A 144179-nucleotide genomic window follows, 5' to 3' on the forward strand; every position below is an offset into this window, starting at 1 on the left:
GTCTCCAACCTTATTGGGTGAGATATCCTTGCATCAAATACTCGTTAGATTTATGACAAAACATATTCAGTCATAATATAACATTATTTCAAGAGAACATATTATCATATCATATAAAATCAAATGAGACAGTGTATCATATTATGTGACATCAAAACCGAGTTTCTCAACATTCTCCCCCTTTTTGATGATGACAAAATATGCTCCCCCTGTCAAAAAGACATTATGCATAGAAATAAAAAAAGTGTGAAATAATGTTTAAAGAGAATATTTCTCCAATAATGGAGACAGGTTTTCTCCCCCTTTGTCATGGACAAAAAGGAGGGATCATAGTAAAAAAAAGTTATTACAGACCAAATATATATAAAAAATGAGTCTATCTCGAAGGTGGAGAAGGTGAAGGTGGTCGGTTGGCGCGATTCCGCTTGCGAGTCTGCTGCAACAGGGCTTGATTACGAAGGATTTGATCCTGAGTTTGCTCGATATCCATCATAGTAGAAAAGTAATTGAACGAGGACATTGGATCTGCTTCATCAGAGTCGGGCATGTGCAGGGACCTTAGAGTGAAGGTGGTACCATCGAGGACGTGAGAGGGACGGAGGATGACTTCGTTGTGAAGTGGTACTTGGAAGTATTTGAGAATGGGAGTTATAAAACACCCAAAAAGAAGAGGCTCAAATTTCTGATAACGAATAAACAGGTCGAAAATAATGGATGACCAATTTATCGAAAGAGAAGAAAGGATTGCGTAGATAAGAAGAGAGATTTTTCGAGGAACTAATCCCTGGCGGGGACGCTTGGGATAGATGTTGTGGAGAAGAATCTGGGCAAGTAGCTGAGCATGAGGTTGGAGATTCCTCATGTGCCACGGAAGTTGGTAGCAGTTGGTGCAGAGAAGTATTTTTCGAAGTACCGATCGGTCGATTGGTACTATGGTGTTAAGGTCGGTACCGGTGGAAGGTAGGTTTAGAATTCTTCCTAGGTCGGAAGCATCGAAAATCATCAGTTGTCCTCGGACTTTGCTGGTGATTGAGGTTTGTTCATGATCAGTAGAGAAGTTGGTATAAAACAGTCGGACTAGTTCGGGATAATAGGCAGCTGGAGATGAAGATCCTATGAGAGGTTTGAGTTCAGGGAGATAGGTGTTTAAGTCAAAGAACATGAAGTCGTCAAAATTGATCAATTTTCCTTCATGAATGGGGCGAGAGCAGAGTGAGTTGTAGTTGTGAAACAAATCAGGATACCGTAGATCGGCGGAGGTGATTACATTGGTAGAGGAGGAAGAGGCCATTGCAAGAGTTTGTAAACAAAAGAACTAAGGAGAGCGAGTTTGAACCGAGAGAAAGTTTGTATAAGGATAGAAAAGTTTGAATGGAATGGTAAGAGATGAACCAATTGATTAAATAGAAAGAAGAAAATAATTGTTGATATGAAATGAATGACATTGGAAGTGAGTAATTTTTAGATTTTAGTCAGATAAGGAAATCCGTGAGTAGTAAGTTAAGAGACTTGTGAATGACAAATCAAATCAATGTTTGAGGATAGTGTATTATATTAGATTAAGAAGGACATAGTATTGAAATATATAGATTTTACTATGGGTGAGTTTATCGACTAGTGAGAGAAACCATTAATAGAGTATGGGGTGTCATGTTGAATCAAAAAAAATGATTGATCTTGAAAATAATGGCCTAATAAAACAAACAACTTTTTACTCTATGTGGAGGGATCTAAATTCGTGAATGAAGAGTTAAGGACAAAAAAGATGATATGGATATGTAGAGAGGAGAGAAAGGTGATAAAGTACAACATTTACTTGATTTAGATATGACATAAAGTAGAGTTAGAATAAATAAAGGTTTGCTTGGAGACAAGATTTTAATGATTCTCGATTTTAGTGAGATATATAATAAGAGAGAGGCAAGGTCACAGATGGAAAGAAAGTCATGATTGCCTATTTAATATAGAAATATTTTTTATGGAAATAGGTCATAGGGTGATCATGTGATGTGTACTTTGAAAGATATGACATTTTAAGGAAAAGAGTGCCTTAAAAAATGTTTAATGATTAATGTGTTTTCATATTTGTAATTTTTATGAGTATACGTAAGTATGAGAATGACACATTTGGACTTTGACTAGTGGTAAAAGAGATGATGAGACAACAAGGAGAAAGAGTCAAAAGTATATAAGAATTGATAAATGATAGATTAAAAATAAGAATAGACATGAAGGAGTCGGATTCAAAAATATATAATAAAAAAATGTATTCGAGAGATGAAATGAGGAGACAAGGAAATATTTATGAGTGAAGAGTAATAATTGTGAGTTGTCATAGAGAGAAATGAGATGACATATATGGATTTTTGTGTAGGATAAAGAAGTAAAAAAAAACATGATTGATGAAAGACATAATGTTATGATTGATATGAATTATTGTTTATATTCTTAAAGAAGCTTGATTTGAGGAAGTTCATAGTTATTAGAGAATAAGGTTAAGTTTTTAAACAAGAATTGACGAGAATGGAGGCTCAATTTGTATATGAGAGAGATGATAATAGATAGTTTGTTGGGCTATGATATAACAGATGATATAGTAAAAACAATTTACGTGAGAATATAGCAACTAGATCTTTTAGAAAAAGGTAAAAAGGACCAAAAAGAGTCATTCGATTCTAACTAATGAAAAGTATGAGTTCTCATAAACTAAGTAGAGAGGTGAAACAATTTATCGTAAGAAAAGTTTTCATAAAAGGTCAAAAATAATAAAGGAGTTGAGTGATGTGAACATTGTTATGATAGCTTTTTAATATAATTAGTTTTTATGGATATGAGAGAAAGGAGATAGGACAAAGAGTCATAATGGATGTGTACTTGAAGTATGACAAGTTGAAAGACATAAAGAATGTGTCTTATAAGAATACGTGAATATGGAAACTTAGTTTGACTAACTAAAATCGATAAGAAGGAAAGCAATTTAAAATAAGATTTAAACAAAACTTATAAGAAGTATTATATTAAGTGTGATTAATTTATAAGTCACTTAGTTTGCATATTCCTAGTTCTCTTCTAATTCGTGTGAATTCTTCATGTTTTAATGGTTTAGTGAATATGTCTGCTAACTGTTGATTAGTGGGTATGAATTCTAGTTTAATTATGTTGTTTAAGGCTTGTTCTCTTAAGAAGTGGTGTCTTATTTGAATGTGCTTAGTTCATGAGTGTAAAATAGGGTTCTTAGATAGGTTTATAGCACTCGTATTATCACAGAAAATAGTTGTATTTTCAAAATTTAAACCAAAATCTTTTAAAGTTTGTTTCATCCAGATGACTTGTGTACAGGCTAGGCTAGCAGCAATGTATTCGGCTTCAGTAGTTGATAATGATACACAGTTTTGTTTCTTACTGAACCATGATACTAGTGAGTGCCCTAGCATGTGACATGTTCTACTTGTGCTTTTTCTGTCAGATTTACTTCCAGCAAAGTCAGCATCGCTGTATGAGATTAGATCAAATGTAGAGGATTTTGAATAGAATAATCCAAAATCAACTGTGTCTTTTAAATATCTCATTATTCTTTTTACAGCTTTAAGATGTGATTCTTTTGGATTTGACTGAAATCTAGCACACAAGCAAACACTGAACATTATATCTGGACGGCTAGCAGTTAAATAAAGAAGTGATCCTATCATACCTCGGTATACCTTTGTATCAACAGACTTACCATCTTCATCTTTGTCCAACACAGTAGTAGTGCTCATAGGAGTAGATTTTGAAGCAGTTGAGTTCATGTTGAACCTCTTCAGAAGTTCACGAGCATACTTAGATTGGTTGATGAAAACTCCATCATTGGTTTGCTTAATATGCAGTCCAAGAAAGTAGGTGAGTTCTCCCATCATACTCATTTCGAATTCCTTCTGCATGGACTTAGAAAAATCTTCACAGAGAGTGCTGTTAGAAGATCCAAAGATGATGTCGTCGACATAAATTTGAATAATTAGGGTATGATTATTCACTACTTTGATAAATAGTGTAGAATCTGCTTTGCCAACAGAAAAACCAGTTTTTAATAAAAAGGTTTTAAGTCTTTCGTACCAAGCACGAGGTGCTTGTTTTAAACCATACAAAGCACGTTTGAGTTTAAAAACATGATCTGGGTATTGTTCATTTTCAAATCCTGGAGGTTGTTTTACATAGACTTCTTCATTTATAAAACCATTTAAGAAAGCACTTTTAACATCCATTTGAAATAATTTGAAATCCATATAGCTTGCATATGCTAAGAGCATTCTAATAGATTCAAGTCTAGCAACAGGAGCAAATGTTTCATCAAAGTCAATACCTTCCTCCTGGTTGTATCCTTGAGCTACTAGTCTGGCCTTGTTTCTTATAACATTACCTGTTTCGTCTAGCTTGTTTCTGAATATCCATCTTGTCCCAATGATTGGATGATCCTTTGGTCTAGGTACAAGATCCCAAACGTCATTTCTTTGGAATTGATTCAGTTCTTCAGTCATGGCTAGCATCCAGAACTCATCGATGATGGCTTCATCAATCTTCTTTGGTTCAAGTTGAGAAATGAATGTCATATTTGCAATCCATTCTAGCTGAGCTCTAGTCTGAACCCCCTTTGTCAGTTCTCCCAAAATATGCTTTTGAGGATGATCTTTGATATCGACAAATGTTCTTTGATGATCATCTTCATTAGACTTAGCTGTGTTATCTAAAAATAAATCTGTACTTTCAACATCATCATCGTTAGTTTGCTTATGAACAGATTGATCAATAGATTCACAGAAACTAACATGCATAGATTCTTCAATAGACTTATAACTCTTATTGAAAACCCTGTATGCTTTACTATGACTTGAATATCCTAAGAATATGCCTTCAACAGATTTAGCATCAAACTTATCCAGGCTATCTTTTGTGTTTAGGATAAAGCATTTACATCCAAAGACTTTGAAATAGTCTATTCTTGGAGTTCTGTCATAGAATAGTTCATAGGGAGTTTTATTTAATAAGGGTTTAATGAGAACTCTATTTGTTATGTAGCATGCAGTATTAACAGCTTCTGCCCAAAAAGATTTTGCAAGATTATTGTGTTGGAGCATAGTCCTGGCAGATTCTTGAAGGGTTCTATTCTTTCTTTCTACTACACCATTTTGAGGTGCAGCTCTAGGAAAGGCAAAGTTATGAGAAATACCATGCAAGTTACAAAAATTTTCGAAGAGTTCATTATCAAATTCTCCTCCATGGTCACTACGGATTTTAACAATAGAACAAGATTTTTCGTTTTGTAATTTTTTACATAAGATTTCAAACTGACAAAACGTGTCACTTTTGTTTTTCAAAAATATTACCCAAGTAAATCTTGAGTAATCATCTACAATGACAAAAGCATATCTATTATGATTAAGGCTAGCTACCCTAGAAGGACCAAAAAGGTCCAGGTGGAGAAGCTCTAAAGGTCTTTTACTTGAAATGACATTTTTTGATTTGAAAGAAGATTTTGACAATTTTCCTAATTGACATGCATCACAAAAATAATCCTTTTTAAAAGATATGTTGGGTAACCCACGTACTAACTTATCTTTAGCTAGTTTAGACATGTATTTAGAATTGACATGACCCATTCTCATGTGCCATAGATGTTGAGTGTCATTATTAGCTATGAGGCAATGTTCTGTGATATTTTCTAGGTATAGTTCATATATATTATTCTTTCTTATACCTTTTAAGATGATGTTTTCATTGGTGTCAACTATGAGGCATGCATCATGATTAAAGCTAACATTATAACCTGTGTCACACATTTGACTGATACTTTGTAGGTTATGTTTTAAGCCTTTAACAAGGAGAACGTCTTTGATAAGAGGTTTGTCTATGTTACCAATATTTCCAATACCAATTATCAAACCTTTGTTGTTGTCTCCAAAGGTGACGGTTCCTCCTTCTTTATGATGAAGAACAGCAAAAAGGTCTGGATGTTCTGTCATGTGTTTTGAACATCCACTATCTAGTATCCATCTGTTCTTCTTCTTTGGAGCCTGCAAAACATTAAGTAAATCTCCTTTTTGGTACCCAATCGGGTCCTTTTTTGTTAGACTTTGGAACCCATATCCATTTGGATTTGGGTTTGTCTATCTCTTTAGAGGAGTTAAAAAGATTATCATTATAATACTCCTTATTTGGTTTACATGAACTTTTCACAAACGTGGTCTTTTGATTTATACAAGAAGGTTTTTTGAGATGAGAATAGCCAATACCATTCTTGTAAAAAGAGACCTTCTGAGAGGATAAGAGTTTATCCAAGTTCTCTTTACCTTTAGCAAACTTGAAAACCGTTTTTATGAGGTTCTCAGTTTTACTTTTTAGCTCTGAAATCTCTATTTGCATATTTTTAGTTTTGGAGCTAGTAGAAGAAATTTCAGACATAAGCAAAAGATTTTTCTTTTTCAACTCAAAATTTTCACTGCTGAGTTTTTCATTCTCTTGAGAAAGCTTTAAATTTTCAGATTTTAAAACTTTATTTTTGAAACTCAATTTTCTAGATTCTTCAAATAGTTCTTGAAAAGCATCTAGAAGTTCTTCAAAGGAAAAATCAGAGATTTCACTTACCGAATTTTCGTTTGCCATGAAGCACATATTTGCAGTTTCGGCTTCATCATCACTTGACTCTTCACTAGTGGATGGTTCTGAATCATCCCATTGAGCATGCAGAGCCTTTTTCTTGAAGAACCTCTTCTTTGGTTCCTCAGTTTTGGACTTTCTTTTGAGAAGGGGACAGTCACGTTTTAAGTGGCCTGGCTTATTACACTGAAAGCACATGGGATCTTCTTTAAGATCTTTTCTTTCCTTGTGCCTGTTTGGAAGCCGGTTCCTTCTCATGAAGCGCTGGAATTTTCTAGTAAGTAGCGCAATTTCTGATTCTTTATCTGAGTCTTCATTCTCAGATAGGGCTGGGAAAGCTAGAGTTTTCTTTACTGGTTGCTCTTCTTCCCTTCTTTCTTTCATGTGGACTTCATAGGCCATAAGATTGCCTATTAAGTCGTCCAATGTAAGCTTAGATAAATCTTGAGCTTCTTCAATAGCAGTAGTCTTTTTCTCCCAATCAGTTGTGAGAGATCTCAAGATTTTCTTCACCTTTTCAGTCTGGGAATATGTTACACCCAGAGATTTCAGATCATTGGTGATGTTGGTGAATCTGGTAAACATCTCTATGACGGGTTCATCTTTGTTCATTTTGAACAACTCATATTTTCTAACAAGAGATGATATTTTGGCTTCTTTTACTTTGTTGGTTCCTTCATGAATAACCTCCAAAGAATGCCAAATGTCATATGCAGATTCACATATAGATATTCTGTTGAATTCATTCTGATCAATGGAACAATATAAGGCATTCATAGCCTTTGCATTTAGGTTTGCCATTTTCTTTTCTTCATCAGACCATAAGTTATAGTCTGCAGATGGAGATGTGTATGGATGCTCAACAATTTTCCATACAGCAAAGTCTATGGATTTGAGAAAGATAGCCATTCTGCACTTCCAATATCCATAGTTGGAGCCATTAAAGAAAGGAGGACGAGATGCGTGTTGACCTTCAATATCACGAGCATAAGAGGTAGATGTCATTTGTGCTAGAAGACTTATTACGTCGAAACCAGCAAACCTGCTCTGATACCAAATGAAATTCCACTAGAGGGGGGGTGAATAGTGAAATATGATAATGATTGATAAAATAAAATAATTAAGCAATAAGGCACAACACATAAATCACAGAAGTTATACTGGTTCGGTCAATATCCAGACCTACATCCAGTCCCCAAGCAAACCACTTGAGATTCCACTATAACATCCGAGTTACCGGATAAATAGTACAACACCCTCTTCCCAAGAGGTCTTCTTCTCTCAACAGAAAAGGGGCACACCCTCTTCCCAAGAGGTCTTCTTCTCTCAACAGAGAAGGGCAACATCCTCTTCCACAGAGGTCTACTTCTTTAAATAAAGAAGGAATACAGTGAATAACAGAGTTACAATACTTCCTATAGAACCTTCAGAATGATATGAATGCACGAATGAAGGATTCTAAGAATGTTCTGTTTGTCACTCAGAGGATACTCTTTGTCAAAGAGCTGGACTTGACTTTTTCTCTTTTCGTTCTTTTTCTTTTTCTCTTTCTTTTTCAAGGCTCTCTTTTCAAATCACGAATAGAAATTTTTCTCTTTGTAAGCTCACACGTCTATTTCATTTTTGTTGTCTGAATAGTTTATTTGAGTGTGTTTATATAGCCTTTTAAAAAGTAGTCGTTACATTTTGGAATTGTAACTTTTTGAAATGTGAAATGTTATGTCATTTCAAAAACATCTTTTAGAGAAGTTCGAGAATGCCTTTTTCCATAAGAGTAAAATAGAGGGTACACTAGTCGTTGTATTATTTTAGGTAATACATATTTTATGTAAAAAGTCTATTTCTTACAATAGTACATTAAACGTTGGGTTGTAGTTTTGTCTTTATTCTAATTAATGATTTGAGGTACATTAGTACTTCTTTGCTTTAAATGAGTGTAAGTACTATGAGTGTTTTGAGATATTTATTTGTACATAGTCATGTCAAGTGTTTTCTTTATGTTGTGTTTTTCAAAGTCTCCAGAGAGAATAAGGACCAAAAAGAAGGTCGACATTCTTTGAGAAGGATATTAACAAGGATTTGTTACAGAATGCATTTAATGCTTTGTAGAGAGAATGATGACTTCAAGTAAGTTGACATTCTATGGTTATGAAAAAGGTAACTAGAGTCCTTTTTAAAAACATATTTTATTTGTTTTTCTTATGTGTAGCCGATTTATGTTTTTGTCTTCTTCTTGTATTAAGAAACATTTCATTAAAGAAGATAACTAAAGTCTTTTCAAAAACATATTTTATTTGTTTTTCTTATGTAGTCGATTTTATGTTTTTGTCTTCTTCTTATAAAAAATATTTCTTTAAAGAGGGAAACTAGAGTCTTTTCAAAAACATATTTTATTTGTTTTCTCCATGTAGTCGATGTTATGTTTTTGTCTTTTCCTACATTCCTTTTTTCATGTTGTCTTGTATATAGTGTAAGGTACAATGACAAAATGTCTTTTTCATAAAAGGTTGTAAGAAGGTACAATTATTATATGACAAAATATCTTTTTCATAAAAGGTTGTAAGAAGGTACACTTATTGGTTTTCAAAAAGGAGCTTTTTGAAACTATCGTATACTTTTATGATATAGTGTTTATGAATGAGTATGTAATATGCAATATGCAAGTTCCTGAAGGTTCTGTTACATATGACTCTAAAGAAGAAAAAAAATCTTCATCTTGAGGTAGCCGATCTCTTCATTTGAACTTTAGGAAAGCATGGCTCATCAAGCATTTTCTTCAAGGAGTATGATTGCACCATAGTTGTACTTGAACAGGAAGTCTCCATCCTTATTGGGTGAGATATCCTTGCATCAAATACTCGTTAGATTTATGGCAAAACATATTCAGTCATAATATAAAATTATTTCAAGAGAACATATTATCATATCATATAAAATCAAATGAGACAGTGTATCATATTATGTGACATCAAAACCGAGTTTCTCAACAATTATTCTTTAAATGTCAGCTTCATTTTCATGCAAAACTTAGGAGCCTAGACTCTGACCCAGCTGACATGATGCATATAGACCTAGGCATGGTTTGGTAGGACCAAATTGAGGAGATTTATTCATGTTTACTTATACTTAGGTCAAATACAACTCTCCTCAATCTGGGGATTGAATATAAATATTGCATACAAATGTATGCTTCATACAATTTTTCAAAATTCTATCTCTTAATGACTTTGCAGTAGAGACATCTGATTTCGTGCGTGCTTGATCATTTTTTCAAAACATCCCTACCTATATTGTCCCAGTCTTTACGTTGTTGGGCTTTATCACTGAACCATAGTTTGGGACAAAGCCTCACAATTGGTCCACTTATTTGGGCTAATAACCCTCTTACCATGTACTAAGGTCCATAGTACAAAGTATATCAGCAAGCACTCAAGGATGTTGGAAAACCATTACCTTAGAATCAAAAAATTTAATCTTATGCCATGTACATCGAGCTTTGGCTTGAGTATATCGACATATCTAGATTGGACTCAGATGATCTAAACATTAGAGTTAGGATTAGGGTTCTACAAGCTCTTTAAAAATTTACATGATAGAGTCAGCTTGTAGGAAATGTTGTTTGCACATCCTTGTCTGTACAATTTTGCTATGATTATGTAATTTTCTGTAGTTTCTTAGAATAACTTTTTCTCAAACACTGGGTATTTCTTTCAAAGTTTTCCCCCTATTTTTGAAAGTCCAGTTGTATATTTTCTTTATTTCTTATATCAACATCTCTTCTTTTTCTTCAGAATAATTTTTCAAAACCCTGGAAATCTTTTTCTAAATTCTCTTTTGTTTTCCAAAATTCCAGGTGTATATCTTCTTCTTCCTTTTTGGATCTCGATTTCTTTAAATTTCTCTGATCCTACCCTCTACTTTCAAATTTCATCGTCTTATTTTCTAAACGAGACTTCTGATTCTTATGATGAAAAATTGATTACTCACCTTCCTTGTGCCCATGATTTTATTCTTTTGTTCTTTCACATAGATATGAGATATTCTTCTAATTATTAGCCCAATTTCCAATTATCTTTTCCAATAATATCTTCATCTTCATCAGAGTTGACGACCTTGCTTAGGTAACAAGGCATTTTTTTTTATTTTCCCTCACGAAACTGCAATTGTCACAATTCCAATGACAACCCAATCCTTGGTAATGGGATACTCCTTCAAATTGTCAACCTGATTCCAACTTCTACTTGTTCATTATTCTCTTTACCAAACTGTTTTTTAAAAGTCTTCCATCATGCTAAACCATCTCATTTATTCTGCAGAAAGCATTGGCATTCTTGAGTGGTTCTTACGAGATCAGTAGCAGTGAGCAAGAAATGGATTCTCTAAAATCTGTCAGAAGACAAGATCAGATAGACAAGGATGACATTGATCCTGCCATATATCAGTTGTTTTAGAAAATGATGATTAAAATGATGTCTGAGCAAGCTGAAGACAGTTCCAGACAGATTCCCGTCAAGAAGATGGCACCTGTCACCTTCTCCATGAACACCACTCGCAACAACAACAACAACAGCGGTACAGGAGGTTTTAAGACTGAAGGAAGCAACATTGAAAGCAAAAGGAGAAACACCTTTAAGCAAGATAGCAAACCATTCCAGTCGAGCTCTCACCAGAAATCCCTATAGAAAGAAAAGATAAAATGTGACGGTTGGGGTTATGACCGCAAGTTCACTCCCCTGGATCGACCCCATAAAGAAAATTTTGAATATATGTTGATCAAGAGAATGGTTAAGCTCCCAAGAGTGGTCGATCCTCCTATGATCATGGAAAGATTTAAAGAGCAATTTTGCAAATTCCATTAGGCAACAAGACATGATACTGAGCACTGCTTCATCTTCAAGAATATCGTTCAAGACTACATCGACAAAGATCCCCTTGTTAAAGATAAAGAAGAGTGCCACCCAACCATCCTGACCAAGCCCTTTTAATCCCGTTCCCAGCAAAAAGCAAGCACTCGACAGGAGCTAAAATGCGACGGTTGGGGTTGTGATCGCAAATTCACTCTTTTAGATAAGCCTCTTGAGAAAATCCTTGAATACATGCTGTCTAAAGAGATGATTAAGCTCTTAAAAATTGTTGATCCTCCTGTCATCTTGGAAAAATGGAGGGATCAATTCTGCAAGTTCCATCGTGCAATAGGGCACGATACTGAACATTGCTTTATTTTCAAGAATCTCATGGAGGATCGCATAGACAAGAAGCTTCTTGTAGAAGACGAAGATGAGAGTCAACCAGCTATCTTGACGATACCTTCCCTGGCCACTCGAGAGGATGACGATGCCAATGCTTTTTCATTCCTTTCATTTTGCTTTTGTCATTTTGAAGGAACAATGTAGTCCCAGTTCTCTTTTTATGTCATTTCATTCTCCATCACTTGTTGACATCTCATTAATGAAAGTATCAATTTTCTTCATCCAATATCTATTTCTTTTGCTATACTGGGGCATCTTTTATTTTGAAACTCTGTTTTCATTCCAAACGCCTTGTACGCAGACAAGACCAAACAAAATTAATTTTTATCAATTTCCATCAATTTTTTATATGTTCCTGAGATCATTCATAACAACAATTGGATTACCTGTAGAGGTCTATCCAAAATCGTGAACCTTTTCAAAAAAATTTCTTACACAAATCTCCATCCTGATCATCGAAAGCTTTCAAAGCAACGATCATTTTCAAAATCAACCCTCGGGTTGAGTCTTTTACCAAAACTGGGTTTGAACCGGTATTTTCAAATCAATCCTTGGGTTGAGTCTTTTATCAAAATTGGTTTTCAAAACGGTCTTTTCAAATCAACCTTTGGGTTGAGTCTTTTACCAAAGTTGGTTTTCGAACCGGTCTTTTCAAACCAACCCTCGAGTTGAGTCTTTCACCAAGACTGGTTTTCAAACTGATCTTTTCAAATCAACCCTCGTGTTGAGTCTTTTACCAAAACTTGTTTTTGAACCGGTCTTTTCAAATCAACCCTCGAGTTGAGTCTTTTACCAAAACTGGTTTTTGAATCAGTCTTTTCAAACCAACCCTCCGGTTGAGTCTTTTACCAAAACTGGTTTTCGAACCGGTCTTTTCAAACCAACCCTCGGGTTGAGTCTTTCACCAAAACTGGTTTTCGAACCGATCTTTTCAAATCAACCCTCGAGTTGAGTCTTTCACCAAAACCGGTTTCGAACCGATCTTTTCAAATCAACCCTCAGGTTGAGTCTTTTACCAAAACTGGTTTTCGAACCGGTCTTTTCAAACCAACCCTTGGGTTGAGTCTTTCACCAAAATTGGTTTTCAAACAGGTCTTTTCAAACCAACCCTCGGGTTGAGTCTTTTACCAAAACTGGTTTTCGAACCAATCTTTTCAAATCAACCCTCAGGTTGAGTCTTTTACCAAAACTGGTTTTCGAATCGGTCTTTTCAAATCAACCCTCAAATTGAGTCTTTTACCAAAACTGGTTTTTGAACCGGTCTTTTTAAACCAACCTTTGGGTTGAGTCTTTCACCAAAACTGGTTTTAAACCGGTCTTTTCAAATCAAGCCTCGGGTTGAGTCTTTTACCAAAACTAGCTTTTGAATCGGTCTTTTCAAATCAACCCTCGGGTTGAGTCTTTCACCAAAACTGATTTCGAACTGGTCTTTTCAAATCAACCCTCGGGTTGAGTCTTTTATAAAAAATGGTTTTGAATCGGTCTTTTCAAATCAACTTTCGTGTTTATCTTCTGTTTACCAAAACTAGTTTCGAACCAACCATTTTCAAACTCAACCCTCAGGTTATTTTTTTTTAAAAAATTAGCTTTTACCTGTCTTTTTTAAAATCAGGCCGTGGGTTGATCTCCTTCTCAAAATTTTATTTTTATCGGCCCCTGTGTTGATCCTCTTTTCAAAAAGTAATTTTTACCAATCTATTCTAAACTCAACCCTAGGGTTGAACATTTTTTTCAAAATGATATTTTGAAACTGGTCTTTTCAAACTCAACCTTGAGGTTGAACTTTCTTCCAAAATTATGTTTTCAAACCAATCATTGCAAATTTAACTACTGGGGCATCCCTTATAAAAATTCATTTTACTTCAAAAATTCTATATGTAGGCGGAATCCAAATAAAATATTTCATCATCAATTTTCATCAATTTCTTCTCTTTCCCATTCAGGATAAGGTACAATCCTGAGATCAATTTTTATTCAGGATAAGGGACAATCCTGAGACCATCTTTCCCCATTCAGGATAAGGGATAATCCTGAAACCATTCATAGGAGCTACACAACTCTCTATAATGGTTCAGTCAAATTGTGAATCTTCTTGAGCCTATAATTTTCATAAAATTATCATCGCAATCATCAAAAGCTTTCAGAATACCAATATTTTGCCAAATTCAGCTTGCAGGTCAAACCCCTTTATTCTATCAGAAATTATCATTTCCAAATATTTTCAAAATTCAATCTTAGGATTGAATCATTTCTTTTTAAAATCCAGCTTTATGCTGGACTTTCCTTCCAAAAATCAGCCATGTGCTGGACTTCAAAAATCCAACTTTATGCTAAACTTTTCTTCAGAATCCAACTTTCGAGTTGAATTAATTTTTCATTCAAAAACCGAGTTCCGACTCAGACTTTCTTTCAAGACTCAACTCCGACTCAGACTTTCTTTCAAATCCGAGTTCCCACTCAGACTTTCTTTTAAAATTGAGTTTCGACTCAGACTTTCTTTCAAATTCGAGTTCTGACTCAGACTTTCTTTCAAAACTGAGTTTTGACTCAGACTTTCTTTCAAAAACTGAGTTCTGACTCAGACCTTCTTTCAAATATGAGTTCTGACTCAGACTTTTTTTCAAAAACCGAGTTTCGACACAAACTTTCTTTCAAAACCGAGTTCCAACTCGAACTTTCTTTCAAATTCGAGTTTCGACTCAGACTTTCTTTCAAATCCGAGTTTCGACTCAGACTTTCTTTCAAATCTAAGTTTCAACTCAGACTTTCTTTCAAAAACTGAGTTTTGACTCAATCTTTCTTTCAAATCCGAGTTCCGACTCAGACTTTCTTTCAAAAACTGAGTTCCGACTCAGATTTTCTTTCAAAACCGAGTTTTGACTCAGGCTTTCTTTCAAAACCGAGTTCTGACTCAAACTTTCTTTCAAAATCGAGTTCTGACTCAGACCTTCCTTCAAAATCAAGTTTCAACTCAGACTTCCTTTTAAAACCAAATTCTGACTCAGAGTTTCTTTCAAAACCGAGTTCTGACTTAGACTTTCTTTCAAAACCGAGCTCTGACTCAGGCTTTCTTTCAAATTCGAGTTCCAATTCAGACTTTCTTTTAAAACCGAGTTCTGACTCAAACTTTCTTTCAAAACCGAGTCTTAACTCAGACTTTCTTTTAAAACCGAGTTTTGACTCAGACGCTTTTTCAAAATCGAGTTTCGACTCAGACTTTCTTCTAAAAAATGAGTTCTGACTCAGTCTTTCTTTCAAATTCAAGTTTCAACTCAGACTTTCTTTCAAAATCGAGTTTCGACTCAGACTTTTTTTCAAAACTGAGTTTCGACTCAGACTTTTTTTCAAATCCGAGTTCTGACTCAGACTTTCTTTCAAATCTGACTTCTGATTTGAAATTTCTTTCAAAAAATTGATTCTCCACCAATCCTTTTCCAAAGTCAATCCTCGAGTTGATCTCTTTTAATAAAAAATCCAGTCTTTGCACTAGTCGATCAAACCAAAATCCAGTCTTCGCACTAGTCGATCAATCCAAAATCCAGTCATTACACTGGTTGATCAAACCAAAATTCAGTCTTTACACTAGTCGATCAAACCAAAATCCAATCTTCGCATTGGTCGATCAATCCAAAATCCAGTCATCGCACTGGTCAATCAATCTAAAATCTAGTCATTGCACTAGTCGACCAATCCAAAATCCACTCATCGCACTGGTCAATCAATCTAAAATCTAGTCATCGCACTGGTCGATCAATCCAAAATCCAGTCATTGCAGTGGTCGATCAATCAAAATCCAGTCTTCGCACTAGTCGATCAAATCAAAATCCAGTCTTCGCACTAGTCGATCAAATCAAGCTCCAATCTTCGTACTGGTCGATCAAATCAAAATCCAGTCTTCGTACTGGTTGATCAAATCAAAATCCAGTCATCACACAGGTCGATCAATCAAAATCCAGTCTTCGCACTAGTCAATCAAATCAAAATCCAATCTTCACATTGGTCGATCAAATCAAAATCCAGTCATCGCATTGGTCGATCAAATAAAAAATCCAGTCTTCACACTGGTCGATCAAATCAAAATCCAGTCATCGCATTGGTCGATCAAATAAAAAATCCAATCTTCACACTGGTCGATCAAATCAAAATCCAGTCTTTGCAATGGTCGATCAAATCAAAATTTAGTCTTTGCACTAGTCGATCAAACCAAAATCCAGTCTTTGCACTGGTTGATCAATTAAAATCCAGTCTTTGCATTGGTCGATCAAACCAAAATTCAGTCTTTGCATAGATCGATCAATCAAAATCCAGCTTATGAGCTGGTCGATCAAACAAAATCCCACTTTTGAGCTGGTCGATCAAATCAAAATCCAGCTTTCAAGCTGGTCAATCAATCAAAATCCCGCTTTTGAGCTGGTCGATCAAATCAAAATCTCTCTTTCAAGTTGGTCAATCAATCAAAATCTTGCTTTCAAGCTGGTCGATCAATCAAAATCTCGCTTTTAAGCTGGTCAATCAATCTAAAATCGAGTCTTTGCACTGGTTGATCAATTAAAATCTAGTCTTCGCACTGGTATATCAATGCCAATCTTTTCAAAGATCCAACCTTCGGGTTAAACCAATTTGCCTCAAAACTTTCAATCATCAATCATTTTCCCACAAAGAACCCATTTTTGTCATACCCGTTCAGGTCAAGGATTAAACCTAAGTCTCTCTTTTGGAAAAAAAAAAGAGGAGAATTTAGTCATGAATGTGTCAATTTGATGCCAAACAATTTCTTTCACCAAGGATTTCAATAATATTTTGCCAATTTGTCATAAAAAATAGTTGTTGATCTCAAAATTTTATTACACAAAATTTCATCTCAAGCTACCTTCAGTATTTTTTTTAAAAAGGGCAAAGTTCTTGCAAAGAAAAAACCGAAATTCAAGCTTTTTTCTATTGATCAACCAAAAGGATGAAAAAAAATCCCTGATATGACCGACAGAGAAAAATTCAATGATGCTGAAAAAGCCAGAAATGAATTGATATTGATCATATCTATGACACATTTTAAAGGCAATTTTTTCAGGCAATAAGGCAATGAAAATATCCCGCCCGATAAAAGAATCCACTTAGTTTCCTCAAAGTCAGGCAAACATAATTAATTATTCGCAAAAGGATCTATCAATCATCACTGAGTTGAAGGTTGATAGGAAAGTTAGATCCCTGGGGACAAAGAAGACTCAGATCATCTCCAAGTTGAAGGAGCATGTGACGTGTCCTTCCAGAGAAAGTTCAGATCATTGCCAAGTTGAAGGCTGATGCGATGAACCTCCCAACAAATACAACAACAACAACAACTACGCCTTCATCCCAAAACAATTGGGGTCGGCGATATGAACCAAAAAAGAAAATCATTCTGGGTCTTCCACATGAATACTTCTCCTCCAATCATTTCTATCCAATGCCATGTCCTCGGTGAGGTTCAAAGCATTCATATCCTTTCCTATCATCTCCATCCATCTCTTCCTAGGCCTACCCCAACCTCTTTTAACTAATATATTTTCCCATTTTTCCATCCTTCTAACTGGTGCATCATTAGGCCTTCGCCAAATATGTCCAAACCACCGTAAACGATTTTCTCTCATCTTATTTTCAATGGGTGCAACACCTACCTTCTTACGTATCTCCTCATTCCGAATCTTATCTTTTATTGTATTTCCACACATCCATCTAAGCATACGCATCTCAACAAATCCTAAAAAGATATTTGATCACTGTTATCATCAAGAGATTTCAATCAAAGAGACAATATTATCAATCCAATTCCTGGAACCAAAGAAGACTTGGAACATCTCGAAGTTGAAGGAGCATGTGACGTGTCCTTCTAGAGAAAATCAGAACATCTCCAAGACGAAGGGTGATGTGATGAACTTTTCGCCAAACCCCAAGAGTGCTAAATTTATGTCTCAAAGAGTGTAAAAAGATTATCATGGGTGGATCCCAGATAACAGGCTGCTAAAATTGCCATGAATCATCTTTATCTTTGTGAAATTCTTTTATCAATATCTTTTCATCTAATTGCTTTTATGAAACTGAGAACATTTCCGCTCTTTTCATATCAAGGAAATGGATAGCTTCCTTAAAGAAACTCAACAACAATAAATTTGAATTCGATTCTTGATTCTACGGAGTTAGCCCAATTAGAGGTAATACTCCAGGTAGAAAAAGAGAATATTTTGCACAGATGTGCATATTTCAATCAGTTTGAATCAACTACAACTTTTATATTATTGGAAATATTTTCTGGCTATCTTGACATGAAGGGAGAACTTGACATCTGTTTTGATATATCCTAGCCTTGCTTCATCCCTCATTAGGACTTGATAACCTGGGTTTTCAAGATCCTTCCCTTCTGTTTGGTCTAAGCGCCTGAGCTCTCAGATCTGCACACTTCTCGTCTTTCTCCATTGTCCTGCCATAAACAGTTCATTTTCAGGTTGAGGTCGAACCTGCTATTTTTCTCAAAAGGTCATTTTCAAAAGCTATTCTAGTCTTAGTCATGAGATGCCCCCAATCAATCCCTTTTCCAAAGCTTCAGGAATCCCCATTTTTCTTGCCTTTTACAACTCCTTTCAGATTCTTTGTGCAAAATCTGAAAGTCCCATCATGGTTTCTTCATTCGAGGATTCCATTTCATTTTTCCCGTTCAGGTAAGGGTCAAACCTGAGCCTCGCTTCATGAGGTATTTTCGTCTCCATTCAGTTAAGGGACAAACCTGAGCCTCACTTTATGAGGTATTTTCGTCCCCATTCAGGTAAGAGTTAAACCTGATCCTCATTCCGACGAGGTATTTTTTATCCCCATTTAGGCAAGGGTCAAACCTGAGCCTCACTTCATGAGGTATTTTTGTCCCCGTTCAGATAAGGGTTAAACCTAAGCCTCATTCCGATGAGGTATTTTTGTCCCCATTCAGGTAAGGGTTAAACCTGAGCCTCATTCCGATGAGGTATTTTTTCGTCCCCGTTCAGGTAAGGGTTAAACCCGAGCCTCATTCGGAAGAGGTATTTTTGTCCCCATTCAGGTAAGGGTTAAACCTAAGCCGCTTTTCATTAGGTATTTTTGCCCCATCTATACTAAGAGCTAAACCTGAATTTTCTGCAAAAAGGATCATTTTAAAAGCTTACTTCTCCTTTATCAATTTCTCTGTCCAAAGCTTTGAAGATCTCATTTTTTCTCAGCTTTTTGCAACCTCACTTCATGTGAATCACTTTCACAAACAATTCTTTCATACCCAATCAAATTTTCCTAACTAAGGCATTTTATTTTGAAATTTGGTGTGTTTTACTTTACTACTAAGCTCGACTTTCAACCGGCTTAGCAGTAAAGAGGGGCATTGGTAAACACCATAAATTTTTTAGGTCCATTCCAGACACCCTCATTTCACAGATGCCAACTCCCTGCAGGGCGATGTGGAGTCTCACCCCTAGGTCAGCTTACCTCATTTGGTTAATAAAATTAGCATTTTACTCCTGAGTCATCCATAGCCCTTCCTCAGTTAGACTTAGCCAAACTCATATTAAGCTCAGAGAAGTTAGAATATTGATAATTTTTAGCTCCCTTGAGCTCACAATGAGTAGTGTCGGTTTATTTCAGCTAAATTTAGTTTATTTCAGGCAAAATGAGCTTATTTTAGTTTGGATTTTAGCTAAATTATCTCAGAGTCAGTCAAAGCCAGTAAATCTTATTCTCATGAGTCTAAATTGAGCTTATTAGGAGTTCGAATGGTCCAGTTCTAAGTCACTTTCTGCACTCTCGGACTTTCAGTTTAACTCATTTTAGTTCCCTATTAGCTCATTTAAGCTCAATTCAGTCCAAATTGAGCTAACCCCAGTTGTTAGAGCTAGTGTTTTAGCTCCAGATTTAGTTCACCTTAGTACAACTGACTTCTGATTCAGACCAATTCAGTACCGTGTTTTTACCCCTGCAGGGCAAAAACAAAAAAATAAAAATTTCTTCAGAATATCATTTCTATCAATTTTGCGAACTGGGTCAAGTCCCAATTCAGACTCGAATCAACTCCTTTATTTGAGATTTTATCAATATCTGAGATCCAATTCACTTTTCAAATAGGATACAGATCCAATGTTGGATCTGATGTCCATTTTTTATCCCAAACTTGGATTTTTCATCTAATTTCATTCTATAAGCCATATCTAGAGTCCAAATTTGCTTTTTGAATCTAGAATATCTCATTAGATATCTAGAATCCAATTAACCATTCCTGAATATAGATCCATTTCCATCTAGATCCACCTTATGATCCATTCAGAAGGATATTTAAAATCAAATTATGATCTCGAACTCAGATTTATCTGATATTTGAGATTTAGTTTCATTTCATGGATTCTAATCCCGATCCAAGATCCAATTCCACTCTCGAGCTTGCCTTAATATCCAAATCCAAGATCCAAATCCAAATTCCATCATGAGTCTAGATCTTTCATTTCAAATTTGTGTTATAAATCCATTTTCAGGGTTCGATTACCATTTCAAACTAATTTCCTTCATTCGAGATCTAGATCCATTTTTTATTCAAAACCTCAGATCTAGATCCTTTTCAAAATTCAATTTTTATTCTAATTTCAAAATCAATTCTTGGATTTCAAATTTGAATCCAACATTTTGTGAAATCTTTTGAAAAATACACTGGATCCAATTTACAATTCAATCTAGATTTTGAAATATCAAAATGGATCCATATCCAAAGTCAAAATCCAATTTTTATCCTAAATCAACTCTTTGATTTTAAATTTCGAATTCAAAATCCAATCTTTATCTCAGTTTCAAAAACAATCTTTGAATTTCAAATCCAAAATCCATATTTTTATAAAATCTTTCAAAATTCAATCTGGATCCAGTTTCAATTCAATTTGGATTTAAAAAAAAAATAAAATGGATCTTATATCCAAATGAGACCCATTATTTGATTCTTCAAATTCTCCTTTGTTTTCATCTTTATTTTTCAAACCTTTCATTTTCAGCTTTTAAAATAAAAAAGAAAAAAAAAACTCTTTTGTAAAGGGGAGCCACTTGGCCATTTTCAAATTTTAAAATAGATTTTTATTTTAAACCCTTACCCGAGCTTCAAAACCTTATTTTCCATTTGATTTTAACTTCACCCCTTTGTTTTTAAAAGCACACATGGGCATCACTTGCAAAGTGATGCCATGTGTCACATTTTGGACAAATTGCCCATTTTAGCCATTTGAAAAAGCAAAAATGCCCACATGGGGTTGCCCCCCTCCCCCCCCTTGTGTGCCACCTCAGCCCTATTCCAATAAACTTTGAGCTTGGGGCATTCCCAAATTTCCCCCAAGCTCAACTATAAATGGACCCCTTAGGGGGGTCAATTCTCATAAGTGGAAAAAGTGAAGAAAAAAAAAGATTCAGAATTCCCTTAAAAATTTGAAATTTTCTCTTTCTCCTCCTCTCTCCTTGGAGTTGACGCCACCCTTGGAACTTCTCCTCTCCCTCTTCCTCATTTGGTGCAAGGTAATCCTCTTCTTCTTCTTTGTTTGATTTGATTTACACTTTGTTTGAGCATGAGGTTGGAGATTCCTCATGTGCCAGGGAAGTTGTGAGCGGAGCGAGTGGAGAGGAGGATTTTCTGAAACACAGAGTGGTCGAGAGGAACAATGTTGGGAAGTTCAATACCGAAAGAAGAAATATTCAAAATATTGCGTAACTGAGATATGTCAAAGGAGAAAATTTTTCCATGTACCATGGAAGTGATAGAAGAGTGATCATGGTCGATAGAAAGGTTGGTGTAGCAAACTTTGATAAGGTGAGGATAGATGGGCATTTGCTTTGGAGAGGCTAGAACATGAATAAGTTCAGAAAGAGAAGTTTGTAAGTCAAACGCTGGAAAGGCTTCAAGGTGAACCAAGCTGCCTGGTAGGATTGTCAAAGATTTTATGTAGTGATAAGTGTGAATGAGATCCGGAAATCTCAACTCCGAAGCTTGGAGTAAGTCGGATGTGCAAGAGAATTCCATTGCAAAAAAAACGAGCAAGAGAGAAGATCTTGGAAGGAGTAAGGGTTTGTAAGAGAATAGAGAAAATCGTGGGAAAGAGATATGAATCAATCTAATAAATAGAAGAAGAAAAATAATGGTGATAAGAAAAGAATGACATTGGAAGTGAAGGATTTTTAGATTTTAGTGGAAAGAGGAAATGTGTGAGTTGTAAAATAAGAGACTTGTGAATGACAAATCTAATCAATTTCGGAAGATAGTGTATTATATTAGTGAAGATATTAAGAAGGACATAGTTTCGAAATAATTTTTTCTATATATGTAACAAATTTTCTATGGGCAATCTTGTTGGATAGTGAGAAGAGTCATGAATTGAGTATTGAGTGTCATTTCAAACGTAAGAGAAAGAATGATTCAAGAGTTTTTAAAGATTTTCGTGAAGATCATGAAGAATAGAGAGTGAATAATGGCCTAATAAGAACAAACAACTTTTTCAAGGATTTACTTTATGTGAAAGCATTCCAAAATCGTGAAGAGGGAGTTTGGAATAGGACAAACATGAGAGTATGAGGAAATGCAATAATTTCTTATTTAAGAAGTGTATATTTTGATATACGTGAAAGGAGTGAATAGATATAAAGGAGGGTGATACGGATATGTAAAAGAAATGAGAGTGGTCATAAAGGACACCAATCACTTGAAGTTGGATAGGAGATGTATGACATAAAGTGGAGTGAAGGACAAGGTTTTAATGAATCTCGATTGGAGAGAGATATAAAAATATGAGAGAGTCATGGTCACGGATGAAAAGGAACTTCGTATAATCTAGAGAGAGAAAGAGAGAGAGAGAGATAAAAAGGTGATACAAAATGTACTAATGAGTGGAGTACAAGTTTTTGAAAAGAGAATTTTTTACAATACTTTTTGTAAAAGATGTAACGCATGAAGAGATGATAATAGATTGTTCTTAGGCTATGATATAAGAGATGATATAGTAAAAAAAATTTACGTGAAATATAACAACTTAAAAGGTGGTACGAGAGGATAATCATTTGAATTTTTCATGAAAGGCATTAATGTTTTAGTGAAGTGTCTCGATAGGAGGAAAGGAAGACATGATAAAAATAGAGTGTACGTAATATATGATATATCAAATGATATAGTAAAAATTTTACGTAAAAACATAGCAACTAGATCTTTAGAAGAAGGTAAAAGAACCAAAAAAAATAATCATTTGATTTTGACTAAAATTTGAAAAGCAAGATTTCTCATAAACTAATATGTTATCATGTTGAAGGTGAATCAACTTATCGTAAGAGAAGTTTTCACAAAATGACAAAAATAATAAAGGAGTTATGAGATGAGTGATGTGAACAAAGTCATGATAGCTTTTAATATAATTAGTTCTTATGGATATAAGTGAAAAGGAGATAGGACAAGGAGTCATTATGGATGTGTACTTGAAAGATGACAAGTTGAAAGACATAAAGAATGTGTCTTATAAGAGTTTAGAGTATACGTGAATATGGAAACCTAGTTTGACTAACAAAAATCGATAAGAAGAAAAAAAACTTTTAAAATAAGATTTTAACAAAACTTATAAGAAGTATTATAATAAGTGTGATTAATTTATAAGTCACTTAGTTTGCATATTCCTAGTTCTCTTCTAAGTCGTGTAAAGTCTTCATGTTTTAATGGTTTAGTGAAAATGTCTGCTAACTGTTGATTAGTGGGTATGAATTCGAGTTTAATTATGTTGTTTAAGACTTGTTCTCTTAGGAAGTGGTGTCTTATTTGAATGTGCTTAGTTCGTGAGTGTAAAATCGGATTCTTAGATAAGTTTACAGCACTAGTATTATCACAGAAAATAGTTGTATTTTCAAAATTTAAACGAAAATCTTTTAAGGTTTGTTTCATCCAGATAACTTGTGTACAGGCTAGGCTAGCAGCAATGTATTCGGCTTCAGTAGTTGATAAGGATACACAGTTTTGTTTCTTACTGAACCATGATACAAGTGAGTGTCCTAGCATATGACATGTTCCACTTGTGCTTTTTCTGTCAGATTTACTTCCAGCAAAGTCAGCATCGCTGTATGAGATTAAATCAAATGTAGAGGATTTTGAATAGAATAATCCAAAATCAACTGTGTCTTTTAAATATCTCATTATTCTTTTTACAGCTTTAAGATGTGATTCTTTTGGATTTGACTGAAATCTAGCACACAAGCAAACACTGAACATAATATCTGGACGGCTAGCAGTTAAATAGAGAAGTGATCCTATCATACCTCGGTATACCTTTGTATCAACAGACTTACCATCTTCATCTTTGTCCAAAACAGTAGTAGTGCTCATAGGAGTAGATTTTGAAGCAGTTGAGTTCATGTTGAACCTCTTCAGAAGTTTACGAGCATACTTAGACTGATTGATGAAAACTCCATCCTTGCTTTGCTTAATATGCAGTCCAAGAAAGTAGGTGAGTTCTCCCATCATACTCATTTCAAATTTTTTCTGCATGGACTTAGAAAATTCTTCACAAAGAGTGTTGTTAGAAGATCCAAAGATGATATCGTTCACATATATTTGAACAATTAGGGTATGATTATTCACTATTTTCACAAATAAAGTAGAGTCTGCTTTACCTACAGAAAAACCAGTTTTTAATAAAAAGGTTTTAAGTCTATCATACCAAGCACGAGGTGCTTGTTTTAATCCATACAAAGCACGTTTGAGTTTGAAAACATGATCTGGATATTGTTAATTTTCAAATCCTAGAGGTTGTTTTACATAAACTTCTTCATTTATAAAACCATTTAAAAAGGCACTTTTAACATCCATTTGATATAATTTGAAATCCATATAGCTTGCATATGCTAAAAACATTCTAATAGATTCAAGTCTAGCAACAAGAGCAAATGTTTCATCAAAATCAATACCTTCCTCCTGGTTGTATCCTTGAGCTACTAGTCTTGCTTTGTTTCTTATAACATTACTTGTTTCATCTAGCTTGTTTCTGAAGATCCATCTTGTCTCAATGATCAGATGATCCTTTGGTCTTGGTACATGATCCCAAACTTCATTCCTTTGGAATTGATTCAGTTCTTCAGTCATGGCTAGCATCCAGAACTCATCGATGATGGCTTCATCAATCTTCTTTGGTTCAAGTTGAGAAATGAATGCCATATTTGCAATCCGTTCTAGCTGAGCTCTAGTCTGAACCCCCTTTGTCAGTTCTCCCAAAATCTGCTTTTGAGGATGATCTTTGATATCGACAAATGTTCTTTGATGATCATCTTCATTAGACTTAGCTGTGTTATCTAAAAATAAATCTGTACTTTCAACATCATCATCGTTAGTTTGCTTATGAACAGATTGATCAATAGATTCACAGAAACTAACATGCATAGATTCTTCAATAGACTTATAACTCTTATTGAAAACCCTGTATGCTTTACTATGACTTGAATATCCTAAAAATATGCCTTCAATAGATTTAGCATCAAATTTATCAAGGCTATCTTTTGTGTTTAGGATAAAGCATTTACAACCAAAGACTTTGAAATAGTCTATTCTTGGAGTTCTGTCATAGAATAGTTCATAGGGAGTTTTATTTAATAAGGGTCTAATGATAACTCTATTTGTTATGTAGCATGCAGTATTAACAGCTTCTGCCCAAAAAGATTTAGCAAGATTATTGTGTTGGAGCATAGTTCTAGCAGATTCCTGAAGGGTTCTATTCTTTCTTTCTACTACACCATTTTGAGGTGCAGCTCTAGGAAAGGCAAAGTTATGAGAAATACCATGCAAGTTACAAAAATTTTCAAAAAGTTCATTTTCAAATTCTCCTCCATGGTCACTACGGATTTTAACAATAGAACAAGATTTTTCATTTTGTAATTTTTTACATAAAATTTCAAATTGACAAAACGTATCACTTTTGTTTTTCAAAAATATTACCCAAGTAAATCTTGAGTAGTCATATACAATGACAAAAACGTATTTGTTGTGATTATGACTAGCTACTCTAGAAGGACCAAAGAGATCCAGGTGGAGAAGCTCTAGAGGTCTTTTGCTTGAAATGATATTTTTTGATTTAAAAGATGATTTAGACAGTTTTCCTAATTGACATGCATCACAAAAATAATCCTTTTTTAAAAGATATTTTGGGTAACCCACGTACTAACTTATCTTTAGCTAATTTAGACATGTACTTAGAATTGACATGACCCATTCTCATGTGCCATAAGTGTTGAGAGTCATTATTAGCTATGAGGCAATGTTCTGTGATGTTTTCTAGGTATAGTTCATATATATTATTTTTTCTTATACCTTTTAAGATAATATTTTCGTTGGTGTCTGCTATAAGACAAGCATTATGATTAAAGCTAACATTATAACTTGTATCACACATTTGACTAATACTTAGAAGGTTATGTTTTAAGCCTTTAACCAGGAGAACATCTTTGATAAGAGGTTTATCTATATTTCCAATATTACCAATACCTATTATCAAACCTTTATTGTTATCTCCAAAGGTGATGGTTCCTCCTTTTTTATGAAGAACAGCAAAGAGATCTGAATGTCCAGTCATGTGTTTTGAACATCCACTGTCTAGAATCCATCTGTTCTTCTTGTTTGGAGCCTGCAAATCATTAAGTAAAATTTCTTTTTGGTACCCAATTGGGTCCCTTTTTGTTAGACTTTGGAACCCATATCCATTTGGATTTGGGTTTGTCTACAGCCTTAGAGGAGTTCAAAAAATTAAAATTATAATACTCCTTATTTGGTTCAGAAGAACTTTTCACAAAAGTGGTCTTTTGATTCATACAAGAAGGCTTGTTGAAATGAGAGTAGCCAATACCATTCTTGTAGAAAGAGACTTTTTGAGAGGATAGGAGTTTATCCAAGTTCTCTTTTCCTTTAGTAAACTTGAAAACCGTTTTCATAAGGTTCTCAGTTTTACTTTTTAATTCTGAAATTTCTACTTGCAAATTTTTAGTCTTGAAGCTAGTAGTCGAGATTTCAGAAGTGATAAGAAGATTTTTCTTTTGTAACTCAGAATTTTCAATACTGAGTTTTTCATTTTTCAAAAGGTGCTCTAGATTCTCAGATTTTTACTGTTTATTTTTTAGAATCGTTTACCTTGATTCTTCAAAAAGTTCCTGAAAAGCATTTTGAAGATCTTCAAAGGAGAAATCAAGAGATTCACTTACAGAGCTTTCTGCCATGAAGCACATGTTGGCGGTTTCTGCTTCATCATCATTTGACTCTTCACTGGTGGATGGTTCTGAATCATCCCATTGAGCATGCATAGCCTTTTTCTTGAAGAACCTTTTCTTTGGTTCCTCAATCTTGGATTTTCTTTTGAGAAGAGGACAGTCACGTCTCAGGTGACTTGGCTTATTACACTGGTAGCACATAGAATCTTCTTTTGGGTCTTTTCTTTCTTTGTGCTTATTTGGAAGTCGGTTCCTTCTCATAAAGCGCTGAAATTTTCTGGTGAGTAGCGCAATCTCGGTTTCTTTTTCTGAGTCTTCATCCTCAGAAAGGGCTGGGAAGGCTAGAGTTTTCTTCAAAGGTTATTTTTCTTCCCTTCTTTCCTTCATGTGGACTTCATATGCCATAAGATTTCCTATTAGATCGTCCAGGGAAAGTTTGGATAAATCTTGAGCTTCTTCAATAGCAGTAGTCTTTTTCTCCCAATCAGTTGTGAGAGATCTCAAGATTTTCTTCACCTTTTCTGTCTGAGAGTGGGTTACACCCAGAGATTTCAGATCGTTGGTGATGTTGGTGAATCTGGTGAACATCTCTGTGATGGGTTCATCTTTGTTCATTTTGAACAACTCATATTTTCTGACAAGAGATGAGATTTTGACTTCTTTCACTTTGTTGGTTCCTTCATGAATAACCTCCAAAGAATGCCAAATATCATATGCAGATTCACATATAGATATTCTATTGAATTCATTCTGATCGATGGCACAATATAAGGCATTCATAGCCTTTGCATATAGGTTTGCCATTTTCTTTTCTTCATCAGACCATAAGTTATAGTCTGCGGAAGGAGATGTGTATGGATGCTCAACAATTTTCCATACAGCAAAATCTATGGATTTGAGAAATATAGCCATTCTGCACTTCCAGTATCCATAGTTGGAGCCGTTAAAGAAAGGAGGACGAGATGTGTGTTGACCTTCAATATCACGAGCATAAGAGGTAGACGCCATATGTGCTGGAAGACTTGTTATGTCGAAACCAGCAAACCTGCTCTGATACCAAATGAAATTCCACTAGAGGGGGGGTGAATAGTGAAATACGATGCAAGTTGATATAATAAAAAATAAAGCAATAAGGCACAACACAATAAACACAGGATTTATACTGGTTCGGTCAAAACCCTGACCTACATCCAGTCCCCAAGCAAACCACTTGAGCTTTCCACTATAACATCCGAGTCACCGGATAAATAGTATAACACCCTCTTCCTCTGAGGTCTTCTTCTCTCAACAGAGAAGGGGCACACCCTCTTTTACAGAGGTCTTCTTCTCTCAACAGAGAAGGACAACACCCTCTTACACAGAGGTCTTCTTCTCTCAACAGAGAAGGGCAACACCCTCTTTCTCAGAGGTCTACTTCTTTCAATAAAGAAGGAATACAGTGAATAACAGAGTTACAATACTTCCTATAGAACCTTCAGGATGATATGAATGCACGAATGAAGGATTCTCAGAATGTTCTGTTTATCACTTAGAAGATACTCTTTGTCAAAGAGTTATTTTTTACTTTTTCTCTTTCTTTTTCTAGGCTCTCTTTCAAATATCGAATAGGTATTTTTCTCGTTGTAAGCTCACTTGTCTATTCCATTCCCTTCTTTTTTTGAATAGTTCATTTGAGTGTGTTTTTATAGCTTAAAAAAAATAGTCGTTGGCTTTTTTAAATCGTAGCCTTTTTGAGATGTGAAATGTCATGTCATTTCAAAAAGCATCTTTAGAAAAATTCGAGAAAGTCTTCTTTCCATAAAAGTAAAATATAGGGTACACTAGTCGTTGTAATATTTTAGGTAATACATATTTTATGTAAAAAGTCTATTTCTTACAATAGTACATTGAACGTTGGATTGTAGGCTGTCATGTAGTTTTGTCTTTATCCTAATTAATGATTTGTGGTACATAGGTACTTCTTTACTTTAAATGAGTGTAAGTACAATAAATGCTTTGAGATATTTATTTGTACATAGCCATGTCAAGAGTTTTCTTTATGTTGTGTTTTTCAAAGTCTACAAAGAGAATGAAACTATAAGTAAGTCGACATTCTTGAGAAGGATATTTAACAAGGATTCTTTACAGAAGGTATTTAATGCTATACAAAGAGAATGATGACTTCAAGTAAGTCGACATTCTATGAGTTTGTAAAAAGGTAACTAGAGTCTTTTCAAAGCCAATATTATATTTGTTTTCTTTGTGTAGCCGATTTCATGTTTTGTCTTTTTCCTATCTTTGAAATCCTTTCTTTAAAGAAGGTAACTAGAGTCTTTTCAAAACCAATATTATATTTGTTTTCTTTGTGTAGCCGATTTCATGTTTTGTCTTTTTCCTATATTTGAAATCATTTCTTTAAAGAAGGTAACTAGAGTCTTTTCAAAAACAATATTATATTTGTTTTCTTTGTGTAGCCGATTTCATGTTTTGTCTTTTTCCTATATTTGAAATCATTTCTTTTCATGTTGTCTTGTATATGATGTAAGGTACAATTATTACATTTTGAAATCATGTCAAAATACCTTTTTCATAAAGGGTTGTAAGAAGGTACAATTATTTGTTTTCAAAAAGGAGCTTTTTGAAACTATCGTATACTTTTATGAAATAGCTTTTATGAGTGAGTATGTAATATGCAATATGCATCCTTTTGAAGGTTCTGTTACAAATGACTCTAAAGAAGAAAAAATCTTCAACTTGAGGAAGCTGATCTCTTTAGATGGTCTTTAGGAGTGCATGGCTCAACAAGCGTTTTCTTCAAGGAGTATGATTGCATCATAGTTGTACTTGAACAAGAGGTCTCCATCCTTTTTGAGTGAGATATCCTTGCATCAAATACTCGTTAGATATATGGCAAAAATATCCAGTCATTATATAATATTTTTCAAGAAGACATATTATCATATCATATGAAATCAAATAAGACAGTGTATCACATTATGTGACATCAAAACAGAGTTTCTCAACATTCTCCCCTTTTTTGATGATGACAAAATATGCTCCCCCTGTCAAAAAGACATTATGCATAGAAATAATAATATCATAAAACTATTGAAAAAAATGTTAAAGAGAGTATTTTTTTTCAATAATGGAGACAGGATTTTTCTCCCCCTTTGTCATGGACAAAAAGGAAGGGATCAAAGTAAGAGAGTTATTACAGACAAAACAAAAAAAATGTAAAGTTATTACAGACAAAAATTAATTAAAAGTTATTACAGACAAAAATTAATTAAAAGTTATTATAGACCGAAAAAAAATACAGCTAGTACAGTCTAAAAGATAAGTTATTGGATATTGGAGCATCTTCATCAGAGCCGGGCAGGTGCAGGGACCTGAGATTGAAGGAAGTAGCATCGAGGACCTGAGAGGGATGGAGGATAACTTCGTTTTGAAGGGGTACTTTGAAGTATTTTAAAATGGGAGTTATAAAACACCCGAAAAGAAGAGGCTGGAATTTTTGATAACGAATAAAAAGGTCGAAAAGAATGTTGGACCAGTTTATCGGAGTAGAAGAAAAAATTGCGTAGAGAAGGAGAGAGATTTTTTTGTACTAATCCCTTACGTGGAGGCTTGGGATAGATATTGTGGAGAAGAATCTGGGCAAGAAGTTGAGCATGAGGTTGGAGATTCCTCATGTGCCAGGGAAGTTGTGAGCGGAGCGAGTGGAGAGGAGGATTTTCTGAAACACAGAGTGGTCGAGAGGAACAATGTTGGGAAGTTCAATACCGAAAGAAGAAATATTCAAAATATTGCGTAACTGAGATATGTCAAAGGAGAAAATTTTTCCATGTACCATGGAAGTGATAGAAGAGTGATCATGGTCGATAGAAAGGTTGGTGTAGCAAACTTTGATAAGGTGAGGATAGATGGGCATTTGCTTTGGAGAGGCTAGAACATGAATAAGTTCAGAAAGAGAAGTTTGTAAGTCAAACGCTGGAAAGGCTTCAAGGTGAACCAAGCTGCCTGGTAGGATTGTCAAAGATTTTATGTAGTGATAAGTGTGAATGAGATCCGGAAATCTCAACTCCGAAGCTTGGAGTAAGTCGGATGTGCAAGAGAATTCCATTGCAAAAAAAACGAGCAAGAGAGAAGATCTTGGAAGGAGTAAGGGTTTGTAAGAGAATAGAGAAAATCGTGGGAAAGAGATATGAATCAATCTAATAAATAGAAGAAGAAAAATAATGGTGATAAGAAAAGAATGACATTGGAAGTGAAGGATTTTTAGATTTTAGTGGAAAGAGGAAATGTGTGAGTTGTAAAATAAGAGACTTGTGAATGACAAATCTAATCAATTTCGGAAGATAGTGTATTATATTAGTGAAGATATTAAGAAGGACATAGTTTCGAAATAATTTTTTCTATATATGTAACAAATTTTCTATGGGCAATCTTGTTGGATAGTGAGAAGAGTCATGAATTGAGTATGGAGTGTCATTTCAAACGTAAGAGAAAGAATGATTCAAGAGTTTTTAAAGATTTTCGTGAAGATCATGAAGAATAGAGAGTGAATAATGGCCTAATAAGAACAAACAACTTTTTCAAGGATTTACTTTATGTGAAAGCATTCCAAAATCGTGAAGAGGGAGTTTGGAATAGGACAAACATGAGAGTATGAGGAAATGCAATAATTTCTTATTTAAGAAGTGTATATTTTGATATACGTGAAAGGAGTGAATAGATATAAAGGAGGGTGATACGGATATGTAAAAGAAATGAGAGTGGTCATAAAGGACACCAATCACTTGAAGTTGGATAGGAGATGTATGACATAAAGTGGAGTGAAGGACAAGGTTTTAATGAATCTCGATTGGAGAGAGATATAAAAATATGAGAGAGTCATGGTCACGGATGAAAAGGAACTTCGTATAATCTAGAGAGAGAAAGAGAGAGAGAGAGATAAAAAGGTGATACAAAATGTACTAATGAGTGGAGTACAAGTTTTTGAAAAGAGAATTTTTTACAATACTTTTTGTAAAAGATGTAACGCATGAAGAGATGATAATAGATTGTTCTTAGGCTATTATATAAGAGATGATATAGTAAAAAAAATTACGTGAAATATAACAACTTAAAAGGTGGTACGAGAGGATAATCATTTGAATTTTTCATGAAAGGCATTAATGTTTTAGTGAAGTGTCTCGATAGGAGGAAAGGAAGACATGATAAAAAAAGAGTGTACGTAATATATGATATATCAAATGATATAGTAAAAATTTTACGTAAAAACATAGCAACTAGATCTTTAGAAGAAGGTAAAAGAACCAAAAAAAATAATCATTTGATTTTGACTAAAATTTGAAAAGCAAGATTTCTCATAAACTAATATGTTATCATGTTGAAGGTGAATCAACTTATCGTAAGAGAAGTTTTCACAAAATGACAAAAATAATAAAGGAGTTATGAGATGAGTGATGTGAACAAAGTCATGATAGCTTTTAATATAATTAGTTCTTATGGATATAAGTGAAAAGGAGATAGGACAAGGAGTCATTATGGATGTGTACTTGAAAGATGACAAGTTGAAAGACATAAAGAATGTGTCTTATAAGAGTTTAGAGTATACGTGAATATGGAAACCTAGTTTGACTAACAAAAATCGATAAGAAGAAAAAAAACTTTTAAAATAAGATTTTAACAAAACTTATAAGAAGTATTATAATAAGTGTGATTAATTTATAAGTCACTTAGTTTGCATATTCCTAGTTCTCTTCTAATTCGTGTAAAGTCTTCATGTTTCAATGGTTTAGTGAAAATGTCTGCTAACTGTTGATTAATGGGTATGAATTCGAGTTTAATTATGTTGTTTAAGACTTGTTCTCTTAGGAAGTGGTGTCTTATTTGAATGTGCTTAGTTCGTGAGTGTAAAATCGGATTCTTAGATAAGTTTATAGCACTAGTATTATCACAAAAAATAGTTGTATTTTCAAAATTTGAACCAAAATCTTTTAAGGTTTGTTTCATCCAGATAACTTGTGTACAGGCTAGGCTAGCAGCAATGTATTCGACTTCAGTAGTTGATAAGGATACACAGTTTTGTTTCTTACTGAACCATGATACAAGTGAGTGTCCTAGCATATGACATGTTCCACTTATGCTTTTTCTGTCAGATTTACTTCCAATAAAGTCAGCATCGCTGTATGAGATTAAATCAAATGTAGAGGATTTTGAATAGAATAATCCAAAATCAACTGTCTTTTAAATATCTCATTATTCTTTTTACAGCTTTAAGATGTGATTCTTTTGGATTTGACTGAAATCTAGCACACAAGCAAACACTGAACATAATATCTGGATGGCTAGCAGTTAAATAGAGAAGTGATCCTATCATACCTCGGTATACCTTTGTATCAACAGACTTACCATCTTCATCTTTGTCCAAAACAGTAGTAGTGCTCATAGGAGTAGATTTTGAAGCAGTTGAGTTCATGTTGAACCTCTTCAGAAGTTCACGAGCATACTTAGACTGATTGATGAAAACTCCATCCTTGGTTTGCTTAATATGCAGTCCAAGAAAGTAGGTGAGTTCTCCCATCATACTCATTTCAAATTCTTTCTGCATGGACTTAGAAAATTCTTCACAAAGAGTGCTGTTAGAAGATCCAAAGATGATATCGTCCACATATATTTGAACAATTAGGGTATGATTATTCACTATTTTCACAAATAAAGTAGAGTCTGCTTTACCTACAGAAAAAACAGTTTTTAATAAAAAGGTTTTAAGTCTATCATACAAAGCACGAGGTGCTTGTTTTAATCCATACAAAGCACGTTTGAGTTTGAAAACATGATCTGGATATTGTTCATTTTTAAATCCTAGAGGTTGTTTTACATAAACTTCTTCATTTATAAAACCATTTAAAAATGCACTTTTAACATCCATTTGATATAATTTGAAATCCATATAGCTTGCATATGCTAAAAATATTCTAATAGATTCAAGTCTAGCAACAGGAGCAAATGTTTCATCAAAATCAATACCTTCCTCCTGGTTGTATCCTTGAGCTACTAGTCTTGCTTTGTTTCTTATAACATTACTTGTTTCATCTAGCTTGTTTCTGAATATCCATCTTGTCCCAATGATCGGATGATCCTTTGGTCTTGGTACAAGATCCCAAACTTCATTCCTTTGGAATTGATTCAGTTCTTTGGTCATGGCTAGCATCCAGAACTCATCGATGATGGCTTCATCAATCTTCTTTGGTTCAAGTTGAGAAATGAATGTCATATTTGCAATCTGTTCTAGCAGAGCTCTAGTCTGAACCCCCTTTGTCAGTTCTCCCAAAATCTGCTTTTGAGGATGATCTTTGATATCGACAAATGTTCTTTGATGATCATCTTCATTAGACTTAGCTGTGTTATCTAAAAATAAATTTGTACTTTCAACATCATTATAAAATAATGGATTCATCATTTAGGATAGAATTGCATCATTTCATTTTAAAAATTATTCAAAATATTTTTAAATTCAAAGTGATTCTTGAAATTTATTTTCAAAAGTAAATTTAAAACTATTTTCAAAAATCAATTTCAATTTCAAAGTTATTTATCAAAATTATTCAAAATGTTTTTCAAAGTTATTTTCAATTTTACTTTTAAACTTTAATTACTACTTTAATCTCAATTTTAAAATTCAATTCAAACTCCAATTTCAATCCTGATTTCAATTTCAAGGTTTAATTTCAAATTCCAATTTCAAATTCGATTTCTAATCTCAATTTCAATTCAAATTTTCAATTTCAAAAATTCAATTCCAAATTCCATTTCATAATCCAATTTTCAATTTCAGCTGCCAAGCAATTTCAATTTCAAATTTCATTCTCAAAGTTCAATCTCAATTTCTAAATGATTTTCAAAGTTAATTCTAACTTAAATTTGAAATATTTTCATTGATTATTCAATGTTTATACAATTTTTGAATTCATTTATAATTATTTTCAAATCACTTTCCAAGTAATTTTTAATTCATTTTTCAATTCCAATTCTGAATTCCAATTTCAATTTTTAATCCAATTTCAATTTTGAATTATTCAACTTCAATTTCAAGATTCAATTTCAAGTTCAAACTTCAACTTCAATTCATCAAACTTTAATCTTCAAAACAATCTTCAATTTCATATCTAAGTTCGATCTCAAAACTTCAAATCTCAATTTCATAAATAATTTCAATTTCAAGTTTAATTTTCATTTTCAAAATTATTTCGAGTCAATTTCAAGATGCTTTCAAAATAATTCTTCAAGGCATATTTTCAAGTCAATTTTGAAATTCACTTTTAACGTAATTTTGAAATATTTTTGAAGTACTTTAAAAAACAGAATGATTTTTTAAAGCATGCATTATGTTTCGAAACCATCATCTTCAAAAATCTTAGCACAAGCATAATTCTATGTGCATTTAGGACTTAGAATAATTTCTTAGGCGAATTTGAGCAAAGTAAAGGCATAAATTTGATTATTGGTTCAATTACCCCTGGTAAAGGCGTCATAAACGGTTGAACCTCGTACCGACAAGCGAGCCCCATCTCCCACGTTTCTCGTATTTCAAAAAATGGAGGCAAGTTATTTTCAAAAAATCTTTTTAAAAAAGGTCAAGTGGACCTTGCGAGAGTTCTCTTCCTAAAAAAAATAAAATTTTTACAACGATCACAGATATGGACTGGGTCTGATTCATGTAATTCTTATAAGACCCGAGTATGGTTTTCCTTATGGTAAGACCAATCAGACTGGAAACCGGACTTCGTACCCACCTCAAAGTCAGGTCTGGGTTCAAATTCACTTGGGTCTGAACTAGATCCGACTTGCTGACACAAGTGCAAATCAATGTTGTAAAAATTAGTTTTTTAATCAAATTGTTTCTTGAAAAAAAATCAGAAAATAGCCTCATTTGAATTGTTTTAAATTGGTTTATATAAAAAATGATTTTTAAAATTTTCAAAAAATTATAAAAAATAAAATGCTCGCAAAAATCATCTAAAATAAATAACTGAAGTCAGTGGTGACTTATAAGGTCTAGTCAAATTTTGAAATACACATTTATTGCCTAAACAATATAACAGCAAATAAATATCATAATTATCACAATTTTTTTAAAAAGAAAGCATGTTTAGTTTGATTTGCCCTTAGATCGATGAGGAGCTGATTTGATTTGAATTGGCCAATTCAGAATGCGACAAACTCTCCTGCTGCCCTGCCTTTCGTTAGACGCTAGTTGGTACATCTCTCAAGTTATACTCAGGAAGTTGGAAGCTTCACTTGGAGGATCTCTTTTAGACTTTTAAATGAGAAGCAAGGCTCGGTAAACAGTAGTATCTGCCAATAACAAAAAAAAATAACGGTTTTCTCCTGATCCAAAAAAAAGGCTATTAAAGAACATGACACCACAAAGAAAAAAGATCAGGTGCAATGTGATTGCACACTTTTGGTGTGCCGCTGCACCTAATCACCCTCCATCTTGGAGATAGAGTCTATCAGTTGTCAGGCCAAAAAATGGAGGGCGCAGGTGAAGCCGCACACTGAAAGTGTGCAATCACAATGCACCTGATCCTCGTACAAAAAGATTCAGTCCTTTGACATGTCTAGACGGCTAGTATTAATCCACATCCAGGTGAAAATGTAGATCAATCCTAGCTGTTGATTGGATGGCTAAGATTGAATGCATGATGAAACCCATCCTATGTCAAGTGACTGAATCCATACTCATCTTGTATGGATCTAAAGTTAGCCCGATTGACCTGGCCAAGTCTTTTAGCTTTATCAGCCGTCCTACACTTGAAGATATGAAATAACTATTTGTATCCTGTGGTCATTTTTAAGCCAAATAAAGCTTGAATGGCTAGTCAATTAAAAAACAAGGTCTGAGACTGATTTTAGATTAGTTCCACATCTAATGTTTGCTAATCGTATCTTGTGGATTAGGCAAAATTCCTGAAGTTACTAGCTGTGCAGATAGTATAAGCTTTGTAGAAAATGCTCTAGTTATAGAGAAGGTGCCCGCAAGTAGGGATGGAAGTGGACCGGGGGACAACGGGGCTCCGCCCCGCCTCGCCCCATTTGGACCGGGGATGAAGGGCATGAAACGGGGATGGAGGCAGGGATGAAGGTTAAAATCTATCCCCGTGCGGGGATGGACTTACGCTTTTCCCCGCCCCGTCCCCGTCTAGCCCCGTCCCCAATCCTTTAAGGAATGACTATAGACTAAGAGAAAATGGGGCCCCGCCTCGCCCCCGTTTGGACCGGGGATGGAGGGCATGAAACGGGAATGGAGGTGGGGGGTGGAGGTTAAAATCCATCCCCGTGCGGGGATGGAGGTTCGGATTTTAAAATGGGGCAGGGGTGGAGACCTTGTCCCCCGCCCCCACCCCTGTCCACTGCCATCCCTACCCGCAAGGACTCCGGAGTCAGCACACCTGGCTAGGTGAGTATGCTTAAGGTTAACAAGTTGAAGTTGAGAGTTCAATATCCAATGTGTGTGTCCTTTGTCGCAAGGACAAGCCAAATGGGAAGTACTCATAGAGTTTGTACACTGCATCACCGCTTTCAGTCCATAGTCAACATGACACCTGTCCCATAATGGGATGCCCAAACCATAGGAATGCTGCAATGGTTTGTGCATGTTAATCCCAAAAAAAAGTAATATAGAGAAGGAACCAACCTTGTCTACTTCTGAGAGGACAGTTTTTCCCCTTCTTTTACTTGCCAAAGTACCATCCTTCTATCATTACTGATCAATTTAAATGCTTTTTGCTTCTTTGAGCAATTGGAAAGCATGGTCCCAATTGGTATCTATTAATAAGATAAAGAGTCTTAACTAATCCTAGAGTATGGTTCCTATGGCCAAGTCTTTCTGAACCTATGAACTTCTTGTCTTCATGTATTAAAAGAGGACCTCTCACTGGTGAAAAGTGGTGGGTCTCCATTCACTTTGGCCATTCCTGGCTCGGCTCCGATTGCAATTCTGAGAGGAGTTGTTCTTTTCTACCACACCTAAAAAATATAAATTTAGGTAAGATGAGAACATGACCTATGAGGTAAGGGTACTATATGCATGGAGGTGGCAGGGCTGAACCGTAGTTCTATGAAAGAATTAAAAGGAAAACTGCAATATGATAGGAGAAGCATAAATTTTAAATAATCCATATATAGAATGCTTCTATTGAACCATGTTACCTTTGACCCATTACCGTGAAAGATTCCTATTGAAGCATAGATTCAGGGGTGGGTTGCATGCAGGGTGAATGAATTCAAAACAGGCCATGTTACCTTTGACCCATTACCGTGAAAGATTCCTATTGAAGCATAGATTCAAGGGTGGGTGCATGCAGGGTGAATGAATTCAAAACATGCCCCTCCATTCATTAGATAGAGAAGATCACCCACTTTTTTTGATTCACTGTAAAATGGCGAACCTATTTCAACAGCTTGGACTAGGATCATGGGGATCACTGGAATCTGACTGCAATACACCTTGAATCAAACTTACCTATGTACGGTTTATCTTAGCAAACCTGTGGTATGTAAAGACAGTCAACATATATGGACCAAGACATTTGATCTTTGCAAGAAAGCAACTTCATACCAAACATGGAGGTGTGACTTCTTTAAAATTCTCAAATTTTTCATTCACAAACAACCAATGGTCGTTAATTCTATAAATATATTTCTTTTGTTCACTTAGGGCATGTTTGATTGCCCATCCCATAGGATGTCGTGTCAATCATGTCGGTGATTCATCATTCGACACCCCCCATAATGTTGAGAACGGGCATAGGGGAAACACAGATTTAAAAAAAAACATCGAGGGGAATGGGAGGTCTAACCCCAACCCTCTCTCTCTCTCTCTCCTTCTTCTTCTCTCCCTGATTAAGTAATTGATTTGAGATCTTGTTAGGGCTTTGATTAGGGTTTTGAATCATTTTTTTTTAATTAGAGTTTTTTATATTTAGTTTGTATAGGGTTTTTCTTTGATTTGATTTTGAAATTTTTTGTTTGATTTTCTTTGATTAGGGCTTTGAATCAAATATCTTTAATTAAGGCTTTTGATATTTAATTTTATTAGGGTGTTTCTTTGACTTGATTAAGGTTTTTATTTTATTTTATTTGATTAGGGCTTTGACTCAAATTTCTTTAATTAGAAATTTTAATAGTTAGTTTGATTAGGGTGTTTTTCTTTGATTAGGGTTTGAATTAGAGTTTTTTATATTTAATTTTATAGTTTATTTATGGTTTCTTTGATTTTATGATTTGTTTTTTTGTATTTCAAGGTATTTTAGTTTATTTTTTATTATTTTCTTGCATTTTAGGGTTTTATGATTTATTTATTATTTATTTATAGTTTTTGTATTTGTATATAAAAATATAAATTCTCAATTTTTATCAAATTACCCAAATTTTAAACATTTTTTGGTACTTGAATACAGTTTAAGATCCATATTCAAGACCAAAATCCATAATTTTTTGATAAACTTTCATAATTAGTTCCAATATGATAGTGATTAAAGCATTTATATATCAAAAAAATATCAATTCTTATTTCTTCTCTAATTATCCAAAATCTAAACATTTTTTTATTTAGATCCAATCCAAGATCTATATTTGAGGCTAAAATCCATAATAAACATGTCAAAACACTCATATGGTGGGGCAATCAGGTCGTACGATCCAAATAAAGTTATTCAACCCATTATTCATGTTTGTCCAAACTGATACAAGGAACACAACTTCTTGTCCACCTGAAGCAAATGGTGGATGGAGTACACAATCATGATCTCACCAGCATAACAATTAACACAATCATGATCTACCTTGAACATAACTACTAGAATTATATAGCTCAATATTGTAAACAATTATAAATTGATATGCCAACATAAGACTTGTTTTTCTTGATTACACCTTCGAGTACACAAAGGATGAGTCACATAATCTATTGAGATCACAACGGGTGTTTGTTATGCTACATGACTTGCCTGCCCATAGTGCCTAACATACTAGGTCCCATTCTCAAGTGGGTGGTCGGTGACCGGGACAAAACCCGCAATGTTCTAACATTTAACATGGATTGCAATCCAGACTATCTTCAGTAGTTGAGGTATATCTCATGGACAACCCCATCCTCCTTAACTTTGAGTGACTAGTGTAATACCCACAATTTTTTGATATTTTACGAGAAAGAATAATAGACTTAAGGCTAAAATATTATTCAAAATTAAGCTAGAAATTTAATTATGATTCAAGTATTAATTAGGATTCAGAATAAATTTCAAGCTGAGAATTTATTCTAAATCAGGGTCTTGATTTTTATCGGATTTAATCTGAGTTTAAGCTGAACTTAACTAGAACTTAATTTAAGTTTTTAATATTAGTCAGGACTCGAATTAAGTATACACTTCAATTCAGGGACTTATTGAATCTTGATTTCAATTTCTAAAATTTTATCGATTTGAATTTCGATTTAGAAATTCAAATTCGGATCAGATTTGGATTTGAATTCAGATTTAATAAATATGTCTTGAATATTATAATTAGATTTGAGTTTGATTTAAATCTAAATTAAGACTTAATTGAATGTTAATTCAAGTTTGAAATAATATAATAATTTGTATATTTTGTTGAAATTGAATTTGGAAAAGTGTGAAATTTAACTTACCCTTGATAGGAGAATTACCAAAGAAAAATAACTAAACACCAAAAACCACAAAAATGTGTAGGATAAACTCCTTACACTACACCTATGCAGAAAGAGATAGAGGGAGAGAGAGAGAGAGCATAAGGATTTTCGAAAATTCAAGGAATAAGCTCTCTCACTTGCATTAGGGGGATATTTATAGAGGAAAAAGGGCTGGGATAAGATAGGGAAAGATGGGGGGCTAGGATGAAATCAAGCTCCACTCCCAAACTCGATTTTTGGGCTTTGACTATTTTTTTATAAAATTCAAATATCTCTTTTTCTAATTTTACAAAAAATGAAATGTTATTTTATCTTTTAAAAGGATTTTATCTCCTTTGGGATAAAACTTGGGATTCCAACATGTATTCATTTTGGGAGTGGCATGAGAGGAGGATCCTCTCATGTGGATCCCAAGGTGTCTCTCTCTCCATAAGTACATGGCATAGGTGAGGGCCCTACATGGAAAAATCACACCCCCACCTCTTGGTTGGCTAGTTTGTTCAATTCCAACTACATTAACCAACCAAGATTATCATAGCTATGGCGCATGTTTTGAGACGACTTTCTAGCAATCAGGCAGTGGAAATATCTTGAGTTATAAAAAGAATCCACTCAACCCATATCTTCTCAGTCATCTAAGCTGCAGTCAAATATCTGCAAAAGGGATCTCTCAATTGTCGTCAAGATGAAGACGAATATGCGAGCTAGACTCCTGGGGCCAAAGAAGATTTGAATCATCTCCAAGATGAAGAAGTTTGTGACGGATCCTTCTAGGGAAAGTTCAGATCACCGTCAAGATGAAGGCGACTGTGATGAACCTCCTGATAAACCCTAAAAGATATTTGATTTCTGCTATCATCTAAAATTTTTTTAACCAATGAGCCAATATCATCAATATAATCCCTGAGATAAAAGAAGGATCGGAGCATCTCCAAGATGAAAGAGTTTCTGATGTACCCTTCCCAGAAAAAAGAAAAAGTCAGAACATCTCCAAAATGAAGGATGATGTGATAAGCTTCTCCCAAAAACCCAAGAAGCTCCAAGACTCAAAAGAGTGCAAAAAGATCATCATAAGAAAACACCCAGATATCAAACTGCCAAAATTGTCAGAAGTCATCTTTTCTTATGCGAAATTCTTTTATTAATATCTTTTCACTACTTGCTTTTATGAAATTAAGAATATTTCTTCTCTTCTTATATCAAGGAAATGGATAGCTTCCTTAAAGAAAATCATCAGTGCTAAAAATTTGAATCTGACTCTTAAAGACCAAGGACTTAACCTCGTTGGAGAAAATGCTCTAGGTAAAAGAGGGAATGTCTTTTGCATATACGTGCACATTTTTTAAGCGTTTGAGTCAACTACAATTTTATCTTGTTGGCAAAATTTTCTAGCTATTCAAAAATAAAATAAAAATTCAATATCTATTTTGATGCGACCTAGCGTTGTGTGCATTTTCAAAAAGAGTTTCCTCATTCAGGAGAAGTATCTCTTCTTGTCCCATCACGGTTTCTTCATTCGAGAATTCTGTATGGTCATACACGCTCAGGTTAAGGGTCAAAACCTGAACTTTCTGCAAAAGGTCATTAATTTTAAAAGCTATTTTAGTCTTAGTAATGAGACGCCCAAGATCAATCCCTTTTCAAGCTTTAGGGACCCGCATTTTCATCCTTTTGCAAAACCCCTTTTGGATTTGTTCATCCAAACTCCGAAGGTCCCATCATGGTTTCTTCAATCGAGGATTTCGTATGGTCGACCCCTTCAGGTTAAGGGTTAAGCCTGAACCTCGCCTCTCGAGGTATTGTCCTCTTCAAGTTAAGGGTTAAGCCTGAACCTCGCTCCACGAGGTATCTTTCATTTAGGTTTAGGTTAAACCTGAGCCTCGTTCCAACGAGGTTCCTCGTTTCGACGAGTTAGTTCTCTCAGTCCCATCATGGTTTTTCCCATCGTGGAATCCATGCTCTTCATATCCATTAAGGAAAGGATCATATATGAGCTTCATCTCACGAGACATTTTTCTCAAAAAAATGTCCCATCAAGGTCTTCATGTATTCCTTCCCCATTCAGGTTATCTTGATATATCTTCGTCCCATCCAGGTTAAGGGCTAAACCTGAGTCATTCCAAAATCTGATCTTGTCTCATCTATGAGACCTGATCAAAATTCTTATTTTCCGCCATTTCGGGACCTTTACCCCAAAATCCCATCATGATTTTCTCATTTTCTATTATTTAGTCATATCATTTTCAAGGATTTCGTCTCTTCAAAGCCATTTAGGATAAGGTGTTAAGCCTGAGAATGACATTTCTTCCACACCGAGTTCAGATCTGCTGACTGGGGCATTTTTTTTAAAATTTGGTGTGTTTTCTTTGCCACTAAGCTCGGCTTCCAACCGACTTAGTAGCAAAGAGGGGCATCTATGAACACCCTAAATTTTTCAAAATTTTATAAATATTCCCTTTTTGTCCCTAGCCCCCTTTTTTAAGTAAATTGAGTCATTTTCACTCAAAATTTCAGTTTATTTCTAGGATTTACTGGAATCAAATTTGTTTTATATATCTGACTCAATTTCGAATCCAATTCTATTTAGGATTCATATTTCGAATTCAAATCCATCTAGGATTCTAGATTTTAGATCAAATTCCATTCAAAATTTCAAATCTAGTTCCATTTCCAATTCCTACTTTCAAAAAACCATTTTCAAATCTATTTCTCAAATCTGAATTCAAATTCAATTCCTGTTTTAGGTCCTGAATTCAAATTTTCCTTTCTCAAAATCGATTCTTGAAAATCGATCCAAATTCAAAGTCCATTATGACTTTCAAAATTTATTCTTATTTCAAAATTCCAATTATGAGTTCCTTTTCTCTTTGTCTAAAGGCTTATCTTTCCAAATTCTGATTACTCCAAGACTTGGAATTTCAAGTCTCTTCTTCTGAATCTATTTCAAATTCTAAGTTAGATTCAAAATCTAACTTTTTCAAATCAATTTCAGCTCTTTGAATTATTTCTTCACTACATTATCAAGTTCATTTCAGAATCACTTGGAAAAATCTCAAAATTTCTAAAAATATTTTCTCAAAAGAGCATACATCCTTGCATATGCACAAGCATGATTCTTTGTGCATTTAGATTTAGAATAAATTCTTAGATAATATTTAGGCAAAGCAAAAAGGCATAAATTTGATCCTTGGTTCGATTACCCCTGGTAAAGGCGCCAGGAACGGTCGAACCTCGTACCGATGAGCGAATCCCGTCTCTCCATTTTCCCATAATTTTTTAAAATGGAGGCGAGTAATTTTAAAATCTTTTTCAAAATTAAAGTCAAGTGAGACTTTCGCAAAAGAGTTCCTCTCTCTTCTTTCTTTCTTTTCTTTTCGCTCTTCTTTTCTGTCTTTTATTTTACCTTTAAAAAGGGAAATAGAGGTTAGAAAGGAAAAAGAGAAGGAAAAGAGAGGAGGATACAAGAGAAAAAAAATTGCGATGATCACACCATGGCCTTTCTACTATCAGGACAGATTATTGGGATGCAATGTGCGACAAGTGGGTGAGCCATGAATTTTAAAACCGCTCAACAAAGGCTTCACAAAACCGAGCGAAGATGCTCGATGTTCATCTACACACAGGTGGTTCTAGGACTTTTGGGAGCCACCAGAAGAAAATGGTAACTCATTAATATATATATATAATCAAATTTATAAGTATTTTTGTATACTTTCTAATTAATTTTTTTATCATTTAACCTTTTAGAAAGTCGAAAAAGGAGGCCATGTGCCTTACAAAAATGTGTTTGTTGAAACACATAAACGTAAGAGTACGGGAGAGTTCGTATTAGAGAAGGCAAGAGCGACAACTATATGTATTTATTGTATTAATAAACATTATAATATACAAGTTACCATGAATTACATTATCATAAACATTATAATTATTAATTATTAATTCATATTGTAATCATTACTTTGTAGGAGTCATACGAGCAACAGATGGTAGAGCGATATGAAGATGACTCCACTCAGCATCTGCCTTTTGATCCTGCCGCATGGGTGACTGAAACCGGTGAACACAAAAAAGGTCGTGTGTTTGGGTTTGGGAGTAATATGAACACCACAACAGTCGTTCCTTCCTCCAGCCAGGGCTCTCAGAGTTCTTCTGCCAGCATCAACTCTTAGTGTCCGATTGACTCTGCTATTTCTTTGGATGGTGTCCACCAACTTCTTCAGGACAGAATTCATGACTTTTTACATGAAGTCATTCCCAACCTTGTCCATAATGAGTTGTGCAACTTTTTTAGAGACAGGGGAACTTTGTTTGCCTTCAATATGAGCTTCAGTACTCATTAGGTACGTATAACATTTATTTCAATACATATCTAAAGTTTCATGCCATTAGTTTCATGTCGTTAGATTTCAATACGTATATGCCTATCAACTCAGAACCTTAACACATATATGCAGTATTGAATCACTATTAAATTTATTTGACAGCCTTAGAACACATTTAAGCATGATTGAATCACTATAAAAATTTTTTGACAATGTTGGAATATATATATGCATGATTGAATCACTATAAAATTTTATTTATAGCATTAGAACACATGTATGTATGATTGAATCACTATAACATTTTTTTGACAATGTTGGAATACATATATGCATGATTGAATCACTATGAAATTTTATTGATAGCATTAGAACACATGTATGCATGATTGAATCACTATAAAAAAAATTGACAGCCTTAGAACATATATATGCATGATTGAATCACTATGAATTTTTTTGACAGCCTTAGAACACATATACAAATGATTGAATCAGTATGAATTTTTTTTGACAACCTTAGAACACATATATGCATGATTGAATCACTATAAAAATTTTATGACAACCTTAGAACACATATATGCATGATTAAATCACTATGAATTTTTATTGACAACCTTAGAACACATATATGCATGATTGAATCACTATGAAATTTTTTTGACAACCTTAGAACACATATATACACGGTTGAATCACTACAAATTTTTTTGACAGCATGAAAACATATATATGCATGATTAAATCACTATGAATTTTTTTTGACAACCTTAGAACACATATATGCATGATTGAATCACTATGAAATTTTTCTGACAACCTTAGAACACATATATACATGGTTGAATTACTACAAATTTTTTTGACAGCATGAAAACATATATATGCATGATTGAATCACTATAAAAATGTTTTGATAACCTTAGAACACATATATGCATGATTAAATAACTATAAAAAATTTTTAACAACCTTAAACCACATATATGTATGATTGAATCACTATAAATTTTATTTGACAACCTTAGAACACATATATGCATGATTGAATCACTATAAATTTTTTTGTCACCTTTAGAACACATATATACATGATTGAATCACTATAAAATTTTTATAACAGCCTTAGAACACATATATGCATGATTGAATCACTATGATTTTTTTTTACAACCTTAGAACACATATATGCATGATTGAATCACTATGATTTTTTTTTACAACCTTAGAACACATATATGCATGATTGAATCACTATGATTTTTTTTTAACAACCTTAAAACACATATATGCATGATCGAATCACTATAAACTTTTATTGACAGCCTTAGAACACATATATGCATGATTAAATCACTATAAAATTTATTTAATAATATTAAAAAACATATATGCATGTTTGAATCACTCACATTTTTTTGACAACCTTAGAACACATATCTTCATGATTGAATCACTATGATTTTTTTTTTGTCAGCCTTAGAACAGATATATGCATGATTGAATCAGTATGAAATTTTTTTGACAGCCTTAAAACACATATACGCATGATTAAATCACTATAAAATTCTTTTGACAACCTTAGAACACATATATGCATGATCGAATTACTATAACTTTTATTGACAGCCTTAAAACACATATATGCATGATTGAATCACTATGAAATTTATTTGACAACCTTAAAAAATATATATGCATGCTTGAATCACTATGACATTTTTTTGACAGCCTTAGAACACATATTTGCATGATTGAATCGCTATGAATTTTTTTGTCAGCCATAGAACAGATATATAAATGATTGAATTAGTATGAAATTTTTTTTACAGCCTTAAAGCACATATATGCATGATTGAATCACTATAATTTTTTTTGACAACCTTAGAACACATATATGCATGATTGAATCACTATAAAAAAAATTTGACTGCCTTATAACACATATATGCATGATTGAATCACTATGAAAGTTTTTTGACAACCTTAGAACACATATAAGCATGATTTCATCACTATAAATTTTTTTTGACAACCTCTGCGTTCTGTTAATGTCCTTCACTTTATTGCTAGTCTATGTGTCATTCAACCATGTCAGTTTGATTGCCTTAGATTAAGTGCATTGCATATAATTTATTTCATTATATTTTGTTTATCAATACTAACATTTCGGTTCTCTTGTAGGATGCTAGAGAGGATCAACGTAGAGGAGCTGATGGAGTCATGGATGAAGGGGCAGATCGAGACAATGAAGAGGATGATGCTCTGAATCTTGGCGAGGAGTAGCTTCATGTGTTGAATTCGTTTCATGTACTTGTTGTTTTAAACAAAACTCTTTGTATTCACTTGTAACTAATTAGAACTTGACGAGGATTATACTGGGTTGTTAAATTTGTTTCACTTATAACTTGTGTTAAATTTGTTTCACCTACTTTGTATATGTATTTTTTATGTGTACTTTATTTTTTAAACACAGGTTATATAAATTGTATAACAAAAATTTTTTTCTTGATATTTATATTTTAAACAAAATTATTTTATTTTTTTAAAAAATTTACGATGGATATTATCCGTCGCTAATATTCAACGATGGATTTTCTGAAGAAATTCAGTCACAAAATGGTGATGATATTTGGCGATGAATAATATCTGTCACAAATTTTGCGATGGATTAGGGATGAATATTTATCTGTCTCAAAAATTGAATCAGTCGATGTTTTGCGATAGAATATAATCCAGCGCTAATTCGTTGCTAAATTGGTGACAGAATTTAGAAACAGATACATATTCATTGTTAAATTTTTGTGATGGATTAGCGACGGATATGTATCTATCACAGAACCAAATCAGTGCTTATTTAAAGACAGACTCACGACGGATCATGGCATTTACTAATCCATCGCAAATTAGCGACGGAAGTAGAGATAGATCAGTTTTGTCGTTAATTAGCGACCAAGGGAATTGTGATGGATGCTATCCATTGCTAAGCTACCGCTAAACAGTTCAGCGATGGATTTGCGATGGATTAGCATCGGATAGCGTCCGTCGCTAATCCACAGATTTCTTGTAGTGAGATATGTCTTTAATGATGTCATTATTTGGCTGTTAAATATTATCATTAAAATATTTTAATGGCAATATTTAACGATTGATAATCTCACCGTTAAAGATCAATAACGACGATATATAAATGTCATCGTTATAGAGTTTTTCTTTGTAATGGTGACTTTGTATATCACGTTAACTATATACCTATTATAGATTCATAACAGTGACATTCCAATGGCGTTGTTATAAGGTTTACTCTATAATGGCGACATGCTTGTGATGTCATTATATGGTTTACTTATAGACTCTATAACGGCGACATAAATGTCACCGTTATGGAGTGTATCTTTGGGGCCTGACAGGCCCTTTTTAAATTCTCTCTCTCTCTCTCTCTCTCTCTCTCTCTCTCTCTCTCTCTCTCTCTCTCTCTACAAATTTGTCGAACCGCCTCCCTCCTCTCTCGAATCCTCCTCCTTGCTCGGGCCTAAGTGATATCATTAGAACTCTGTCCTCCCTACTTGGGTGACACCGCCAGACACTCCTCCTCCTTCCTCTCTCTGTGATATTTGCCAGACCACCAACCTTATCCTCTCTCTCTCTCTCTCTCTCTCTCTCTCTCTCTCTCTCTCTTCCGGATCGTGGGAGGCTTCCTCCCTACAGAGGTGATGTCACTGAACCATCAGCCTCCCTCCTCCAGTGCTTGTATATATGCGTTTTATTTTATTCTATAGAGATTTGAATGCATCATCTCTCTCTCTCTTGTATGTGTCATGTTTTATTATATAGAGCTTTGAATGCATCATCTCTCTCTCTCTAATGCTATTCGTATGAAGCAACTCATTTGATTATTATCTTTCATGGTAAGCAAATCATGTCATATTGAATCTGCACCTCACTCGAGAACCACACATCTAACTCGAGGACCGTGAGGTTGGTTCCCAAGTGCATCTCCATGTAGTTTAGTTTCACTCATCCCCTATGTCATCCCTACTGTCATAGCCCATCTTGGGATGATTTCATTGATGCAGATTGTTCAAATCAAATCTGACACATTAGATGCAATCTACATGGTCCATTTAGTGAATATATCAATATTTTAATAGTCAAAATCCCACTTATGTGTAGGTTTTTTGTCAATTAAAAAATCAATGATTACTAACATGCCAAATTTTGTTGATTTTAAAAAAATCATTTTTTTTCTCAAAAAAAGTAATCCAATGGTTGATTCCTATGAAATTAATCATGTTGAATCCATCTGTTAGATCAGGTTTGATCAAAATAACTTTCATCAGTGAGATCCCAATGGGGTATGATGATGGGGGATGACATAGAGGATGGGTACTAAATTGTATCTTCCTCAAATGAGATGGCTCTAAGGATATTTAATATGACTTAATCTACATTATCTTTCTATTATGTATGCATTTCACCTTTGCGGAGCTTTGAGGAAGCAAATTTGATCTATCAAACTAACAATTATTTGTGCTACTAACAAATCACTCATTGCAGTGATCAATAGCAACTGACATGGCTATAATTACCAACAATTAGTGCTGCTAAACGAGAATGAAGTTTTCATGCTTATCTTTTTCTTATGACAAGTCAAGCTAAGTGATCATCTCTCTGCAATCTCTCTCTGAGACTTTCTATCTTTTGTTTCTTGAATTATGGTTAATTGTCATTTTCTTGTAATGAATGAACACTTCAAAATTATGGTTTTTGAAATTCTCATAACAAAATTTTTATCTTGATAAAAATTTTTTGTTTGAGTCGCATTTGTGTTGCGAGCTATATTCGAAGTGCATCTCATTTTGGAATTTGGTGTTTGGTGGTAGTTGGGGGTTATATATGGAGTGTGTGTGCTGCAGGTGGTTATATCTAATATGTATATAAAGAGAGAAAATGGTAGGTGCCTAACACTTTTTGTGCCTACCAAGCTTAGATAGGGGTTTTCAAGTTGTTTTTCAAAAATTTGACTCTACTGATGTGTTCTATGTGATTGATTTACTAGAAAATCAAACTTGGAACATGTTTTTTTTAGAAAAAAATGAATTTTTAAGCATTGAATATTTTTTAAAATTGTAACCCATTGATTTTTGAATCTTATAAAAACCTAACTTGGTGTTGGAATCAGACAATCCAAAAGTCGATTCCTACAAAATGAAGCATGTAGATCACATCTGTATGGTCAGACTTTAGAAAAAATAAAAACAATCTTTTCAAAGCTCGGTAGGCACAAAAAAACATCAGGCACCTACCCTTTACTCATATATATATATATATATATATATATATATATATATATATATATATATCGTGAGCAAACTGCCCATATCCAAACTGATTGGTTTGATAATAGGCTTATACGTAAGGATGAATACTAATCAGAGGATGATTGATAAATATTTTGATACCAAAAAGTCTTAATTGGTTGGTGAACTTATGGCTAAAGCCAAAATTTGATATAAAGGCAGTTGAACATCTACCTATTGAAGCATTGATAAAGCATCTAGGGTCATAAATGAAGTATATTATAAGTGCATGTGTTGTTGCTCTGTCTTCTGCCTTTGTGTTCTTTTTTTATTAAAAACAAGTTCAAAAATGTATATGACCCATAAATTATATCAAATTTAATGTTGTTCTTGTATAATAGTGATTATTCTTGTATGACTCAATTTTGTATAGTGTAGTCTGATCTAATATTGTTTGCATGAAATCAATAGATGTCGACATATAGTTGATTATGATGAGGATGTGCATGTTCTTCCTTCCCGTTGATCAGTTCACCACCCGGCAACCAAGGCGAATACCTAAACCAGATCCACTTCATATCACAGGTGGGTGATACTTTAAGGGAGGAAGAGATTTCCCCCCAAACACCATAGGTCACTACAACTTTAGAGCCATCCACGATGGCCTCAGGTAAATATTAATCAAGTATTTCTTTAGTATAATTAAAAATTTATTACTGTCATTTCTATTAATATTTGTTTCTTAGTATAAAATTGTAGTAATTGCAGAATCTTTCCAATGCAAACGTAGGAAAAAAATTTGTAACCCACCAGAAGCAAATCAAGCAGTGAAAGGCTTCAGTAACTATCAAGCTTGGAAAGCAAGGAGTCATGGGCGAGGGTGCCTTTGTATTCTTTAGGAGGCTTTCGTGCATTGTCAGGGAGTGGGCCAATATCACTCACAAGTCATGGATAAAGGTCTTAGAGGATAAGAAGATGGTGTTGCATGAGGTAATTTATGTAAGTATATTGCATAACTATATTTTGATAAATAAATTAATCCATAAAAAAATTATTACTAACTATATGTTGATAATTTGGTGTAAGCCGAGTTTAATTTGGACAAAGATGTAGTTGAACATCATGTACTATAGATAAACAACTTCGGCTATCATACTCAAGGGTATATGAAGGTTTTTATAAGCATTACCAGAGGTTTAAAAACCCAAAGGAGTCGACTCTAAAGTATGAAAAGGGATTTACAACTTTTTCACTAGAGACTATTGGATGGTAAATATTGGATATATATTTATAAGTAAATAAATGTTCAAATTTTTAGATTTTCATGAACTAATTGATCTTCTTTTGGTTAATATCGGACTTTAAAGAAAATTTCTGTGAATAGAGCAAAACAGACGGTCCAACATAGCAATGGATCGACTTCGTATGTCTAGAGATTTCATATGAAGGTAAGTTTCTTATTCCCTAAGTTTATTTTTTTCACATAATAGTATAATGCTAAATATGTTTGATTTAATATATTCTAAATGTGTTATTTGCATATCGAAATAGAAGAGCACGAATAGACAACAAGTGCATTCTAGAAAAAGACGCACACTCATTCAAATCGCATGACATTCATTTGCAACAAAGTAGAAGACACCTTTATAAGTAACTCACAGTTTGTAGCAGTGAAGTAGAACTCACATTCATTATTTATTATTTTGTACATTATCATTAGTTATTGATAACCAAATATTAATGTCATGCAAAATAAGTTGCACTCTATAGAGATTGAAAGTGATGAAACATGTTCCTCATAAGGAGGCTCGTCGATATTGCAGCGAGACATCTTAGCCAAGGTCCTTAGAAACCGGTCTGGACATGTGAAAGAGATTGGTGCATTTATCATTCCATCCAAAGGCAAAGCTCGAATTTCAAAGTTATCTTCTCAGCTAGAGGCAATACAGTCAGAGCTTCAACAATTAAAAGAAAAATAAAGGATGAACCGAGTTCAACAAGAGCGAGAGAGAAGAACAAGAGTAACTCTTTTAACAACTGGAGCAAGAGAGAGAAGAAACTAGGAATCTCACAGAGCAGATACAGACCTTCATAGATTTTCTCAGACAGAACCCTCCATCCTAGATCTCTCTTATTTTCTTGTACATAAGACCGCCAGATGTCTATTTATTGGATGAACATGTCATAGTTTTTTATGTCATGTTATGCTCTAAAGACACATATTTGTTTATATCTTTTTTTTTTAGTTTGACCTGTATTAATTTTTAAAATAATGATATATAGTTAGTGTGAAACTAATTATATATATATATTAAATTGAAGTTGATATCCTCTTGAATGTAAAAAGTTGTTTTGTTAATGTTATCTTTATGCCTTTTCAGATTCTCATAGAAATGCAGGAAAATGCGAAACATTATCAAGCCTTCAATCGTAATGTAATTAAAATATCTGTAAGTTATTAGACTAAATTCTCATACATCATTAACATTATCATAATTGTTTCTTTTTATAATTTTTTTTAATTGTTAGATTGTACTCATTCTTGAAGTGTGTCTGTTGCAAGTTTAAAGATGATGTAAGGGAGGGGGTTGGAAAAGATGTATGTTTTTTGAAGTGTGTTTAGTTTTGAAGTGTATATTTATATTTGAATGTATGTTTGAAGCTGAATGTTTGAGGAGGTTAGAGAGGGTGAATGTTTAAGGAGGTTTGAGAAGTGTATGTTTATGTTTGAAATAAAGTTGAATGTTTGAGGGGGTTGGAGATGATGAATGTTTGAGGAGGTTGGATAAGTGTACGTTTATATTTGAATGTATGTTTTAGGATGTATAAATACTAGTCTATGTTTATATTTGGATTGATATTTAAAGTGTATGTTTATATTTGAATGGATGTATGGTTGAGGATGTTTGAAGTGTATATTTAAATTATATTTATCATTTTATTTAATGTAATAAACAAAAATTTAAACTAATATAAAAAATTTATTTGTGCAGGTTTAAGGCCTATAACGGCAATATTCATGTGTCGTTGTTATCAACCTTAACCCTATGTCACCTATACATTGTAATAGTGACTTAATTGTCACCTTTATAGCCTATAACGATGACTTCTCATCGTTATCGACTATGACGATGAGTTAACTCTTTCTATTATAGGCTATAAAGGCAACACAAAAATGTCAATATTATAGGTATGTCGACGTTATAGGATGGGTTGTTGCTATTGGTGTTTCCACTTCAAACAAGATTCTTTGTCGATGTTGGGTCACACATTAATGGCGACCTATAAATATCACTATTATTACTCAATTGAGGCAAAAAAATGATGATCATTTTTTTTGCCGTTATAGACCTAGAGCAGCAATAGTAGCAAGAAAAGTCACAGCTATTGACCCTCATCCTTGTAGTGTCATATACTAATCGAACCTTTTGGGTCTGACCTATATTCTAGTTGAACCTTTTTCTTTATCATCAAACCCTGACCATATAAGGTTTGGAATGGGTTGGGTCCAAGTCAAACCCGACCCATTGACACCTTTAATTTGGAGTATAACATTTTCCATTCAACATGACTATACATCTTCTTCTTCCATAAACTTTTCATGAATAATAATATCTAAGGGTATGTTTGATGCACTATCCCTTCACGATTTTAAACAAAAACTACAATGAGGATAGTGTTTTCAACAAACATTGGACGTGGCAGACGCTTGGAACACATCCACCATGTCCTTATTTCTATATAATTTTTGTTCCACCCCTTGTTACAGTGAGAACGGGGACGGGAGGAACGGAATTTAAAAGAAAATTGGGGGAAGAGGGGTCCCCCGACTCTCTCTCTCTCTCTTGCAGCCAGTCAAAGGCCAACGAAGGTGAGCCGGTTGTCACTAGGTTCCCATCTTCTTCGACTCTCCCCCTTCTTCGTTTTCCATTTTTTTTCTTTTTTTTCTCTCTTCTTCTTCGTCTCTCCCACTTCTTTGTTTTTCATTTTCTTTCTTCTTCTTTCTTCATAGATTAGGGTTTTTTCCCACTTCTTCTTTTTCATTCCTCTTCTTCGTTCTTCAATTTTAATTCTTCTTCGTTCTTCATTCTTCTTCTTCTTATTTAGGGCATTGTTTGTTCTTCTTATTCTTTTTTCATTCTTTGATTTTCATGGTTTTTTTCGTTTGATTTTCATAGATTAGGGATTTGAATCAAATTTCTTAAATTAGGGTTTTTTGTAGTTAATTTGATTAGGATTTTTTTTCTTTGATTAGGGATTTCAATACAAAATTTTTAAATGAGGGTTTTTTATAGTTAATTTGATTATGGTTTTCTTTGATTTGATTAGAGTTTTTTTTTGTTTATTTGTTTCATTGATTAGGGCTTTGAATCAAATTTCTTAAATTAGGATTTTTTGTAGTTAATTTGATTAATTTATTTCTGTAATTACGGTTTTGAATTAAATTTTTTAAATGAGGGCTTTTTATAGTTAATTTGATTAGGGTTTTCTTTAATTTGATGAGTGTTTTTTTAATGATTAGGGTTTTGAATCGAATTTCTTAAATTATGATTTATTTTCTTGCATTTTAAGGTTTTATGATTTAATAGGGTTTGATAATTTTTATATTTAATTTGATTTTAGGGTTTAATATTTTTATGATAAACTTCCATAATTAGACGTAATATGACATTGATTAAATCATTTATATATTAAAAAAATATCAACTCTTAGTTTTTCTAAAATTACTTAAATTTTAAACATTGTTTAGTTTTTAGATCCAATTTGAGATTTTATATTTTAAACATTTTTTATGTAATGATATTTGGATCCAATTCGAGATCTATATTTGGGGCAAAAATTCATGATTTTTGATCCATATCCAATGTCAATTACAACATTATAATATTGAAAAATTATTGCGTATTTGTTTTACGTATGTTATTTTATGTTATAATATTTGGATCCAATTCAAAATTCCTATTTAGAGCAAAAATCCATGATTTTAGATATACGTTTATAATTGGATCCATATCCGAGAAAAAATCCATAATAAACATGTTAAAATATGTAAAATGGTGGGTGAATTGGATCATGCGATCCAAAATAAAGTCATCTAACCCATTATCCATGTATTTTCAAGTTGTTTACACATAGCTATCAAAAAAACAGACACTTAGAATAAAGCATCCTAGCAATCTAAACAAACATTGAACTTGGTACAATTGTTACTACTGTTCTATCCGTTCTTTTTGTTCATTTAGTCAAATCTTACAAGCCATCAAACATCCCTGTGAGAGTAGACCTCGATAAGGTAGGAATCAACATGACTAAAGAAATGTAAAAGCTATGGGCCCCACAATTTTAAAAACTCATTAATGGAAAACTTTAAGAATTTTAGATTACAGATTGCAGCCTTGGTGGTGCAAGCGTACTTCCGTCCTAATGTCCTGGGACTTCAGCAATCTAGGAGAAACCTGCGAGGTTCTTGTGGAATAAAGCAAGCGCCGTTTTGGGGGATAAACATCACTCCCAAAGTTTTCATTCGTGGGCGACAGAAAGAGTCTGCTCTTCGAAACCCATCTCCTTCAAAATCCATTGAGCTGCAAATTGTTTTCAGAATAGAAAACCCACTCACCCAATTTGAGAAGAAGATGGTTTCGTGAGATTTCTGAAGACTGCACAGTTTTTGGTCTTGGTGATTTCAGCGTAAGATTCATTTCCCGCTTGTTCTTTTCTTTCTTTCTTTTCTTATGACATTCGGGGTTATGTGCTCACAGAAAGATTGGTTTTTATTTTTTTTCTTTTTTCTGATGTTTTCGAGAAAAAATTGGGTGAAGAATGTGTTCTTAATGGGTTTCTCTCATAAAGGGAAAAAGAAATCCTTTATGCTTTGGGCAGTCCTATTTCTTTGAGCGTGTGATGGAATTTTGTTTTTGCTCTCTCTCTCTCTCTCTCTCGCCACCCCAACTTCATTTATGATTTGAATTTAATTTTGCTCTAATTCTTGGACTTGTTTTAATGGCATTAATTTTATTTTATTTATAATTTAGCTTCCTCTTCTTAAGAATTTGGTTTGAGAGAAACGTTTAGGGCTAAGACGAAAGTTATTTTTATGTTAGATTTATATGGCTTTAAATGGGTATAAATAGTTGTGGCATACACTTCTCATCACATGATTGAAACGTCCATTTTCTGTTTGGAGTTTAAACTTTTGAATTGAAGCTTACTTTACGTATTTTATAAATTAATTGTTCTGTCTTTGGTGCTATTGATTTTAGTTTTTTTTTGTGGTGTTGGTTTCCTATAAGATGAACTTAATGTTCGTAGGAGATTGTTATGCTGCACTTCACCTTAAGTGGTTTTATTGTGAATTCTGCATTTGCATTTCTTATTTAGTTCTGAATCTAAATTGTTAGACTTTTAGGAAGCTTGTGTTTTGATCATGAGATGCTTTTGCTCCAATGATCACTGTATCATTTCAGTGTTGAAATCAAGGTTGCCAGATTAGGAAGCTGAAGCGAGAAATGAAATGGGAAGCGATGCATTTTAAAATATATAGGAAGAGGGAATCGAGAAATAAAAAAACAATATAAGAATTGAATAGGAATCAAAATACAATGCAAATAAAAACTAAAATAAAAGTAATTATTCTTAATTTCATGATTTTTTAGTGTGAGAATTAAAGTTTTAACAAAATCTAAAAATGATGACTGCCAATTTAGAGAAAGCACTTGGAAGTGAGTGAGAAGCTTAAGAGGAAACACATAAAAAACATGAAAAGTAGAGTGAGATAACATATAAGAAGAATGGATGAAGCGTGTGGAAAGCATAGGAGAAGCGTGGGAGAATCGAGATTCTCATCATGTTTTGGAAGTTGGGAGTATCGCACTTCCAAGGAAGCGGGCTTCCCATTTATCTAAGAAGCTTTCAGTTACTCTGGTTGAAATGCTTAGGGCTGAAGCTCAACACTGAAAAAACTCAAAAAAGGGATCTTGCTTCTGAATTTGGAGTATCATTGTACGTGATATTGGTCGGCATTATAAAGAAAAATTACTGTTCATTTGAAATTAATATTCTTTCATTTTTACATGTTTTGGCTGAAGCAGTTATTTTCCTTCATTGGATCTTGAACTTTTAATTCACTGATGCAAATATGAACTCTGATGTAGATGTTCAATAGAGCATATTCTGCTGATATTGAAGAACTATTGGAGCTTGGGACAATGTGCAGAGAGGTACTTGTTTCAGCGACTTCATTCAAGATAAATCTGTGTGTATATATATATATATATATATATATATATATATATATATATATATATATATATATATATATATATATATAAAGTGGTAGCTGCCTACCACTTTTTTTAGCCTACCGCCAGCAAATAGGTTTTTCCAGGTTGTTTTTTCGCAAATCTGACCCTGCAGATGTGTTTGGCATGGTCGATTTGCTAAGAAATGACACTTGGATCATGTTTTTTCAATAAAAAACATAGCATTGAATATTTATGAAAATTATGGACCATCATTTTTTAAATCTTATAAAACCTACCAGTGTCTCAAAATCGAATGATCCAAGAGTCGATTCCTATAAAATCAAGCATGTAGATCACATCTGTATTGTCAGATTAAAAAAAATTAGAAAAACTCTTCAAAACCCCATTAAGCTGGCGGTAGGCTAGAAAAGTGGTAGCCAGCTACCGCTTTTCTAGCCTACCGTTAGAGACCAGTGTTTTTAAGCTGTTTTTCACAAAATTGACCCTGCAGGCCTACCGTTAGAGAATGGGTGTTTTTAAGCTGTTTTTCACAAAGTTGACCCTGCAGATGTGTTTGGCATGGTCGATTTGCTAGGAAATGACAATTGGATCATGTTTTTTCAATAAAAAACATGATATTTTAAGCCTTGAATATATATGAAAATCTTAAAATGTCAATTTTTAAACCTTATAAAAACCTACCTGCGTGTCAGAATCAGACAATCCAAGAGTCAATTCCTATAAAATCAAGCATGTAAAACACATCTGTATGGTCAGGTTTATGGAAAACATGGAAAAACCTTTCAAAAGCCCAGTAGGCTGGCGGTAGACCAGAAAAGTGGTAGGTAGCTACCACCTACTCTCTCTCTCTCTCTATATATATATATATAACTATTTATTGGTGTAGTTTGTCGTACTTTTGGCTTCTCTTTTACAGTGTATGATCTCAATTTAGATGAGGGGTCTTGTCTGTTTACTATTCTTTCTTTTGCTTTTCAGCTGAGGAAAGAAAATGATTTGCTAAGGGAATCCTTGTCACTTGAGCAGTCCAAGAGTAACCAGTTAATCAAAGTGATTTTACTTCTTTTGTTAACTTCTTATGTTGATTATTTTTATATCTTGAATGTGGTTCAAAATTGTTTTGGTTTCGGAAAATGACCATTGGATGACTGAAATTATGACATCTTAGCCTACAGATTTTGGATCAAAGTAATCATATATGTTCCTAATGTATCTATAGGGAGTCACAGCATGGATAATTCATGGCAGCCAAGCAAATTTGTTGCATGTGTGGATTGATTGCCTCAGTATCTCACATTCAAATCTACTTGTGAGCATGTAAACTTATCCACCTCATAGAACAACTTGAGCAAGTGTTTCAGGCTAATCTCTTGAAATCGAAGCATCTCCTGTCAGCTAGAAATCTTGATGCAAGAATTTCAAATCTATTTGTGTATAATGTTTCTCATGGTTGAGTCCCATGGGCAAAAAAAAGTCCACAAAGACCTTCATGTTTCACCAGCTAAGATCTTAGAGGGAGAAACTGTAAGGAAATAGGCGGAAGTGTAATCCAAGAATGCACAAGCATTCACAAAGTCCAATAATGGATAAACACTATGGCATTCAAACAAGAAGTCCACAAAGGGACAATCTGAAAGCCTAAAAAGGCTACACAAGCATGAAAAATAATGGAATATTTATTGGATGAAGCCTTGAAAGGCATAACAAATACAAGGGGGAATCACCCCTATTTATACAACAAAAGAGCAAAAGGAGAGCCATTGGGGGCTCCCCATAGAGACGTTGGGAGCCCCCAACGGTCACAAAGGTCCCAACGGTCACATTTGTGACCGTTGGGGGTCCCAACGACTCTATGTGAGACCCCTAATGCGTGTTCAAAAAGGGGATTTAAAAGGAAAAAAATACAAAAATAAAAAAAGATAAACTAACCAAATTAATAAATAGTTGTTTCTATAAACAACTATGTAAAAAGACAAAAATACCCCTATCAGATTTTACAAAAGAATTACATATTTTTATACATATAGATATGCATATATATACGTATGTGTATATATATATATATATACATATGTACATATATTTTTAACAAAAACATTATGATCAATGACTATTGTCAAATACCTGTGTTAACCCATGTTTCCTTGTGAAAAATTGTCTTGTGGCTTGTGCAAGTCAGCAAGAGTATGCAAAAGTTAGCCTTCTCTTCGGAAAAAATATGTTTATTTTGAGCATGTTTACTATCGTTCCGTTTTATTGACTTAATAGATCTGGTTAGTCAACCCTAGGATGCATAAAGCAATCAAGATATCATTGATCATTTTTCAGTTATTGATAGTAATTGCAACTAACCAGACTCAATTTCTACAAAAAAGAGTGATGCGTCATTAGAGCCTACATGTATGGCATGAGGTATATTAGATTATATTCTCAAATTGGACATTTCCTACTTAAGTGACTAATGTCACTTTATTGATGACATAGTAGCTCATGATTTGTGTCCTTCTCTCCTGGTTTTATCGCTGTCTTAGATAAATTTTTGCTGTCTTTCTGTTTTGTGCATTTGGTAACCTTTTGGTCTTGTCTTATGGTCCTCTTTTGTTTCTCAATTACCCAAAACAGTAGTAAGCAGCACATTTTGACATGGGAATATTGGTATCTTGTTATAGAAGAAGATCTGTTACGAACCATCCTCTCTGCACGATGTAGCTTCTCTAAAATTATGCATGTTGCATCCTGCATAAAATATGTGGAACTGTCTGGTGCAGTCTTTTATTAACTGTAATGAGCATTTCCACTTCTTGTTCGAAGTTATGATTGTTTCTTTTTTAAATTCTTTATCTTGTATAGAAGTTGGAGTTGGATGTAAATTTTCTTTCTGAAGCTCGTTCAAAGGATAAGAAATTGATAGAGGAATTGGAAAGTGAGCTAAGGAACTGTTCTTGTCAAATAGGTAATTTTCATGGTCTTAAATTCATTGTGAGCCTCTTTCTATCTATTCCATAGTAAAAAACTAACTTCGCTTTTCTTTTTTATCTGTTGACTGTCATCTCTTTTCCCTCAGTGTGTGTGTGTCTTCACCTACAGACATTTACTGTGTGCATGTCTCTCCTCTGTGCAGGCACACATGTATGCTTGTTTACTAAAATATCCTCTTTCGTTGTTTGAGTCTTCCAGTGCATTTTCTGTAAAATCTCACTTCAACTAAAGCTCTTTTACGTGCATCTTTTAGCTCTTCGCTTTTCTTTTTTCTCTGTTGACTGTCGTCTCTTTTCCCTCAGTGTGTGTGTGTCTTCACCTACAGACATTTACTATGTGCACGTCTCTCCTCTGTGCAGGCACACATGTATGCGTGTTTGCTAAAATATCCTCTTTCGTTGTTTGAGTCTTCCAGTGCATTTTCTGTAAAATCTCACTTCAACTAAAGCTCTTTTACGTGCATCTTTTAGCTTTGTGTTTGGTATATGCAAGTTCTTTTGGTTGATGGATTATTAATCATGTAGTTGTTTCATGGTCATTCATTACTTCTTGTAGTTTTTGAACATGCTGTCTAAGGTTAGATTACCTAGGAAACATTTGTTATTCTGCAAGTGATGCTCATACAATTCATGCTGGGGCTAAAGAAATGTCGTGACAGATTTCTTGCAGGATCAATTACATTTGAAGAACGTAGAAGCAAATTGTGTAGCTGAGTATGTACACAGCCTTGAGTTGAAGCTTGCAGAAATTGGCCATTTGAATGAGAAAGTAAGTCAGATGAGAGATGAACTTGTAAAATCTGAATCTGATCGCTTAATTTTGATGCGAGAGTTAGAGCAGAAACAATTAGATCCGCAAAATTCATCAAGGTGCATAGATAAACTGGAGGCAACAGTTTCATCCAATGCATTAGAATTTCAGTGTGAGATAGAGAGTTTGATGCTTGATCTGTCTGCTTCTGAGGAGAGATGTGCTCAAGCTAAGAGATACAGTGAACAAGCTGCAAGAGAAACAGCTAAGATGGCTTCATTATTAAGACAATTAGAAGACTGTCTTGTGGAGGGGCAGCAGATGATTAATCATTTGGAGAATGAGAAAGAGTCATTGCAAGTGAGGCTAGACAAATTCAAGAGAGAAACCTTATCATTTTGTCGTAAAGTAGAGGAACATATTGAGGAACAGCTGAAAAGTAGCACTCAAAGTGGAAACGTTGCTCTTATGGACTCCTATCAATCTGTTTCCATTACATTAGATGATGAGATGCCAATGGAAAAGGAAATGTGGTAAGATTTTGTGTCCTCTTTCTGACTTGATTTATTTATTTGTATGTACACTCAGCTAAGATTTCTTTTTGACATGTTTCTTACTGGATTGTGCAATTGGTCATAATGAGAAATTTGCTCATTTCATGTGTATATCAATCTTTGAACTCCTATTGTTTCACTTAGTCATTGTTAGATGTTGTATAAACATATTTAAGAGGTGTCTTTTTTTTCACGACATCCATGAAGCTGATCAAGATATTATCTTCTGGATTATTGTCCTGTATGTACCATAAAAAGACAAGCTGCGGTGTACTTAAACTTGTCATGTCCTATACATACCATAGGAAAGCTGGGATACTTGATTCTGGAATAGCAAGGGACTAACTTTAGACACTCAGATACTTATGTTTATTCTTCTCTTTTTCTGATGCTGTTTCTATTCTACTTATCTAATCAGATATGATGCATACATTCTGATTAGTAAAAAGCAAAATCCTTAGGAATCGGAACCCAAGACTATCTTAAAAGAACCTTAAGGTTGAGGTTTCCTACATTTCCAGTGGCTATTTGTCACCTTAGGCAAAGTCTTTGATGATGTAGGTTATATTCTTATTGACTGGTAATATAGCAGAGATTCTATACTATAAGATGCACCTTTCATACAGAATCAGTTTTTGGTCATATGTGGTGTTGCTAACTAGTTGGTGGTCTTACCTTAAACTTGCTCATGTAGTTTTGTGGTTTAGTTATAGCAAACTCCTACTTTTGTCATATGAAGTCAATGTTTATCTCATATGTATTTGACTTGGTCTTTCATTTTATCCTCTACTTTACTGGTTCTGGTTTGCTGACGAATTCACAAACAGGCACTCCACTGCAGACTTTTTGTTGTATAGATTTGCTTCATTTTCTGGAGTCTTGTTGTTTTCTCGTAATAAGAGTTTCTATGTGCTACTACCAACAATGCTTTGGGTGAATTGACTAATAATGTTCCCAGTGGTTGCTGCTTGTAGGTTATCTTTCAGGGTGTCCTCTTGTTAACGTATGTAATGCTTTTCTTGCTTGGTTTATGGACCCTCGTGGTATATCCATACTCTTTTAAGGGCGCTCTCTCCTGTAATGAAACAAGCGGAAATACAAATGGCAAATCCACAAAAGGGATTGCGACAAACAAAAGAGATTACACAAGAAATAGTCCGCTATGGGACAATACAACATTCAAATGAGAACAATCACCAAGGCACAATATGTGCATACAAAAGTCACAAAGGGCACACACAACACACAAACAAAATATAGATCTTCACTTGTGAAAATGCTTAGAAAGTATTAAAAGATACAAAGGGGAAAGCCCCTATTTATAATACAGCCAAGAGATAATGGGGGCAACCTACTACAGCCAAAAGATAATGGGGGCAGCCTAAATACAACCAAGAGATAAAGAGATAATGAGGGTAGCCCCCAACGGTCATATTTATGACCGTTGGGAGCAGCCCAACAGCTAGTTGGGCTGCTGCCCCAACAGTCATATGAAAACAACAATAAAAAAAGAAAAAGAAATAAAAGAAAGTCAGTCTCTACTAGGCTGACACCTATTACATATAGGAAATGACTGAAATACCCCTGATGGGTATTTCAATTTACATAAAACAGAATATATATGAACAAAGATACATATAATTTAACATCTCCATCCGCAAACACACACACCCAGTCCTCCCTTAATCTTAAAAGGGTATGGAGTTGCTGCTTGTAGGTTATCTTTCAAGGTGTCCTCTTGTTAATATATGTAATGCTTTTGTTGCTTCATTTATGGACCCTCATAAGTGTAAAGAAATCTTTCAATCACACTCAATATGCTCACCAAAGATTCAAAAGAACACATGCAACAAGTGTTCACAAAAGGGCACACTCAATACCAAACTCACACAAGGGGTATCTCACAAGAGGGTTAAAAATAAATATTATTTTATTCATTACCATGCAAGAAGCATTATATTACAAGAGAGGGGGAACACCCCTATTTATATACAAGCAAGAGGGAAGAAGATGAGGAACTCAAAAGAGTCATTGGACTACCTCTAACGGCTGAAAATAGAGTCGTTGGAGCTAGTCCAATGACTCCTTTGACTAGTCAACAAAGTGTTGACTAGTCTAACTCTAGTTTTAAATAAACTAGATAAAAAAAATTTATATACATCAATAGTATATATATAATATATATACACATATATATAAATGTATATATGTACAATTTAATGCTCTCCCTCAAACTTATGGTACGATAACCGAAAGTTTGTCTAAGAGAAAGTGGAATCGGGTGGCAATAAGAGGTTTGGTGAAGAAATCTGCTAACTGATACTTTGATGTAACATAGGGTAGATCTATGGTCCCATGTAGATACTCCTCTCAAACATAGTGACAGTCCATTTTGATATGCTTAATACGTTCATAAAAAGTATGATTATTGGCAATGTAGATCACACTCTTGTTGTCACACCACATGCGGGAGGCTCCTGTCACTTGAACTCGCATATCAGCCAACAACCTTCTTAGTCAGACTACCTCTATCATTGTGGTTGTCATGACCCGATATTCAGCTTCAGTTGATGAAAGTGAAACCTTTTGTTGTCTCTTGCATTGCCACAAAATTAGAGATTCACTTAAAAAACACAAAAACTAGTGGTTGAGTGCCTGTTATTGGGATCCCCTCCCCAATCAGCATCAGTATAAGCAATTAAATATAAAGAAGATGAAATAAATAAAAAAAGGTCTCGAGAAAGAGAGGTTTTAATATATCTAATAATATACAAAACTGCTCCCATGTGAACAGAAATGGGAGCATGTTGAAATTGACTAGCCCTTTATATATCAGGTCTAGTAATTGAAAGATAAGAGAGTGCTCCAATAAGTTGTCTATATGGAGTAGGATCTTCAAGAAGTTCTCCATCATCAATTCACATATTGGTGTTGGCAATTCCAAGGGTATACATTCTCTTATCATCTGTGATTCCAGACCTGAAGACAATGTTAAAAGCAAATTTAGACTGAGATAATAAATATCTTCTAGGAGAGTAAGCAATTTCGATTCCTAAGAAGTATTTCAAGAAGCCTAAATCAGTCATTTGAAAATGTTTTTTTAGAAGTTTTTTAATATTTTCAACTCCTCGTTTGTCTTCTCCAATGATGATCATTTCATCCACATAGAGAAGAAGAAGAAAAATACTTGCATAAAAAATCTTAACAAATAATGCAGTGTTAGTTAAAAAAGTTCTAAATCCAATATCAAGCATAACTCGACTAAACCGGTCATACCAAGCCTTTGGTGCTTATTTAAGACTATAAAGAACCTTTTTCAGACGAAGAGCTTTACCCTTAGGAATATTTATAGCAGGTGGTGCTTCCATATAAACTTCTTCAAGTAGGTTTCTATTAAGAAAAACATTTTTGACATCTATTTGAAATATAAGCCATTTTTTAACAGGTGCTAAGGCTACTGGAGTTCTAACAATGGTCATTCTATCGACTGGAGCAAAGGTTTTCTCGTAATCTATGCCATATTCTTGAGAATATTCCTTGACAACTAATCTAGCTTTATATTTTTCAAGAGTTCCATTGCCACTTGGTTTTAATCTTGTATACCTACCTACAACCTATAGGTTTCTTTCCTTATGGAATAACTTGAATGATCCAAGTGTTAGCCTTTTTCAAGGCTTTTAACTTTATTCTCATGGCTTCTACCCATTCAGAATGTTCTTTAGCTTGAGTATAAGTTGAAGGTTCTACGTATGAATGAATTAATGCAATGAATGCCTTGTATTTTGGAGAAAAAGAGTCATACGACACAAACTTTCTAGGTGGTTTAGAAATCCTAGATGATTTTCTGGTTTGTACTTCAGGCTGTTCAACATATTTCTCTAGTGCACATGGTTGATTAAGGTCCCTACGCCTAGAATATTGTAAATAGTTTTTGTTCCTATGGGTTTGCTCTTTAGTAATTATATCATCATGACCATTATCAAGATCACATTCATCAAGACCACTATCAAGGTCACATTCATAATCACATCTTTCATAACTTGAAATCAAATCAAATAAGAATGAATAGTCTACTACTTCCTCAGTCTTTTCAGAGTAAAAAAAACTTTTCTTTTCTAAAAAGAACACCTTTATTGAAATATATAGTTTTTTATTTTTGGGATCAAAGCATCGACAACTATGTCACATGGGTGCGGGTGCGGGGATGCGACACTTTAAAAAACCTTGGGTGCGGGGATGCGGCACTTTAAAAAACCTTGGGTGCGGGGGTGCATCGGGGCAAAAATGTAAAAAATTATATATATATATATAATTTTGAAGTTTTAACAATTAACATTGTCATAATATCATTCATCATGCATGCAAAATTCACCCTAAGCATCACTTATCAGAAAGTGGTAGAAAAGAGTGAAAATGCACACTTGCTTCCAACATTCTGTTCACGTTGATCATTGTTGCCCAACAATAGAAACAATCATTGAAGTGAGTTTGAGATTTGTTATTGACAGGGAATTTAAATAATCAAGAAACTCAACCTGAATCACTCTCAAACTAACACAAATACAAAACCAACAAGCAACCATTGCTTGCTTGCTTTGCTTGGACTCCTTAATTACTGGGTGGCAGCATCAACAATGAAAATGGCACCACGAGCACCAACACTAAACAATACACAACCCAACAAAAAATTACACCAAAGAGGCATTATTATCAAATGCCTTGAAACCAATCAGACTAAACCTTCAGCTATGTCGAAAGTGAAGAAGCAAAAAATGGTCACTACCTTATTGTTTGCATAATTTTCTCACGAATATTCATGCTCAACAGTGCCACAACAATAGTAAAAGAAGAATAAAAAATTCTTTTCAGCATATAATCCAATGTTTTAAAGGAAATAACCAAAGATTTCCTCCCAAATTGGAAGCGTTTTCCTTTGAATTTGAACCCAAAGAAATTCTGAAAACCGAACACACACAATTGATCGACCAAGAAACCAAAAAGATGCAAAAAGGAACCCTTCCTGATTGAGTTCCATTCTCAATGTCTAAAAATTTCACCAGCCCAACATGAGTCTGAAGCAATCCAATCCTAAACACCATCATAACAAATGCAAAAAACGACGGATAAGAATGCAAACAAAGCAAATACCTGTATTTTCAGCAACCGCTCGATGCAACTCCACGCTGATCTCATCAGCGAAGAAACCAAACGCCATCGACGGAGAATCCCCCGACGACGCCAATTTCCTATCGTCGAGCACAAGCCTTGCACTCTCTGTTGGCAGGGGAGGGGCCGAGCCCCCTCTCTGTGCCCTCTTTGTGCAGGGGAGGGATCGAGCCCCCTCCTGCGCTCCCTGTTGGCAGGAGAGGGGCCGAGCCCCTCCCTGCGCTCCCTGTGTGCAGGGGAGGGGCCGAGCCCCCTCCCTGTCCTCCCTCTTTATGCAGGGGAGGGGCCGAGCCCCCTCCCTGCACCTTCTGTTGGCAGGGGAGGGGTCGAGCCCCCTCCCTGCGCTCTCTGTTGGCAGGAGAGGGGCCGAGCCCCCTCCCTGCGCCCTCTTTGTGCAGGGGAGGGGTCGAAGAGGAGAGCAGAGAGAGTCAGAGAGCAGAGGGAGTCAGAGAGGCGAGAGCGTACCTGAGGAGGAGAGGTTCGGCGGAGCGGTCGGCGTCGGGGTCCGACAGTGGCGTCGAGGTCCGGCGGCGGCGTCGGGGTCCGGCAGAGGTCGATCGACGGAGGCTTCAGGAGGCGAGGTCGGGAGTAGAGGATTAGGGCAAAACTCTCCTCCGTAGCATATTTCATCGGGATTTTTTTTAAGTCTAAAAAGTGGACATAAATGACCCTGGGTGCGGTCAACGCACCCAGGGTCCGGTTGACTGCACTGGGTGCCGCACCCGTACGCGCACCCGCGTCGCGTCCCGTCGACGCCGGTGCAGAACCTGGTTTGCCGAGTCCCTGTGACATAGATCGACAACCTTTTTTATTATTTGCATAACCTAAAAAGTCACAGGGAACAACCTGAGTGCAGAGCTTATCATTTTTGTTAGTGAAAACAAAACATTTGCATCCAAATACTCTCAATCTACAATAATCAAGAGCTAATTTAAAAGTTTTTCAACTGGTGTTATATTTTGTAGGGAATAAAATGACATTCTATTAATGAGATATGTGGCAGTTAGGGCTGCTTTAGCCCAAAAATCATTTGGTATTTGACTTGCTATCAACAAAGTTCTAGTTGTTTCTATGATGTGTCTGTGTTTTAATTCAGCTAAACTATTTTGTTGTGGTGTGTGAGGACAAAACTTTTGATGTGCGTTGCTATGTAAATTCAAACAATTTTTAAATTCTTTTGATAAGTATTTTCTTTCTAAATCAGTGCGAAAGATAGAAATGTCATTTTTAAACTTATTTTTGACTAAGTTATGAAATATTTGAAAATGAGAAAAGACTTCAAACGTATATTTAAGGAAGTAGATCCAAATATGCCTAGTGAAATTATCAACAAAAATCACATAGTATGCATATCTATCCTTTGATATAACAGGTGCTGGCCCTCAAACATCCGAATATATTAACTCGAGTGGACTAGAGGAAATAAAGGTTCTTTCATGAAATGGTAATGTCTTCATTTTACCAAGGATACAATCTTTACATTTAAAATTTTCAGAGTTACAATTTTTTTTCAAATTTGAAAAATATTGAATTTAGGATACATTAAGATGACCAAGTCGTTTGTGCATAAATCCAAGCTAATTTTTTGAACACTACAACAAAAAGTATCCTTAGGCATTTCCAAATAATCCATGTAGTAGATTCCTCTTTCTCTATGACCTTCTCTTATCAGCTTCCCTGACTAGCGATCTTGCACCTAACAACTATTAGAAGTGAATGAGACATTACATCTATGGTCAGATATTTGAGAAACTGACAAGAGATTTAAATTTAATTTAGGAATATGCCTTACTTTTGAAATAATAAATCTTTTAGAATTTTGTAAAGTATTTTCAAATTTTTTAATTTCTTTTATTTCAAAAGATGTACCATCGGCTGTGAAAACATTTGATACGCTTGATTTGGTATGACATTCGGATAAAATATTTTCATTGGGGGTCATATGAAACGAAACATCAGAGTCAAGAAGCCAAGGAGTTTTACTAAGATCGGATAAGGAAGAAACCCCGACTCCAGTCGATGCTCTATTTGAGGAAGATACTCCTTTAAAAAGAAGTTGAAGAATCTCTATAAGTTGTGACATAAATATAGCTGCATCATGAGATTTATTCAAATCACTCAGTTCTTGAGACGAACCAACCAAAGCTACTTTCTTTTCTTCCCTTTTTTTAAATCTAGGACATTGAGGTTTGATATGTCCTGGCTCATAACAATTATAACAAATAAAATTTTTCTTATCGTACTCGTTATTGCCTTGTTTTTAATAAGGTTTGTTGTCAACCTCGTTTCCTTGTTTTCAATGAGGTGGTTTGTAAGGATGCATGTAGTTTCTTGGTCTAGAGATGGCTAAAACAGAGTTGTCTTCATTTTTCAAAGGATGCCTTCTTAGCCTATTCTCCTCCATACTCAATTCTTCAAGAGTGTCAACAATAGAAGAAATTTTTCCTCTATGAAGAAGCGTATATTTTGTGCTTTCAATCTAGGAATTGATAAAAATGTTCCTCATCAAGTTGCTTTTGCTGGAGCTCTATGTCTTCTGGGCAATGCCACTTAGGCTCAATGATAGATAATTCTTTCCAAAAGTTTGACAATTCATTGTAGTATTCCCTAATACTTGTCTTTTTGAGTCATTGTCCGAACTTTGTTTTGCAAATTGCACACATGTACAATATCTTTAAGGGAATACATATTCTTAAGGTATTCTCATGCTTTGTTGGCATGCTTAAACTTTGTGAGACTAGAGCACTTTTTAATATGTACGCTATTGATTAATCAAGACATAATCTTGGCGTGTCCCATTCTCCACTCTTTTCACTTTTTTCATAAGTAGCTAGTGCCTTAGCCTTCTCACCATCCACAAGAGGTACTTCTTTTTTATTTTTAACCTTTACGAGGATTAGTTTAGGCTCCAGATCAAAACCATCAACTAATCCCTATAATCCCTTTTCTCATATATGGGTCTTCATTATTGAAGACCACATTACAAAGTTTGTATCATTGAGTTTCATGGGTATGATGGTGACTTTCTCATTGTCATCCATTTTTACAAAGAGAGAAAGAGATGTGAGAACAAAATATATGAGAAAAGAAAGAGAATTAGCACGAGTGCATCACCACGAGCTAGCACGAACACACCACCGCGATCACCCGAGCCAACAAGCCACACTTGCACAATCCCATGAACATTTTGAGTCACCAAGAAGATCTTTCTTTGGGCATAGAAAATGAGGCAACAAGGAAACAAGAATCTTTCAATCACACTCAATATGCTAACCAAAGATTCAAAAGAACATGCACAACAAGTGTCCACAAAAGGGCACACTCAATACCAAACTCACACAAGGGGTATCTCACAAGAGGGCTAAAAATAAATATTATTTTATTCATCACCATGCAAGAAACATTATATTACAAGAGAAGGGGAACACCCCTATTTATATACAAGCAAGAGGCAAGAAGGAGACTTAAAAGAGTCATTGGACTAGCTTTAACGGTTGGAAATAGAGCCGTTGGAGCTAGTCTAACGACTCCTTTGACTAGTCAACAAAGTGTTGACTAGTCCAACTCTAGTTCTAAATGAACTAGATAAAATAAAATAAAAATAAAGAAAATAAAAAAAAATATATATACATCAATAATATATATATATATATATAATATACACATATATATAAATGTATACATGTACAATTTAACAATATGGTATATCCATACCCTTTTGAGTTTAAGAGAGAGGATTGGGTGTGTGTCTGAGGAGAGAGAGAACTTTATATCTAGGCAGGATACACACTTTACCAGCGCATGTATTCAAAATGATGAGCTTATTATGAAATACACTATATTCTTATGTATTTCTGTGTATATGTGCAAAGCTATAAGGGAACCAACTACTAAGGGTTTCCTAAGCTTACTTCAGGTATTCTAACATTTCTTCATCTCCACCATCCTGGAGCATGGTAAGTTTCCTGTTTTTTTCAGAAAATCCCATCATTAGTCCATTCTTTATGTACTTGTCAATACTTGTCCAACATGAACCACAAAATTCTCAGCAAGCTAATACTATTCATATTTGCATTGTAGAAATTTTCGGAATACCAATAATAATCTCACTGGAATGTTGCAAGTTTAAAGCACACCAGAATTTGAGTAGCAGGAAAGCAATTCCATTGTTTATGCATAGGGAAATGAATGGGTATCGTCCAGCTTGATTAAGGCCATCCTACCTGATTCATATTTGGATTCGTATGATATTGAACAATACGAATCCAAATCTGAATGTGGTCCAAAATGAGCATCCATATTCTGATGTTATCTGCATCCATTTCTCCTGAGAAAAGACCAGGAAATACTTGAATTTGTGTGTGAGAGAGATAGAGAGATATGCTCTTTATTTATATTTTAGTTGCATGAAGTTTATATTGCTAATGAAATATTTTCACTCTTGGGAAAACATACTTATTAAATTACGTTTAGGTGTACAAGACAATACAGTTGTCATGCACAAATGATTAAGACCAATTAATATCCCCCCTTAACAAATAGAAGAACCAACAGTGTAAAATTGTGTAACTTGAAATTCAAGCAAAATACCCTGCCCCGCTCTGCAAGATTCTTTATTTTTTCAAATATCATAATCATGCTAGTTCCAGAAGTATGCCTTACTTTTTCTAAGGCTTACTTTGTAAGTTTAACTCTGTCCCCCTCTGTGATGATGTGTTCTTGTGATCTTAAATGCGCTTTGTATCAATACAATGTAAGGATTTGCATTCTACTTCTTAGTGAGTCAGTGTGATGTTTAATGTTGTCCATGAAATGTGTTTCTTGATTCAAATTCATGCTTCAGTGTAGTTTGATCTATATCATAGAAATAATGACATTCAATCCCTTGGGAGATGACATGTTGACATCCATAGTAATAATAATGCTATTCCTGAAGCATTGGTGAGGAAATTTTTGGCCCATTGCTTTCAAAGCTGGCAATTCCAAAATACTGGGACAGTAGGTTACTGGATAGACGGAATGTATCATGCCAGATCAATGAACCAGAGCTTGTCAAGCAGCTTAAGGTATGCTTACCAATTAAAATATTTCTTATTACAACGTCCTCTTTGTTTTTTATCTTAATTTTGGCCTTTTATCTGGGGACTGCAAGTATTCAAGTGATAATTGCTGCATGTACTGTTAGGAAGAGTTGAGAGCAGAAAAGTATAAGGCAAAGGAAGAAGCAGAGGATCTAACCCAAGAAATGGCTGAATTGCGTTATCAGACAACAGAAATGCTTGATGAAGAACGCAAGCGGCATGCTTTCCTTGAGCAAACATCTCTCCATAGGATTAAGAAGTTAGAAGAAAATGTACTGAAAAACTGAAAATTTAAGATTCACTTCCTGAATGGTGTGCTCTCCATCTTTCTAAATCTGAATTCTTTCTGCTTGTTTTTTACTTCAAGGTACGTGATAAGCATATGAAATTTTTGGCTGCTGAGAGGCATCTGCATGAAGCAGAGGAATTGTCTGACATTCGATATAAGGAGATCATTCGCTTAAAAGATACTTTATTGGTATGTCTCTCCATGTTCTTAATTTTATCAGTTAACAGAGTTAGCCATGATGTAGACATTGACTCTTGGGGATTTTTTTCAAGCAACCTTAAAATGTGCATGAATAGAAGAAAATAAGCTAGAATGGAATCCTTGAACAACTTGTAGTAATTGAGATTGCAAATTCCCTACTGCTGTGTTGACACTTTATAGAGCAGCTCTATCACATCTTTGCTGCTGAACTTCAGATTTCTTATTCCAGTTGTATCACTCCACAAGTTGCTCATTATAATTAATGGGACAATAATTACAGCATGCCCTTTTCCACTAATGGAGCATTCAGCTATCGTGATGAAGGCTTCTCTTCAGCTACCTGTAAAGGCCTTTCTTTACTTGATACTCTGATTGAAAATGCTGAGGAAATGGTAATGGAGAAAATGAATGAAACGAATGTGTATTGCCTTTTGGCAGTACAGGAATTTTAGCAATGTGTCAGCTTCATGTGAGACTTCTAAATTCCTGCCTATTAATATTTAAGATTGAATCCAAAAGGTTCAATCAATGGAGATCGTGCCTTGAACACCTACACTAGCTGAATAGGTCTTTTTTTTGGCATTAAAAGAACTTTCTAAGGAATGACTGGATTATTGAACTGAAGCCAAAGAAGATGATGAAACTGTGGATACTGTTCTTAGTGGCTTGTTGGAATAGTCCAGAAGAGATACTGTGTTCTGTATCAAATCATTAGGATAGCAGTTCCTTTCTTTCAAGTGCATGTTAAAATGCATTGTGTATATGCCATTTGTATTCATTTGTATTTTGTATATATATAGTTTACTATGAATGTAAACTGAAATACCCATCAAGGGTATTTCAGTCATTTCATGTTGTAATAGGAATCAGTCCACTAGGGACTGACATGTTTTCTTTTTTCAGTTTTTTGTTTTTTTATTTTTCTTTTGATTCTGACAACTGCAGCTGTCAATTTATTGGGAGCTGGTCCAATTAGTTGTTGAACCAGCACCAACGGATAGAAATCGAGCAGTTGGGGCTGGCCCAATAGCTAGTTGAGCCAGCCCCTTTATGCATGGAGTGCCTATATAAAGGCACTCCCTCTCTTGTATTATTGATGCTTGTTGCCAAGCATTGTTCAATAAAATCTTTATTATTTCTTATTTTATTGCTCTTTTTTGAGAGTTTGTGTGATTAGCCCTTAATGGCTCTTTGTATTTGACCCATTAGTTGCTCTTGTTCTTTTGAGTGTGCACCTTTATAGTCACATTGTGGCATTGTATTTGTGCACTTGCTGGTGAATTTTATCGCATAAATAAACTTGAATTTTCATGGCCGAAATGTTATATGAGGGTATTTTTATTTTGAATTTGATTTATATCGGATCCCGGATATCTTATTTGAATATTTGATATTGGATCTTGGATATTTTATTTGAATCTTCGATATCGGATCCCAGATATCTTATTTGGATATCTAATATTAGATCCCGGATATTTTGTTTGGATTTTTAATATCGGATCTCCGATATCTTAAGTGGATTTTATATTAGAATCACATGGTCCAATTAGATCTTTGATATTGGATCCATAGCATTTTATGTGGATCCACAAATCTTAATCAAATTTTGGATTAGAAACTTAAGGCGAAATCCATAGCATTTTGTTGGATCTTTGGATGCACCCGGATAATCCTAATATGGATCCAAAAACATAAGTGGATCTTGGGTCTTCGTAAAGAGGATCCAATAAAAAATATATACGTATATAGCAAATCACGATATTTTGTTAGCTTACACTATCACGTGTTGGGGGCATGTTAAAAAAAAATATGATGATGAAAATAATAGTGTCACACGTGAGTGGGTTCATTTTGAACCCTAATCACGTGGCCACTTAAAAGTAAAAGGAAGAGGGGGGGGGGGGGACTTCTCTAACCTCCCACCTCTCCCCTTTTCTCACCCACGACTTCTCTTCCTCCCCATTCTCCTCCAACTCCTTCTCACGATCCCTCTTTCTTCCTCTCACGAAAATCATAAAGACCCTATCAGTTGTGACCCATCTTGTTCTCTCTCTCTCTCTCTCTCTTGTACACGGTCCAAAAAAAAAGGGTTCTCCGCGTATCCACTGCAACAAAGGGGAGATAATCTAGGAGTGCTCGATCCACCACACCTAGCAGAGGTAGGGTTTCTGTGATTTTGTTGTATGCTTTGTTCAAGCGTTTAATGAGTTTTCGCACAACCCAAATAAAAAAATAATAATAATAAAGAGGGGATTTGTGTAGACACAACAATAGGAAGTTCATTTGAAAGCTAATCAGTCAATACCATAAATATTTTTTTGGTATGACAGATCGGTGTGAACTTACTTTGTGTAAACAATAACCTGCGTGTTTTGCTTTGGACACATACTGTAGTATATTGAATAAAAAAAACTCCCTGATCTGCATGTTTTGGCTTTGAAAATATTTTTGCAATATGTGCAATAAAAATATGTCTGATATGCATGTCCGGAATTGGGAAAAAAATTGTAATATGTTCAAACTTCTGATCTATGTGTTTGACTTTAGAAAATACATTCAATTTTTTGATCTACGTGATTTGCTTTGGAGATACTCTGTAATATCACGTATTCTCATACTTAGTCGTTTTGAGATTTTTCAAAAATTTGGCTAAGTATGGGAGAAAAATCGTTTGAACCTCGATATTAGACCAATGCTTTTGTGTAATAAACGACAAAAAAAAAGAGCTTGGATTCGGGTCGGATCCGGACCCGGACTCGAAAGGGAGGCACCGCCTCCCGTGTCTTTTGAAGACAGCGAGGCAGGGGTTTCAAAGAGAACCCCTGCCCCCTTCTTCCTCTCTCGGTCTCTCTCCCCCGACCGACTCTCTCCCTCTTTCCCCCTCATTCGTCCCTGTGGCCACCGACGCCGGTGACTCGCCGCCGACCACCGCCTTCATCCCGTGTGCTGCAGGGAGCCGACAACCTCAGTTGCCGGCCATCTCCTTCCCTCTCTCTGCTACGAAGGTGCCGACGACCCACCAACACCGCCACCGCCTTCCGCTCCGGCAACCCCAGGTACGCATCCACCTCCCCTCTTTTCCCTTCCTTCCGCCTCCTCTTCCACTTCTTCTTCTCGGTGAGGGGTCGACCGACAGGGGGGCAGAGCCCCCTGCCGTCGCCTCTTATCGGCAAGGGGTTACCCCCTGCCTTTCTCAAGATCGACAGACAAGGGGGGTTGAGCCCCCTGTCATCGCCTGTCGTCGACAGGGGGACTCCCTCCCCCCCTGTCTCTCTCTCTCTCTTTGGGTCGACTGACAGGGGGCAGAGCCCCTGTCGTCGCCATTCGTCGGCAGGGGGCTCCGCTCCCCCTGTCCCTCTTGTTTCGCCGGAAGGGAGCAGAGCTCCCTGTGTCGGCCCACCTTTTCGGCAGGGGCTTCTGCCCCCCTGCCTTTTGTGGATTCCTCGGCAGGGGCGGAGCCCCTGCCTCTTCGTGGTTCTCACAACAGGGGAGGGGCCGAGCCCTCCTCCCTGCCTCCTGTTACGGCAGAGGAGGGGCTCGCCCCCCCTCCTCTATGTTTCCTCTGTCACGGCAAGGGAGGGGCCGAGCCCTCCTCCATGCCTCCTGTTACGGCAGGGGAGGGGTCGAGCCCCTCCTCCCTGCATCCCCTTATGGCAGGGGAGGGGCTAAGCCCCCTCCCTGCTTCGTGTTATGATAGGGGAGGGGCTGAGCCCCCTCCCTGCTTTTTGTTTTGATAGGGGGAGGGGGTCGAGCCCCTCCCTGCTCCTTGTTGCGGCAGGGGAGGGGGCCGAGCCCTCCCTGTGCCTCTTTTCTCGTTAGGCAGGGGCATCGCTCCTGCCTTCGATGTTTTTTGGCAGGCCGGGGCAAGCCCCCTTGCCTCACTTTTCCCTGGCATCAGGTGGGCCTCCGTTCGTTGTTGACAGACAGGGGCTTTGATCCTGCCTCTCTTCTACTTTGTCAGGCAGGGCACAACCCTCGCTTTATGAGGGTAGAGGTGCAACCCCCTGCCTCCTCGGAGTCCGCTGACAACAAGTTAGCAGGGGCTCGCAGCCCTTGCCCCTGCTTCTTGCGCTTATAGCAGGTGCGCATGTGCACGATGCCCCTGCCTCTGCTTCCCTTACGTCAGGACGACGACAATGCCCCTGACCTTCTATTTTTGGTATTACCTTGCTAAGATTGTTACTTTTGCAGCTCGTACGACGGATCCCGCTCGCGCTCTACGACCCGAGCCGCCAATCGCGTACATCCGCGAACGACAACAAGCTTGCAACTCTCAAAGGTAGGGGAAAATTGCACAGAAGACTTGGACAATTGAATTAAGTTCAATTAACTAAAAAGGGACCATTAAATTTATATATATATATATATATATTTATACGAGTACACATTTAACTCAATGACGCAGTTTCGCGATCCTTGTCCTTTACTTTGCCGTTGCGCATCACGCAAAGGTTCTGCGTTGCACTCCTGCTTACAGTTCATTTACTTTGCCGTTGCGCATCACACAAAGGTTCTGCGTTGCACTCTTGCTTACAGTTCCTTTACTTTGTCGTTGCGCATCGCGCAAAGGTTCTGCGTTGCACTCCTGCTTACAGTTCCTTTACTTTGCCGTTGCGCATCGCGCAAAGGTTCTGCGTTGCACTCCTGCTTACAGTTCCTTTACTTTGCCGTTGCGCATCGCACAAAGGTTCTGCGTTGCACTCCTCCTTATAGTTTTTACTTACCGTTGCGCGTTGTGCCGAGGGTTTGCGTTGCATTTCTGCTTACTGCCTTTACTTTGCCGTCGCGCTTTGCGCCTAGGCTCTTGCTTTTGCATATGTGTTGGTATTGCCTTGCTATTGCAGATGACGTGCATGTTCTTGCTCTTTGCGTATGCCTTAAAGGCATTCTCGTGGAGGATACAAGGGGCATTTACCACTCTCCCTCTTGCGACAAGAGTTCAGTTGGGAGCGAACGACACATCCTCGTCTAAGGAGCGGGATACCTCATAAGGAACCTGACTCTTCGTGTGCGCAGTCCTGCAGAGTCGACTTGAGATTTTAGGGAGCTGCGCAAAAGCATCAAAGACTGCTCCAAATCGAAGCATTTGGAAGGATGTGACTGGCTAGTTCTGCTCGCCTTTTTGGCATATCTCGGGTGATCTCGAATTGGGGGTTCGAGCGAACTTCTTAGCAGGTGTTTTGTTGAGAAACCCGTATCCCATCTATCGAGGCCGGTATCGAGTCATGCGAGACATGTAGATACCCCGATAGCAGATGTGATTCGAGATAATCACATGCATAATGTTGGCACAAGGTACTGCTATTTCAAAAGATAAAGTAAAGTTGATAAACTTTACATCTTTGTGAAATACTCTTGTTAAGGCTTCTATTGAGGAGCTATACCCCTCTTCATCCTAGAGTACTTCTAGTCGTGCACGACACGTCTAGTACTGCGATAATCGGATGAGACGGTCGTGCGACCTCGAACAACGCTAAATGCAAAAAGTTGTAATCACATAAATGACCTCATATTCGCCTTCACAGGCAAGATGCTCGAGTGGTTTAAAGACCACATCATAGGATAAGTCGTTAGTTAAGCAACCCCTAACGTACCTATTCGCTTCTATGTGTCTGTCAAGGGAGAGGACAAAGCAATACAAACTCCAATGGACAGGTTGTTAACAACCACCCTACGGGCAACGATCCGGCCTTTCCAGTTATTGGAGTTAGGGGAAAGGGGTTACAATAGTTAACTCAACACTTCTGCAGAAGTTGGATGTGTCCGTGGCACTGCTTCCTTTGGGGAATCCTCTCTCGGCTAAAGCCGTCCCTTTGGAGCGAACTCAACTAGCTATTCGGGTTATTAAAAATACATAGAATAACAGACGCCCGAACTAGTCTCAGTTGTTTCTACGTTTTGCCTGCACGTACCTGCAGGCCAGTAATTATCGAAACATAAAGTCTGTTCACACTGGTCGATCACTTGCTTGCTCGGTAGTTCAGTATGCTACTCGTTGAGCTGTGCACGCCTGTTGAGGCGTTACTCTAGTTGGTTAAACTGCTTACGCAGTTCTTTGCGGAGTAATAAGGAGCTTCTCATACTAGTTAAATGCTTATAATATTAGCATTATGCCAGTTGCTACATATTAACATGTGACCTGCTTTATCCCTTGGTCGAACTGTTTGGTGCTTATTGTAGCGTAGCACTTGTTGGTTTGCATCTCTTATGATTGATGTGATTGCATACAACTCATACTCTACGAACTGGTGGCAACTAGGATTGATGTGGCCGCTTGTCTTATAAGCTCCTTACATATTGTGATATAACTGCTGCCGTTTGATTGCTTATGAATGGCTTGTGATGCAAAGGTTTATGCCTTACGATTAATTTAATTACTTGTTGATGGACTGAGCCATTTGATGGTAATTGTATGTTTTACGAGCATTGTTATTAGTGCTCGTCTTATTCAGTTGTTTTGTTTGGCTGAAGGGTAGAGTTAGTTACTCTTCGCCAATAGAATCAACTGAATTGCCATATCTGCGTGTTCTCATGTGTCGTTTACGCATGCTTTGAGGTTCTATTTGAGGATTGTAATGTTCCTCGTGGCAATAACACGATGCGTAGGATTATATGCTTCTATGCGAAGTGATACGATGCATATTGCTGATATGCATGCTTGTGCCCATATTGTGGCTACTGACCCCGAGGCGGTCAATGGTTCAGAGCAGTCGATTAATGATGCATGTATCACTGAGTAGGGCGTCTGTCGAGGACCTGATCTCCAAAGGATTATCTGCGAGGGCGTGTATGATCAAGACCAGGTACCCGGCTAGAGTGGTAGATTCTCTGTGAGGATGTACATTGTCCACGAACGGGTAGCCGCAAAGGCGGTAAACTCCTGTGAGGAAGTGTATGGTCCAAGACCAGACATACCATCTAGGGCAGAATTCCTTGTGAGGTTATACATTTCCCAGACTAGGTGATCCGGCGTTGATTTTGTTGTTTGTATTAGTGGCTATCGACCCTGAGAACGGTCATTTGTGTTGATGTGTGTATCACAATGATTTTCATTGGATATGACATTTGTTGGGGACCAGTTTCCCAAAGCTTTCGCTGTGAGGTTATACATTTCCCAGATTAAGTGACCCGGCTAGAGTGGGAGATTTCTGTGAGGATGTACACTGTCCACGAACGGGTAGCCGCAAAGACGGTGAAATCTTGTGAGGAAGTGTAGGGTCCAAGATCAAGTATACCCTCTAGGGCGGTAATTCCTTGTCCGGTCGTATATCTCTCGGACCGAATGATCCGATGTGGATCTTGTGTTTTTGATTACCATAAAAAGTTATGGTGAGCTGTGACAATCTTTTGAGATTGTTTGTGATAGCCAACTATGAATTCATAGTTTCAACTTTCTGTTTTAGCATGATTACATGCAAGACTCAAATGTGAGAATCAGATCGTTAGCGATTCGAGCTAGTGATTATGTTTTGGACCTTCTACGGAAGGGTGGGCTTTTCCGAGAAAGTATGACGCCTTAGTGAGTCATAACCGGTGACAGTTGGTCGCGTAAGGCCGTGAGAGATGAAATAGATTAAGGTTGTTCAGGACAAAGCGTTTGTTAGAAGTAGTGAACGACAAACGATGTCCTGATGATGATTAGATGCAGAGACCTCGTTCTAGGAATGAGAACAAGCTAGTTGCGTGGTGGTTCACAACCTACGATCAATTGAATCGTATGCTGCGTTTGTCAGTTGAATTGCTTACTGTTTGCACTGCTTACTCGCTTGCACTACTTACTCGCTTGTACTACTTATTCGCTTGTACTACTTACGCGTTTGCACTATTCACTTGCTTGCATTGCTTACTTGTTTAACTGCATATCTGCTTTAAACTGCGTAACCTACTGAATTAAATGTACTTAATTCAGTTTCTTGTAGTCTTTCTTGTGCACCTATTAGTTTTTCGCGAAACTAACCCATTCTATGGGTACAAGTGATGATTAGGTACTCTACGGGCGATTGCGCGATTGCAAGATGACTTCAAGGCTTCTTCTTTCTGCTCTTAGCTCGCGCCCTGGACACTATGGGTTGTTAGAAAATGACTTTGAATATTTTAGGTTCGATAATGAACCCATACACATGCACATTAAGTGCGAATATACCCACCTAAGGGAACAACACAAGCACATCAAGTGCTAATACATAAACCCATAAAAGGGATAAATATGACTTAAAGTCATAAGTTGAATATTATTGAAGAAATAGGGAGAAGAGGGTAAAAACCCTATACAATGGAGTATAAGCTCCTCCAAGGAGTGAAGGAATTACAAGGGGGAGACCCCTATTTATAACACAAGAGAGGAGCCACCTAGGGGGCTCCCAAAGGAGTTGTTGGGAGCCCCCAACGACTCTTTGGGGAGCCTCCCTAGGTGGCGCAAACCACAAAAAAAAGAAAAAAAAAGAAAATTAAAAGTAAAATTACAAACATATTCCAAATGGAATATGCGTAAAACTGTGAAATGTCTAAACTACCCCTATGCCTATAAATAGAGAAATATATATTTTATATATATAATTAGGATAATACATATGCATATATACCATATATGAATATGTATTATCCTTTATATATATAAAATATATATAATATTACAAATGTTGAATGATACATTTTAACACCCCCCCTCAAGCTTTGCGTGGGGGAACGAAAAGATTGAAGAAAGCAAGAGGAAGAATCTCAAGGGTTCAAGAGCCTTCAGTACGAATGCCATTGCAAATGTCTTCCTCCAACGTCTTTAACGATGAGCACCTTCCATGATCTATCCAAGGTACTTCTTTTCCTCTTATCTTCAAGATCCTGAGGAACAACAACAAAGAACAAGTAACAAATATCTTTGCACTTTACTAAAAAAGGAACATTCCTAACAAGGTGCAAAATTTATGCATAATAGGATAATTACTTTAGCATGAAAAGAAAATTTAGAAAACCAAAGTTTCAAAAAATCAAATATCATGTTAAAGAGTAAGCGAAAACGAATTGCAAGAATGCATAATGCATTCATAAGGTCCATCATTGGACAATCACAACCCCATAATGGGAAATAACAAAATTGTCCACTAAGGGACACCATAATAAGCCTATGAAGAGGCATAAGCTACATATGCTTTATTGAATGAGGGCCTTAAAAGGCCATAATGAGCATATGCATATACTATCATGAAATGCATTAAGACTTAAAGAAAATTATTAATGAATATGCTCCAAACATACTTTAGTCAAAATGAACACGGATGCAAATGTTTCAAAAGCATGATGAATATGAACTTCAAAAGGCTTTATAATTTTAACTCGCATAGATCAACAATAGAGTTTTTCACATCTTTAGGGCGAAGATCTATGTCAAACAAATGTCATATATAAGAAGCATGATTTGACTAAATATATTAAAGCATCCACCCAAGATTCAAGAATGAATATCATTTGAGACAAAAGACTCATTTTGCATATCAAATACAAAAGATGCCGAAAAACTGTAAGCACTTCATATATAGATTACATGCTAAAAAATCAACTTGATTTTAAAATATGCATATCAAAAATATGATTCACTTGAATATCTTAAAACACAAGTCATGAATGAAATTTTGCAAATTTCAACAATAGTTCATCCATTACAAACAACTACCTCATTAGTCCTCCAAAACCCATAAATCAAGTGTATAAGCTAGTAGATCAAGAATATAAATATAATGCCATTAAAGGCCAAAGACACACACAAAGGTGTGCAAAAGAACCTCTTGTCTACATGTAATAATACTTGAAATGAGTGCATCTACGACAAGAACAAGAGAATACACGCCAACATGGACCAAAAACATCTCTTGTCTACGTAAAAATACACTCAAAACCAAGTATGTTCAGCTACTAGAACAAGAGTAACAAGCCAACCATGAGCTAAAACACAATACATCTCTTGTCTACATAAGATGACACTTGAAATGAGTGAAATAAGCCAACCATGGGCATACATCTCAGCGACTTGAACAAGGACACAAACGCCAACATGGACTAAAATCACACACCATGGTGTGAATCAACGTGCCTTGTCTACATAAAATAATACTCAAGACAAGTGTGTTCAGCTACTAGACCAAGAGAGCAAAAGCCAACAAAGGGCTACCAACACACGAAGGTGTAATAAAATTCTTGTCTACATATGATGACACTTAGATAAGGGGCATAAAAGGAGAAGACTTTTGAGGCAATAAAACTTGTAATGACAAACATATAAATAAAACCTTGAAACAATATTCTTTAAAAAGAATACCCATAACAATATCATTTTGGAATAAACGTGTGAATATACACGCACCAAGAACACATGTGCACAAAAGCACAAAACATAAATGTGCAAATGTACTCATCTGATTCATAAACAATAAAAGGTTGAGCAATAATCCCCAAAACCTTGATTTTAATATACCTTAAAACATTTTAAGGTTTCAAACATCATATATCCATCACATTTATATTTAAATAAGAGCATCCAAAAGATCAATGGCCAACATCAAACGAGTGACACACTCATATACCAAATCATTCTAGAGTTCCAAGGTGCCCATAACTCACCTCAACCACCATCTATAATATGGTAAGTGGACAAACTAAAATGACATAACAATGAGTGACACACTCATAATTAGAGATCATATACCAAATCATTCTAGAGTCCCAAGGTACCCATAACTCACCTCAACCACCATCTATAATATGGCAAGTGGACAATCTAAAATGACATAACACAAGGTGCCCTTAACTCACCTTAACAATTATCTCTAATATAACAATAAGGTCATAAAAAAAGATTGATGCATCATATAACATGTGATGAATAAAAATAAATGTCATAAAAAGGCAATGAACACTTAGGGAAATCATTTTCCAAATATGTGATTTTACAAAAAGGGCCGATTCAAAGGTCCAACATAATTAATCACAACAATGTCTTATAATAAATACGAAAATTATATCCAATCATGATCATTATCAAAAGACTCAATAAACACAAGATGAAATATTTAAGCTATGTCATGTGTGAGAAAGGAATTGGAATAATCCAAGAAACAAATCAAGCCTTTATAATTTGCAATTATATGTATACCAAGATGTAAAATGGCAATAATCTTAAATGTGTAAATTTAGGACAACATGTACCAAGATATTGCGGAAGCATTTATAATGATAAAAGAAACAATCTTACAAGTTCATAAAAAATAAACACAAGCCCTAAAGAAGGCAAAAAAACATCTCTTTATTGAAAAGAGAGTACCATGTGAAAACGTCTACGAAGAGACAATACGCATACAAGCATAAATACTTTATAGAAGAAGTGCACGAAAGCACTCACACAACACTTGAACAAAATACGCAAAAAAGCGTATAAAAAATAAACATGCGATAATGCATCTATTTCATAAAATGAAAGCAAATGCTTGAGACTCTCAAGCTTTAATTATGCAATTATATGCTTGATAAATGTAATTTAAGACAAAGAAGACCATATTATGGCCAATGTAGGCATCCTTAGAGATACAATCAAGAGGTTTTGAAACTTTATGTGAAAAATACAAACAAACATGTTTATAAAGTTGTATCATTAGGAAAAATAAAAAATTAATGAAATCTTTTATACCAAAGAATGCAATAGATACACTATGCATTCTATATAGTGTGAGAAGATTTTAAAAGATCTTTCCTAATGAACACAATGGTTCATACAACATATTTATCACAAATAATTTTTCAAAATCTTTTAACTAAACCCAAAACCATTGAAACATCTTTAGGAGTTCTCATAAATAGTTATCATTAACAAGAACTACCTAGGATTCATAACAAAGATTTAGATGTGAGAGATTCTTATACAAGAATTATATCAAGATTTTCAAAAAATGCACTAAAATCCATAAACAAGAGAGGAACTCAAAACAAATTAGACTTTATATGAGAGAAAAGATTTTTCAAACAAAGATCATTAATCAAGAGATCATATATAATTTTTAAAAGTTAATTTATGAAATACTTATGTAAACATCATAAATCCCACATAATTGAAGACAATTTTAAGGAAAAACATAAATTACTATTTATATGTGATAAGTAATCGATAAACACATAAACAAGAATTATATATTTGAATAGCAAAACAAGTTTACTAAATTTAAGAAGAGATATTTTAAAATTTTTGAACATGCGAAATGTGAAAAGAGGTGATTCAACTATTATAAATACTACATATGCAAAAAATAGTTTCATAATGCATAATATGTTAAAAAAAGAGATACATATCGAAAACTTGAGAAAAAAGAGAAGGGCAATGAATACTTCACCATTTCTTGATCAACACGCTTCCCGTTGCATCAAAGGTCAATCCCATCGTGACCTTGCTCTGATACCATGTTAGAAAATGACTTTGAATATTTTAGGTTCGATAATGAACCCATACACATGCACATTAAGTGCGAATATACCCACTTAAGGGAACAACACAAGCACATCAAGTGCTAATACATAAACCCATAAAAGGGATAAATATGACTTAAAGTCATAAGTTGAATATTATTGAAGAAATAGGGAGAAGAGGGTAAAAACCCTATACAATGGAGCATAAGCTCCTCCAAGGAGTGAAGGAATTACAAGGGAGAGACCCCTATTTATAACACAAGAGAGGAGCCACCTAGGGGGCTCCCAAAGGAGTCGTTTTGTGACCGTTGGGGGCTCCCAAAGGAGTCGTTTTGTGACCGTTGGGGGCTCCCCAACGACTGTTTGGGGAGCCTCCCTAGGTGGCGCAAACCACAAAAAAAAAAGAAAAAGAAAAGAAAATTAAAAGTAAAATTACAAACATATTCCAAATGGAATATGCGTAAAACTGTGAAATGTCTAAACTACCCCTATGCCTATAAATAGAGAAATATATATTTTATATATATAATTAGGATAATACATATGCATATATACCATATATGAATATGTATTATCCTTTATATATATAAAATATATATAATATTACAAATGTTGAATGATACATTTTAACAATGGGTTTGTATCGGATTTAACTTAGGATATCCGAATCTTGTGAGTTTTGGTTCTTTTAGCTAACGTGCCCAAAGTTGTCAGCTTGCCTTATGATTTATCAAAGAAAAATCTTCCGCTGATTTCATAAAAAACTCTGAAGGAAAAAGATCTTTCTAGTCTCTTGCCTGTTTTTCTGAAAAGGTTCGCAAGTTTGAAATTTAGGGTGTTACATTTTGAGCCTGGTCTTGGCCCAGGTCTCATCAGCTAGGTCTAAACAAGCCATTTAAATTATAGGAAAGAGTTTTATTTTCGATCTTTAAATTCAAGCAAAATTCAGGTTATTTTTGGGCAAAATTCAGAATTTATATTCATGTGATATATTGTTGGATGCGTCTTGGAATGCCGAGCACAACGATATGTTACTTTTCCGAATTCGAGTTTCGGTTGGTCCGAAAATCTTGTTTTTTCAAAAAAGTAGTTTATCGGTTCAGATCCGAATTTGGATCGGACTGGATCCAATGGATTTAATCCAAATTAATATGGATCTGGATTCTATCCATGACCCATATTAATTTGGATTTGGTCTAGTCCAAAACCCATTTAGATTTTTGGAGATAGATTTGGATCTTGGATCCAGATCCATATCCAAATTCATGCCCAAAGATTTTCTAGCTTTAAATTCATTAAAAATCTTTAAATTGGAGTTAATTAATGTTAAGAAGCCTCTCAAGTTAATTTGGCAAATTTTGGAAGCTTTTGAATATTTATTAATTATTTAATACTTAATAATTAATTAATTAATTTTATTTAATTCCGAAATTTAATTTTTATGGTTGATTAGGACTTCTAAATAGAGTCCTTACACATGCCTAAAAAGACTTGAGAAGTTTTGAGAAAAGACTTTTAAAAATGGGAAACTTTGTAAAGACAACATAAAAAATTTTTTGGAAATTTTGGAAAGGGGTGAGAGAGAGAGAATCCTCAAAAGAGGAAACTCCCCAGCCCCAGCCCCAGCCCATCTAGAAAGGGCTGGAAAAGGGGGGGGGGGGGTCACCCCCTCTTAGCCTATTTAAGATAAAAAAAAAAGAAATGAAAGAAAGAAAGAGAAAGGGGAAAAGAAAAAAAGGAGAGAGAATGAGAGGAAGAAGAAGAGGAGATCTATTTCTCCAGCCATCCACGTTTTCCACCGTTATTTCTTATTATTTTTTGATCTACGATCAAGGTACGGGTTTTCTCTCTTGAATCAAGTGAGAAACTGAATATATGCTATATTTTGGTGGAAATCCATGGAATATGAGTAAATCTAGATATTTACTCTAATCTGGATTGTATGTTTCTTTTTTGGGGTCGATTTTGGGGGAAAATACTTATATTCATATATTGTTGTTTGTATTCGTGAATCCTTAAATCGGGACAGATTTGCCATGTGGGTGACATGCGCAAATCTGGCTCGAATTTAGAGCACGAAAAATCTTGAAATCTGGATGCAATAATGGGTATATGCATAAATTTTTGTTAATGGATTTGGTGGTACATGCATGCATAATTGAAAATCTGAGTAAGTGTCATTGTTACCTTATGGATTCATGCAAATCTGGACATGCTTATCTTCTTGAGTGTGACTATGCATATGAATGCATACTTAAAATATGATTCTGTCCATGCACGCCTAGCTGATTGTAAGTATGCATATTCATGCACACGTGAGATGTGAAACTTGGTATGCATGCAGCCTGAGTTTGTATATGTATATGCCTGCATCATCGAACCTATGCATGTGTGCTTTTGTATGTAAAAATAAAATAAAAATAAAATAAAGGAAATCAAAAGTTTCTTTGTCCTAGCCTCTTATGGCATGGCAGACCTGCACAGGTGTAGCCTGTGCAGGGCAGCTGCCAGGTTATGTTTAAAAATATATATATAATTTTTTTTGTGGTTTGGGCTGGCTGGCTGCCAGCCGAGTGGCACTCAGCTGACTGTCAGGCCCTGGCAGGCGGTGCACAGGCCCAACCCGGGCTGTGTGGTGCCCTACCAGGCTCAGCCGAGCCAATCGGCTGGGTGCTGGACTGGTTAAAAAAAAAAGTTTTTATTTATTTAGAGCTCCAGCCGACTGACAATCGGCTGGGTACATGCTTAGTTGTAGCCCCAGACGACTGTCAGTCAGTTGGGCATGTATTGGGGTTATGACAGTTAAAAAAAAATTTAAATAAATTATTTGTTTTGTGGTCTGGCCAGACCTGGGCAATACCTAGACAGGTGCCCTGTTGGACCTCTTGAGTCCAGCCGAGTGGGCTCGGCTGGGCAGGTGTACAACAACAACAACAACAACAACTACGCCTTCATCCCAAAACAATTGGGGTCAGCGATATGAACCAAAAAGAAATTCATTTTGGGTCTTCCACATGAATCCTTTTCCTCCAATCATTTCTATCCAACGCCATGTCCTCGGTGAGGTTCAAAGCATTCATATCCTTTCCTATCATCTCCATCCAAGTCTTCCTAGGCCTACCCCGACCTCTTTTAACTAATATATTTTCCCATTTCTCCAACCTTCTAACTGGAGCATCATTAGGCCTTCGCCGAATATGTCCAAACCACCGTAAACGATTCTCTCGCATCTTATTTTCAATGGGTGCAACACCTACCTTCTTACGTATCTCTTCGTTCCGAATCTTATCTTTTATTGTATTTCCACACATCCATCTAAGCATCCGCATCTCAGCTACACTCATTTTTTGAATATGATGTCTCTTGGCAGCCCAACATTCCGTACCATATAGTAAAGCGGGTCTAATAGTCGTCCTATAAAACTTTCCCTTCAACCGCAATGGCATTCTACGATCGCACAGCACTCCAGTAGCACTTTTCCATTTCATCCACCCAACCTTTATCCTATGATTTACATCTCCATCAATTTCTCCATACTTTTGAATGATGGATCCCAAATATTTGAAATATTCATTCACCGGTATATCTTGCTCACCAAGCTTCACTACACTCCCATCACTACTTCGTTGCTTACTAAACCGACATTCCATATATTCAGTCTTACTCTTACTCAACTTAAAACCTCTAGCTTCCAATGTCTGTCTCCATAATTCTAACTTAGCATTAACCCCAGCTCTAGACTCATCAATCAAAACAATATCATCAGCAAACAACATACACCACGGTACATTTTCTTGAATTGATCTCGTAAGTTCATCCATCACTATCGCAAATAGGAAAGGGCTTAAAGCAGATCCTTGATGTAACCCAACCGTTATCGAAAAATTGGTTGTCACCCCTCCACAAGTGCGGACATTGGTTACTACTCCTTCATACATATCTTTAATTATACTAATGTACTTGAGAGAAACACCTTTCTTCATCATTGTCCACCAGAGAACGTCCCTAGGTACTCTATCGTATGCCTTCTCTAAATCAATAAAAACCATATGCAAATCTTTGTTCATCTCTCTATATCTTTCAATAAGTTGTCTAAGAAGATGTATAGCTTCCATAGTTGATCTTCCAGGCATAAAACCAAATTGATTCTCCGATATCATGACAACCTTCCTCAACCTAGACTCAATCACCCTCTCCCAAAGTTTCATAGTATGACTCATGAGTTTTATACCACGATAGTTTGTGCAATCTTGTATATCACCCTTATTCTTATATAAAGGCACCAAAGTACTCTTCCTCCACTCATTAGGCATCTTATTTGTTCGCCAAATCAAGTTAAAAAGATTTGTCAACCATTCTAAACCTTTCTCTCCCAAGCATTTCCAAGCCTCGATAGGTATACCATCTGGGCCAACTGCCCTTCTTGATTTCATTTTCTTCAAAGCCTCTGCAATTTCTTTCTTTTGAATCTTGCGCATGAAGTCACGATTTATCTCATGAAAAGGAATGGAGAAGTCTCCAAGATCTTGAGCATGACTATCATTAAATAGCTTATCAAAATAATCTTTCCATCTCTCCTTAATCTCCTCATCTTTGACTAAAACCCTTTGCGTTTCATCTTTGATACATCTAACCATACCCAAATCCTTCGATTTCCTATCTCTCATCTTTGCAAGCCTATAAATATCCTTCTCGCCTTCTTTGGTATCCAACTTGTCATAAACCTCCTTATATACCTTAGCCCTCGCGTTTCGAACAACTTTTTTAGCTTCCTTCTTTGCTATCATATACTTCTCCAAATTCTCATTATCACGACTCTTACTTAGATTTCTATAACACTCTCTTTTAACCTTAATAGCTAATTTGACATCCTCGTTCCACCATGATGTATCCTTACCTAGTGGTGCACCGCCTTTAGACTCACCCAATACCTCCTTAGCTACTTTTCTCATACCACCCGCTATCTTATTCCACATTGATTCTGAATCCTCCTCGAGACACCAATCAACTTCCTTAACTACCTGCTCTACAAACATTCCTTGTTTAGCTCCTTTCAGTGCCCACCACTTAATTCTAGGATCTATCCTATGTCTATCCCTTTTGCGGCATTGTCTAATTCTAAGATCTAAAATTAAGACTCTATGTTGTGTAGCTACACTTTCTCCTGGTATAACCTTACAATCGATGCAACAACCCCTATCTCTCTTTCTAAGTAGGAAAAAATCTATTTGACTCGTATTAACCCCACTTTTAAATGTTACTAGGTGAGACTCCCTCTTCCTAAACCAAGTGTTTGCTAAGATCATATCATAGGACAAACAAAAATCTAAAATCCTTTCTCCACTTTCATTTCTTTCTCCTATACCATAGCCTCCATGGATATTCTCAAATCCATCCCTACTAATGCCTACATGTCCATTAAGGTCACCGCCGATGAAAAGCTTTTCTCCATAAAATGTCTCTTGTACTACTCCATCTAAATCTTCCCAAAATTGATGCTTAATGGAATCATCTAAACCTACTTGAGGTGCATAAACACTAATAATATTAATAATATCCGTACCTAATACTAATTTAATAAGTAAAATTCTATCACCCTTCCTACGGACCTCAACTACATTATCTATAAACTGACGACTCATAACAATCCCTACTCCATTCCTATTCCTATTTATTCCTGTATACCAAATCTTATATCCCCAAGGTTCTATCACTTTAGCTTTCTCACCTACCCATTTGGTCTCTTGAAGACATAAAATATCAATCTTTCTCCTACACATAACATCTACTAACTCTACCAACTTACCAGTTAAAGACCCTATGTTCCAAGTGGCTAACCTAATTTTATGGTCTTGGACTAACTTCTTTACCCCCACCTGTCCAACAAAGTGAGGGAACCCTTGCCTATTTGACACCACACCCGGGCGCCGGTGTGACGCGTCGCTTCTGGGCGACGACCTAGCAACCCTTGCACATTTATCACTGCCTCCGGGCCTAGAGAGTACAGCGCGTCGCTCAGTAGGGAACGCCCCAACGAAATTCTCATATTGGTTCATTTTCATAGGATATGACAAAGTTTTTATGCTGGCTGTCACAGGCCTACCGCAACCCTCCTCCTTTATCCGGGCTTGGGACCGGCAGTGTATAACTACACAGGCGGAGTTTCGGCTGGGCAGGTGTGTTTTAAAAAAAAAGGGAAATGTGTATATGCTGATTTTTTCGTGGGTTGAATTTACAACCTCTCTGGACCTGAATATCGAAGTCACGTGCTCAGTTTATGCATAAGGGCCAACTTAAAATACTTAAACTTTCATGATCATGATTATGGGAATCTGGAACCAAATCCAAATAAGCATGTAAATTTTCAGAATTTTGTTAAGTGTATGTATTTTGATTTTTATACATGCTAAGAACGGAATTCTTTTACATGCTTTGACCCGTTATGACATGCTTTTGCAATATGTTATTTCAAGGTTATTTCAACTGCATGTGTATACACGTGATAGATATATTTTGGCTTGTACATAATGGTATGCATAGTCACATGTTTAATGAGATTGATTCAGAAAGAATGCGTGTGACATGAATATGTGTATTTAGTAGGAGCATACACTTAACATGAATGTGTGAAATCATGCACATGCATATGAATATTGTTGTTTCATACACATGGTTAAATTGGCATATATGGATGCACATTGGAAAGCATGAGACTCTATTGCATATATGACAATATGACTTTTGCATATGATGCATCGATGATCACATAATAGATCATTGCGGGCTGTGTAAGCCTTGAGCTTAAATATGCTCATTCTTTTACTTGTTTTAATGCATCGCAAAAGTCACATTGATATTGTTTCACTGTATTGCACTGTTCTATGTTTTCTGCGGGCCAGACTTGGGTTACTAATTTTGCATGTTGAATTGCAAATTAATGAATGAGCACTAATAATAAGATAAATAAAAAGAGCAGTATAATATACGTTCTGAGATATCTTGTCGTTAGAACGAGACTCTTAAACTTGCAATTTTTGGGAACCGTGAGGATACAAAAAAACTTCGTGTGCATTGTTGTTACCCCTGAACTCGATATTGATGTTTTTTTTTCTGGTCAAGGTTTTAGAGAGAATCCGTCACTTTACCTGAGGTTGGTGTGTAGACACAACTGTTGTTTTGGTATACCAAGAAAGTGACACTTTTCGATGTGGAGGTCCCTAGTGTCTCGACATTAGATGTGAAGGTCTAATGTTTCGAATGTTGATTCGGTCGAGAGATAAGTTTGGAACCAGTAATAAAATACAACTTGTGTGCTAAGTTATCCTGAGAACCCTACTTGACCTCGAGAATTTTTATCCGTTTGGTGTATCCGCGAGCAACAGTAATAAAAAAAGAAACTTAAATGTGTGTATCTTAATAGGAACATGCATATAATAAGAGGACTTGATAAAGATAATAATTTATTCATGCATGTGCACTGACATCATGCATTTTTCTGTGATGCATTAGATCATGCATATTTACTTGTTTTCTTACTTATAATGCACAGTTGATAATATGATATTGCGTCATGTTGCATGCTGAATATCTTTACTGCTTAAATGAAATTATGAAAATTGTTCAAGTAATGTCCTTTTAAATTATTACATGAATCTTATTTGTATTCTTTATGCTTATTTATTTCATTAGAGGGATTCGTACACAGAATTCTTTGGATTTCTGAAACCCCTACTTATGTGTTTTTCGTAGCCTCAGATGCCTAGTGAGACGACTTGCTCATGAGAGGAGCTACGAGGGAACTACATGACTGTTTGACAGACTCTTTGGACAACGTAGCTTTTTTCTTTTCATTTGATTTTTATGCACTCTGATATTTTGCAATTGTTTCATGACTATTATTTCTTAATTAATAAAGTTGGTTTGCTATGGTTTGAAAGATGAGTGTAAGATCCCTTCTAGTTCTTCGAGTTTCCTAGTTGTGTTGGAACTGTAAAGACCTCGGGTCTCTGGAAAGATTTTCGCAATGGTTTAAATTTTTTTTTTGCACTTTTTCTTACGTATGAGTTAGGGTCATTACATATTCGGTAGTATGTTCAATGAAGAAAATTTCTGACCTGCAGGTTTGGCTAATAGATTCTATAAAAAATGTCCAATCTGCGTATTTGGTTTTGAAGACATTCTGTAATAGTTTCACAAAATTTTTTACTGATCTGTGTTTTGCTTTGGATATAATCTGTGACGTGATTCAAAACGAATATATATATATATAGTTTGCGTGTTTTGTCTATGAAATTTTCTTTAAACTATCCCAGTAACTAAAAAGAACTTCAGAAAAGCGGTTCCTTTCTGATGTTGAATTCTCATTTGTCACTATCACTACAGAAGAAATTCAGTTGCAACTAGGTAATACTATAGTTTAAAATTCTGTTTTGAAACAGTTATGATAAATTATCAAAGGTAACTGTTTAGTTGTGTTCTGGTAGCTGTAGTTGCTCCTGATTCATATACTCTGAAACTGAATTTTTCTGCATCATCCTTGTTTCAGATTTAATATGTGAAACTTACTTGTTCTCATATATGTAGTAGCAAGATAATTGGATGTGTTGAGTTAAACGACAGAACGATTTTCTGTGTTAAGCGCATTAACAGAAATTGATTCATGTGTTAAGTTCAATGACAGTTTTGATTTTGTGTTAAGTGAAATGACAGAAATTGATCTTCAAGAATTAATTTCTGCGTTTAACTCAATGACAGTCTTGATTTTCTGTATTAAGTGTATTGACCGAAATTGATTCTAGGTTAAGTTCAATGACGTTTGTTGTGTTAAGTTCAATGACAATGATTTTCCTTGTTAAGAATGATTTTATAATTTGATTTCTGTGTTGAGTTTAATGATAATATGTTTTCTGTGTTGAGTTTAATGACAATATGTTTTCTATGTTAAGTTCAATGACATGAATTATTTTTCTGATTTATGTTCAATGACGGAAATCAAGGTCTACGTGTATACATTAGATGTTTTCTTCCTGTATAATGTTCAATAACACAAATATAGTGATCAGTGTTTTATCTGAGATAACTCCTGAAAATGTTCCCTGATGACAAAACCATAACCTGCGTGTTTTGCCATTAAGATTTTTCTGTATACGCTCATATGATCATTTTAATAAAGTATGGATGATTTAGTGACAGTGGAGTGGAGTTATGTCATTTGCAATTATTACTTTTATGAAGATGTACCACTGTATTGATGCTTAGTGACTGTTAAGTTAAAGCTACCTGCGATTTTCATAAGATAAGCTCATATTCAAGCTTGCGGTTCGGGGGAACCATGGTGGTGCCATGTAAGCACGGATTATGCCCTTATATGTAATTAGATGTAATGTGTAGTAATGAGTTATTGAAGGTACATGGGTTGTCGAACCAGGGTTTTACAAACCAAAGGATTTCAGGGTTAGTGCACGTACACATAAAGCTTTATAAATCTAATACACAAAAACTCTTAACTCAAAATTTTTGCCTGACTGGTTTAAAGGTATTGGGGCACTTGTGCTTGTCGGTTTGAAGGTACCAGATCACACTTTGCATTAATAAATTGATAATTGGCAACCTACCTACCTAAGGTGGGAATCTCTAGGATCATGCTACTACGGTTGTATGATTTGTTGACTATGTGAGTACCTGCAACATTGAGCTATTGGGTTCAAAACATGTTGAACTCCTGAGAGATCAGGTAACAAAATTAATAAGATAAGTAATTCACTCAGACTCGGGCTTACCTTGGAGAGGGTAGGTGGTACACAACTCCGAGAATATGTGTTTTTAGCTTCGAGCGACAATAGCTCTTTGGTGCCCAGTCCTCAATGTTAGGAGACCTGAACTACCAATTTGTCCTAGCTGGTAAGTTCAAGTTCTTCTGCATAAGTTAAGGGTGCGTCTTGTTTATTTTGACCTTTGGGAGGTTATCTCGGTCATTAAACCACTCCCTTATGATTTCAGTTTCAGTTAAACACTCGGGTTAATAAAACACACAACATAACAAACCCCCGAGTGTTCTCTTCTATTACGGTTGCCTTGGTCTGCGAGTACGCGCAGGATAATTAAAAGGAAACTTAAATTAATTATTTTATAATCTTTGTTTATGTGGAACTTGTGAAATACTGTGCCTAAAAATGCTTATAATGAATTGTGCTTATTTATATGTCAGAAATGAGTCATGATATTAATTGTTTAATGTAATATTCATTTAGTTATTTCATGACATGCTATAGCTTTGCATTTTATTTATAAACCCATAGCATTGCATATCCGTGTTACGTTGTACATATGCATAATCATAGTAATCCTACTGCTCAGACTGGTTGTAGTCTGATCCTATTATTTCATCATTTTTGATGAAGAATAGATGACGCAGAGTGACTGCAGGATGGTGTAGGGATTATGATGCACGAATCTTTGATGTTCCAAGGACAACTTAAAATATTTTAGTTATTTCAATTTCTTCTTTTGTAATAAATTTAACACTTTATTTATTGTTAAACTTTATTGGTTTGAATGGATAATATTGCTTTGATTGCCCTGTGATATGCGTGAGACGTTTGACTCAAAGCAAACTTAACAGTTTCGCTGTAAATTAAAACAAAAACAAAAAAAGAATTCTAAAAAATTGGGTTCAATTTTCGGGTCGTTACAGTTTTGGTATCAGAGCCTAGGAACAAAAAATTCTTAAATCATGGTCATACAACAACCCGACAAGCGCTCTGTGAGTATAATTCACCTTAGTTATTTATTTTACATTGGTGCTATTTAAATTATGAAAAAATGTATATTTTGTAATAATTGTTGAAATATTACAATTAAATAGATTCATAGATTGTAAAGTGTGTATTTTGATGAAATGATTCATAGATGTATCGTCGTGCCAATACTAGCTTGAGCACGACCAACGAATGGCAGGAGGAGAGGGGTTTCGTCATAGAAGCCCTTAATGACTTAGCTCAAACAATGAATACATATTTGCGTAACCAAAATAAGCAAGCGGCAACTGTCAGTGTACGTACATCAGAACGTCGGTTCAATGACATATGAAAAATTTCTAAAGCTTGACCCACTGACCTTTTCTGTGAAGGCTGACTCGAAAATGACTGAGAGCTAGATTGAAGAAATTGAACAAGCCTTTCATGTTCTGCCTGTACCTGAGGATAGGCAAACGAACTTTGGCACTTATAGACTGAAGGGCGATATGAGGAAATGGTGGGATACTGTGCGAGAGGTAAATTTTGCTGGGATGGTTCCTATTCCCTGGAGAGTCTTTCGAGAGGCATTCCTAGAGACATATTGAAGCTGCCACCATATTAAATGAGGAATGAGAAAGGTGCAGGAAGGATCATAATAAATCCTCGAGTAAGGGTAGAGCCAACAAACAACAGTACCAAGGTGGTAAGAGGCATCAATCACCATTCAAGAAGCAAAATCAGCACAAAGGAAATCATCCGCAGTGGAATCATAATCAAGTATGCAAAAAATGCAACCGTTTCCACAACTGGCAACCCTGCCCTAGAGATACAGGTGCATGTCTTTATTGCGGGAAGATGGGTCATTATGCCCGTGTGTATCACAAAAAGACTACAAATATGCAATGGCGAGCAAATGGAGGAGGGCAACCACAACACCAACCACTTCAACAACAATAATATCAACAACAACAGAACGTCTAGAAGAGAGTGTCAGGATGCGTATATGCTACCACTGTCGAGAATCCGGAGAAGGGTAATCTAGTGCAAGGTATGGTGTTAGTTGATGGTCATGTTGCACTTGTTCTTTTTTACTGTGGTGCCACACATTCTTTTATATCTGTAGACTTTGGTAAACAATTGGGTATGAGCATTGAACCATTAAAACATGTATTAGATGTGTATAACCCTGTCGGATATAACTCTATTTGTGTAAATTATATACCGAACATAGAAATATCATTGGACAGGAAGAGTTTACCTGCTGACGTAATCATACTCGATATGACCGAGTATGATGTTATATTAGGTATAGATTGGTTATGTAAACATTACGCCAACGTTTTATGCTGTCAAGGGAACATGGTGCTATCTCGACCAGGATTGCAAAAAATAGAGTTCAAGTTCTCAAGACCTGCGGTGAAGGATAAGGTGATTTCAGCGTTGAAGGCTAAAAAATATATGCGACAAGGATGTTAGGCTTTTCTAGTTAATGTGTCCTTCGTAGAACCAAAGGTTACACTAATTGATGAACTTGAGGTAGTTCGTGAATTTTCGAAAGTGTTCGCAAAGGAACTGCCTAGACTTTCCTCACAGTGTGAGGTGGACTTTCGTATTGAGTTGGTACCTGGAATTGCGCCAATCTCCAAGGCATCTTATCGCATGGCACTAGTGAAACTCGAAGAGTTAAAGAAACAATTTCAAGAATTAATGGAACAGGGATTTATCCGACCAAGCATATCACCATGGGGAGCACCAGTCCTATTTATGAAGAAGGATGGGTCTATGAGATTATGTATAGACTATCAAATGCTTAATCAAGTGACAATTAAAAATAAGTATCCACTACCCCGTATTGAAGACTTGTTCGATTAGTTACAAAAGGTTAGGGTTTTCTCTAAAATTGATCTTAGATCTTGGTATCACCAACTCAGAATAAAGGACGATGATATTCCAAAGATAGCCTTCCGAACAAGGTACGAACATTACGAGTTTGTAGTAATGCTGTTCGGACTCACGAATGCGCCTACCGCCTTTATGAACCTGATGAATCAGGTGTTCAGACCATACTTGAATATGTTCGTGATCATCTTTATTGACGATATTCTGATATATTCATAGTGTTAAAATATAGTTTGCGTATGGATCTGGATCCAGATCCAAACACATGGCATGTTAAATAAAACACATGTTCAATACAACTTCATTAATGGCATCCTTGTAATATCTCTGATATTACAAGGCTCGTTGTATACCTGTTTTATTTTATAAAGGTTAGGGTTTGGAGGTCGAGCCTAAGTGTGCCGCCCCAGCCGATTGTGCATCTCCTCTCTCTCTCTACTTTCCTATGCAGGCTGAACCACACATACGAAATCTCATATGGTATCAGAGCTCAGGGTTGCGGAATCCTATTAGAGGCGTGTTCAGCGAGATCTGAAAAAACAGGTTTTGGCTCGTCTTCCCTTTTTTATTCTCCTCTCCCAATCTTTCTATGCAACTCGTCTTTTCCCCTTTTTATTCTCCTCTCTGACTGCAGCCATAAACGACTGATTGCAGCCTGTTTGATTCATTTTTTGGTTGTAGTCACCATTTTTTTTTATTCTGCTAGTTCTCGATTCTTAACGTGATATCAATCCCTTCGTCTGCTACTCATTTTTTATTCTCGTTCATCAACGATTGATTCCAAACAATCTCTTTGATTTCCACTCTTAACGTCTGTCAATTTTTATTCATTCTTTGATTCCAGAATTTTTTTCCACAATCTCTTTGATTTCCACTTTTAACGTCTGTCAGTTTTTATTCATTCTTTGATTCCAGAAATTCTTTGATTCCAGAATTTTTTCCTTTATTGCTATTTTAGTGTCCCCTGTGCAACGCCTACAGGCAGATTGTAACTGTTTACAATCTCGATTCTAAACTAAAAAAAAAGGTTATTTCCAGATATCGGTAGCATAGGTACATGTCTTGTTGAAGTTCTCCTGATTGATTAAGTGATCTCAAACCTGTTTGTTTCTTTCCATTCATTTTGTTTGCTTATTCATTGTCCCATTGATATGGATTACTCATCGTCATCCGGTCCCTCTGCAAATTTCTTGAGTCAGCTCGTTACAGAAAAACTTGCTCATTCTATTTTTTTGACTTGGAAGAGGCAAATCCTTCCTTTTATACGGAGTCAGGATCTCGATGAACATCTGGATGATTTAGTTCCTATACCACCACGACTTATTTTGCAGGAAACCAAGGTTGAGAAGGGTGACACAATTACCATTTCTATTAAGAATCCAGAGTATACAACTTGGAGGAAGCAGGATCAATCTTTGGTTGCTTATATTACGTCAACACTCTCTCAAAAAGTGTTGGTTACTCTTTCAGATGATTGCACTGCGGCGGATCTGTGGAGTAAGCTGTCTCAGACATATTCTCAAATATCAGAAGCCCGAGTTATGTACTTAAAAAATGAATTTCAAAGTTTGAAGAAAGGCTCCATGACAGTGATGGAATACATAGGCTGCTTGAAGAGTATTACTGATCAATTGGCGGTTATTGGAAGTGCTATTGCAGATAAAGATAAAGTTCAACAACTTTTCAATGGATTGGGTCCTGATTTTGACATGCTTACCACAACTTTATCATGCCTTCCGCAGTTGCCCACTTTTGACGACCTTCAAGCGAAACTTCTCCAGCATGAGATGATTATGAAACAAAGGGCAGAAGGAAATGAATCAGCTCATCCTCATTTAGTTTTGGCCATGGGCACTTCTGGAAGTGTTGGACGAGGGAATGGAGGGCATCAAGGAGGCAGAGGCCACGGACGTTTTGGGCAGAGAGGACGTGGTATCTTGCCTACACCTAATATTTCAGGGGTTTTTAATACAGGGAATCAGAGGAGAGTGCCCACTTGTTTCTTATGTAACAAAAAAGGACATGTGAAAGCTGATTGTTGGTTTAATCTATAGAATAGAGGAAAAATAAACAAAATTGAGAATAAATCAGCTACTACTGTGGACACAAAAGTGCCATCCACAGATGTGCAACAACTTTTGTTATCAGCATTGTCACAAATGACGATCAAGCAAAATGAACAAGGCGAATGGTATGTTGATTTAGGTGCCGCCACACATGTTACGGGTAATGCGGGTAAGTTATCTCACTTATTGCCTTATTTTGAAAAATGTAGTATAGTTACGGGAGATGAAACTTATCACTCCATTAGTCATACTGGCAGTGCACATATCCCTATGTCAAAGTCCTCACTTCACTTGTCCAATGTCCTTCTTGCTCCTAATATTAAAAAGAACATTGTTTCTGTAGCTAAACTTGTTGACGATATGAATTCTTCCGTCGAATTTACTCCCTCTTCTGTTTATGTTAAGGATCTAAGAACGAAGGAGACGTTCGCTAAGGGGGAGCGACAAGGAAACATGTACGTCTTCAAGAAGATTCCTTCAGTGTCTTCGTCTTCAGTCCCAGTTCTCCAGTTGAAGTCGTCCAAGCATTCTTCAGTGTCTTCACCTTCAGAGTCTTTGTTTTTCCCTTCATTGGAAGTTTTTAATTCATCTCATTGTAATAAGTCAGATATTTGGCATAGTCGTTTGGGACATTGTAGTTGGGGTTTCGTTGAAAATCTTGTATCTGATGGTCTCCTTCCAGAGTCTAGTTTATGTTCATTTTTTGATAATAATAATAAATGTTCTTCATGCGAACTCTGCAAAAGTCATGTTCTTCCTTTTCATATTATAAATAAAAGAGCTTCAAAGCCATTTGAGATTATTTGTTCTGATGTTTGGGGACCCGCACCTATTCCTTCTCTTTCTGGCAATCGTTACTATGTTATCTTTATTGATTCTTATTCCTGTTATACTTGGATATATTTCTTAAAACACAAGCATGAAGTTTTTCAAATATTTCGGGAATTCCATTCGATGGTCAAAACAAAGTTTGCTTGTGATATTGTGCATTTACAATGTGATGGTGGAGGAGAGTATTCATCGAACGAGTTTATTGCCTTTCTTCGGGATAAAGGAATAAGTCGACAGGTTTCTTGCCCTCATACTTCTCAACAAAATGGGGTTGCGGAGAGGAAACACAGACATATTGTCGAGAGCGCGATGAGCATGTTACATGATAGCAATGTGCCCGTTAGTCTCTGGACAGAAGTTTTTCACACATCTGTTCATATCATAAATCGTCTTCCTATGGCACTTTTGGATCGGAAATCTCCCTATTATACTTTATTCGGGCAACATCCCTCTTACGATGAGCTGCGTGTTTTTGGTTGTGTATGTTATGTACATGTTGATTCATCTCTGCGAAATAAGTTTCAGGACAAGGCTGTCAATTACAGATTTGTTGGGTATGCAGATGAATACAAAGATTATCGATGCTATGATCCTACTACAAAACATATTAGGACCTCCAGAAATGTTGTTTTTGACGAACGAAATTTTCAGGTCAATGACTCTGCAACGTTGCCATCTCGAGAATTAGAAGTATATGATCCATGGATGAGCGCAGATCTTTTTGCTAATACAAGAGAAACATGTCAGACAAATTGTCCTTCGGCTTGAGTAGGGAGTTGAATGACTCACAGATGCATGTTGAATTATTTCCATTTGAGTCTCCAGTTGAGCCACCCCCAGTAGAACGCTTCTCTGGGCAGATATACACTAGACATGACAAAAATACAGAGCCGAGGAATGTGGAAAGCATCGCCAATGATCCGGCTCAAAGGCCGTCACGCATTAAGCATCCTATTCAACGATGGGTGAGTTATGAGACCTTCTCCCTTGATTTCCAGTTGTTTATGTCTCAACTCACAAAACGGGATGAACCCACTTGTTTTAATCAAGCTCTTCAATCCCGTCATTGGACTAAAGCTATAAATTAAGAAATGGAAGCTCTTCATGAATGCCAGACTTGGGAAATAGTCCCTCGGCCAGAAGTAAAGAATGTAGTTGGCTCAAAATGGGTTTTATAAAACAAAGTATAAGCCTGAAGGAAGCATTGACAGATATAAGGCACGACTTGTTGCTCGATGATTCACACAACAATATGGTGAAGACTACGATGAAACTTTTAGTCCGGTAGTCAAAATGGGTACTATTCGTGTCATCATATCCCTAGCAGTCGATCGAGGTTGGAGCTTTAGCCAGATGGATGTTAAAAATGCATTTTTGCATGGAACTTTAAAGGAAGAAGTGTATATGGAGCAACCTCCTGGTTATGCCGAGAAGGATCCTACTGCCTGGGTGTGCAAACTAAGGAAATCTCTATATGGGTTGAAACAGGCGTCCCATTCCTGGTTTGAAAGTTTCTCTATGCAAATTCAGAGTTATGGTTTTAGAAGATGCTCTCTGGATCACTCACTCTTTATTTACCAAAAGGCAGACATTGTTATACTTCTTATATATGTTGATGACATTGTGATCACTGGGAGTTCAGATAATCATGTGCAAGACGTGAATCAGTTTTTAATGAAAACTTTCAAGATGAAAGATTTAGGGGAGTTGAGGTACTTTCTTGGTGTGGAAGTTGACAGACAACAAGACACATTGACACTCATGCAACAAAAATACATTCTTGACCTTCTGGAAAGAGCCGGAATGACGAATTGCAAACCAGTCAGTACTCTTAGTGTATTACATCAAAGGCTGAGCTCTGAAGATGGTCATCTTTGTGTCAACCCTACAATGTATAGAAGTCTCGTGGGGATGTTACAGTATTTGACCTTTAACAGACCTGATATAGTTTATGCTGTCAATCAGGTATCCCAGTTTATGCATGCTCCAACGGAGGGTCATATGGAAGTTGTGAAGCGCATTCTACGCTATTTAAAAGGAACTATAGGAGACAAACTTGTTTATCGCAAGAACGATAATCTGCATAGAGGACATGAACTCATCACTTATACAGACGCAGATTGGGCAGGGGATCCAGATGAGAGACGATCTGTCTCTGGATATTGTGTATATATTGGACACAATTTAGTGTCCTGGAGCAGCAGAAAACAAAAGGCAGTGGCACAATCGAGTACAGAGGCTGAATATAGATCGATGGCTGCAGGCACGGCAGAAGCCACATGGATTAGACACTTATTGAGTGATCTTGGGGAGACAATTATTCGATCATTTCTTCTATGTGACAATCAAAGCGCAATAAACATTGCATGTGATCCTATCCAGCATAGCAGAACGAAGCACATTGAGATTGATCAACATTTCATACGGCAGAAAGTCGAGATGAAGGAGATAGAACTACGTCATGTTCGAACAAAAGATCAAGTGACAGACCTGTTTACCAAGGGGTTATCAGGACATCAATTTTGGATATTGAAGAGCAAGTTGTACATGCGCCAAAATCACGCACAACTTGAGGGAGGGTGTTAAAATATAGTTTGCGTATGGATCTGGATCCAGATCCATACGCATGGCATGTTAAATGAAACACATGCTCAATACAACTTCATTAATGGCATCCTTGTAATATCTCTGATATTACAAGGCTCGTTGTATACCTATTTTATTTTATAAAGGTTAGGGTTTGGAGGTCGAGCCTAAGTGTGCCGCCCCAGCCGATTGTGCATCTCCTCTCTCTCTCTACTTTCCTGTGCAGGCTTAACCACACATACGAAATCTCATACATAGAACATGGAGCAACATCAGAGTCGTTTGAGGATTGTATTGGGGACCCTTATTGAACACCAGTTGTTCGCTAAATTTTTCAAATGTGAGTTCTGGCTTGAGAAGGTTATGTTCTTAGGCCACGTGATCTCAAAGGATGGAGTGTCAATTGATCCAGCGAAGGTAACTACTTTTTCGTAATTATGCCAAAAAATAATATGTAATCCTTATAATAAATTATTGAGGAACCATAATAATGGATGTTGAATGTGTAGGTGGAGGCTGTATTGAACTAGAAGCAACCGAAAAATATTGGAGATATCATGAGTTTTCTCGGTTTGGCAGGTTATTATCGGAGGTTCATTAAGGACTTCTCATAGATCTCCCTACCTATTGTTAAAATATGGACTCCACATTCACCTGTGCAGGGAAGAACAATATAGAGAAAAGGGGTTGCAGGCAATCACGTCTGAAATTGTTCAACGTGTTTCATTGTATTCAGTTATATGTATTAAGATGGTACAAAATTTTTAGGGTACAAAAATACCCTCTAATAAAAAACACAAATACAATATTGTATATTTGGATCTAGATCCGGTCCTGTACAGAAGTCAGGTCTGGTTCTATGCATACTCGACTTGGGTCAAAGACCCAAATACGACTTATTTTCAGCCTCCCTCAAGTTGTACATGGTTCTGGACCATGAACAACTTGCCTTTCAACATCCAAAATCTGTCATTTGTCAGCCCTTTGATGAATATGTCTGCAACCTGCTCTTCAATTCGTACAAAAAATAGGCTCAATATCCTTTTCTTCAACTTTTTGCCTGACAAAATGTTGGTCTATCTCAATGTGCTTTGCTCGATTATGATAAATGGGATTGAAAGACATATTCATGGTACTTTGATTGTCACATAGCAAAAGTGACCAAGCAATTGGTTCTCCTATTTCCGTTAGGAGATGCCTTATCCATGTAGCAGTTGCAGCAGCCATCGACCTGTATTCAACCTCTGTACTCGACCTAGCAATAGCCTTTTGCTTTCTATTACTCCAAGAGATCATGTTCGATCCAATGAAACCACAGTAACTAGATACTGACTGTCATTCATCTGGGTCACCCGCCCAATCAGCATCAGCGTAAACAATGATCTCATGTGCACCTTGACTCAGTTCACTTTTTCTGTATACCAGTCCATCACCAACTATGTCCTTTAGATACTGTAATATCCTCTTAACTGCCTCCATGTGCGGTATATGAGGTTCATGCATGAATTGGGATACCTGATTGACTGAATACACTATATCGGGTCGAGTAAATGTCAGGTATTGCAGCATGCCAACTATGTTGCAATACCTGGTGGGATCCTCATATATGTCCCTTTCTTTAGAACTTAGTTTTTGATGACTGATGCTTGGAGTTGCTAATGGCTTACAATCTTTCATGTCTGTCCTACTAAGAATGTCCATCGTGTATTTATGTTGAGTGAGGGTAAGAGCATCACATGTCTTATCAACTTCCACCCCAAGAAAATACCGCAGATCTCCAAATATTTCATTTTGAATATCTGATTTAATAATTTCTCCACTTCCTCAATATGGTCTCTGTAGTTCCCTATAATAATATCATCTACATATATCAATAGAAGAGTGGTGGCATTTTGTTCCTTGTAGATGAATAATGAGTGATCTAGAAGAGGCCGAGAGAAACCATGCCTCTGTATCTCTAGTAAAAATCTCTCGAACCAAGAGCAGGAAGCCTGTTTCAAGCCATAGAGTGTTTTTTCCAACTTACACACATACTGATTGGCATCTTGTTTTGCATATCCAGTGGGTTGTTCCATATAAATTTTCTCATTTAGGTCTCTATGCAGAAAGACATTTTTGACATCTAGCTGACTTAATGTCCATCCATGTTCAATGGCTAGACTCAACACGATACGAATGGTCTCCATCTTTACAACCGGGCTGAAAGTTTCTTCAAAATCATGTCCTTGTTCCTGTGTGAGCCCTTTAGCTACAAGTCTAGCTTTATATCTTCCAATGCTCCCATCTAGATTATATTTTATTTTATACACCCACTTCGACCCAACCACATTTCTATTTAACGGTTTAGGCACAACTTTCCATTTACCACATTCATGTAAGGCTTCAATCCATTTTCTAGAACTTGCAACTTGATAAAACGTGAGAGGTTCATCCTCTTTATTTACGGACGTTAAAAATAGTTGAAAATCCAAGGATTTTTTTTATAACTCATCCACCTGTCTAGTAGATGTAGGGTCTGAGTGGATCTTCTAATGTCTAACGTATGTGAAGTAGTAGGAGGATCAATATCTGTACAAGTGATGGATGGAGGTTCCTTCTCTCGCCGGGTGTATACAACACCCTTATACCTTCCTGGTTCCAAAGTTTGCATAATAACCTCTTCTGGTTGGGATGCATCTGCTGATTCCCCACACGTCTCCTTCTTACTGCAATCTGTAAGGCAACCATCGCTAATGTTGGAGAAGAGTTCTGAATTTAACCATGGGTAGTACACCTCAACATTAGAACTTGAACTGGGGAGGTTAGCAGGCTGGTTATTAAAATTCATCTCATCAAAAACAACAATTCTCGATATTTTGACGCGTTTGCTCAATGGATCATAACACCTATACCCCTTGTAGTCGACTTTCAGCATATCCCACAAACCTACACTTCAAGGCTTTGTCCTGAAACTTATGTCTCAATGAGTTGTGAATGTGAACATGGCAAACAGATCCAAACACACACAATTCATGATAATCGGGGTGTATGCCAAACAAGGAAAAATATGGTGACCTGTTTTCTAAAATCGTCATGGGCAGCCGATTTATCACATGCACTGTGGAATGAAAAGCCTTTGTCCATAGGGTGATAGGGAGATTACTATTGTGCATCATGCTCATTGCACTCTCAACAATATGTCGATGCTTCCTCTCAGTAATCCCATTTTGTTGAGGTGTGTGTGGGCAATACACTCTTCTCCTTCTTCCATTATGTTGAAGAAAATCAATAAAATCATTAGAAGAGAATTCTCCTCCTCCATCTTATTGGAAATTGAGATTATTTTCAGAGAAATGGTTTTTGACAAAAGAATGAAATCTTTGAAACAATCCAAAAACTTCTGATTTGTGTTTCATGAAAAATATCCAAGTATAGCGTGAATAACTGTCAATGAAAATAAGGTAATATCTACTACCAGAAACGGAAGCAATTGGAGTAGGGCCCCAAGCATCGGAACATATGATCTCAAAAGGCCTTGAAGCTCTTTTATTAATTGAGTTGAAAGGTAAAACATGACTCTTACATAAATGACAACTAGGACACTTTATATCAGTTGCTTTTGGAATCAGACTGGACTTAGGAATGAAACTACTTAAGACAAGTTTTTCAATAAAATGACGGCCATAATGACCAAAATGACTGTGCCAAAGAGTTGGCTTATTACATTCAGAAATAGCAAACACACACTCGGAAGAGACCAATGATGGATGTTGATGAAGCTTCAAGGATGAACAAGCAGAATTATCAGAGGAGGAGGGATCTTCTTGCAAGATGTACATGTTGCCTCGTCTCTTTCTCTTAGCGAATGTCTCCCTCGTTCGAAGATCCTTGATATAAACAGAAGAGGAAGTAAATTCAATTGAAGCATTAACATCATTAATAAGTTTTGAGAAAGAAACAATGTTCTTTTGAATATTAGGAGCATGAAGGACATTTGAAAGATTGAGGGAAGACTTGGACATGAGTATAATGACATTTCCAATGTGTGAGATGGAGTGTTGAGAACTATCTCCTGTGACTATGCTATTTCTACCAACATAAGGGGTAAGGTTTAAGAGCTTACCCGCATCACCTGAGACGTGGGTTGCTGCTCCAGAGTCGACGTACCAGATGCCTTTATCATTTTGCTTCATATTCGACTCTTCCAAAACTGCCAATAGCAACTTCTTTACTTCTCCTCCATCCTTCCTAACCTCTGTCTGTGAGGATTTTTCCTTATTTTGAGGATTAAACCAGCAATTTGCTTTAATATGCCCTTTGGCCTTGTTGATTGAAAGGTATATTGGGTGTTGGGAGCAACCCACGACCCCCAAAACCATTTCTTCCTTGTCCTCCCCTTCCTTGAAAGGAACTTCCTCCTCTTCCTCTGCCATAAGTCAGCCCCGTAGCCAACACATCTTGAGTCCTTGATTGCACATGTTTCCTCAGAAAATCCCTTCAGGGTCATCTCATACTGTAGCAACTTTGCACAAAGATCTTCGAATTTTGGAAGCTCTGGGAGACACAACAGGGATGTTGCCAGAACATGATAATCCGGCTCCAACCCACTTAAGGTTTGTATCACTGACTGCACATCCCACAATAGCTCGCTGATCCATGATGCTTTTCATTTTATTCAAGTACTCCATAATGGATATCAAATCTTTCTTTTACATCTGAAATTCTCGCTTGAGAAACATAACTCTTGCCTCGGAGATCTACGAATATGTCTGAACTAGCTTGTCCCACAGCTCCTTGGCTGAACAATCATCGGGAATAGCCACAAGAACTTCTTGTGAGAGCGTAGAGGTGATGTATGTCACTAATGGTTGGTCCCTTTTCATCCAAGCAACATAATTCGGATTGGTGAGAAGCACAGTAGAGGACGCCCCTTTATCATCCTTCTTTTCCTGCGAAATGAACTCTGGAGGGGTAAGATTGATCCATCCAGATGACTAGAGAGATCTTGGCTCCTTATAAAAAGAACAATCTGTCTTTTCCAGGTCAAGAAATTGGAATTATTTAGCTTTTAAGAGACTAATTGACTAAGGAAGTTAGAGGAAAGACCCGACTGCGGAAAAGATGAATCCATCCGAAAGATATAAGAAAAGAAAGGAAGATTTCTGAACCAAATTTAGTTCATCGAGAAATCAATCACTCTAATATTCTGTTTCTTTTTTTTGCAGGAAATTATGATAGATATATTATATTCGGGCGTGATAAAAAAACATTAAAAGTCTGATCAAAACTGAACATATCAACCCAGAATCGGTCCCAGATTAAATAAAGGTTCCTTGTTGAGCAGAGAAAATGATGTCAAACAAGAATATGAAGATTTCAACACTGGAGACTTTGCAGTTTGAAACAACAAAATATTGAGCGTAGAGAACAAAAAAATATTCGGATAAATTCAGATCAACAACAGAAGACAAATCGTGGTCACTTCAAGTCGACAGACCAAAAAGTAACGACAGACTTTTCAAATTAACGATTTTCCACAAATTAACGTCACTTCAAGTCGACAAACCAAAAGAATGACAACCTTTTCAGATATTTTCCAGAATCTCAAGAAGGAAAGTCGGGTCTAAAAGAAAAACTAGACTTTAAGGAATCGTTTAACAAAAAAAGAAAGGAATACAATCTTGAGGAAAGGGATTAGATTTGAACAAGAAGAGGGATCAGATCTGAAGAAGAAAAGAAGAAGAGATATTGACGTTCTTACCAGAACCAAAGGAGAAAAAGACACAGAAATCGGGTATTGAATAGATCACATATTTTCTTGACTTGGAATCCTACATCATCTCCTTGGACATTCTTTTTGGAAAAGCAATCTCAGGCCCAGTTTTAACACCACTCTAATACCATGTTAAAATATGGTCTCCACGTTCACCTGCACAGGAAAGAAGAACAATATAGAGAAAAAGGGTAGGAAATCACATCTGAAATTGTTCAGCGTGTTTCATTGTATTCAGTTATATGTATTAAGATGGTACAAAATTTTTAGGGTACGAAAATACCCTCTAATAAAAAACACAAATACAATATCGTATATTTGGATCTGGATTTGGTCCTATACAAAAGTCAGATCTGGTTCAGCGCAGACCCGACTTGGGTCTAGGACCTAAATATGACTTCTTTTCACCTATGACCAAACTCCTTAGAAAGGGAGTCAAGTTTGAGTGGACTAATAAGTGCTAGGAAAGCTTTTGGACCCTAAAGAAAAAGCTTACGACCGCCTCTGTTTTGACTTTGTCATTTGGTCATGGTGGTTTTGTGGTGTACACTGATGCTTCGGGATCAGGGTTGGGGTGCGTCTTAATGCAAAATGGTAAAGTTATAGTATAGGCATCCCGTCAACTGAAGATCCACGAGCAGAACTATCCAACCTAAGATCTGGAATTGGCAACCGTAGTGTTCGCTCTGAAAATATGACGACATTACCTGTACGGAGAACAATTTGAGGTATTTATAGATCACAAAAGCCTTAAATATCTGTTCTCGCAGAAGGAGTTGAATATGTGACAACGACATTGGTTAAAATTTATAAAGGACTACGAGTTTACTATTTCCTATCACCTAGAAAAAACAAACGTCGTAGTAGATTCTCTTAGTTGCAAGGCGGGCGACACTTTGGCCAGTTTGGTTGGAAAGAGATGGAAATTGGTGGAAGATTTTACGGACTGGAAGCCTTTTGGAGACGAACGTGAGACTATCAAGTTGTCCGGTCTGTCTACTCGCCCTGAAATCCTTACAAGAATTATTGAGAGTTAGAAGGAGGATTCTTAATGTGAAAAACTTAAGTTACTTGCTCAACAGGAAGACTCCTCAGTCATACTCAAAGAAGATGACAATATCTATATACAAGGGCGACTTTGGGTCCCTAGTGACCCTAAATTAAAGGAAGAATTATTGGGTGAAGCCCATAAGTCTAAATATACCATACACCCGGGAAGTACAAAAATGTTTAAAGATTTACAACGGGGTTATTGGTAGAACGACATGAAACAAGAAGTCACAAGGTAAGACGAGTGATTAAATTTTACGTGCTTATTTTTTGTGAACCCATTACTTTCATGGCTCAATATAACTTTATTTATTGGCTTAAGTTTGTTTGTTATGTCTCGAAATGCTTGACTTGTCAGCAAGTCAAGATTGAACATCAAAAACCTGGCGAAATGCTTCCGCAGATGGAAATCCCACAATGGAAATGTGAGGAGATCACCATGGATTTCGTGGTGGGTTTACCCAAAACCCGAAGACAACATGACACCATTTGGGTAATAGTGGACAGACTTACCAAATCAGCTCACTTTTTGTCCATCCGGATCAGTCAATCCCTAGAGAGCTTAGCAGACTTATATATCAGGGAGATAATTCGCTTGCACGGAGTGCCAGTCTCGATGATATCTGATCGGGATTCACATTTTACTTTACGATTTTGGGAGCAGTTATAACAGACCTTGGGTACAAAGCTAAAGCAGAGTACCGCTTTTCATCCTCAAGTTGACGGGCAATCAGAGAGGACCATACAGACTCTGAAGGATATATTACGAGCCTTTATGCTGTATTGGAAGGGCATTTGGGACAAGCATGTGGTATTGACCGAGTTCGCTTACAATAACAGCTACCATGCGAGTATAGATATGGCTCCTTTCAAGGCTCTGTATGGACGACCCTGCAGATCGCCTGTGTATTGGGATGAGGTAGGCGAATGATATATGAAATCACCAATCGTGCTACAAACTATACTCAACAGGTTCAGATGATAAAGGATAGATTGCAGACAACTCAGAGCCGACAGAAGAGCTATGCAGATCAAAGACGAAGAGAATTCACTTTCGAAGAAGGAGATCAGGTCTTTATAAAAGTATCACCAACAAAAAACGTTTTTCGATTTGGCAAGAAAGAAAAATTTAGTCCCAGATATGTAGGTTCATTTAATGTTTTGGAGTGAGTTGGTGAAACAACATATCGGGTAGCTCTACCCTCTCAGTACGCACAGATTCATAATGTATTTCACGTGTCTATGCTAAGGAAGTATATTCACGATCCATCTCATGTGTTTCAGTACGAGGATGTAGATATACGGGAAGACCTGACGGTTGAAGAGAAACCAGTGAAGCAATAATAGTTAACTAAATTCCTTAGAAAGGTACTCTATCTTAGAAAACGAACAAACTGAAGTTGTCAGGAGTTCATATATGACTTCTAGACCTCTTGATAGATTTGTTTCATATGAATCCTTCTTACCTCAATATAGGGCTTGTCTAGCTAGAATTTTGGCTTATTTTGAACCCTTCACATATAAATTGGAAAAAGAATATTCTGAATGGGTAAAAGCTATGAATAAAGATCTAGGAGCACTTGAAAAAAGTTTTTGATTTTCCTAAATGTAAGAAAACTATAGGTTGTTAATGAATGTGTAAAGTTAAAACTATGAGTGATGACACCCAAGAGAGAAACAAGACCCGGTTAGTTGCTAAAAGATATCTTGATAGATTTGTTTCATATGAATCCTTCTTACCTCAATATAGGGCTTGTCTAGCTAGAATTTTGGCTTATTTTGAACCCTTCACATATAAATTGGAAAAAGAATATTCTGAATGGGTAAAAGCTATGAATAAAGATCTAGGAGCACTTGAAAAAAGTTTTTGATTTTCCTAAATGTAAGAAAACTATAGGTTGTTAATGAATGTGTAAAGTTAAAACTATGAGTGATGACACCCAAGAGAGAAACAAGACCCGGTTAGTTGCTAAAAGATATGCACAAGAATACAAAATAGACTATGATAAGACATTTGCACCAATAGCTAGGATGACTTCAGTTAGGACCCTTGTTGTTGTTATTAAAGGCTGACCTATATACCAAATAAATGTTAAAAATATATTTTTAAATGGAGATTTAAAATAAGAGGTTTATATGGATTCACCTCTTAGATATGAAGTCCCCTCTGGTAAGGTACTTCGATTGAGAAAAACTCTTTATGAATTGAAATAAGCACATAAAGTCTGGTATGATCGCTTTAGTTTTGTTATGCTAAAGACTGGTTTTAAGTCTTGTTATACTGATACTGCTATGTTTACTAAGAAATCTGATGCATGGATTGTTATACTTCTCCTTTATGTTAATGATATGATCATTATATGTGAAGACAAATATGGAGTAAAGGATATTAAATGTATCTTCAATTTTTTTTTTGAAATGACTGATCTTGGATTTCTCAGATTTTTTTTTGGAATTGAGGTTGCTTACTCTCTTAGAGGATACTTGCTTTTTCAAACCAAGTTTGCTAATGATATTATTGACAGGTCAGGCATTATTGATGAAAAGATGGTGAATACACCTGAAGTTATTATACCAAGATGAAGATTGATGATGGGATTATTTAACTATTACTAGGTCTGTTATTGCGTTTGCAGTTCATACTGCTAGCCAATTCCAACATTCTCCTACCACAGTTTACATGAGTATTGTGATGAGAATTGTTAGATATCTACAAACTTCTACATCTAGAGGTCTTTTGTTATCCTCTTCTTCCTCTCTTGAGTTGATTGCTTATTCTGACTCAGGTTGAGAACGAGATCCAAATGATCAACGCTCAACTACAGATTTTTGCGTTTTTATAGGTCATTCTCTGGTGTCGTTAAAGTGCAAAAAACAACAAAAAATATCATTATCATTCACTGAGGTCGAGTATTGTGCAATGACTACTGCAACATCAGAGATCATTTGGTTGCGAAGATTACTTAAAAGACATGAGCGTTCATCTTCAGATACCCTTCAGACTGTGTTGTGATAATAAGAATGCAATATAGATAACTGGCAACCATACATTTTATGAAAGAACCAAACATATAGAAATTGATTGTCATTATGTTCGTGAAGAATTTCTGAGGCAGATCATCAACCTACCTTATATTACTTCTGAGTATCAACTAGCAGACTTCTTCACAAAGGAGCTTCCGTCACCACAATTTTTTTTGTTCTTGACAAACTTTTAGTGATCACACCATAAGTTTGAGGGGGGATGTTAAAATATATATAGTTTACTATGTTAAAATATTTTTCAACTTTTTGTGTTTTTTTTCTTTTGATTTTGACAGCTAACAGCTGCAGCTGCAACTAACAATTGATTGGGAGCTGGTCCAACTAGCTCCAGCCGTTGGGGCTGGCCCAACAGCCATTTATGCATGGAGTGCCTATATAAAGGCACTCCCTCTCTTGTATTATTGATGCTTTTTGCTAAGTATTGTTCAATAAAATCTTTATTATTTTTTATGTTCTTGCTCTAGAGTTTGTGTGATTAGCCCTTAGTGGCTCGTGTTCTTGTGAGTGCATCTTTGTAGCCACATTGTGGCATTGTATTTGTGCACTTGTTGCATCATTACAGTGCAAACCTTTGCCGCATTGATTGCTTTCATTTTTCATGTTTCATATATAATTTTATGAAATTTATGAACTGAATGCATCCAGCCAAACTGACATCAGAGGGGGAAGGAATCCCCACCAAGAGGGGGGAAATTTTCATCAATTACAGCAAAAAAAAAATTAAGGAAAAAAGTGAGCTTTTTTTTTTCAAATGCATGTTATGTCTGTCAATTAGTAAGCAATCTTAGGTTGATCTTGCTTATGAAGATTTTCTGCTCTCTTTGGTTTTCTGATTCAGAGATTACAATTTAACAAGGGCTCCAAGGCAATTTTACATAAGGCTGAGACATGTACGTGTGGGGTCTGTGGATGATTTGAAACTCCAGCTTCTTAGGTCAAGAACCATAGCAAGCTGAGTACATGTTTTCTTCAGATGATATGTGGTGTTGTACCAATCTTTTGTAATTAAAGAAACAGAGAAGGCTGCAAGGCAGGAATGCGTGGCTTTTAGTTATGTAATGATTGCTGACCAACATTATTCTATTGTTGCTACTCTGATGTGGTAGCATTTACTTTTGTTTCGGTTCATAAGAAATGTGGTGTAGCTTTCTTTTGATTTTGTGTGCAACTTTTGTTGTAGTGTTGTATTTTTTATGTTTGGAAAGGGAATAAAGTTATGCATTGTATTTTACTGTGAAGCTTTCTTTTCTTTCCCTGGATTTCTTTTCATCTGCATGTACAACTTTATATGATAAATGCTGATTACTTAACTTATATTGGAACGTCTAAGTGAATCTCATGCCATAGCCATTATTACACAATATCTAGTTGTTCCTTGTGGTTGTATTTGATTTCATTTGGTGTTGGTTCAGTGGTCAGTATATTTTTTTGGCGAGCTCGGGTTCCATGATTCCTTCTATTAGTTGCAACAGACATCCTGATGACTATTACAATTAATGGATAAAAATGGTGGCTCGTAGTTTCATGTTTTGTCAGTGGTCTATTGCCACCAACCAGAGTAACGAGATTTTCATTTCTTTTGACACAATTTGTCAAATTTTAGTATATTTTGCCTTTTTTTTATGTTTTTAGAATATCTGAGCAATATTTGTTTATTATTATTATTTTTCTTATTTCATTTTATATTTTCATGGGTACACAGCTTTTGGACTATAGTGCCTTCGATGAATAATGCATGTGTTTTTTGGCTTTATGTTTGGATGAAGTATTCATTCATTATCAGACACTGTGTGCTGTAAGCTGGCTCCATCTTTGGTTAATTCAATGAATGATGTTTACTGGTGATTCTAAGCTATGGGAGAACTCCCAGATGATGCTTATGTCATAGTTACTCTGACAATGATATTTCTATAAAAATTCTTGTGTATTTGAAAGACTTTAAAATTTTTCCATGTTTGTCATGCTAATTTTCTTTACCACAACTCTTCTCTCTCTCTCTTATATATATATATATATATATATATATATATATATATATATATATATATATATATATATATATATATATATAGAGAGAGAGAGAGAGAGAGAGAGAGAGAGAGAGAGAGAGAGAGAGAGAGAGAGAGAGAGAGACTAAAATATGAGTACTAATGTGTGAAGTGTGATTTTCATGGATTTTTTGTTCTTTTCTCTTGAATATAACCGTACAGATGTGATCTGTATGCTTGATTTTATAAGAACCTGCTCTTGAATCATCTGATTTTGATGCATAAACTAGATTTTTTTGATAAGGCTTACAAAAGATCAGTATTCGACGTTTATTGTTTGTGTAGGCCAGTATTGTAATAAGCATTGTTTTCATTTCAAGCTCGTCTGCTTTAACCTTGGTTACTATTCTAGTATTTGTCGAGTTCTTTCATTTTCCACTATTTTTTTTATGAGAACTGCAAACAGAGGGGTCTTAACACATTGCATGATGAGGTCCACCCACTTATTACCCAAACCAAACTCAATCAGAGTTTTTTCTAGGAACTGCCACCTTATTTGGTTATAAGCTTTAACCAAGTCAGTTTTGAATGACACATTTTCTTTTTCCATTTGCCATAGAGTCCACCATTTTATGGGCTACGAGGATGCTGTCTTGAATCGATCTTCTCTTCAAGAATGTCATCTGATTAGCATTGATAATTTGTTCCAACACCTCGCTCATTCTGTTAACAATAATCTTAATGATAAATTTGTAGACAAAATTACACAAGCTAATAGGTCTGAACTTGTTGCCCCCCTCAATCTTTGAAATCAAAACAATGTTGGTGTGATTGACTCGTGCATTTTCCTGTTTTTGAAGAAATTCATGACCTCTCACTATATTCCAAAATTTTTGAAAGAGAATACCTGAAAAACCGTCAGGGACACTGCCATGCTCTAAATAAAAAACTGCCTGCCGAATCTCTTCCATCACAACCTCTTTATTCATTTAGGCATTCTCCTCCTAGACACCTTCACCTCTGATTGCCCCACAAGTTCTTCCCCCAGTGAAAATCATATTTTCATTTTCCACACGTCTACAAAAAAGCAGTGCCTTAAATAACCAACAATGAGCATGTTCTTTTCTTGTTTTTAGTAAATCCAAGCATAATTAAAGAGTTATGCGAAAACCGGCATGCCAGGAAGTAGGCGTTATGTAGTGGTGCCATGGAGCTCAAGAATGAAGAAAAAGAGCTGAGTGTTTCCGTGCCAAGACATCTGGTAATCTGATCATTCATGTAGATCTTATTGTAAGGAACTTGCTGGGAAGATGGATGAGGCAAGTGCAAATGTCTGACTGCGGTAACCATTTATCGCTGTGTTCGAAGTTTCAACAGGTGAGAAAAAAGTGAAGTTTTGCCTTGCCTCCCTTGCTTAAAGCTTTCTAATTTTTAGTTTCATTTATTTTCTTCAGAGTCTAGTTCTTATTGCACGTTACATGGGGAAAAGTAAAAAAAACATGATATTCGATTGATTTCTCCAATCTTTAAATGTCAATAATGCATTTTTACATGAAAATATAGACATGTTTTCTTAATCCTGATCCACATTGACATAATTTCACAAGCTATGTATTAGATTATATGACTGTTTTCCCCCAAATTAAGCGCGTATAACATGACCTTTGGTGCTTACACATTTACACTTATCCCAAGGTATTAGATAGTCCATATCAAACTAGGAAGACGTGTTTAGGTCTCTCATGCCATGTGTTGAATAAAGGGAATATTCTAAGCACAAAATACTACGTTTAAAGTTGAGGTGTTTAAATTGGGTGGACATGGGACCACGGGGACGAGGTTGCGCCCCAAACAGTACGTGTGCAAACGGGTTAGACTGGGTCTACATTGCCAAATGTGAATCAAAATCATATCCAATGAAATAAGATTGAATCCTAATGTGAGCACGTGGTAATGCTGCATCAGGAAAAAATAGAACAAAACCTAGGTAGGTGTTCTATATAGATCTCAAATTAGTTAATATAAAATCAAATAAGTGATAATAAGAGGATAAATAGGAGTAATTAAAGAGAGAGTTATACATTTTATAGAACTATATCCTCTATAAAGACTCTAGAGGGCACGTCACTCTCTCTCTAGAAGACCAAAAAAAAAATTATAAAAAGGTATAACTCGTCTCTCTCTCTAGATTTTGTTTTCTAGAGAAAGAGAAAAGAGAAGAGATGAATAGGGAGAAGAAGAAGAAAGGAGGAAGATCCATCATTTTCACCCATTATCCGACGATTCTTTGATTTATTTTTTGGTTTCAACTAAGGTATGAGTTCATCTCTAGGTTCGAACGAGAAAAAAATAAGTGTAAATTCGATTTATGCATAAATATTCATGGGAAAAATGAATATATATATATATATATATATACATATATATATATATATATATATATATATATATATATAGTGACGAGTTTTATTTTTGATTTGGACGTTTTCCTAAAGTATTAAGTTCTGAAATCTTGTATAATTCCATAGAAGTCGATATCCTTGAATTTAGGGCTGAATATGCATGTTAACTATTTATGTATAGGTATATATATTAGATGCATATTTAATATTCTTGTTGATCTTATTTTTGTTTCAGCATAATGGACATACATATGTGTAGATTTATTTTTCATGAGACTTTGTTTTTATTTACACACATAGCTTGTATATATATATATATATATCTACAGTTTTTGCTGGTTGCATCTATTGAGGTGCTGGTTTGGGGTCGGATCTGACCCAAACCAGACCTGTCGTAGGATCCAGCATATATATAGGGGGGAGGGGTGACTGTGCATGTGGATGACCTATTGAGGTCTGGTTTGGATCAGATCTGATCTGAACCAGACCTGTTGCTAGATTCTGAACATGCTGTTTATAACTGCTGAAATATCTATGTTTTTAAAATTGTCTTTAAGACATAATTACATATGCAAAAAAAATCCTTGTCTGTGAATAATTGTAATAACTGTATTTTTAAGCATTTATTTAGAAACAATATATACAAATTTCGTAATATTGTGATTTGGGTCTGGTGATGCTCCAGTTAGAAGGATGGAGAAATGGGAAAATATATTAGTTAAAAGAGGTCGGGGTAGGCCTAGGAAGACATGGATGGAGGTGATAAGAAAGAATATGAATGCTTTGAACCTCACTGAGGACATGACATTGGATAGAAATGATTGGAGGAGAAGGATTCGTGTGGAAGACCCAGAATGATTTTCTTTTTTGGTTCATATCGCCGACCCCAATTATTTTGGGATAAAGGCGTAGTTGTTTTTGTTGGGTCCGGGATCCAAGTTTCAGATCTAGGATCCATAAAGGGGTCTTTCTATATATATATATATACAATAACTTTAATTTAATTATTTGAGTGATAGGTATTTAAAATAATACGTAGATGGGCTGGGATTTGCTTTTCGGATCCATATATCCACATATATATATATGTATATTGTAATATATATAATAATAATACTAAATAAATAGATTCACACTTGGACCCATTTGGATCCAACTTTATAGCATAAACCGGATCCAATTTCCGATTGGATCCTGGGTCGCGGGTTTCGGACCCGAACCCGGTTGCTTCATTAAAACCCAAATAAAGAATCGTGCCCTAGCACGATTCTTGAATATGTTGGGAGGAAGCATAACCACTGGGGAGGGGGTCGCCTCTTGTTTAAGGGAGAGAGGGTCTCGCCCTCTTCCTTCCGCTATCTCGCTCTCTCTCTTCCCTCTATCTCTCATCTCCCTTCTCTCCCACCTCGCTGGAGCACCACTTTCTCCTCGTCGACGATGACCACCAAATTTCCTTCTGCTCTCTCTCTCTTTGACGATGACCAATGGCCATCTCTCGTCGTCGTCCCACTGCTTAGTCCTTCTTGTCGTCGAGCCGCCTCCATCATCGTCGTCCCAAGTTCCATTGCTGGGATCTGGGTTCCAAGAAACCCATAATGGAAGAAATGAAAAAAAAAGACATTCCAAAATGCTCATCTCTCATCTCTCTCTCTGTTTTACACCTCCTGTGCAACTACAAGCCGTCGGCGCCAACGACCATGTTCTTGCGACAACGACTACCTTCTCATCCTCCTCCCATCGCTGTAAAAAGGTAGGATTCCTGTAATTTTTCTTGTTGGGTATTGAGTGAATCCGGGTGTGGTTGGGTTGGTCAAAGGGGGGGAAACTCTGTGTTGCACAGGTACCGAGTGTCTGGATTCTTGGCTGCCAAAAAACCCACATCCGTGAGTTTGGGGTTCTGGTAGTTACGACATCCGAGCGTAGGATCCACTGAGGGAGTTCTTGCTTGGTTGGTAGTGGGTCGAACATGCGGTAGGTTGTTCAAAAACCCCAAATCAATTGATTTGGGGATTTCGATTATTGTGGAAGAAAAACTAAATCTAACAGGAAATTGGGGTGTATATTTTTGGTTCTTTACATTAAAGGGAATTATAATCATTGAGTATGTTCTTTTCAATTTTTGTAAATAGTTTTTTCTTTTTTTTAATGTTTTGATTGCAATTTCTGCTAAAAAGGGAGAAGATCTGATTTCGAATATATATATTATAAAGGGTTTGGGGTTTCGGTTATCGGGGGGGGGGGGTGTTTCGAATTTTAAGTATTAAGGGTTTATACCTTTAATATGTGTTGCATTCTCGGATTCAATGGCCCGTTGCATTCGGGGGTTGGGGATCAAACAGTGGCCCCATGTTACCCCTATGTAACTGGGTAATGATTTGTTGCATATACGTAGACTATGTAAGTCTGTATTTTGAAATTCAATGTTGAAAGAGGTTAATACCTGTTCAGCGAATATGGCACTGAACAATTTTGTTCATTTTGGGGTATTTCAATTTGGGAATACATGCTAAATCCTCTGAAATGAGTTCTGGCCTGCGTATGTGTAATTTGTGAAACAGAGCATGCTTAGGGTAGGTTGTGTGGTAGCCGAACTGCAATTGAAATACATTTATTTCTTTTAGGCATGGTGTATCTGATCATGTTTTTATTATTGATTGTGTATTTTGGCATAAGTCTGAGAAATAGAGCATGCTTATTTGAGATTATGGTTGCTGAATAGTGCCTGCAATTTTCTGTGAAACAGAGCATGCTTAATGTTGGCTGCGTGGCAGCCGAACTGAAATGGAAATTGATGTATTTCTTTTAGGCATAGGGTACCTAATCATGTTATTATTATTATCTGTGTATTTTAACCAAGTCTGTGAAATATGGCATGCGTACTTTAGATTATGTTAGCAAAATGGTGCCTGTTATGAGGATACTCTACTTCATATGAAATTCACACTAATCTGATGCTCACTGCATAGTTAGCTGCCTATTACGATGATATTCAGTTTCATAGAAAGCTGCACATCAAGTTGATACTTAATGCCTTTTTGATGCCTATTATGAGGTCATTTGGGTTACTATTCAGCTACATATGAAATTGATGCCTGTGCATTGTTTTACTTTTTCCCAATTTTCTGCTTTATGGCAAAATTGCATGATGAATTGTGATAACTTACCACATACACCATTGTTGAACGTATACAGAAGCCTGTATATGCTTAAGGTTGTTACATTGAGTTCAAATATATGATGATGCACTTAGTGACATATGGATATGTGCCTTCCCGCAATGAGGTTGCTTGGGAAACCTTGCCTAATGGGCAATATAGGTTGAATACCTTATACGGGTACTTGGACTGTTAACTTGTGTGTTTTGGCAATAAAAGAGGTGAAAAACTTAATCCTAAAAGTTGTGTGCCCGACTGGTTTAAAGGTACCGGGGCATCAGTGCTTGACTGGTTTAAAGGCACCAGAGCATTCTGAGTGGGTTGTACAAACAATATGAAAAAGGATGAAACATGTATATGCCTTAGTAAAATGACTGAGGTTGGAAACCTACTAATATGGTAGTAGTAGGTAGTTGGGGAAAATGCCCCAGTACCTTGGAAAAATAAATTAAATGAAAAGACCAACCCACTCAGTTCTTGGGCTTACCTTGGAGAGGGTAGGTGGTACAAAACTTTGGGGACATGTGTTTCGTATTTTGAACAAAAAAATGGCTCGTTGGTTCCAAGTCCTCGGAGTTGGGGGACCTAGACTACCAAATGTGTCCTAGGTGGTAGCTCTATGTTGTTCTGCAGAAGTTAGAGATGCATCATGTTTTGGTTTGGCCCTTGGGAGGTTCTCTCGGCTACTGACCGCTCCCTTGGGATTTCAGTCTCAGTTAGAATGTTCGGGTTAATAAAACAACCTTGAATAATATACCCCCGAACGTTCTCTTCTGTGATGGTTGCCTTGGCCTGTGTGTACCCACGGGATAAGAAAATATAAACATAAATTAGAACAGTTCAGGTATCACATTGAGTAGACTTAGTATATTGTTAGTCTTGTCTTTGTCTTGCAGAATGTATATTCCTTAAATTTCAGTATGCTTTAAAAAATGTAACTGTGAGATAATTTAATTCATATTGTGACTGTTATATGAAAGTTATGCATGTTGCTGTTGTTGCATAGTCTACTTTACTTGCTTATTGATATGCCTGTTATTGCTGTTGCATAATCTGCTTTACTTGCTTATGTATATGTCTGTTATTGCTGTTGCATAATCTGCTTTACTTACTTATGTATATGTTTGTTATTGTTGTTGCATAATCTGCTTTACTTGATTATGTATATGTTTATTATTATTGTTGCATAGTCTGTTTTACTTGCTTCTGTATATGATGAAAATCACATATGACACCCACATCACATACTAGACTCATGATATACTTGCAAGAAAATTTACAGTTTTTCTGCTTAGACAGTTGTAGTCTAATCCCTATAAATTTATCATTTTTTAGGTAAGTAATAAGATTTATGAGCGACTGCAGGATGAGGCATCAGATCGAGGTTTTGGATTTACTGTTCTAGGGATCGTTTGAGTTCATTGCAATTTATTTGCTCATGTCATTTAAAACTCTGATGTTAATTTTCAACAATATTACAATGAAATAAATGAGTTGGTTGCTCTCCACTGTAATGTTCCAGAATGCATAAACCTATAGTATTTCTTGTTTTCGTTGTTATAAAAAAAAATCTCCTTAAAAATTTGGGTTAAAATTTTGGGGCGTTACAATAATTATAGAAGATCTAAATTTCTGACAAGATGTACAACTGTTTTATTGTTTTTCCAGCACTATCATAGGTCCCATATTAATGTTAGCTATCGTAATTATTTTCATACCAAAACTGTTTTCTTTAATTTTTAACTCATGATCTACTGTGATGCTGTCTTGTTTTTTTTTAATCTATTAAACTGCATATATTTAAATCTGAACAGACCTATCTAACTTATCTCCCACAGGAAAATCTGGTCCAAAGTTATTGCGTTACGCATGCAGATCTTGACTGATCTGCAGGTGAGTGTATATAGGCAGTTTTGGTTCAGACTTGTTGTATGCACAAGCAGATCTGAACTGATCTACCGATTCACACTTTGTGGACAGATCTGGTTTAGATCTGTCTAGGTCATTGCAGACCGACTGTTTATGTGGATCGATTTAAAAAAAAAAAACTGAGTTTGTAAGATCGAAGTCTAACTTGGCCATTACTCTTAAATGTGCAAGGCCTATCCAGAATTTCATTCAAGTAATCAGCCAGTTGTTATGCAGGGAAAAGAAGTAGAAAAAAAAGAGAATGGTTATACTGATAATGTTGATCTCCAATAAAATTGTTGTTTATTTTCTGCTTTACATAAACTAATCCTTGTGTGGATTTGATTAGGCTGTTTATGTTTGTTTTTAGCTATGATATAATTGTCACTATGTTGGTTGGATGCTGCCACATGGGTTAGCATCTAACCAGCCTTGAAATTATGCTTGCCGATTTATGTAAGCACGTTGTTAAAGTAATTTTTGTATTGCTGTCATGATTGGCTGAATTCTAAATTTATTTTCAATGATGTCATATGTTTGTCATAAGTATTGATTAATGCTGGTACGTTTGAGTTTTGTGGGTTGTGGTAGGTGGTAGGTCAAAACAGTGCGACATATTTTTGTGCAAGACTGTCGCTTGTCTATGACATGTAATTGCATGTTTCTCCATGAAGAACATACTGCCAGTTGCATACCAATACCCATGGATAAAATATTGTCTTGTGCATGGGCTGCTGCATAGGTATGACCCGATTGGTATAATATGTTTCCTGAACTGTGTAGTTATGTTCATATCTGATCCATATGAGTTGCAAAGTACTTGTTGCATACGTTATTCATTGAATTATCATGTTGTAATACTTATGTCATATGCATGAAAAATTATGAAAATTATTATATGCATGAATATGATCATGTGCATATTTGAGAGCTTATGCATAAAATGGATCATGAAAAATGTATGTTGCAAGCATTTATTCATATACATATAAATTTTTTTTTATATGTACATTCCTGTTGTGTGTGAATGAAATGCATTGTGAATGTGTTTTGAACAATTGTATGTGCATGTTCACTAAAGATTTTGCATAAGATGCATTGGTGGTCAGATGCGAACCATTGTAGGCCATGTGGGCCAAGAGCATGTGTTGCTCCAAGACTTGTTTTATGCATTGCAAAATTTATTCTGAAATTATTGGCTTTCTAATTTAATTGTACTGTTAAATTGTAGCGGGCCAGGTCACGTGTTGGGTTTTGCATGTTGATTTGCAAACCAGATCTTATATAAAGAACTTGACTTTTTGTTAAAAAGATAAAAGAGATAAATAATGTAATTAATTTTCTTCTTGGATGTCCCTTTCACTGTGTGAGAATCCTAGATGACGGTTTTAGAAAAACTGTGAGAATACTAAAACTTCGTGTACGTTTATGTACCTGAACCTGATGTGGTGGTTCACCTCCCGATGATGATTTTAAAGAGTTTTCAGCCACTTTGCCTGAGAGTGGTGTTATAGACACAACTGTTGTTATTGGTATACCAATAAAGTGGTATCAGTGGATGTTGATTTTCCTGATGTCCCAACATTAAATGTTGATTTTTAGTATTCCAATGCATGATATCAATTCCTGATATCGGTTGAGGAATAAGTGTAGAACCCATTAATAAAATACAAATTGTGTGTTAAGCTACAATTAGAAATCTAACTTGGACTTCAAGAATTGATGTGCCCATTTTGAGTATCCGCGGGTTTAATAAAAAGTGAAACTAAACTTATGTACATTTAATAGAAACATGCATGCAAAAAAGAACTCTAATAATAACTTGATAATTTATTCATGTATGTGCATTGAATTATGTATTTTTACTGTTCTGCATTAGTTCATACATTTATACTTGTTTTGTCTCATGTGAAAATTTGTTATTGTATGATACTTGTTGTAATTGCTTCAATGGTAAATTGGTTATGCAACTTTTGATGTTATATTCCTTTGAGTTTGTGCATGAATTTGATTTATGCATTTTTCTTTTCTGTTTGGGTTTTTTAGAAGAATTCGTACAAAGAATCGTTGGTTCTTACCTAGTGTTTCAAATGTTTTTCTCAGGACCTGGAGCTTAGTGATGGAGGTGACTGCTACATGGAGCCTGCGAGATCACTTGACTAATTTCTGATATTTCTTGACAATATGACTCTGTGATACATTCATTATTTTATTTTTGTCCTATGACATTCATTTTATTGATTAATAAAGTTGATTATTTATTGGTTGATTCAATGTAAGGTCACTTGTAGTTTAGTAGTTGTTAAGTCTCTGAAGCGTAAGATCCTTAGATTTTGGTTTCCACAATTGTTTTAAAAAAACAAATTCACTTTTCACGAGGATAAGTTGGGGTCATTACAGAGAACTAGGACCTCTAAAAATCCAGAGCTAGACTTAGTATTTTATTTCATTTTGATCCTAAGTGCTTGTATAATTGTAACTCTGTTCGTGTTATCCATCTTATTATATTTTGTGAACGAATACTTTTAGAAATATAAATCATTTTGCTTTTTATAAATGATTTGTGAATAGTTTTCTGAATTTATGTTGTCGATTCATACCTGTAAGTCGCTCTAGAGTCTTTAAACACCTGCATGAAAATATCGCTTTTCGATGTTTAAAGTTAAAAAAAATTCATTTTTTTTTTAAATTTTGAGTTAGAATTTTGAGGCATAAGGGTCGACCCTCGGGCCTTCTCAATGGCCTGTGAGCAGAAGGGGTTGACTCCTGTGTTCTTCAATCCTTGGTAGCCTTATCAAGGCTGTGTTATGAGCATCCAAAACACTTTTGGTAAAATTAAAAAAACACATCAACACCCAACTACGATTTAGTTTAAATATAAACAACTATAGATTAGTTCAAATATAAAGCAAAATCCAGTTCGGTTCATGCTCAAGGAACATGCATATCATACATATAAAAACAAACGCAGGCTCTTTATAATTTGATTTTTGAAACTATAGGTATATATATTGCAATGCAAAAGCTACTTTTCTTTTCATACTATCATGCGTAGAAATGTACGAAACCTCCTGACATGAACAGTCTATTGCACAAGCAACCTAATTCTATGAACTAATGCTAAGTCAACATAAACCTACCTCTCGTAATGTGTACAAATGTATGAAAAGGAAAAGATCTCAAAATGCCCCTGGAGATTTTTTCTTTAAAATACACAATGTAGATAGCGTTGTTGATTTGAGTGCAGTCGAGGACGTGAGCGTTCACTCGAGTTCCGTGTCAAAAGTATGTGAATGTGGCATTTCACTATGGAGCGATGGAGTGGCGGAGGAACGGCAGTGTCAGTCCGGCCATTGCGTTCACACAGATGTGAGGGAGGAGAGTAAGCGATGAGGGGTGTCAACCCTTCACCAAGAGTGGGTTGACCCCTCTCAATTTAAAAGAGGAAGATAGGGTGGATGAGAGAGAGAGAGAGAGAAAGAGAGAGGTAAGTGGGGGATGAAATGAGAATGAGAGTGCATGGGTCTTTATAGGAGGGAGTGGAGTATTGGGGAGGTGACACTTGTGAGGAGAAGGGTGACACATGGGAGAAGAAAGAAAACAAGTGGAGGGAGAGATAAAAGAGTGAAACATCAATTATATTAAAAGAAAAGGAAATTCTTGGGTTTCATCTCTCTACCTCCCGATGAGGAGCACTCATTCCTAGGTTTCTTTGTTTCATTTCAAAATACTTCAATTGGAAACCATGGCTGCAAAACCCATGGGTGGGCTTTAGATGTGTTGGATCTTGTGTGATCCAATTCAGATCTAACATGTTTTTGGTTGAGGTCTTAGTTTTACTAACTAGGTCTCAACCTATTTAATGAAACTAGATTCAATACCCTTACCTATTTCTAAATAAATTCTTTAAAAAACATATTTGAAATAACATTTTAATTAAATGCACGCAAAACTTGTTAGCCATGCTTCGAATTCGTCTCAACTTCGATTTTGACGAAACAAAGACTGTTCTCTTTGAAATTTTGATACGAACACAACCGTACACTCGAAAGTTATAAAATAAGCCTCAAAATTTTCATTACTCAGATTTTATAAAAATAAAAAATACCAAAAAATAATGGATATTACATTATACATTTAAAGAAGTGGCAGCTGCCAAATCCTAGTAAATCCATGATTTAGTGTAAATACAAAGGAGAAAGGGCCTCACTTCCCATCCCAAATGCACAAACGCCTATCTTAACGGCCGGATTCCAAACCATACCACCAAGGTAGTTTGACCAAGATTTTACATCAGGGCCACCAAATGCATAAACACCCATCCCAGCGTAGAGATTCCAAATAGGCCTTAAAATGGGTTCACTAGGTGAATCAGTTTCTTGAAAAAACCTAAGAATCAAATCGAATGGTTTGTGAACAAAGCAGGTTATATGTTCCCCCCCCGAACAGGGCAGTTAGCTACATCTCATGTTCGGGGGTCCCAAAGAGCACCACGTATGTAAGCATGTGCGTCTCGTATCCCCATGTTTTTCAGCATTAATTAGCATTGGAGTTTGATGCGATTGCAAAGACTTAAGTACCCTATCCTCCATTGGTGCCAAAAAAAATGATGATTCTTAAAAAGTAGTGGTTGTAAAGACTTAAGTGCACCAAAGATGATTATTTAAGACCCAGTCTCTGCACTGCAGGATTATCTGAGAAAGAAATCTCCCCTGGAGGAGGCCATGAACATCAACCCTCTCACTCTCTCTCTCTCCGTTCTCTTTCTGCTTCTATGCACATCCAAAAGAAGAACTTACATTGCTCCATCAAGCACCTGCTAACCTGCACATTGACTGTTGTGGAGCCTGATTCCGAGTTTTTACCCTTACAAGAGGAGGGTTTGGTGGCTCCTCCCAGCGTGGGTAACATCATTCAACTAAATGAGTTGTAGATCCTGATTCAGAGTTTTTACCCTTACAGGAGGAGGGTTTGGGGGCTCCTCCCAGCGTGGGTAGCATCATTCAACTTGATTCGTTGTGGAGCCTGATTCAGAGTTTTTGCCCTTACAGAAGAGGGGTCTGGGGGCTCCTCCCAACGTGGGTAGCATCATTCAACTTGAAGAGTTGTGGAGTCTCATTCAGAGTTTTTACCCTTACAGAAAGGGGGGTCTGAGGGCTCCTCCCAGCGTGGATAGCATCATTCAACTTGATGAGTTGTGGAGTCTGATTCAGAGTTTTTGCCCTTATAGGAGGAGGGTTTGGGGGCTCCTTCCAGCGTGGGTAGCATCGTTCAACTTGATTCGTTGTGGAGCCTGATTTATAGTTTTTGCCCTTACAGGAGAGGGGTCCGAGGGCTCCCCCCGGCACGGGTCCTGGGTGTTGTGGTAAAAAAATGCACAGGGTATCATGGTGAGAAAGACATATTTTTGTTCCAAGCAAGGTTGAAAGAAATCAATGGAAAATCCAACAAGGAGCATGCCATAATCAAGATGTGGATGTCAAGCGAGAATGGTGTTGTGCAACTCAAATAACACAAAATAATAAGGGTCTGGTTTTTAGTTAAAATGAGGAATGAAATGACAATAGAAATCGCTAAAAATTTACAGAAATAAAGTAGACTCAATAACAAAGACAACACTTTTTACAGATTTGGAATATGACCTTCAGTTAGGGAGATATGGCCTTGACAAGTTGGTCCTAATTCGGGTAGCGATTTACAGCGATTTGCTTACTGAATAACACTACAAATCGCTATAGCGATTTGCGAAAGAATCTACAAATCGCTATAGCGATTTACGGAAGACACTACAAATCGCTATAGCGATTTGCGATTTGTAGTGTCTTCCGCAAATTGCTATAGTGATTTGTAGTGTCTTCCGCAAATCACTATAGCGTTTCGTTGGAGACCCGAAAATACTACAGATTGCTATAGGAAAGCCCGATAATACTACAAATCGTTGTTGGAAGGCCCAAAAAAAATTTGGTCCGGAGGGCGCTGCCCCCCGAGCCCCCCCGCCAGGGGCACCCCCCCCCTGGACCCCCGCTCCGCGTCAGGGGGGAGCCCCCGGACCCCCCTCCTGTAAGGGCAAAAACTCTAAATCAGGCACATAAGTAGAGAGAGAAGGAAGAGAGAGTGAGAGGGTTGGTGTTCATGGCCTTCTCCAGGGGTAACTCTTTACCTCCCTTGATTTCTTCTCTAGATAGAGAGAGGGTTTTACAGTGTTTTACGAAGAAGGAAGAAGGAGAAGATGGCGATGGAGGAATATAGGATCGTCTGTTGGATGTGCACAGAAGTAGAGAGAGAAGGGAGAGAGTGTGAGAGGGTTGATGGTCATGACCTTCTCCAGAAAGAACTCTTTGCATCCCTTGATTTCTTCTCTAGAGAGAGAGAGAGTTTTACAGTGTTTTACGGAGAAATAAGAAGAAGACTTTAAAGAGTCAACATCATCCTCGACTTTCTGGATGAAGGACATGTTTGTCCTTTTTTTGAACAGAGAAAGAAGAAAAAGACTTTGAAGAGTCAACATCATCCTCGACTTTCTGGATGGAGGACATGTTTGTCCTTTTTTTGAACAGAGAAAGAAGAAGAAGACTTTGAAGAGTCAACATCATCCTCAACTTTCTTGATGGAAGACATGTTTGTCCTTTTTTTGAACTGTTTGTTTTTTCTTTTTTGAATGAAGGGCATTTTTGTCATTTTATCAAACCATCACTTTATGAGAAGAATAACAAGAAAGGGTACTTAAGTCTTTGCAACAACACCAGAGTCCGATGCAAAGTTATGTCAACATACACAGGAATACGAGCCCCATGTGCTTGTATACGTGGTGCTCATTCAAAGCCTCGAACACAGACGTGGGATTCAGTGAATCATCGGGGGCGAACATACACCACCCTCTCGTTTGTGAATCAACAACTTTTTATCACCAGATGACGTGTCATTCAAAAATAAAAATATATTGAATTTTGTTAACCCCTCAAATTAATATTAAAAAACCCATCTGAATCGATCTTTCTAGAATTGTTGTTGGGCCGATTCCATCTGAGTCCAGTTTTAGTAACATCGGTTAGAATAAGCTATAAATGAATGGAAAAAGAAAAGAACACTATGGCCTCACGAGTTTGAAGCCCATAGTGATTTATTTATCTGCATACACATTTTTTGATAGTCAAACTAGGGTTGCCCTCAATGTGATTCAAACCCAAGATTCCTTTGTTTAGAGAGTGGACTCTAAACCATCCGTTGTACCCGTTCAAGGACTGGTCCAACATGATCCCAATACCTAGACAAGCATAAACTGTTTGGAACCAGTGTGATGAAACACATGAAATAAATTTCTTCCTTATTGTAAAAGAGAACAGTTAAAAATATTCTAAGGCATTATGATTGATTACAGGAGCATGAGCTAACAGGCATTATTTAACAACAAATTTGCAAGCTTTCTTGTGTCTTAGACATAGGCTGATGCTGTGATTAGATCAACTTGTAACTAAAGTCGCTGTGTTAAAGGGAGGGGGCTAGCTTGCACAATAAACAGAAGCCAGTGACCAGGTTGTGCCTTCGGAAATGCATCATACTCCTAAGACAGGCGAACAGGTTGGATACCCCATATGTCTTTTGCATACTCGTGGATGGTTCTGTCGCTACTGAACTTGTAGGAGCCTGCGGTGTTCAAGATTGACATCTTGTCCATCTCTGTATGGGACAAGGATCAATAAGATGAAGCACAGTGAGGTCAGCAGTTATAACTTACAAATAATAGCGCAGAGAAAAGAGAGTAGGATAATTGAAAAAAAAAAGGAAAAAAAACTTGGTTCTTTTATAAAATGAACTTACTTTATTGTCACTGTATGCATATGCAGCATCGGCCATCTCTTGACACTCTATATAACTTGGGAAGTCCTGCCAACAAGGAAATAGTCTCCCCGACCATATCCTTCATTCCCTTCCAAGGAACCCTGCAAAGGAAGAGTAGTCATATTTTCCAAAAGCTCCGCTTCGGATAAATTCTTTTGCCTCTTCAAATCGAGGGTCAGGCTTAAACTGAAACACAAAAGAATAAGCAAAAAAAAGAAGAAAAAGATTAGAGAGAGCATAGATGGGCTGCAACATAACTTTTCCTTTTTTTTTTCTGCTGCCTGTTCTGTATTCAAAGTGGAAAGACTAATGGATTAAAGACCAAAAAAATACAGTTGAGAGAGAAGTATAATAATTTACTAGACAATCATACCTTTCCTTCCGCTCTTTCTTTCCTCGATTCAGCCGCTCTTTCTTTCCTCGATCCAGCAATCTCGTGGGCTTGAGCACCAAATAGGAAAAAGTTTTCTCCAACTTCTTCACGTATTTCTACGTTAAGCTCCATCCAATGTCCCAATCAACACACAGCCATTCATTGCGAATTTCATATTGCTGGTTCCACTAGCCTCCATCCCAGCAGTACTTCATAGGACATAAAAATAGAATTTAGCATCTAAGGATGTGATAGCAGTGAGGCATAATAAGTCTACAGCCTACATTGATATGCTGAAATGAAAAGACTACATATAAAGCACTTAGATAAGCACAAAGTTTCTCTTCTCTAACACCAAGGCAGCTACTAATAGCTCCTCATGTTTTGGAAATAATTCACTTGGGCCTGTTTGTTTCATGGAAAATTGCTGAGCCGGCATCCCTTTCTCTACCTTTCCCACCATGGGTGAACAAACATTGAAGTATCATGGTGGGGAAATGCCATGCTGGCACAAGTGGGCCCCAGTTTTTCCCACCACCTTCTTGTGTAAACCGCTTCATACCTCACCCCTATATGAAAACATTCATGAGAAGTCTGAGCTTGCAGAACTTTTTTAGAAATCCGTGCCTTTCCCCATCAAAGACTCTTCTTCCCTTTCATGGGAATGAAACAAACAGATCCTTACTGTTGAGACATGAACTTGTAGCACCCAAACTAGTAGAGTTGCCCGGACTTGCACCTGGTCACTACTTTTGTTCTTAATTGGAGTTTAAAAATTGGACCAAAACCATGTGTTTTCTTTATTTGCACTCACATATGAGTTAGGACTCAGGTAAATAGATGTGCTCAAATATAGGCTTGGAATGTGTTTTACCTATTGCACACGAAAATAAATATATTTGATTCATTTTCAGGGAATGGAATCCAGTCATCCGCAAAATCATCTCTATCATCGTACCACTCCCTCGTATTTTCTTGCTGCAAGTTGTTTTGATCAAATTGGACCTATAGATGTGATGTACATGGTCTTTTAGCAAAGATCAGTGTTTGTGTTACTGGGATTCCACTTGTGTGCATCACTTTCTGTAATTCCACTTGTGTGCATCACTTTCTGTAATTCAAAAATCATCTTTTGTAGAACCTTTTTTTTTGTGGCTAAGCCAAGGGAAAGCCCCTCATCACAGGCCATACATTGGCAGGCCGGTTGATAAAACCCTTGAGGTTCCCCCTGTCCACCAGGAAATACACCCAGCTTCGATCTTGCGGAAAGGGACACCCCCCTCCCCCTCCTGTAGGTTCTAAACTTGTGAAGTCCCATCAACTTGATGACATTCACAAGTTGCCCCTACCAGATGAGTGGAACCCTTGCGGGAAAAAGTAATAAAATCGGATGACTAGATCCCCTTATCATTTTCAATGGATACTGTAACACCCCAAAACCTAGGACTTGTAACTTTTAGAATAATTTAGAAAGCTTTTGAAATTATACGATTACCAGAGTTTAAATAGTAATTCAGCAGAAAATGATATTTTTATAATAACAAGTCAATGGACCTTAAGCGCATTACAACGTAAACTTTCTTTTTTCGAATTTTCGCACAACCATTGAAATTAAATGGTTTCAAAATGCAGTTTCAATAATTGAGAAGTTGTACATCAGATTTGCAACTCATTATATTTATTGAAACTAAAAAGAAGTTTAGTATGACAGTTTTAGTGATTCAAGGTTTGATCAAAAGAGAATTTTTGAAAGACACTTTATACCAAATTTACCAATATGTCCTTAAGAGCGAAACGTCAAAGAAAGAGCTTTATTTTGATCTCATCATGCCATCGTGCCATCGCACGCTGTATCACCTGTACACTACCTGTCCATAAAATGAGTCAGTTACACAAAAAACTGGTAGGTACGCAAAAGAGTCAATATAGAACTGAAATAAGTATTAATGTAAGACCCGCAATTTTTCAGTATCTTTCTGAAGAAATTCACGAGGCATTTTCAAGTAAAAATAACATCTGAACCCGAAATACAAATCAGATCGATTTGTACGAACCAGTTATACTTAAGATATTCGTCGCTTTGCGAATATATGCTCAAACACTCTGGAAGCCATAACCTCTTAACTAAACAAAAACAAAGGATTTCCTCGAGCCAACTTTCTTAGTTACGTCAATACGAAGAGAATGGCGTACTCAGAATTTTTCAGAAAAAAATCGCCGGAAACCCGAAATTCTTGCGGGACCCACGGAAATATTGGTGGGACCCACAGAAATATTCCTCAGAAAATATCTTGTGGGACCCACAAAATATCCTATGGAAATATCTAGTGGGCCCCACCTCAAAAGGAACCTCCTGGAATTAAAATAAAGCTCAGGGGCAAAAGGGGGATAAAGATTCCCAAGAGGAGGTGGGCTTGGGCTATAAATAGCCCTCCCCACTCTCTCTCTTCTCATAATTTCGACCCCCCCTCTCTCTCTTGCCTTCTCTCTCTCTCCTAAACCTCCCCTACCTAGCCTAGCCCACCTGAGCCCACCTGACCTGGTCTGAGCCTGCCTGACTTAGCCTGAGCCTGCCTGACCTGGTCCTAACCCACCTGACCTGGGTCTGAACCCACTTGACCTGGTCCAAACCCAGTTGACTTGACTTGAACCTAGTTGGGTTTAAAGTCAAAGTCAAAGTCCTTTTTGGTCCAGATTCCGGTTTGGATTTCTGAACCCAGACTTAGCCTACTTGAGCTGAGTTCGAACCTGCTGAACCCAGTTGACTTGGATTGAACCCTGTTAGGTTCAAACCACTTAGGTTGAGTAGCTTGACCTGCTCTACCTCTTTCTCAACTAAGTCAGCTTCATCTGACTTAGTCTGACCTCTCGAAGGAAGGCTCGAAGCCAAAGAAGCAACCCGGAGCCGTTTCTTCCACGATTTGAAGTAAGTTCGCTTCATTAAACCATCTCTCTCAAGTATTTGATTGTTTGTATATAGCATATACTTTCTGAAGTAGTATCTTGCTTTAGTTCTTGGTTGAGCCCTCTAGGACATTTCGGTGTTCACGCGCTCGCCTCGTAACTATCGTCGGATATATATGTTCGAATACGCAGTATATGCGTTCTTCAAAATAGTATCTCACCCTAGTTCTTGGTTGAGCCCTCTAGGACACTTCGGTGTTCACTCGCTCGCCTCGTAACTATCGTTGGATACAGATCTAGGTGTATATCTGCTGATACTGCCGACGCGTCTTATATCGCACAGGCCATGTAATTTACCTTTGCCGTCGCGTCGTATGATGCCAAGGCTCCCTGCTTTCTGTACTTCCGATTACTGCACTTCCGATTATGCATTTACTTACGCCGTCGCGTCGAACGATGCCAAGGCTCCTGCTTTCTGCAATGTATTTACTTACGCCGTCGCGTCGAACGATGCCAAGGCTTCTGCTTTGTTATATATGTAGAATATTTCGTTCAGTTACACACCCTGAACAATAGTATATGCATTTCCTTTACGCCGCCGCTGTATAAAGCACATGCTTCTGCTTATATTACATATATGGCGCGTAAGTGAGCGTTCAAACGGAGATCAACTCCAAAATCGCCCATGCGATTCCCTTACCGCTCCTCGTACAAGATTCTGCTTGACGAATGAAGCCCCTATTGGAAAGGCTTCGCCTTTTGGCAAAATGCTCTTTACGTAAAGACTAAATCAATTACGTATGGCCTAGCTATGGCCCAAGGTTCCTGCAACCTTGATGGATGCAAAGTACGCACAACGGTGCGCATCCATTTCCCGAGTTAAGCGTAGCGATTTCCCACCAAAGAGGGGAGATGCCGCTGAAATGGATAAAAGAAACGCACGCTTTCTCCGTAAAAGAGAGGAAGTGCTGCTGAAATTCCTGAAGAAGCTAAGAATGGCTCAGAAAGAACGTAGCAGAAGTGCTACCCAGTTATGAAACGCCTTCTACAATGTAGAAAGGTTCGTCGCACCACTGCCGATAGAACAGAGAAGGTGTTGACAGAATGGTTGGCAGAAGAGCTGCCAAAACCAGTTAAGTGGCACAATGATGTCCTTTGTTGGAACGATGTCAGAATGACTCGTCTCCCTGACACCTGCAAGGGCATCATACTTGTAAGAGCCGTTGCGCCAAAGTAGTGGTAGCGCCTTGACGAGGTCCTGAGCTCGTTGCGTAAAAATACGCCGAGTAGCCGATCCGTAGAGATCGAGTCATGTGCATGCTCATTGAGAATTATCAGACAACCAGACTCGTAAGGGCCGCTGAGCCGGAGTGTGTTGTTTCCACCGAAAGAGGTGAAGTGCTCGTCAAGGCCGAAGTGCCGAGAGCAGAGTTAAGCATGCATATGAATAAAACCTTTGTTCCACGGTGAAAACCGTGTGGTTGATTGGGGTCGGGTACATACTTCTCAAAGGCTGCCCTATAGGCATGCAATGTTCGTCAAGTAATTGTAAGACCGGCAGGCCCCTTTCAGAATTTCTCACCGAGGAAGACGGTGATGGCGCGGCCTTGAGTGACATATATTTCACCCGAACCTGATAGAGTTCATTGATGGCCTTCGTCACTCAGAGGTATGGAGGTCGTGGTTATCCTTAAATATCTAAGGATTGAACCCAACTACTGCAGTAGCAGAATGCATTCGGATACCTAGTAAGGATCTCTTCCGGTATGTTGTACCGTCCTACTAGGGGGATGGGGTCAACAGGCCTCTGGGGTATCTAAAATACATAGAATAATCAACCCCCAGATCGTCGCGTTGTCGCCCAGATATGAGTCCCCTAAGCCCAGGGGGAGGTGCAATTATCGAAACAAAGCATTAGCTTAGGTACAGCGCTACTTTGAATGTATGAGTGGATGACGTTGTTGAGTCAGTCCTGCATAACCTTTGTGAAGGTGTCATGGTCGGTATACTACTGGACCGATTGGGAAAGAACCCCATTGATATCCGTACGACTAAGTGAAGCTCGGAGAGCTGTCCTTAGATTCGTAGGATACGGATGTGCCAAGCATAAAGGCTTGAGCTAGACATCCATTCGTGACTCTGAGGAAGTCAAGGCTAAGTCGTAGAGACTTGAGAGGTTATTCTAACTCACAGCCCTGAATAGGCTTATGCGAAGTCATGACGACTTGCGTGGATGTTCAACTCATAGCCCTGATGAGGCTTGTGCGATATACGCTAAGTCATGGAGGCTTGAGCGTCGTATTACGAACTGCGACCCTGAGTGGTCTATGCATTTACTTGAGTTGAATAGATAGGTGTTTGCCTACTTACCAGACCATCAGTGGTTCTGACCCCGTTTAATGGGGATTTCAGGTGTTGAACCTGCGTGGCGATATGCGGAGCAAGGCGGCATCAAGTTCCAGGGTTTCTCTAGACAGAGTTGTACTGCTTCCTTTTTATTGAACCTACACTGCTTTCCTAAGCAGTAGTGTTGTAATAAACATATGTTTTCGATAAAATGGAACACTTTGGTGGTCAATGAGTTGCTTGGCCACATACCTGCAACGTGCTCGGAGTTTTCTAAAACTGACGACTCATTATCGTCTGATTCCGCTGCTAAAAGCTTTTCTAAGTTCCGCTGCAAAGAAAAAAAAAAGAAATCCATGAAAATTTTAACTTAGCTTTGTTTTGAAAATCCGGGACGTTACAATTAAAATAAGTCAGGAGTTATATTTAACATGTGCAATAGACTATGCAAATGAGTAAGCATTTCTAACCTGAACATTTGAATATACAAACAAATAAAGGTTTACAAGGTGAGCAATAAACCATAAAATTAAGTGAGCTATCAACTATCACAAGGCATACACAAATTTTACGACGAGTAACTACCTAACTCATAAGGTACAAACAATTATACAACAAACAGTTTATAAGTTGCACGTGGTAAGCAATCATACGACAACAGTTATACTAATTACAAGTTGTAAGCAACTTATAAGACAGGTAGCTCCATTAGTGCTAGTTGTAAACAATTCATGGATTTCGAGCTGTAAGCAGTCGCATTAATCTTAAGATGCAACCAATTCGTAAATTATGAGCTGTAAGCAATCACCTTGACAAACCAGGATAGTTCGACCAAGTAGTAAAGCATGTCACAGGTGTCATATTGCAATTAGCATTATGCTATTATCATGAGCATTTAACTAGTATGAGCAACCAATTATTACTAGCAAAGAACTAGTGTAACGCTACAACAAACGTGTATAAATCAACGAGTAGAATACTGAACTATACAATCAAGTCATGTCACAACGTGCATATCTCAGTAATGTGAATAGTTTATCTTATGTTTCGATATTAGCCGGCCAGGCGAGTACACGCAAGGCACAAAACGTAGAAAGAACCGAGACCAGTCCGGGCGTTTATTATGCTACGTGTTTTACATAACCCGGATGGCTGACTGAGTCCACTCCTAAGGAGATGACCAGTGACCAAGAGAGTAAATCCTTAAAGGCATAGCTGGCCCGTGGATGCATCCAATTGTAAGCTACCATTTGTAGCCCATTTCCCCTAACTCCGCTGACTGGGGAATCCGAGTCTTTTGCTTGTAACTGCCATTAAAGGACCTATTCATTGAAGTTTTGTATCATTTGTCCTCTCTCTTGACGAACCATATCGAGCGAGCACGACAAAAGTTTCTTAACCGCCGCCCCGTTTTACATGCTCCGGTCTTTTGACCCACTCGAGCATCTTGCCTGTGAAGGCAAAACCATCACCATTATGTGAGTTATACGCACCATTGCACGTTCGAGGTAAACATGGACCTCTCATCCTACTCATCGTAATACCCAACGTACATGTTCAAAAGTACAACCACAATGAGAGGGGAATGGATTTCTCATATGAAATCCCCAACACATTTGCTTTGTAAAAGTACACAGTTTAACCACTTGAGTTCATATTTGTCATGCTCTAGTCCTTTAGACCCTCACGAGCCTTTTGCATGTTAGGCGATCATCAACATTACATGATTACAATAAGGTGCCAAAACACGTTTCGAGGTTACCACAGACTTTTCATCCAATCATCGCAACACCAATGTGATGTACTTATCCAAAGGTACGGCCATACCAGTCAAAAGGTACGACTACGATAAAATGGGAAACAATTTCTCAAAAGAAGCCCCAACATTTGTCATGCTCTGGCCCTTTAGACCCTCACGAGCCTTTTGCCTGTTAGGCGATCATCAACATTACATTATTACAATAAGGTGCCAAAACACGTTTTGAGGTTACCACAGACTTCTCATCCGATCATCGTAACACCAATGTGACATACCTGTCCAAAGGTACGACCATACCTGTCAAAAGGTACGACTACGATAAAAAGGAAACGATTTCTCAAAAGAAGCCCCAACATTTGTCATGCTCTGGCCCTTTAGACCCTCACGAGCTTTTTGCCTGTTAGGCGATCATCAACATTACATTATTACAATAAGGTGCCAAAACACGTTTCGAGGTTACCACAGACTTCTCATCCGATCATCATAACACCAATGTGACGTACCTGTCCAAAGGTACGACCATAGTAGTCAAAAGGTACGACTACGATAAAAAGTAAACAATTTCTCAAAAGAAGCCCCAACATTTATCTTTTATAAAAGTGACACAATAATTACTCAGTTTGATAAGATCAAGTCTTTTAATTTATATTAATAACAATGGCATATTGCACGATACGAGATTGCCTTGAATCTCTCTTTTGGAGTAATGATACAGTATTGCATGCAGGGGATCACTATAGATCTTGCTTTCGTTCTCTAAAGATACAACAAATGGGGAGACTTGCTTGATATATTGCAACTCCCCAAAACCTTCGAGCTTGCTTTGCAAAACTGCGCCCTCTATAGGTTGTAACCATTTTCAGAGTTTCTGAATCATATCAAAATATCAAATTATAGTTGTAAAACATTCTTTTTGAAAGTGCTGACTTGGAAAACTAATTGCACTTTCGCAACCTGCAAGACTTCCAATCTTTGCTTTTGCAAAACAGTGCATTTAAAAACTGAATTTGCATAAAGAATCCTTTTAAAAAGAACTATTGCACACAAGTGCCACGCACATCCTTCACAAATTAGCGAAAACAGGATATATAAAAGACTGCATTTACTTGTATACCACAACTGCGAGCATGTGCCCATTATAGCATGCCAATAAAGTACTAAGCAATACTCGATGAGCAAAATTGCACATTGAGCGAAAAAAATGCATAAGCAAAATGCACGAGATAAGAAACCGTACCTCGGCCAAAAGATGGACAAGCAAGTAAATGTGTAAGCAACATACGAGGTACAAAACCGTACCTCAGCCAAATATCTGAGCAAGCAAGTAAATGTGTAAATAATGCACAAGGTACAAAATTGTACCTCGACCAATAAACATGCAGACAAATAAATACGAAAGCAAATAAATAAAGAAAAAATAAATGTGTAAATAATGCACAAGGTACTGTTGACCTGCCAGTTAAGCAAGGAAACAACAGGGGCTTAGCCCCTGTCGTGTCTATCCAAAGAGGAGGCAGAGCTCAACCCCTGTTGACCCACCAAAAGAACTCAGTCAGCAGAGGCTCAACCCCTACCGATCTGCTAGAGAGCGAATGGCAGGGGCAAAGCCCTCTGCCGGAAGGGGGGTGCATGGTAGAGGCTGAGGCCTCTGCTCGTCAGAAACAACAAACAGCAGGGGCCGAGGCCCATGCCTAATGAAAACCCCAAATGGCAGGGGCCGAGGCCCCTGCCTATCAGAATAATCGCACGGCACGGGTCCTGACCTTTGCTTGACAGGAGCAACATACGGCAGGGGTCGAAGCCCCTGCCTACCAAACAAGTCGAAGGGAGGGGTTGGGTTTCGGAGGTCTCACAAGGGGCTGCCAGATTGAGCGATGGCAGTGGGTCGCTGGCAAAAATCGCCGTTGGGGCTTGTCGAAAAATGTTGCGGAGAGGGAAGCAGGTGGGAGTCGAGGCAAAGGAGGCAGCAGCAGTGGTCGCCCGTGGTGCCGCGGCTCCGATGCTGCCGCGAGGACAAGTGGCAGGGGGAGGTTGCCGGCACGGAAGGGGAGATGGGTTGTGTGGCGCAGAGGAGAGAAGAAGAAAGAGAAATAGAAAACTTACATGTGTGAGGTGGTCGGCGTCGTCGGTGCCACCACACATAGAGAAAAAGGAGAGGTGGATGAGGAGGAGGAGGGAGGCACAGTCGATGGGAGCCATCCCTCCCCTCTCGTGCTTTTAAAGAGGATCGGGGGCATCGAACAAGGAAACCCCAAAGGGTTTCCCGTTTTGTAATGGGGACGAGGAGAAACGCAGCTGCGAGGGGGGGAGAAAAGAAATAAAGGCGAGGGTTTAAAACCCTCGCGATAATTGTTTATAACCCTAACGGGTTACGGGTCTGGGTTGGATCCGACCCGGGTCCGAAAGTTTTTTTTTTCCTGAAAAAAAAACTTGGGTTTTACATCCTACCCCCCTTAAAAAAATTTCGTCCGCGAAATTTTATTCAAGGATTATCCGCAAAATCGTGGTCTAAGTTAGTCAAGTTAATAATGATGCACAACATATGTGTGATCCAAACATATACACTCTTTAAATGATCAAGACAACTCGTAATGAGTTGTGAAAGAAATTTTAAGGTAATGGTCGGTCTCAACAAGATTCATACATGAAAACTTTACCTAGCAAAATCTGTAATGAATCACAAAAAAATCTTAACCTAAGACGATTAGAGTGTATATTCACTATTCTCTACTTGTTTCGTCACGAAAGAATAGACACACCCTTTCACTTCTCTAGCTTTTTTTTTTTTGTTACTTGAACGTAGGTTTCTAAATTTTATCATTATCATGTCATTGTTTATTGCCCTCACTATGTCTAACAGACTATTTGTCCTAAATAACCTCGTATCAAGGTCAAAAATCAATAAAGATCTTATTCTCCAATCGTGCTACAACAAAAAGCCAAATTCATAACTGGCCATCTCAATCAATCTGAGAAGATCATCACAGGTCACAATAACTCTTTATTAAATTAAAATTCACAAGTTACACGCAAGATCACCTGGTCTGAGAAATGTATGACTTCACAAGGAATTTCTGTTGGTTTACCTGGTCTTGGACAATACCCTTCCTCACATGAGTTTACCATCCTTACGGCTATCCACTCTTGGACAGTGTAATTCCTCACATAGATTTACCACTTTAGCTGGATTACCTGATCTTGACCATACATACCCTCACAGAGAATCCTTTGCGAACAAGGTCCTTAACAGGTACCATATTCAGTGATGCATGCATCATAACAAATGACCGCTCTCATGGTCGATGCTACCAATAATGGGCACAAGTATAAATATCATCAATGCGCATCACATCACTTCATATGACACTTAAATCACAAGATCACACATCTCATCGTTAAGGTTCCATGAATCATAGTTCACTATTGAACTTAAACATTTATTTCATGCCTTCAATATTTCATATCACGTGGCACTTCAATCACATTCTACAGAAGCATATTATTCAAGGCATCATATATTGCCACAAGGAACATTGCATTTCTAAAATTGAACCTAGAAGCATTCATAACCCAAGCATGAGTTCTATGCATACGTGATTATGCACATTTCATAATGCCAAGTGACTAAACCTCGACCAACGCAACTCTTACATAGTTCGAGTTATGCACGTAGGATTCAAGTCATAAAATTTTAAGACATTCAGATCATTGCGTCATCTTCATATGCATTCTCAATTCTTATCTCAAAGCACATCACATTCGACCATTTTAGCATAAAATACACACACACATATCTTTGAGACATTTTAGTCAAATATTCATGATGATACTCATCAATCATGTTATACAGGTATGATATATTCACACAAACAATCATAATGCAATCCTCTGCAATACAACTACGTAGGTGTGATGTATCATCCAAAAACTCACTGTTTGTAGTCGAAAGGTGTCATTCACCTAAATAATCTAAACCAATCATTTGTAGGTGTGACTTGCCATTCACCTCTATGCTAACAAAAGCGTCACAATCATAAGAATCTCGGGGACACAAAATTCATACGTAATTTCATTGATAAGCTTTTACTAGACAAAAATGTGTACCCAAAACACACCAAAGTCTTAAACTAAGACTATCAAAGCATCTATTAGCTATTCTCTATGTGTTCTGTTGTAGTGGAGTAGACATGGGTTACTGCTTTTAGCCTTTACTTGTGGCTCGTTTCTTTAAATCTGACGATTTTTTTTACAACAATTTTGGGTGAAATGCCCCATCTTTCTGCAATATAAACAACCACTAGTGCCTCTGAGGCATGGTTGTCCACGATGAACATAATTGTCATTCAGGCATCTCAGGTTAAACGGTCATTGTGGCTCGTTTCCTTCACCAAGTTTATGTTTTTTTAGCAAGTCGAAGCTTGTTATCATTACGATATTCAACAGACCTTTTATCGCGACATTGATTAAGGTGGCATTTGTCAGCGAAACGACCCACCTTTCCACATAAAGTACAATAATTGGGGTTCTGAAGGCATATCAGACTTGAGAGAACTTGAGGGATAACACCTCATTCTAGATTGGTGCTTTCACAAACCAAACTATCCACCTTATGATACAGGTTCTGGTCCATCGCTTGGAGCCGTTCAACTGCTCTGGTTAATGCGTCTATTGACTAGATCAGTTCATTGAACAACATCTAAGCAGAAACATATTTCTTTAATTAAAATAAATATTAAACAATTTAAGTAATAATACTTACAGTGCGATGCAGATGCCGAATGATCAAGAATTACTGCTTTCCCTGTCGCTCTGATACCAAGTTGTAACTGAAAAAGGTGAATAGTGTTTCGGGTCTGGATCCTGTACCAGACCCGAATTCCATTCCTGTATAAGTCTATTTTTTATTTGTATCCAGGTTCGGATAATACACCAGACCCGACCCGACCCACTGTGTACACTTAAGTGTATTAATATAGGCATTAGGTCACGATTTCTGTTATGAAGAAACCGTGAGCCGCAACCCCCTTCTCGTAATCCTTTCTTCATCTCTCTCTCTCTCTCTCGTTTTTTCAATGCAGGTACCAAGGTGGAATTCTAAGATGGTATCAGAGTCAGGTTTGTCTAAGGGCCGTAAAAGGTTCTGGTCAGGTGCGACATGTCTTCATCTTCTTCCTTCAGCGAGCCACCATCTCCTTCAACCAAACCCATCAACAGCTCATTCAGTGAGCCCTTTTCATCTCCTTCAGCCGAACCCATCAACAACTCCTTCAGCGAGTCCTCTCCATCTTCTTCAGCCGAACCCATCAACAACCAATCTGAAGCCCTCATTCCTTCTAAACAGGTTCTGACATCCAATCGAGTTTTTAAATTTTTTTTACCCCTTATCTACTCTTCTTCTTCCCTCATTCTTCTTCTCTTTTCTGAATTATTCTGTGCACCCACACCTCAAGTGGGTCTGTTTCACTCTTGGATCTGAGGCTCACGTGAATTCTGTTCACGCGAACCCAAACCGTAAAAGGAGTGGTTGTGTTTCACGTGAATCGCTGAAACCGACTCACGTGAAACACCAGACCAATCATGATCCCTATTTCTTTTATTGATATTGCCTGTTTGACATTTCTTTCTTGCTTGTCTGTTCGATCTTCTTAGGTCCACCCTTCTCCTCGTACTTGCACATTCAAATATATGTTTACTGTATAGTTTCCTTCCTGATTCTTATTTCTGCAAATATATTTAACGTGTGAAGGTGTTTTTCACACATCGTTGAATAGCAGTTTTCACAAGTTGAACCTGAGTTCTTGCATCCTCTGATTCTATCAATTTATGACCCTCTGTTCCAACAAAAAAAGGTTAGAATTTTTTGTGGATACTTCTGTTGATTCTCATTCTTAATGGATTCTTATCACTCTCAATCAAACCTTTCTTCAAGTTTTCTCAACCAGCTTGTTTCTGAAAAGTTAAACACCTCAAATTTCTTGATTTGGAAGAGACAAATTATTCCTTTCATAAGGAGTCAAGGCCTCTTAGCTCACCTGGATGGAACCACTTTAGTCCCACCAGAATTTATCCCGAGAGAAGAAAAAGATGACCAAGGGGCGAGTTCAATCGTGTATGTCAAAAATGTTGAATTTCTCAATTGGGAAAGGAAAGATAAATCAGTTGTTGCATATATCACATCAACTCTGTCTCAAGAGATTCTCGTTGCCATTCCTGACAATTGTACATCGCTACAACTTTGGGAACGACTGGTTCAGACGTATTCGCAGGTTTCTCAAGCAAGAGTGATTTTTCTAAAAAGGGAATTTCAGTTGCTAAGAAAAGATTCTATGACCATCATGGATTATTTGAACAAGATAAAGATTATCACAGACCAACTT

The 144179-nt window shown here is 36.5% G+C and overlaps 1 protein-coding gene across 2 annotated transcripts; it reads left to right on the plus strand.

Moving 5' to 3' along the window:
• Positions 1-55912: 55912 nt before the first annotated feature.
• On the plus strand, positions 55913-114359 carry LOC149813195 (uncharacterized). 2 transcript variants are annotated; one of them, XM_089992016.1, is made up of 9 exons: positions 55913-56125; positions 57589-57654; positions 58678-58749; positions 60550-60652; positions 61337-61961; positions 72085-72214; positions 72334-72501; positions 72597-72707; positions 113967-114359. In XM_089992016.1, the coding sequence occupies exons 2-9, from the start codon at positions 57589-57591 to the stop codon at positions 114039-114041; spliced, it is 1350 nt and encodes a 449-aa protein (XP_089848142.1). In that variant the 5' UTR covers positions 55913-56125; the 3' UTR covers positions 114042-114359. The 2 variants fall into 2 exon arrangements, with proteins under 2 accessions (XP_089848142.1, XP_089848143.1); XM_089992017.1 differs by lacking the exon at positions 113967-114359 and adding an exon at positions 113774-113839.
• The last annotated feature ends 29820 nt before the right edge of the window (positions 114360-144179 follow it).

Source organism: Nuphar pumila, chromosome 16 (assembly GCF_984573655.1).
Source record: "Nuphar pumila chromosome 16, dmNupPumi1.hap1.1, whole genome shotgun sequence".
NCBI lineage: Eukaryota > Viridiplantae > Streptophyta > Magnoliopsida > Nymphaeales > Nymphaeaceae > Nuphar > Nuphar pumila.

Excerpts from the sequence above, each read along its gene's own strand:
- LOC149813195 (XM_089992016.1), top strand. The coding sequence starts at position 57,589 with ATGTTCAATAGAGCATATTCTGCTGATATTGAAGAACTATTGGAGCTT. Across the intron at positions 58,750-60,549 it reads AGAGTAACCAGTTAATCAAA|AAGTTGGAGTTGGATGTAAA; the intron begins GTGATTTTACTT and ends TATCTTGTATAG. Across the intron at positions 72,502-72,596 it reads TTAAGAAGTTAGAAGAAAAT|GTACGTGATAAGCATATGAA; the intron begins GTACTGAAAAAC and ends TTTTACTTCAAG.